A 144179-nucleotide genomic window follows, 5' to 3' on the forward strand; every position below is an offset into this window, starting at 1 on the left:
TACTTCAGCCTGGCTCCAATTTGATCCCAAGGACTGTATGTCAGTGGTGGCAACTGGACTGCATTAGGCAGGGATCTGAAGAACACATTCTGGTTTAGTTTCAAACCAAATGAATTCAATTTGGACACTCCAAAACTGCTCTGTGATGTGAACTAAAGCATGGTAAGTGGAAACGATGATGATGATACTTGCTTAAAAAATACAGTCCTGATCAAAATTAGAAGACTAGTGTAGCTGCACCCATTGCTCCGTGATTACATTATCTTACAGGTGTTTTCTTAAGATGGTGGAATATGATGACTTCAAAGGAAACAGCACATTTTTTAGTCTTACTACTTGGTATTGGAAGAAAGCCTAAAAGCCTGTTTTTCTACTTCTTTGGTCCCTTTCACATGCAAATAATCAAGAAAAGCTGCTTTCTGTTCCCACATCCCTATTTCTAACATGCATCAACCGGCTCCAAAACCTCACACCAACCTCTTCACAACAGGAGATAGGAAGATGATTTTCCTGCCCCAAAGAAGGGCTGTATGAACCTCTGTGTCAAAACCATTACTGGCTAAAAAGTGAGTTATCCAAGGAAAACACTAGAAAGTGTGATATCCTACAGAGAAGGCATCAAAGTTATATGCTAACCCTGCACTGTAAATATACAATCTCTATACATATTTTTCCTCCAATTCACACTGACTTATTTAAACTCAGAGCTTTGATACCTCACCTAGTCACCTGGTATAATAAAACAAGGTGTAATAGAAAATTAAACAATATATGAACAAAATGTCAGGAATTTAAGGCAGTTCTTAGCATAAATTTCAGTGTCACACCTGAAGTAGCTAAATGGTTTTTTCTCCTCTTCTTGAGGAGAAAGTAATAAATAGATGGCAGCTTAAGGAAGGCATTTTTTTTCCCAATGTAATCATGGCAGATCTTTTTTACATAGCTTATCTACTTTTGCAACCGCATTCTCTAGTGACAAACACCTTGCTTTACCATTGACTTCATATCTACGTTCAGGTAATATACCTAGCCTTATTTCCTCTAAGGGTTTTGCTACATGACTCCTTGCATTGTTCTTTGAAGATGAAAAGCACTATAGCCATATCGTACTTCTAAGACAAAGGCCCACAGCAAGAAACAACTGAGTATTACTGGAGATTAATTAATAAAGGATAGTGCAACTTATTTGAATAGTGTGCACTTTCAGATGTACAAACAGAACAGTATTTTTAGATCTTATCTTTATTCTACAGTTACTTGGCATGTAACAGCCAAAAGTAATGTATGTCCTTTCTTGATACAGTCAGAGACCTGTGGAATTTGAGGATGTTTTTTCCATTACCATTTTGATCTGCAGGTAGAGTCCACAAATATCTCAACTACAAGCTCTGTATTTGAGAAAAGTAAAACCATTAAACATGAAGCAGAAGGAACAGGTCTTTAGCTGGCTGATTGACTTTTCCTTTCTTGCAATTCTTTGCTGTGAACATGTTTCACAACTTTTATGAGTGCTAAGCTATCTAATGAGCCCTGAGTAACGATAAGAGACACCTGCAAAATCTGAGCTTTTGCCAGTCAATTACATTTCTTTCCCCATAGACCCACACGCTCCCATGCTGCTAGTAGAAGCAACAAAAAGGAAAGACGTCAGAACTTGATGTGGAGCTTGCTGCAGACCTATTGCAGTGACTGCTTGGATCTCCTGCTGAGTTTGCTTTGCTAGCACCAGACAGTTGGGGAGCACCATGGAGCAGACTGTGTGTTCCCTTGGACAGGTACCACCTCTTTACGCCTGCCTGGTAGCACTGTTGCCAGTGGGCACTACTGCAGCACAGGTAATACTGCAGTGTTTATCCCCGCCTTGCTGCAGAAGAAGGAACATTCGTCAGGCATTATCCAATGCAGATAGGAAATACCACCTGCTTTAGTCTTCTTCATAAAGCTACACCTGCAGATAATTTGGGAAGAAAGAGTAATGGGGCAGAGAGACTGGAAAAAAAAAAAAAAAAAAAAGTGAAGTACAGGAGTAAGAATGCTCTTTTAAAAAGCCAGAGAAACTTAATTTCAAATTCCAATGTCAGCTAACTACAGAGAACTGTAAAACCAATCAAAAATAGCTCTGTATGGACAGTGATTTTCTAGCATTTTTGATAAGTAGTTTCATATTTGAATAGTTCTGTTGATCTGTATTTCAACACAGATGCTGCTTTGGTAACTTTGCTGTCAGTATACTGCTCAGCAAACAGTGGTGATTCATGGTTGCTTGTTAACATTTGGGTGGAACTTGACTGATCATAAGTTTCAGTGTCAACTTCCAGTGATATGAAATCATTAAATAATCTTGAAAAGTGCTGGCTTGTAGAGAAATATGTACCTCACTTCGCAATGTTCATAGACCAAATGTTAAAGAGTAGGAGGATGTTCAAATGATCTATTATTCTTAGACAGTGGGTTGCTCCTTGCCCTGTCTCAAACCTCCTGCATTATCTTGCACAAATTAGTTTCACTTTTGCAGTTAATCTTCCAAATAAGGATAACACTGCAACTCCTTGGCTGATGAGGCAAAAGCACCAAAGAAGATAACAGTTGTCAGATAAACCTGCAAGGTAAGAGATCCATAACAGTTGTCAGATAAACCTGCAAGGTAAGAGATCCTCAGTTGAATCCAAAATGTTTGAAGTTGAACACCTAAGTATTTCAAGTTAGAAAACTTCAATGTTTATGAACCCAGCAGGTGTCATAGGGAATATAATGTAAAAAAGTGAAAATTACAACAGATATGAAATATAAGCGTTCCATCTTCTTGCAGAGGAGTGGACAAGACACATTTGCTTTGATTAAGAGTTATCAATAAAGTGAAGCAGGCCTTCAGTTTCCTGACATTGCTTAGCTATAGGTAAGTTAAAAAGCAAGGTTAAAAAGCAAACAGCAGAAGCTTGGCTGTGTAACATTGCATCCCATCCTGCCTGCTGCCACTTCAGGCACATACTTTTAACCATTACCTGTTCTTTTGTGTGAGAAAGCAATCTTTCACAAATTAAGTAATTACTCATACAGAATTACACCTCTCCCGGTTTCATGGGACCCTGAATCACGTCTGACATGTTTTTACACCAACATATTTTATGGTAACTATGAATCAGATTTCAGTGTGAAACAAAATGTGACTGATACACGGCTACTAAAGTGGCTGTAGCTGGCCACTAAGTATCACGTCAGTACAGAAGCATACTCCAGGGATACCTCTCTCAGATAATGGAACATGAGCCTTAGCTGAGAGAATTTCTCTCTTCATTCCAGTGGCCTGTAGCAACCCCAAACTATTGTGTGTCCAGCCAAAGAACTTGAAAGACCTAAGTAATACGAAGGGACACTGAAGCATACCTGTCCTTGGCACTAGGCAGGCCTCCTCACCGCAGAAGCTGGGAAATGTAATTAGCGAGGTCGTTGACACGCGTGCAGTTTCATAAAGCAACAAGTCAAAACTCAGCCATCGCCCTGTGGTTCGTTATCACAGAATGCAACAGTCCTCAGATGCCCCCGTGTGACTCCTGGGTGCACTACAACGCTGTGGCTGTGAGGACGACCTCTAAGAAATTCCTTTGGGGAAGGAAAGGTCTTGCAAGCAAATGGAGTTTGCATTAACCTGTTATAGCTCTAGTTCACTTGTGAGTTGGGAAGCACTCAGTTCTTCCAGAGTGGAGGTCTGAGAGAACACAGCTTGCTTGCCCCAGATAAAGCACACAAGTGAATCTGTAAGTTTGATGTTTTAAAGTTAGAAATACTGTTTCTGTAGATTGGTATCACACCAGTCTCTTAACCCCTCAAACATATGAAAGATTTGTTACATTTTACAAAACAGCTGGATAGAAATCCCATCTCTAAGTGTCTTGGAGTACAACTACTTAGTGAATTAGCATCCTTAAACACTATACTTATTTAAAGACAACCCGAAAAGATTCAGTGCCCTCTTGTGGTTTAAATTATGAAAGAAGAAAAATTTGTAAGAGAAACTACTGAAGTTTGAACAGTCTGAGGTGACACATAAAGCACACTTTCTATGACACTAGTGCCACAGCAGTTACCCTAGAGAAAAAAAGCCACCATCTTCCTATTGCCTTCTGTCCACAACTGCAAAAACAGAACCTAACACAAGGTTTTCTGAAAAACAAGTACCTATTACTATTAAAGAATCAGTCTGCATGAGACGTTTTTGACTTTAAACATCATCCTAATCTCTCAAAGCCAAAACTAACCCACCCCCACCCCCCCACCCCCCCTAGAGAAAACTACAAAGTAAATGCTTTAAAAAGAGCATTTAAAAGCAGTAAAATCTGACTGGTGCTACTTTCAGGTTCTTCGAAGGTGCAAACACATTCTGAAGCACATAAACTCCTCCAGCCATAGAAATAAACATGGCAAGCAAACTCTGGAAATTATTGGTGCCAAGTTTCTTGGTTACTGTATTTACCCGAGGCTCACATCAGCCCAAAGATATTGAGGACACAGCCAGAGGAGCTTATAAAACAGGATATGAAACAATAATCAGTAGTTAAGTAATATAATCTTAGCTATTTAATTGTTGCTTACTTTAAAAGACAGAAAGGGGAGTGGGAGGGACAGTGTAAAATTATGAGAAGTGGTGTAGGGAAATACATACAGAGGAAAACTGTATTGGGTGCAAGACACTGGAACATGTTGCCCTGAGAAGCTGTGGCTGCCCCCTCCCTGGAAGGGCTCAAGGCCAGGTTGGACGGGGCTTTGAGCAACCTGGGCTAGTGCAAGGTGTCCCTGCCCATGGCAGGGGGATTGGAACTAGATGATCTTTACAGTCTCTTTCAACCCAAAACCACTCCATGATTCTGTGATAAAAGAGGGATAGAAACACAAGAGAAAGAAAATAAAGTAATAGTGTGGAGCACTTTTCTCAGTGACTAAGTATCTTCATAAGCTAAGCAAGTTCATAAAAACTATCTGTCACTACACCCTGGGAAAGGACATGCAGCTTCATGGAGCTGAGGAATGCCTCCTAAATGTACACAGAGGATTCAAGGCAAAGATGTAAAATGGAATAAGACACTTTCCACAGCACACATTCAGCAGTGGTGACTTCCCCTCACCCCCACCTCCAATTTCTTAATACCTTGGGGAGGGGTACAGGAATAAACATTAAATTTACTTTCATAGCTCTCTCCTGATCGTGTCCACAGAGATATATGACTGTAGGTGGAAAATAAAAAATAAAAGGTTACAAGTAGAAGGCTGCATTAGGTTAGGGCTGAAAAATGAAGAGGTAAAAACTGGTCCTTCCCAAAGCAGACCTACAGTTTGTGGAGAGTAAGAAGCAGTACAGACCTCCTTTACTCATGAAGGAAACTTTGACTCCAGTAAGAATCTGGTAATTCACTGTGAGTGGCAATTTTAATATTATTGAAAAGCCTTCTCATAGTAGAAGCCCTGAATTTTGTCTCCTACGTGTTTTCAAATGTACCTGCAACAGGACAAAAGAAACCTGATATCTAGAGCAAGTTTAAAGGTACACCGTATGAAGAACAGACTATGTAATGTTTGTACCTTCATTGCTAGTTTCCCCAATTCTAAAAGAAACCTGAAGATGCTTTTGTCAGATATTCTTGTAGCTCTGCTTGCCTACAATAAAATAACCTTGGCTGCCAGGTTCTGCGGTCATTTCACAAATGACAGTGTTTACAAGACATAGTAAAGTGTACATCTTTTAGAACATCCATGAATTTGTGTGTCAGCATAAAAAAAGATACAAAAAATACATGAGCTGTACTCTTATAGCAGAGTCCTCACAGACACTCATGTGTTCAAATCTCACCAGACTCAAAAGCCACATCTAAAAGAGGGACCCAGGAACCCTTCTCAAATGCAGAAAATCTTCTAGTCCTGACTACCTGCCAGAAGATGACCTACATGGACAAAAGCCCCCCTTACTCCCTGGGAATGAAGCCCTGGCTTAGGACTGGAGCAAGAAAAGGGAAGTTGTACAGAGCTCATGTATCCTATAATCAACACACTGCCAATGAGAATTAAACACACCAAGTGCATTCTCTCTAAATAATGAAATATGCATTACTGTAGTAAAAGAAAAATCAAATGAAACCTCTAACATAGAGCTTATAACCAGATCTAGGAGACAGAGTGACTTATTTAGAGCTCAGAAAACTATCTAAGGGGAAATAACAAAAATCTAAGTAAAAATTAAAAAATTTTGCTATATTTCTATCATTCAACATAAGACATTAAGTCCATTTCCTAACCATATTACCTATGTCCTTAGAATGTAAAAGCACAAGAAATAACCAAGGGGCTTTTCAGCTCAAAAATACAGGGCAGAAGGATATGCCACCTTGCTGGTCCAATGCAACCAGCTCAAACTTACCAGACAATTCTTTTCCTCGGAAAACCATTAACTCTTCGCAGTAAATCTACCTTTAAATAACAAAGTTTTCTATTGACCCCAAGTGTTACATACATTTCCTCTCTCCTTTCAGGATGTTATTTCTCTATTAACATTACATGGGACAGCAACATACGAACATGGAAGGAAGAAAAGAAGCACAAAGTAAGCTGGGGCCAACCTATCATCTTTCTTGCTTCATGGAAAGATCTTCAGGATGTGATATAAGGTAACTTGTCAGCTCATGAATGGATCATGAGCCACAACTCATCAGTTCCAGCAGCATACATGCCAATCTAATCATTCAAAGTGTGAACACATAGAACTGACCATGTACTTAAGTCTAGAAACCATCTGAAAAGGAAGCAGCAGCATCAAGGGAACTGATCACCTTTATTATGCCACAAAAAGACAAACAGAAAATAAAATACTTTAATAGGAGAAAAAATAGAAGGTACAATTCAAACATAATATACCATATTGAAACCATATACAATGCAACATGAACATGAAAACATTGTTAAACAGCAATCTTCTAGTAAAGATTGCATGTTTTGAGTACAAGCATCACCCATCATAAATACACAGGTTTTTGTGCATGTCTGAGTTTCAGTGAGAAAGATCATGACCAGCATATTTAAATAGATTATTTCATTTTTGTTAAACGCTTACCTAGTGAATGTATTGGATGCAATCTCTTCATATTAAAAGTATAAAATCTTAAACAAGGCAGCACCTGCCAATACAGATTTTAACATATGCAAATAAAGAGGATAAACATTTTGCAAGGGTTTTTTTATATTGCATTTATACACATTTGTTGCTTTAAAATGTGTATTCAAGTCACTCAACATCTAAACACAACTAAAACGCTCAGCAACTATGCATCAAGTGACAACTAATTATTGCTATAGAAAAATTTGTTCCCCAGAGTTTTAAAAGAGATATAATTTCATTTGCAATTCTCAAGATATGTTCAAGTAATAGAAATAACTAGTTCCAGTGTCCATGAGGCATTCTGAACCTGTATTGGCTGCAGGCATTTATTGCCAGATCATATAAATATTTTATTGAATCTAAAAAAGTTAACTAAACTTACATGTAACTATTAAATTCCTTAGGAAATGTATGCAGTAATAAAATCACCATGGTATGCGTTTTTATTTTAAAAAGCTAAAACTTTAGCATCAGGCTACTTTGAAATTCCTTTCTAAGGGCACTATTTCATAGTTGGCTTTTATAGTGCAAAAGGGAGAGTAAAAACTCAACCAACCTTTTCAGTTGCATCAGTGAACCACTGCAAATCAGTATATGGTCACACAAGCACTAGAGCTGACAGGTGAGTGAGAACATGCAAGAGCATGGGAGCAAACAGGAAAGTTGGAGGACAAGATCAAAGAATGTCCTGCTGTCAAAATACTGTATTAAGCCAGTAACAAAATGCCAGACATTATAAAAAGGATATAACCTTTAGACATTTCTGAAATAGCCAACTTTGTATTTTAGCCAGCTATGCCTTCAGTAATGTTTCACACTTAAAAAACAGAAGATAGAAATGTCAAGTTACAGTGTATAGTGTTTTAGTACCAACACTCAACATGTTAGAACTAAGATTCAGAATTGACTCCCATTACATTGCAGAATGAGGCACTTCAACCTTACCAGTTTAGGAATATGAACCACCCAGTATTTAAAGAAATAATTAAAAACTCTACTTGGAGAGCAAATGGGAGCCAGGGCACAAGAAGCAGATTGTACTTTGGCTGCACAACTGATATTATTACGCATAAATCCCCAACTACACTAGGAAAATTATTGGGGATGTTTTCCACCACGTATACAATACCCACTGAGAGCAATAGTTTGACAACGGGCAATGGTGACACAGGATGAAGAGTCAGTCATAAAACATATACATTCAGAACAGTGTCTGTTTAAACCTCCAAAATGTAAGCTGTGCGGCTTTCTTCCCCCTTCTCCCCACGAGTATTAAACAAAAGACCTTAAAGTTCCTTTACAAATGGATTTTCCATTTAAATTCAAAATTACATTATAGCTCTGTTTTCTCTGATTTTACGAGAGTCTTGCTGGGAATGTGGAAATCTAGAATAGAAACTCTTAAAATATGTTGGCAACTATTTTAGAGCAAGTTTTTCTCCTCAACTGTTTTCTCAAGTCTTTGGATGCAGGAGATGTCCAAGTTTTAAACAGTCCTACCAAAACAAACAAGTTCATTTCTGAGTATTAGTAGGTCTGAAGCCAATTAGTTCTCCAGTTACAGAGCCTTCTATGAACGACAGGACAGACCAAAACTTGAAGTCCAAATGCAACAACAGATGTTCTTAAAAAGCTCCAACAAAATTAAAAGCTAGCTGGGTCACAGTCATATACCGAAACAGTGTACCTTTTGCATGTCATCATTGGATTGGTCAGAAAGTATGTCATCTTCCTTAGTAGTTGGGAGTACAGGGGAAGTAAGCAAACATCCTATTTCAGTTATGCTCCAAAAGGGGAAAAAAAATAGGTTTAATTATTCCTAGGCAATGGCATCATTCTTTCTCAATGAAAGGTGAAAAATACTTGCTCTGCATTGAAGTATTTTTATTTCTTAAGTTGTTGTAATTTGCATTCACATAGTAATGGTAAAAAACAGGTCACAACATCAAATAAAACTTTGTCCTTGGACAGGAGAAAAAAAAAAAAATCATCATCTTACAAGATATCTTAGCAAATGACAGCTGGACTTGAAGAAACTCAACAGTGCAACAGAGCACTTTCTAAAGATACTTTCAAAGCTGGTTTTGGTGAATTAAAATAGCTGACATTAATAAAATAATCCCTGTAATTAACAGAGTAGTAAAAGTTATAAAAGTTAGAGAAAATCAAGACAACAGTGAGAAGTTCCAAAAAGGTCCTTAATTCCATAAGGACAGATCTCGGTATAGATGTCAAGTTTTAGTTTCAGCAAAATCATTTATGAAATGCCCTTATGAACATGGAAAAAAAGTTACACCTGAAAAGTGGTTACTGAATACCATTTTTATTAATATACACTTCAGATCACCAACAGAAGGTAATTTTCCTCTCAGATAATCAGTAAGATGAAGGGGGGGCTATCCTTTAAAAGTTCACATGACAGGATTCTTGAACTGCATTTTGGTATTGGGCTTCTTCATCAAGCTGAAGATTCTAAACAAAATGAAAACATCATCAAAATGGACAAATACTCAAAATGTACCACAGTCCTTAGTTTAATCATTCATTTCCCACATAGGAATCAGCACCTAGATGAAGACTCTCCATCTTTACATGTACTAGATGATTGTTTATGTTGCACAGTATCTTTTATTTAACCAAGTATCAAGAGATACATGAGACAGGAGAAGAATCAGATGAGTGGGACAAGACTCATTAAGCAGAAGGGTCCAGCTTATCTCCCTGGCTCAATTACATTACATACAGAATAGCCAGCTCAGGAAAGCTAACTGTGTCACACAATTCTTGTAACAGGGCTTCCAACCAGCCATAACATCCTCCATTAATAAAACCAAAATATTATCCCCAGACAACAGTAACCACATTGTGGAGAATGCATTGCTTAAAATGAGAAAAGCAAACGTATCACAGAAGATGGGTGGTTAGCCCTGCTATTTTTGAAGAGCTATCTTCCAAGTTGTTAACATGCCAGAGTAATACACCTTCTCAGTACAATTCTGGCAGCTTCCCCAAATCAGAATTCCAGGCACCAGTTTTACATCCTCAAACATGCACTCATGTTGAGGAGCCCAATCTCCTGTATCAGTCTCCTAGCTCTTCATGGCTTTGACACAGATCACTGAACACAAAGAACAAAATACATCATCTTTGCCATCTTTAACCAGTGAGGCTGCCTATGCCGCAAGTACTATGCTCGTCCCACATGAAGCTCAAGCAGTGTACCCCAAAGCCTGTCAAACTCTGTAGAAACTACGACACAAACTCTCCAGCGATCTGATCCCACAGGCAGAACTCAACTGGTTGGCTTGACCTACAATTCACCCACTGACTACATCTGTGCATGCAGTTCTGCATCTACGCCAAGGTCATTTACTCAAAGTGAGCCTGAAAAAAGGCAATCAGAACAACGATTTAGTAACACTTCTCTTTTACATGTGAGCTTCTCTCAACATACTGGAAGAGAGGCTGTAGCAGCGATACCAGCTAGACAAGCTGCACTTTGATTCCTGACACTTATGATTTAGCCATTTCTGCCATAAAAGGTCAAAAATGGTAATAAAACAGAGTAACATCTCTTATTTCCCCCAGAAGCAGCAGTAATAAACTAAGCTAAAGACTTAGGTCATCAGTTTGGAGCAGAGTTTAACTGTTGACAACACCTATTCCTGGTACTACTTCATGTTGATAACGTAAAGTTTAAGAACAGACTGGCCTATTTCTGAGCTCTGTACAGAGCAGGAACATAGCATGTCCAGTGCAAAACCCAGATTGGTATATTTTTTTTTCTATAAATAAAAATGCCAGATAAAATGTTACCATTTATTCCCCTAAACATCAAAGAAGAAAAAGCTTACCACAAATTCTCCGTAGTCAAACCGGTGTCTTAGATTTAGATGGCTAACAAGATTTCGAGTAACCGGGTTAGTATCTGCCCAAGGAAGAGATACACAAATAGGACAGATCTGAATTTGTAGGGGAAGGGGAAAGAGAGAGAATTAAAAAAAAAAAAGTTATTGGTAATACAGAATGCATTAAAGACATGTTCTACAGGAATAACTAGTCTATTACTCATCCACTACCAGAAGAGAGTAGAGATGTTCACATAAAATCATAGTTCTAAGAGTTCTTTTCTTCACTTGTGTAACATTCAAAAATTACATTGCAACTTGTCAAATTTCTTGTTTCTCTTAGGAGCGGAGGATTATCATGTCTGTCTGGCACTCCTTTTGTCAATTTCTGTTGCTTAAAATTTACAAAAGAAAGTGATTACTGTATCCTAGTTATTGTTTGAGAGAATTTTCATACACCATCAAGTGAGCCAGAAGAAAAAATAACACACTCTATACAGATGAAAAGAATAGAAAACCAAACAAGATTTTTCCCTTTGGTCCCTCTGGTTATCTTACATTACTTTTCAAGTAACTGTAGGTTTCACATTAAACAATAGTTACAAGTGGGATTCTATAGAAACATCTGAATTACTAAATGAAGCATAGTGTCAGGCTCAAAAAATGCGTTTGTTTCACATCAAGATAAATGAGACCGCTAAGAGAAATGCCTTAGAACTGACAAAAAGCTGGACAAGAAACATTGTCACATGGAAGTCACTCCAAGTTAAATGCACTGCATTAAGTATATTGCCTTTCTCAGACCACAGTGATCTTCACAGATATAGCTACTGCACATGTAAAATTGATCACAATTATAATGAAAGTAGCTTAAGAAGCATACATAAGCAACTCTACTTACTACAGGAACTATCTGATAAAGATGTCTATTATTACAGTGATCCAGCAAGCGTTGTCTGGTAAAATTGGCTTCCTGACACAGGGGGCATTTGAAGGTTGGATGTCCACTGTAAACAGAAATACACAGTATTAAACAGAAGAGACAGTTGCAAAAATAGTGTTAAAGAAAAGCTTAATTCATCTGTTACCTTGTCATTATTTTCCCTTATTTTAGTAACAAAAAAACGCACTCTCACTGATACAGTGCTGGGTCTAATGGAGTTCCAATGCTACTTCCAAACTGCAATTTTAAAAGTACATTTATTATTTGTATGCCTAAATGCATTCTTCTGAGACTTGGACTTTGGAAAATTCTTTTGTTCCAAACGTAGCTGCACCCTGTTCTTTCTTACTGATAACATCTTTTAGCACAAATCTCTCAGGAAAGTTCTGAAAAAAGCAAATTCTAATGTATAGATGCAAATGTAGAAGTAGTTGAGGGGTTTTTTAATACAACATGGTGGTGTTTGGGTTGTTTTTTTTTTTTAAAGCTAGTACAAGCTTGCCAGAAGGCTGTCTGGATCTATTTTAATAATAACTATAGAAAAATAAGCAGCCCACCTTGTTTCTCCTTGAAGTATCTGATTATTAGCCATCTCGCCATTATCAGATATTGCATCACTCCTGCTACTTTAGATGAGGAAAAAAAAAAAAAAAAAAAAAATCAATGAAAACTGAGATTATTTTACTCCACTATCAAAATTTTTTTTTAAAAGTTTAACAGTAACAGCAGGGGAAATCCATTAAATCCCATGAATTAAGGCCCATAAAGGCAAAAGACTCAATGGCACATATTTTAACTGTCACAACTTTTCCTGAGCTGTCTCAGTATTTAGTTACCATGGTGACTCTTGGTGGACTACTACACAACTTTATAGGAAAGTGGTATATAATACAACAAACAGGCAGCAAGAATGGTAATGCAGATTACAGCCAAGTAGCTCAAAAGGTATGATGAACTTCGTGAATGTAAGATGGGTAGCACTTTCTAAGTTTTTTTGATTTAGATCTATGTAAATAGGTATTTAACTGCCATGTGTTTACAGATAATTTACAACTTTCAACTACAGCAAGATAAATTTTCTGGGCACAAAAACTATTTCCTACAGCAAGAGTGACAGACAGGAACACTTTAGAAAATAAATTTGACCATATATGCACCTCCAGCTAATGCAGAAAAAAATTATCAGACATGCTGATCACGCCAACAACATGAATATTTACAGTCACAAATCTAGTCATGGTACATTTTTTTTTAATACTTCTGTATTATTATAAACACAGGTATTCTACTGTAGCATAGGCAATAAATAGTGATATAACAATATGCAGACACTTTGGTGAAACATTGTTGCAGCTAGTTCTGGTAACTCCTTAAACTTTGTCTTTCAATATACTGATGGGTTGAAAAACAGAGGAGCTCAGACTGCTAAGAACAGAAAATAGATGTCAAAAGAAAGTAAATAAAGGACAGGCTATATATAATAAAGCCCTAAGAAACTAATATGTAAAAAAAGTCTTAAAAAATAATCAAAAATCCCCAACCAAACCAAATACATCAGTTAGAAGGTATGAAAAAGAAAGTTCTTTACCTTTACTGCCTGAAAACAAACAGTAAGTGTCATGTGTATTTTATGGTGTGTAACATATCGGAGTTCCTTGTAGGTTTCATAAGAGATCAGTTCAAAACAAATTCAATCAGAAAGCAAAAGCCTGCTCAGTAATGTTTTGAAACAGGATAACCACTAAAACAGACCTAGGAAACGGGAGGGGTGAGTAAAAAGAGAAGGGAACTTCCCTGGGGCTAAATATTATGAAATATGTTACAAAGTAAGCTGCTCAAATGCTGTCAAGACAAGGAAAGCAAGCTACAAATACTGTGTACTTGTTAGGAGAGTCCCTAGAAGACATTCCAAACCATCATGCAGGAAGGTTTTCTCCTGTATGCTAAGAGTAAAGAAGAAGACCTGGAAAATCTTTCCTTTTTTGAAGTATGAAAATATGGACAATAATTATTGCAAAAAGAAGGCATGCCCTGGAAAAAAAATACTTTCCTGGGATTGGAGCGAGGGAAAAAGAAGATGCATTGTTATATATAAAACACCCTGATTACCTGTTCCCTGTTGAATCCTGGGAAATCTGTAAGTTTGGAATAATAGCAGAAACACCATATTCATCCTGATACTTCTTACACGTTTTATAATGTTGTCTCATCCATGAAAATCTAACCTGTAAATGAAATGCCAAATTATTGAAATTGTACTCAACAATCCAGGGATAAAAGGAAGAGATAATTCTGCCAACAGAAAGCAATGCATGCAGGAATTATACAGACATCACATGCAGCAGAAACCAGAACTTGTGTCTCCCTTCTCTGTATGAACACTTTTTTTCCCCAACAGAAGATCTTCCATTCTTTTCTCCATAGAGCCTCTGTCACTCTGTGAGACTGGAGAACATTCCCACTCCCCAAACTCATAACAGCCAGGCATCCGAGAGCTCTCTCAGGGGTGAAAGATCCAAGTAAACTCCATTTTACTGAAACAAAGTCACAGGAACTACGCCTCCCACATCCAGGATCAGTAACTTGATGAGCTACAACAGAGAGGGCCCATGAGGATGGAGTAAGCACCACTGGTCCTTCAGTCTTCTCTGGCCTGCTGTTGCCTTGTGCAGAGCAAAATACTTTTGCATTAGGTGTGTTCTGAGAACACGTAACATTTCTCTTTGAAAGGGAAGGAAAAAAAATAAAAAGGGTGAATGAACACCAACTTAAGGCTGTCTATCCACCTTAAATGCAAGGTAAGAAAATGAATTGCTTGGATTTCTCAGAAGACAGCTGTGCTGGACATATCCTAAATCAGAATTTAAGGTCCAACAGCACTGTCAGAAAGTGCTCACAGATCTAGAGTCTGAACAAGATCATCTCTCACATGCCTGTGCCTGAATTGCATTAAAGTTCTTCTGGGGATCCGTTTGGTTCTTCCTTCCAGTTTACCAACTTGCTACCATTTCTTTCTCCCAGCTTTTCATCCCAGTGAATCATGTAGAACAAAGCAAGCAGCTCAGCTTTCCACTAGTGCTAATCTTCACACTAGCAGAACTAAGTCCCAGGTGAAATGAAACAAACATGAAGAGTACCTGGATTTGATGCAATTTGATGTAAACAAAATGTGTGGCTGAAATCTTACATTCATTTATAACAGAGGAGAGATTACTCTATTTCAATGGGTGTCGAGATTTCACCCAATGTTCTGAAAATAATGACCCCTTTACAAAAGGAATGTAAACAGATTGATGGGGCAGGGGGAAATCATCTATGATTACTCTCAGTGTACATACAATCACCCTTTTTTTTTTTGTTTGTTTTAAATTAAATTTTACAGTACTTCTAAGCACTTTCATTTCCATAGTGAAAGTTTCCGAGGTTTTTCCATATATCTGCAACTTTCATTTTCAGTTGTCTAACTTTTCTTTTGCCAGTTTTATAACTATATCCAGTTTTCGCATTGTTTTGGAGAAAAACTGGCACTCCACTTAAAAAGTCTTCATAGATAATACAAGATCTTCCTTCAGTTTGCAGCTATTAGGCATACCTAGCAGGCACTGCATGCCCAGTATATGCATAAGTGATATAAAGCTAAGTTCAGACTGCTATAGGTTCTTCAGCTTCAAGACAAGAACAACACACAGTAAAAGTGTGTCTGGCCAACAATAAGAAAAATGTATCCAACTTTTTGTAAAGTTTTACTCTACCTGCTTCTCACAGCATCTACAGCCCCCAGAAGCTTTCTTCATACTGTTTTCAACATCTAGAGCCCTTTTGGGATATGTTCTTTCTTTTTTAGTCACGCTCCCCCGGCAGAGAGGGCAATGTGTTCCACTTTCTCTGATAGCTGTCAAGAAGCATTTCCTGCAAAACCTAAATTAAAGAGTTACCACAAACACAGGTTAGCAAAGTGAAGAGAGTTAGATACCTCGTCCTTGAAGAAAGCTGGGTGATTATTGGGGGGGGGGGGAAGATATATATCAGAGTAATAGTCTACTGAATACAAATCTTTATAAATATAAGCAAAATAATGGTGTTAACAAAGTTGTATAGAGGAATTAGGAGGACTTGGTAATGTAATTTAGGTAAAGATCTTACTATTTACCAACTAGTATTCCCGAGCTGTACACTGGATTGATCATTAATGAGGTATTAAATGGTGCAGCAGGCACGTGATATTGGAAAATCTTATCAGAGTAATTCCTGTTTATTGTCCTTAAGCGGAGCCAAAAATACCACAAAGCCCCATTTAGCACGCGTTTCCAAAGATCATCAAAGTTCATCAGCTTTTGTCGTCCTCCTCGCGTACCGAGTGCCAAAGCTACTCTGGTTTTCTAGAAAGTAGTACTTCGTAATTACATGTTCCTCTGAAAAATGCAGAATTGATGCACTGAAAGGAGAAAGCAACTAAACTACGCTCCTTGCCTGAAAACGACCAGGGAACTACGAAGTTAAAAACGCGAGCGAGGTAGGTTAGAGGTGCAAGATGTTGTCACCAGCTGCGAAACTCGGCCACCACCGACCAGACGACCAGGGGCTCGCTGCGGGAGGTGGCTTTCCTAACTGACCAGTCCTCAGCCGCTACGAAATAAAGAGGCGAGGGGAGGCCGGGGCAGCCCCCGCCACGCAAACCTTCCAGCCAGCTCCCGGCGGCGGGCGGCAACCAGCTCCGCGGGTCCGGCCGGCCTCCCGCCCCCCGGCCGGGGCTCCGTGCGCTGGGGGGGTGGGGTACGGAGAACCGCGGGAGGCGAGGTAAAGGCTTATAAAGGGGGCTGGGGTGGGGAGGGGGGCGGCAGGGAGGAATACCCACACGTGCTGGCAGTTCGCAGTCCTCACGGGCGTTTTGAACACCTCCTGGCAGACGGGGCAGTAAAAATCCTCCTCGCTGAAGCACGCCGGCGCCGCCGCGGCTCCCTCGGCCATGGCAACACGTCAGGGCCTCTCCGTGAGGATCGGGGACGAGGAACAAGCCCCGCCCTGGAGAGCTGAGCCCCGCTGCCCGGGAGCGCCGCCGGGCACAGCGCGGGGGGCGCCGGGGGAGAGCGGGGGAGAAAATGGCGGGTGGGCACCTGGCACCAGGTGGGAGGCCGGGCTGCGGCGGAGGCGGTGGGGGAGCGGGCCCGGCCTGCGCGCCGCACGGCACGGCCCGGCACGGCCCGCCCCTCGCTCCCTCCCCCCCCGGCCCAGGAAGCGTCCCCGCCCCGCGCCTCTACCTGGCGGTGCCCGGCGTGGGAACCGGGGCCCCCTCCCAGCCGCAGCTCCGGCCGGGCTCCCGCGGCACCCCCGCCCCGCCACCAGCGCTCTCCCGGGGGTGGCGGGGAAGCAGGGGCGGGACCAGGGCCTGGGTTTCCATGGCGATCGCCTCCCGCCCCGGCGGGGCTTCTATGATATGGTGGGGCGGCCTCCGCTCCGCCCTGCCCTGCCCCGGAGGCTTCCCCGCTCCGCCTACCGCCCTGCGCCGGCCCCATCGCCCCGGTGGCGGCAGACGGTCCCACCCCTCAGCCAGGCCCCGGGTTCCCGGCGCCGGCCCAGGCCCGACATCGGAAGAAAGCGTTTACGACCACCTTCTGCACAAATAAAGCAATAGTGAAACTGTTTCTGATCTGTTTTTCGTTTATTTATAGGTCGACTGATACTAGCGGTAATTTTTATGCCGTGGTTTTAGTGCCATTAGTAGTATTTGGGCCGGGATTTCTGCCTTCTGAGCAATACCGACAAAATCTTGATTCAGCATTATGACTGTGCACTTTTCTGCCGGAATAAGGAATTATTAAGAATATAGCAAAACGGTAGTTCTCTATATTCAACACATTTCTCCAGGCAGAGAACGACTTTGGACCTATCTAGCCCTGACCTCCTTTGAGCATAACTCGGCAGGTAAGCAACAAACAAAATGTTGGCAATACTTCAAAACCAAAGGGATTTGTAGAGATTATACTTTTTCAGCATATATTAATCTGTGAAGATTATATTGGCTCATAATAAAACTAAAATTCAGGATAGGCCTGGTCTTCCACCCCACATCAATGTGGGAGAGGGCTCAGGAGAAATGGGTCCTTCACCGTCATTTTCCCTGTCTCCTTGGGACTGCAGCTGGCTATATCATAGCTGTTCAGAGGAGATCACTAGGTGGGGAGATCTCTGAGACCTGTGGTTCACCTATACCTTCAGCCTCTAGCATTTTAAAAATATTTAGGCTTCAGATGTCCATCAGAGCTGCTTCTTATATCTGCCAGTGGTCATTAGCAAGAGGCAATGCCTGTGCCACCACCTGGGCTTGTGATTTGGAGGGGAGAGAGGGAACTTCAGGAAACAAAGATGAAGCTCAGGTGAGGGTCAGGGGCAAACTATCCTGTGATTCTGTGAAAGATGCTGGCTCTGTTTTCTTACTCAGGATCTACTGCAATTAATATTAGCTAAAAATGCTAGTATCTTCCTAAGCAAAAGCAGAGACAGCAGAGCAAAAGCCAATGACCGCCCTAAACACCTTATTTTAGACCACATGGAGGCAAAATTTGAATGCCTCTAAGTACCTGGGGGTCTGAAACACTGAAGGGAAGCACATCCAAAGCGGTGGGTCCAATGTAAGAGTTAAGCCACCTGAGCTGGGATATTTACTGTCCACGCTTCAGATTGGGAGAAAATCCAGTGGAAAAGGCAGAACTCCCTGAGAAAGGATCTCCCAGGAGAAGACAGGCCTGGGATCTGCGGTTTGCAGTAAGGTGTTGTAACTGCAGCTGTGCTAGCTCAGGAGGTTACTGCTACTCTGTGCTCATCACTGCTCTGTTAGAAGCTGCTAAGGATTAGCCGAACTGTTCATAGGCAAAAAAGCCTACCGTTAAAAGTGATTAACTGATTATCTTCTTCCCTGCAATGAAGTAGGAAGCCAGGCCAGTAGATCTGAGTAGGCATGACAGGTAATGAGTGGCAGTTGGTAGCAGTAACCTCTTCAACAGTACAAGTACAGCCAGAAGATGACATAGAGAACTACACCTTAAGTGGCAAATGGCCTGCAGAATCCTTCTTGTATGTTTTTGTGTTAGTTAGGACTATACCACAACTGTATCGCCAGCTTCAGGCGTGCCCTATCCATGCTGTGACGCTACATTAAAAGGAAGAATTACAGAAGCCTCAGTTCAGATGGTACGTGACCACCTTGTGTTACTCACTGGGAGAGAGGCAGCATGGCCTCCAGCCTTAGCACGTGAGATGCTGGCAGAGATGGGCTTCCAAGTCTTTTCAGCCTTCCTGTATGACTTCAGCAAAGCATGTCCTTGTGCCTCAATTTCTCAATCTGTAAAAGTGGAGCAGTTTTTAATCACCAAATAAGACTGCTGGGAAGTTTAATTAATTACTGTGGGTAAAGAAGGTTACGTCCTTTGAAGGCAGGTGTTAAACAAAAGCAAAGATTTATTACTAAAGGAACATGATAGGTCCATTTGAACTTTGTTTGGGAGACTGCAGTATTTATCGATTAGTAGTTTCTGGCAGGGGGAGAAATTGCGCAGATGACCTCAGGGAAGTAAACTACAGGAAGGTGTGTGTGAAGGCATTCATGCTCTTGCTAACGTTATTGTAAATCTTGATCCTTTAATAAAGCTGTGACCTTGGAGTTGACAACTAGTATGCCACGGAGCAATATACAGCATGGCAGCAGCCTTGTAAATCTTACGTAGTTTTTGCCATTGACGTAGACAACATGTTAAGAGAAATCAGGCAGCTGAAGTTTATGAAACAGATTTATTTTAAGGAAAGCATTTTAAATCAGACTTTTTAGATGAAATGAAACTAATGGCCCTGCCAACTTTTTATTCCTCATGATAAAAAGTGTTTGTGAAATGAAATCTCAACAGTGAAAAGTTGTAGAACTGTTCATAAAATTTTGCTGTTTGCAGGGGGCAACTGCCACTGAAGGGGTACATTTTAGATCACTTTTGCACAGCTGTTGTACAACTTTTGACAACTACTTTTTGTATGACTATTATTTTTGTTGCTTTCTTGACAATGCTACTGCAAGAACAGCACATCTCCTTGCCGATATGAAAAGAGCAGGGATTTGTTCTGTGGGAGTGATTAAAGATGGATGTGAGCAGAAGGCAAACGGGAGAAGGCTGTGTAACTGGAGGGGAATCAGAAGGTGCCACATACAAAGGTAAGGACAGCTTTTCCTCTCTCCAGGTGTATCTGTATCGCTACCAAGAAAGAACACTTGCAGCCATAGACAAAACTAAGGACACTATTGTGGTAGCTTATTTCATACATATAAAAAGTTCTGTATACATTTTTTAGATGTGCAGGTAGCCATAAATCCCGCAACTTTTTTCCCAATATTTTTGGCTACTTTGCTCTGGCATACCAGATTTTTTTTTTTTTTTTTTTGTTACTCAAATGTTACCACGAATGCCACCCCTTGGAGCAGCACTGTCCATCTTTCTGACTGAGGAGTTTTCATTCCCAAGGACAGTTCTCAAAAAGGAAGGAAAGCAACTTTCCCAAGCACATGAAACAATGAATATTTCTCTTCCCCAAAAGCCACTTTCTGATTCCAAGAAAAAACAGTAAAGACCTAAAGTCTACTGGGAACTTCCTTGTTAACATGTTAAAGCTACTTTAATCACTGTACATGTTTCTATGCATGATCATTAATTTTGATTTCTTAACAGATCCACTGCATCTTTGAAAGATACTATCTTATACTGTACATGTAAAAAACCATTTTTTTAATGTTACATAAGTAAGAATACAGGTTAGTTAGAAGATGCTGTAAATATCTGGAACAGATTTCTACTTTTTTATTATAAACATAATATTCACTACTTGCTATCCTTTCAGGATGGCTTTCACCTACCCACATTGCTAATTCTGAGCCATAACTTGCACTGTAAATAGAAACATGTGCAGTCTTATGGGGTCAGTAATACTGTCTTTGACAGTGGGTAGTATGCTTGATACTGTTTTGAGGGGGTGCGGGTCTTCCAGTTTGTTTGGTCCTTGGCAGCTGAAAAACTTGTTGTTTGTCACTGAGTTCAGGACCATTGTATATTAGGTAGAGAAACTGACAATATTTTCTTTTATTCTTACAAAAGATAAACAACATTTAAAAAAAATTAAACTGAAATTTATCTTTAAAAATAATTTAAACCAAAAATAATGCTTAAGAAAGAAAACAACACCATTTTTTGGTCCACACAGGTTACTAACACTCCGTTAATTGCAAAAGGCTTAATTTTAATGACTCTGTTCATCTACAGAATATGTTCTTCCACTCTTTTGCAGTAGTCTTTACATGCTGTTTGGATGACTCACATGCACATAGTCTAAGAACAACCCATCCAGAACTCTTTGAACAAGAACTTTTCCAACAGTGTTTATGTCCTAAAAGAAAAAAGATATACTTTCAAGATAGTAATTAATGTGTTAATAGATTTAATTTTGACCGGTTGGGTTACTAGTTAACAAAATACTGGTTTCAGTGGGTTTACATCCATGTTTAAAGTTTAGTGCCTAACTTTCTACTCTTTAGTGGTAAACACTGCGACATAAAGCAAGAGAAATCATTATGAAACTTGAAATAAATGAGAATGTCAAATGCAGAAACAAATTCAGTGATTATGCAAAACCCAGCAATGCTAATGCTATTTATTAGAGTCCAATTTGGTGATGTATGTGGTACTACTGTGTATAGAAATAGTCAAGTCTTAGCTATACTTTATGAAGCTGTATATGTGTGAGCTATCATTAAAATGCTATCATACATAGGTATATTCCTGCCATGTGCATGCATTATAGGTTCAAATTATTAAGATGGTTCTTCACTCCTGCCCTCCATTTGGATGTCATTTTCTTTAGTGCTTTTGCCTCATTTAAAAAAAAAAAAATTATATCTTTTTTCTGGATGAGTATTAAACATAAATATAGGAAAGCATTAACTGATATTCTTAAGAAATTCAAACAGCATGTGTTGTGCTGCATTTTTTATTTCACAGTCCACTCAGACAGCAAACAGCTGCAGCACCTTTCAGAAGTACAGCTGTGATATCTTAGGTTCTTATAGAATAAAAATGGCTTGTGGAAACAACTTTCATTTAAAGTACATAGGTTTTCATTTGAGGATCTCCAAGTCATTTATAAACATGAGTCAGATGCCTAATACCTGTTAAGAAATGAGGTAACAGAGTGCCTTTCCCTTGTCCCACCATTAGACAACAACAGAACTGAGGACAGAATCCGTAAGTTGGCACCTCTGAGTACCAGACTATGCTGCTTCTATACACACCTGCCACACTTCCTGACTTTGTGGTGCAGTTCTCTGCTCAGTTCTTCTCATGAATTCTTGATTGTAAAAGGTGTAGAAGAAGACACACATAAAGAAATCAAGTCCAGTGGTTTGCAAATACCATTACTCGCTATGTAGTCTTCATAATGGAGTGTATGTCCAAGTTGAAGATGGCTTATAAAATTTCTGCTGAAATAGCTCGGATCTCTCCCAGGTGTTGATCAACAAATTGGACAACACTGTAAATAAATGGAAGGAAGTATTCAGTTTTCATCTTGGAGGTCTTACAGAAGAAATATTATCAGTGTTAAAAAAAAAAACAGAAATGTGAAATTAAGTGGATCTGTTATGGTCAAATGGCATCTTGGAGCAAGACAAATACTGCTAGGTACAGTGCACTTTCAGATCAACTGTCAATTATGCTAATCCCTACTGTGTAATTCATGTCTGCAGACATCCCAAGGACTGTCAACCTATCTAGATCTGATGATTAATATATTCCCTTCTACTAGCTACAAGAGAACAGTGATGCAAAAGCATTTGTTTCATCCAATACAGAATTTGTTTGTCATCCAAACAACTTGTGTATCCATTTGTTTAGCATTCAAACAAATTAATAACAAATAATCAATTTGTTTACCATCCAAGCCACTGTTTGGATGATAAAGTGCTACAAGAAACATACAGGCTTTCTCTGGTCATCAATAACAAATTAATTCATCTGTGTGCCTACAACAGAAGTGCTTAAAACACTTCATCAAAAGAAAAACTGAATTACTTGCTGTGGGTTCTCTGTAATATAAAAGTTGAAGTTGCTGCAACATTTATTTCTTCAAGCAGTATGATGAGAACACTGTGTGTATGCTAAAAAGATGATTATCATGGAATATACCATGTGTGAATATACTATGTGTAGACTAAAACCAGCTTTATGACATGTTATGGTAATAAGCATTATGATACAACACACTGAAAAAGTCCTATGCCTTTCTTAGAACTAAAAGTCTGATGTGGTTTATCCTAAGTTTGAAATAAAAAGTTTGAAACAGCTATGCTGAATCACTTTTTCAGGTACTTCTGAAATAGTTACTCCAAAGGGGTTTCAGAATTAAAGGGAAGGGTCAGTGTGTCAGTAGAAACAATGAAGTGCACTGCTCAGCCTGTTCCTTCTCTACTTTGTATTAATGATATGGTGTCTACAGTTTATAAACCAACTAAAGCCGTTATGAAACCAGTATGACTTAAAAGATCACACTTTCAATTTCCCTGCTTATAATTTTTACATTATTTGTAGGCAAACACAGTTCTGAGTATTGTTTTTTACATTAGGTTTCAAAGAAATGTGCAACAGAGGCTGTATAATGCGTATTACTCAAGAGTCTCTCAGGATCAGCTTGTATATGCAAACTGAACAAAGGATTTAATAATTTTCTAGGTTTTAAGGCTTAATTCTGCCCTACAGCTATACAATTGCTATTTATGAATTTGCCCTGAGTGGAAAAAAATAAGAGCTTATAGACTGATAGGTGTGACAAAAATTATTGACAATTATTTCAGCTGACCAAAGTAAATACAGAGCATAATCTGAAAAATACAAAATTTGGCAAAATGTTAGACATTAAAGCATTACACTCTTGAATGAATGCTTCCATTAATTTACTCGGAGCTCTGGCTCCATGATAACTTACTAATACGACCATTGTTAAAGTGGTGAAAACTAACCTGCACTGTAAAAGGGAATGGAGCGGGTTTCCCCCATCCCACCCGCTGCGGGAAACGTGAGTGTTGATCAGTTTGTCTATAAGTCCTTCAGTCTGTAACCTCCCTAAAACGTTTTTTCTGTGAGATGTGAGAATCAGAGTAAGATGCCTCAGCAAATAACAATTAGGAAAGTAAATTACGCTTGTTAAGATATGAGTCTACATCCTATGGACCTCAGTCCTACAAACAGGGTCACAGTAAGACCTCACAGCTTCTGTGGATCTTCTGAGTGAAACCATTCATGTGAAGTTATCTTAACTTTAAAAAAAAAATTTACCACCCCCCACACACTATGACAGACTCCTATATAAGGCCTGCTAAGTAGTTCTCAAATTATAACCTCAAAACCCAGATGAGAATACAAAGCAAGTGCTGCATATAAATCTGAGTTAGGGCAGCAGAAATAACACATGCAGGATTTAAAAGCAGGCAAGTCACTGAACCTAATGATTGTTGTCTTGGCTGTAAGTAACTGTTTTATCCATCTTAAGACTTCCTACACCATTTTCAGTGCTCCTACTAGCGCTCATAATGATAGGAGTGCTAATATTTTAAATATTATGTGCATACATGCTTGTCTGTGAGAGATGGGGATAGGGAATGAATATAGGTATGTTTTTTCTTCACTGTCAAAACCTTTGTCTATTATCTCCCATCAGTAATGCTTGCTAGAATTAATCAGTCTAACATGTGAATTCAGTAAAATATATACTTATGTATATTATCACTGCTCTCCTTTCCAATCCATGGCAAGTGAGAGAGTAGTCCGTTAGCTCATCTTCATCTGCTTCACTCTGTCAATAAGGACAGGAGTATTGGGGCATATGAGGTAGTATATTGGTAGTCGATGCAGATTAAAGTAATACATTTTTCATTCTACAAGCAATAAAAGAAATATTTAGATTTATTTGGCCAGACACCATTAGGAGCTTCTTCTGCCATAGCTAAAACGCAGCATGGGTGTATGACATGTACCTGGGTGTGATGTATGCTACGCTGGCAAAAGGTCAGCCTTGCTAATGGATGCTGCAAGCACTGCACAGAACTGTGCCAGCATGTCAGGATATTGATCCAGAAAAGCACTCTTAACATAACCATAACCTTAGAGAAGAACAGATTAAAATATTGAACGCTACATCTATAGACATTTGATTAAAGCGCCATTTAATTGCTGTGATACACTTGGAGCCTGCGTGACCAAACTACCAATCCTCAGGAGTCTTCACTGAGTATCGATACTTTCTCGCAGAGGACTCCTACTTTGGTTTTAGTACAGAGTATGGTTTTGTTCCATGGTGGAGACACTGCTTTCAGCTTAGTGCAATTTTTAAATGTGTGTGGATAAATGTTCAAGTTTTTCTGAGCACCGGAAGAATAACGACTGATAAGGAGATCAGTCTTCTGAGCAAGCAACCTGAATAATGTATCATTTAGGAATATCAAATAACAAAGAGTATAGGGACTTTAAATTAAATAAATAAAAAGGCATTTTAATAATGATATAAAAATTGCTCCTAATCAATAATGGACAAAACTAAATGCCATTGAACTTCAATACCTCAGTCACTCTAGAATTGCTACACACCTAATCAATTGCTCTAACAGGTCTTGCCCTGAAAGAGAATGAAAGGGACAAAGACTTTGAACTTTTGACATACAACACACATATATTATGTAAATATATATTCTCTGTATATACTGTAAATATATAAATAAGAAAAGCTGTCAGTCTTCTTGATTCAAAACTATTTCTGAACAATGAATTAATTGAAGAGACCCAATTACATGTAGACTATTATTAGTCTTACTCATTCTGGAAATAACCAACATTTTCAAGGAGTTTTATTTAAACGTAAACATAATTCTCCCCCAAGAAAAATAGCAAAAACTGCTGGCTTGTCAAAATACAGTTGTTTCTACAAAACAGGTCACATGGAGAGAATTCTATCAAAATCATACTAACTGCAAGTAAAATGTATTATTTAGTAGTCATACACACGCACAAAAAAATAGCATCCATTTTAAGTACTATTTGAGTATTATGATTTTTAAAATATTACTAAAGGGTTCATGTTGAATTCTATGCAACAGAAACAAGTTCCAATTAAAAAATTCAGACAATTCTTCTACCAGTTTGACGGGATAACAAACTCAAAAGTACTTTTACAGCGTCACCAACACTGAAATCTACCTTGTTACAGCATCCCCAAGCTCCTGTACAGGTCCATATTTTTCCATATATTTTTCACAAGTTCTTAAATGACCTCTCATTTCACTCAGACATACCTTAAGCAATGAGAAGCAGCAGCCTGTTATGTTTCATACCATGACACATTCACACTTATTCATCACTCTGAATATTTTCTAGTTCAGAGCCTTATTACAACATTGTGTCTATACCTAGAGAAGAATATGCATCTTCTCCTACTACTGGTTCAGTTCCCCAAGCATTTTGTTACAGGTTCAGTATCGGTCTAATAAATTTTATAATAATAATATTCAGCTTATGATAGTAGTCAATTGAGTGAAATAATTATTGGTTTGTGATGAATTTACTTGTCCCTTACGTTGGTCCTTAATATTTTGGAATGAAATTTGGGAGGCAAAAGGGAAACATTTCTAGTTTGGGGAGGAGGTACACATCTTGCTCTGTTTTTAATAGTGAAAATCTAGGCCAACTTGGTTAAAAACAAAAATACTCCAACATAAGGGTCTGATTCTGACCTTAGTGAAGTCATCAGCAAAAGTTTTTTATAGATTCATTAGGGATAAGATCTGGGGTTTATATTGCTGCTGCTACTAGCTGTCCTATTTCTTTTAGTTCAGAACTTCTAAATAACAAACCTGGTGAAGCATAGTTGTGAGATATTTTCTACGATGAGAAAGATTATGAAATTATAGTAAGTTGCCATGTTGAGATATTAAAATAGTATTTGCATAGAAACAGTACAGAGATATTAATATTACTTACAGGTTATTCTATATTCTTAACCTTTAAACACCAATGACCAATTCTGGTGAATCTTGGTGAAGAAATTTAATATAAGCCTGTCCCAGATATCTGTTCCATGGCTCCACTACAAATGATCATCCTGACTGCAAATGTGGCAGAATGAAAATGCACCAGCCACAGTCACTTAATTGCAATTTCCACTCCCTGACTGGAAACTGCAAATGAAATTAGGTTTATACTAACACCGTAATCCATGGGTTGGTGTGACTGAGACACCACAGGAGCATTTGCCAAGGGTAGTCTGCCAAACACCAGAAACAGCACACAAAGGTGTCATGACACTGTAATACATTAAATGCACTTTTCAACATACCTTAGTGGTCCCACTGATGGCTTTACATAAGATGCACAGCAAACACTTTCTGCAGCTGTAAGAAAAGGCTATAAGCCCCTGCAGATATCCATAATCAGGTGTGGTGGTGCAACTCCCTCCCGACCTCTTGAGCCACTTGGTACTTTGTGCAGTTCTCCCCCTGGTTCACATGCCAACACAAGACGAATAAGGAAAGGTAGTGAACTGGAGTGTTCAGGCACTTCTTTAACACACTTGATTCCTATCTCCCCTACCACTTGGAAACAGACTCTATATCAACTCAAAATGGATTGGGAAACATAACAGACCAGAGCATTAAGGCATCCCCTTAGCCCACTTGGTTTCTGCTCCCCACACCCCTTTATTGCTTAAGAACAAGAGGAACAATCGATGGCTCCTGACAACGTAGTACATCCGCACTTGAGTTGTGGTCCAAAGAGAGTGATATCAGAACTCCAAGATTTAGCAAGTTCTGGGCTTGCACAATGGACAGAAAATATCAGAGTATTTCGAGTTGGACAGAAATGGAAAATTATCTGACAAAAGTCAATTATCACAGATCCTATAAACAGTGATTCTAAGAAAGACCTTTTGAACTTTCCTGGATTGCAGCAGGCAGTTACCAGCATCTCCCCTGAGTCGGGACACCTCTCAGGCTCAGACTTCTCAAAGTTCAAAGATCATCCACACACAAAGTCAATGGAAGACCAGGGTGAAGTCAGACTTCTTGCATCTCAATTACCGCCTGTTGAGAAATACCGATCAACTGTATTTGCTCCAAACTTGAGTAGAGAGAAATTTCAACTATAAACTAGCCTCTTTCACAGAATTAGAATCACAGAATCATTTAGGTTGGAAAAGACCCTTGGGATCATCGAGTCCAACCATCAGCCCTACTCTATTGATACAGAGAAATGATTACTTGTTTTGAGATTTATTTACTTATTTACTTATAGAAAACTGCGTAGCAACTTATTTACTTACTTATAGCAAGTTACAGTATTTTTTTTTAATATTGCTAAGAATCCTGCTTGCCCAGACTGTTATGTGGAATTTTACCAAGGACTACAGTGTTCATCAAAACAAAGCAGTTCACTGTGAAAATCTACCAAGGATTACAATGTTCAGCAAAATATTATACTTTTGGCCTTGAGTAACAGGTGGCTCTAACTAGTAGGAATTTTGCTAATGAGTAAAGATAGCCATGTATGAATGGTAGAAGTTCTATTGGTTCTCTTAGATAAGGTAGAAAGTAAACCGTCTGAAAAACACTCGTTATTCAAGAAATTGGCCAAGAGAATCTGCGCATGCTCCAGGGAAAAACAGTGAGAAAGACTACGAGCCTTCCTCCCAAAGACCCCCGAAGATGACCACCAGGAGGCAATGCGCAGGTGCAGAGATGACATAAACTGTTGACATCAGCCTTACTCATGCATATGTATGTTTGTGTTATGTAATCCAATGAATATGGATATCCACACTCTATAAGTTTTTGGTAAAATGTGTGGTGGGTGTGCAAGCTTTGTGGAGAGATCCCCTTGCACCCCGGCGCCGGAGTAAACATACCTGCTTTATAACTCTATTCGAGTTGGAGAGTCTTTTTCAGCGAATCACTACAAAGTTCTCCCCTACACCATATCCTCCAACATCTCATCCAAACAACCCTTAAACACATCCAGGGATGGTGACTCGTGGAGTTTCTCTGTTTAGACATGCTCTTAAAAAGGGATCTTAATAGTGTTCGTTCTCATGAATGGATACATCTCTGGAATTCTGTAGTAGTCAAGTGTTCAAGTGTTCAAAGTAGTCAAGGCTGCAAACCTGTGTTTCACATTCTGTGCCATTTCAGGATGTGCTCTCCATCTTCTTGGCAACATCATGACGCACGGAAACAAACTCTACAACTCAGAAAGAGTTATAAAGCAGGCATGTTTATTCTGGCCGGGGTGCAAGGGGATTTCTCCACAAAGCTTGCACACCGTCTCTGGCAAGTAGCCAAATATTTATTACAACAAAACATACATATCCATTAGGAAGGGCTGGGTTATTGCAATTAGTTGGGGGAATAGGTGTGATTATTATAATTATTCAAGGGGAGAAGTACTTGATCTTCTTCACAGTGTCTGCTCTCTCCAGGGCATGGGTTGTTAAGCAAAGTCCAGATGTCTCCTTCCTAAATCGGCAAGATCATCCTCTCTAGATAGCATCTTTGAGTCCTTTTGTTCAAGTTTAAGTTTGCCTAAATGCCCATTCAGGGCTTTGCTTCTGCTATCGGTGAGGTGTCCTTTTATTATAATTCATAGCCACGGGCTACCTGCTACTTTCTTATCATAGCCAATCCCAAAGATATCTGGTAAACTACACTGAATCCACAGAACAAGTCTGGACAAGCAGGGTTCTTAGACAACGTTCAGAAATCATCATACGTTGCTATAAGTAAATAATTTGCAAGGAAAGTGGTCATTTCTCTGTATCAATCAGTGGCTGGAATTCCCCCAGAAAGAAGGTAAGCATGGCAGTAAGGGTACATCCACGCATTATTATTCTTTAAACCTGTGGGGAAACCTTATAGCGGCCTTCCAATACTTACAGGGGACCTACAGGAAAGCTGGGGAGACTTTTTCAGGGAGTGTAGAGATAGGATGAGGGGTAAGAGTTTTAAACTGAAAGAGGGATGCTTTAGGTTAGATATAAGATGGAAATTCTTTACTGTGAGGGTGGTGAGACACTGGAACAGGTTGCCCAGAGGGGCTGTGGCTGCCCCCTCCCTGGCAGTGTTCAAGGTCAGGCTGGATGGGACTCTGAATAACCTCATCTAGTGGAAGGTGTCCCTGCCCATGGCAGGGGTTTGGAACTAGATGATCTTTAATATGACTTCCAACCCAAACCATTCTCTGAATCTATGAAATACAGGAATGACAGAATCTATACATAAAAAGAAACAAAATTAAATGTGATAATCTCCCCCAAACATGCTGCAAATAAGGCAGGGTATATATAAAAAAAAAAAAATTTGCACCACATGACATCCCCAGTGTAACATTGCAGGATACTTGTTCTTCTTAGGATATATTGTTAAAAAGATTGTGGGTATTGTTCCTTCAGCCCTGCTTGTGTTAAGCAGACCACTGAGAACAGACAAGCTGAGCTTCCTGGTAGCACTGAAAAGCCTGTGACTGTGAGGACTCATTCCAGAGCAGAAGAGAGGAACTCATCCCCTGTGGGCCAGGCAAACCCTGCAGCCTATGATTTCAAAACCTGCCATCATAGCAAAGATTATTTCAATTTTGTAGCGTTGCTGCTGGACAATGTCACAAATATGCATACTGACAGATTACTGTAAGTCTTCCTGAGCCCATGAACAGAAGAATACTCCATGTTGCTCCTATGAGGGACAACCATCTGAGTTGTCTAGATGAGGGAATTTCCCCAATACGTGATGAAGTCAGGAGCTGGGAAGGCTTTAGGCCGCAGTCGCAGGGGAAGTGTCAGGCTGTTATGCGATAAGTGGTTCTCTGACCTAGACACCTCAGGGTTTGGACTGTGGTAAAGGCCAATAGGAGCGTCATAGCCACTTCACTTCTCTGGTTTTAGTAATAAAACCAGAGATTGGATTAGTGGCAACCGCAGCTGCTTTTGAAAGCTTTTTTCAGTTAGTAGTATGACAAAGAAGCTTTAGTGAATCTTCCTGTAGATATGCAAAACATTACAGATCTCCTCTATCTGAGCACCATTTTAAAGTCCCATTGCTAACGAGGCAGGAGATGGCCTTTCTTTGCATTAGATTATGGCTTCCCAGCACGTCGAGATAGGGATCTGAAGGGCAGAGTGACAGCCTGGGGCTGCAAGGAAGGGCAAAAGGATGCACGCTGCCTGCCTGCCTGCCCCTCTGACTTTGGAGGAGGTAGGAGAAGCTGTTGTGCCAGACTGCAAAGTGTCCTCACTGCTCAGCCTGGGTGCGTGTGCAGACAGCAGACATGTAAGGGCAAGGACATGGCAAAAATCCTTGCACCTCTATGATAAATTTACACCCGTGCCCCTCTGCTAAGTCTCACATCCCTGCAGCAGAAACATCAGGAGCAAAGTTGTGTCTGAAACCCCAGCTGTGTGAATGCAAAATTTCACAGAAATTAACTGCTGACTTTGCACTGAAACAGATAAGGAGCAGGAACATCTTCTGCTTTGCCAGGTCTGCATGGATATTTAAATGCAGTAGCTTCCAGAAGACAGGCACCTGAAACCATAAATCACTGTCATCAAAACAGCTAGTACCGGTGGTCATGCTGTGCCAATTTAGGATGTGCTGCCCCTCTGTGAAGGTTACCTTTCCTTATGTCTCCTCTCCCAACGCTCCAGCCCAGCAGAAGGTACCATGTGCTTATTTCTCAGATACTACTACTCAGTTTGGCATTTCGATGCCAATCCACCTGCTTTCCCAGTTGCTAAAATGCTAACCTTTGCACCAGAACTGCTAAAGCACAAGTCCACATTGCCCCCACCAGCTCTGCTATGTAGACAGCAACTTCAGCAAAGGAGAGGACTTGGGACCTGAGGCAAAACCTCCTTAAGCCACTGTAAAACGACTTGCCAAGCTTGCCAGTGCACTCTGCAGCAGCATTTCTAACATACTTAACAGCCAGATCGATCTACAGGACCGTAGATCCTGATGAATCTACAGGAGGATTTCAGATGTTATCTCTCCTTTGGAAGCCTTCTTCATATAGAGCTCCACGGAGCCATGTAAAACACAATCAAAGCCTAAATCAGACAGACGGTGGTATTTTGCAGTTACTTCACAGAAGTATAAATGATTACACAAAGTGAAAAGACAGTACAGGCAAGACCCAACACGATCCCTGTCCAAGGATAAACTGAATTGTTACACATGGTTTGCCCTTGGGCAGGTTTTAACTTGGAATATTCCTGTACTTTAGACAGGGTTGAAAAGGTTTCTTTGTTTCCCTGAAGAACAGATGAGTTTTCTATAAATAACCCTGCACAAGGTTCACACATGCTGTTTGAGAGCTTTCCCCTTTTAATGTCACAAAATATAAAATCAGATTAAGATTACCCTTTGACAGTTTGCTCATCCTCTCCCTAAAACTGTCAGTAGCAGGAAAAAAAGGTAAATATAAAGCATACAAAGACTGGTAAACAACTACACTCATGCATTATATACAAATAATCTTTTGCTGTTAGTCAGTTATTTGTTCAGTTGACTATAAAAACAATTTGCAAGAATTTCAAGTCCAACAACAAAAACCCCTCTACTTCTAATCAAGTTTATCACTCTATTTGCTCAGTCTGTACTTAAACAGGTAAAACAAGTAAGCAAAACTTAAAACAGTGAAGGTAGATGAAAGAAAACCTAAGCATCTCATGAAATTGACCCTGAACATTGCTAAAGCCCTACCTTTTTCCCCCTTCCATTTAGCCTCCAAACAACTTCCTCAAATCTCTAGTTAGACTGCATTCTCACATTCAACAAAAGCTAATACATTAGTTCTTGAAGATACTGAGGGTGCTGTAAACAGCTGCATTTTTAGACATACGTGCATGTGTATGTCTCAGCTAAGGAGCACATCATTTTCCATGGCCTGTGACCTGGAATAAATAATAAAAACAAGCCTCACCAAGTAAATAGCAGAAAAGGTGCAGCTGCTTAGCTGGATCTCTGCTGGGAAGGAACTCTGCAAAGTTGCCTACAGCTTCTACAACCAACAAGTGTTCCTGCAAAGAAAGAAAGGTCTCAGAAACATGCTAGGAAGCCTTTTATCCTTCCCTTTTTTTTTTTTTATTTTATTTTTTTTTTTTTTAATTTTATTTTTTCTTCCAAAATTATTCCTAAACACCGGCTTAAGCCATACTTTCAACTGCCGTTATCACTAGAAGGATGAATGTGCCAGGTGCCACATTTGTAAAGGGAGTTAGTAGCATGGTGGTTCATGTTTGTTCTTGCATTTTACCCTGTACACATTGCTCCGTGCTGATTCTAAACAGGATCTTTGTGCTATGCTTGCATCTGGACAAGATTGATTAGGGGGAATACTTCAGTTACAGCTTGCATTAAATTTGTGATGAAGACAACTATTAGAAATACTCATTTGGAACTTGAACCTGGAGCACACCCACACTCTAGAGCAGCTGGATTTACACACTGATTTCTTAGGTGGTCCAGAATAACTGGCCTTACTCTAAAGCAGCTATCCCAAAACTGATTTTCTGGCACATCCTACCCTTAAGCAGATTTAGCTGGGATGAATCTAGACGTATTTCTAGGTATTTAAAAAAAAAAAAAAAAAGAAAAAGAAAAAGAAAAAAGAAATAAATAGCGCAGTTGTTACAACCTCTTTCTGCACTCTATAGAGAAACAAGTAATACAGTGTTAAACGGGCTGACTCCGGAGCTGCTTCACCTGTGCCCACCGCCTACAGCGGTAACTATACGTAAATCACTGACAAAACACGGTTACTCTACTTGCAGGCAGTTCAGACTTTCCCCCTTTCCTTCGTTTTTTTTCTCCACCCGGACGGACCCCGGGTGTCCGCGCCTCAAACCTCTCCCGCTACCAGACCTCGCACCCCGACCTCCCGGCCTGCCTCCGCCGGCGGGACACGGCTAGGGGAGGCCGGGCCAGCGGCGGGGCTCCGGCCCTTCTCCCCGCGGGGCTCCAGCCGCCGGCCCGGGCACTTACACCGGTCCGCAGCGCCTCCGGGCACACGGCGCACCCCACGGAGGGGCCGGCGGCTGCGCCGGGGCCGAGGCCGGCTACCCCCGCCGCCGCCGAGCCCCTGGCACCGGCCCCGGCCTGCCGGAAGGCCTCGCCGGGCGCCGACCCACGCCGCTCTGGCACGGAGAGGGGCCCCCGCTACGCCCCCGGCCCGGCCCGGCGCCGGGGCTGCGGTGTCGCGGGTTGGTGGTGGTCGCTCTCCCCTGTGCTGGGACAGCGGCAGAGGGAACCCCCTTTTTTCACAGAATTGTGCTTCCCCTGGGTGCGGGGGTGCTGTGGGAGGGGAGGGGGTTGAGGTCTTGAAGTGTCTGGGAGGTAGGCATGAGCTTCAATTTTTTAAAGCCTAAAAAGTGACAAAATAAAGAATAACTGTATTTGTTGTGACTCCCTCTAATGCACACTTACAAAGTACTAATATTATTATGAGAAATTACAAAGCTGGCGGTGATGCTGTTTTAACTACCAAGGTGTGTAATTGTTGAGCAGAGAGGTAACTGACAAGGCACTTAAAATAGTGGTAGGCAGGTGTAGATTATCTTTCCATTCAGTTAATGGGTACTTTTAAAAATAAATATTAACACTGGAGATGGCATTTTCTCAGATGTGGACAGCAGTGGCCCACATTCATTGTGCCAGCATGATGGACCATCAACTACCACTGTCAAAGAAATTATGAAATTATTGTTTAAAACTCTAAAAAAATGTATAAACAATGACAATAGTTATTTGGGAGAAATTTCTTTTGCTCTACTTGTAAATTTAGGTTACAAAGGTCCTTGATTCTCTATTTTATCTATTTTCAGCCTCTCTTCACCCAGTACTCACGGTAGCTGTGATGGGGATGTGTGGCAAACATCAACACGGGGCAATACAAGACATGAGGTGTATCCTTGTGTTGGCAATGGACACCAATGTAGGTTAATTTTAGTGGTAGTTAAGACGCCCAAGGACTGCTGAGCTGTGGAAACAAAGCTGTGATTTTTCTTGGTGTGTTTTCTCACCTCATGCATCCCTGTGCATGGAGTTTTTCTGCCCGTAGTGGAAATGGCTAACAAAGCCAAAGGGGAATCCTGGAAGGATCTCAACGTGTACAAACATCACATGGTGGCCTTAATGCAGCTGCTGAAGCAACCTACCGAAGCAACTGCTGAATTATTTTTGCCTTTGATGAATAAAGATAAAAGCAGATTCCTTCTAGGTGTCCTCAAGTATGTGAACAGCCAAAGAACAAACGTAGTATTCTCGCTTATATCTACAAGTGCTGGAAACTTCATGATTCATTTAGTAATGCTCATAAGTGAATTGGTGTCTGTCGAGTTTTTTCTCATTTGGCTAGAAGTTGTATCTGCTGTTAGGTTGGAATTGGCTTTCGGCAGTATATTTTTTATTATGACAGATTATTTTTTCTTTAATATTGAGGCAATCTGAATATAGAATCAGAAAAGCTAACATCTGGACATGTCTCAATATATGTATATATTTTCCAGTATCCAACATATTTTCTGTAACTTAATATTTTTACAGAAGCAAAGTCAAGAACTACCCACTTTTGAAAAAAAAATAAAAAGGGAAGTGCAGTAGATTTGGTAACTCCAAGATGAAAGCATCAGCAAGTTCTTTATCTTTCAGTTTGCATCTGGCCTGCAGTAAAACTAGTAATCTCCTGACAAAGTAATTTTCTTGGAAATTCCCATCACAGATTTGGTTTTGGAGGAAGATATCACAATTTTCTGGGCCCAAACTCTGAAGTGATGATTATCTCATATAAACAGCTTTTACAGTCACATTATTAACTTGCCAAATCAAATATGTAATGACAACAGAAGGACAGAAGTATTTCCTGTGCTTACTATTTACTCATATGCTACTCCACTGATAAATAATAAAGGCAGCTCTGAGAAGCATTATCTCTCATCTTATAAGGTAAAAACCAGAAAAATCAGGTCAGCAGTATGCATTGTTATAGAAACGGCAACAAAGTATGTTCCAGCATATGTGAAATCTTGTCAGTCAGAATCAAGTCAATGAATTTCCTCTGTCAGTTACTGGTTTTCTTTAGTATCAAATAAATCATGAGGAAAATAATAATACCATGCCACTAGCTGAACTCTAATTTTGTCTATTGCCGCGTTACATTTGGTGTCACTTGATTAAGATTTAGATCTCAGTTATACCGAAATGTAATTTCTTTGCATGTCATCGCATTAATAATATAATGTGATAAAATGTCATTAGCCACTCTAAGATAATTAAGTGCAAAGGTTATAAAAGAAAATCAATCAGGGACTAAAACTGTGGGTTTTTCTGGTAAATCATACACTCATTTAAAATCTGACAATGTAAGTATGAATAATGTATGGAAAACATTAAATCATGAAGGATAAAAGTAAAATGCTTTTTAAAAAACCACCAAACCCCCCAAATAAGCCCCTAAGTGCCTGGCAATAATATGTGAAATTAAAAATGGCATTGTCATCACTTACATATGGAGAATGGAAGTCTCATGAAGACAGTGGTAAAACTACATTAGAGATTTTAGGAGTTACCAACGATAATTTTCCAGTATGAAGTAGGTGGCATACACACAGACCTGACTGTGATGGGAAGGGCTGGAATGATCACAAGGCTGGAAGCTTGCATGAAGATCAGTGCTCACAACCAATTACATCAAATAAGGGCAGGCAGAGTACAGGCTCAGCCAAGATCTGTTACATGTGCATGTGTTTATGGCTGAGTAGGCATTTACAGACGTGTATGTATTTACTTAGATACACACATACAGATAAATTGTGTACATCTGCCTGATTAGTTTCCTAGGGGAAAAAAAAACCTAGTTAAGAAATAACAAAATCTGAGAATGTATTAGAGGAGAAACTTAACAATATGAATGAAAATCAGGGTGTATATCAGAAGGTTTCACTACATAGTAAGTGTTCTACAATATTTAAAATATTAAAATGATCAATTTTATTAAAACCCCTTTCTGGAAAAGGAAGGAAAGACAATCATTAAAGGTAGATAGCAATCACAAATATGTCAATAAAAATTGCCAAATTAAGCCAAGGAAACTTCAAGCCTAGAAAAAATAGACAATAGAAGGAAATCTAAAGTATAAGCAAAAGAAGGTAAAACAGCTTCTAAGACTCGGTACTAGATTGATAGGAGAGTGCTAATGGTGCTAAGAAGGGTTCAACAGTTAACTACAGTATTTGGTAAGGAGCAAAATGATGTTTTTATATCTGATCAGGGTATTGGATATTTTGCCAGCCCATAATGACAATGTAAGTATTAAACCACATTAATGAGGAATAAATATTCTAAAAGGAAGGCAGAGAGAACTTTCAGCCAATAATCCTAGAATAGTTGTCTGAGGAGTTTTCTGTCTCGCTGTTAATTATTGTTAATAATTCTGAGCATACAATGGAAGTCGTGCAGTGCTGAATTCAAATGTCATGGTTGACCTCATCAATTATAAAATGTAAGAGATGAAGTTTAGTCAATAAAAGTATATTGATGCTCACTAACATGGTTTTAGAAACAGGACTTGGCAAGATGAACTCAGGTTGTACTCTGATGAATTTACAAATATAATTGGGTTTTGTAACTGTGCTCATGTAATACACTTCTGTAGGGTATTTAACTTTGTCTTTCATGGCCTTCAGACTAAAATAAATTAACATTGTATAATATGAAGAAGATACATAAGAAATAAGAAATGCGTATGACAGATCTTGCAAAGTAACATCAAAAACATACATACCTGACCTTAGGTAATATTTTTATGAATAATCTGGAAACAAATATAAAACCACCAAGTGACTGTATCTGCAGGCGCCAAAAGCACAGATGAAGTCATAAATCATAATGGCAGTGGACATCGCACAGTGCGATCTGGATTTCAGGATAAATTGGACCCATTCAAAGAAAGTGAATCCTAAAAAATTGAGTGCAATCTCATATATCTAGGGGCAAAAACCATGTACTGTACCTCTGGAAGAGTAACTAGTGGCTGAACACAACCTAGCAGCAGGGTAGAGAAGCAGCATGTACTTCCCCAGTGGCACTGCTATCAGTGAAGGCAGATGACTACTGATAGGCATAACGACAGCCAAAGTTGCAAATGAGGGTATTTATTGCATTAGATTTACTGCTCTCAGTGCAGAACAAGTGAAGGAACTACTGCTTAGTGCAACTCACCTAAAAAGTTTTTTCTTAATCAAGACATAGAATTAAACCCTTCCGCGTCATTTATCTGAGTGCTGTGCACTTTTTACCTGTTTTGAAGGAAAGAGCTGCAGTACACCACTGTTCAAGTAGGGCAAAGCTGGGCATTTATTGATTTGTACCAGGCAGCTTTTGGTACTCAGACATAAAAAAAGGCCAATAGTTGTCCGTTATTTATTTTCTATTTTTGAGGGCTTTGGGTATCGTTAAACTAAGTATTCCAGAGAGTAACAAAACTTTAAGGAGCGTGCTAACCCTGGAGTGACAGTGATGCTCATTCATGAGTTTTTAGACTGATTTCCCAAAGAGGTTAAAAAAATATGATAATCTTCTCTGTGTATAAATAAATCTGTCTGGCAGCACCTGCCCTTGCTAGAGCCTTCACCCAATGACAGAGCTGCTCTGTCAAGTCTTGAGCCTTCTCCCATTCCTCACGCAGAAACAGTCCCAGCCCCGTCTGTGAGCACAGAGCTGCTGTAGCTGCTCCAAACATCAGTGCAGAGCCTCCCCAGCACCCTTCACCGAGGCACCCCTGGGGGCTCAGGGACCAGGCATCCTCCCCCAGTACTCTCCACAGGGAGGGTGTCTTCAGGCTGGTTGTTGGGGCAGGCTGAAGGAAAGAGAGAGAAATATCGTATGAGAAGGCTCTAGCAGGCAGTAGCTTGAAAAGGCTGAGCTTGGCCTGCTAGCTGGTTTTATTAGCTCTGCTGACAATAGAAAGGGCTACCAAAGCCATGATATTTGCAGAACACAGTCTCCACTGAAAGGATAGAAGCATAACTTTCAGAGAGAAGAGCTGAGAACATCATAACATGATAAAACACAAACCAGTTTTCTCTCTTGGGCCCTTGATATGCCTTCACCGTCCCTGCAGTCAAGACATAGCATGCTTCAGATAACCCATGCCCACAGATAATCTGCACAAAATTGCATTAAGGAGATGAGGATAAGCTAAGGGGATGAGACAGTGCAACAGTTTCCAAGCAGAGGCTCCGGGATACATTTCCCCTGGTGTAACCTGAGCGTGCGTATAATGAACAGTGCTGCTGAACCACAGAGCATTTTCCCACCCACGCACAAGCCATGGTTTTACAGTTGAAAATACATGCTGAAGCACAACAACGGATGTTTATGGACTGTCCTAAAAAGAGCATACTGAGCTGCCTTTCCTCCTTGTTCTAATTAAAAATGCTAAGATTGTAGAGGATTTCCTCATACGAGTTTCCTGTCATTTATGCAAGTCAAAAAGAGGCAAGGATTTCCCACTCCTCAAAGGGAGACACTAGAGCATGCACATAGGCAGCAGTGCTGTTGCCTTGAAATGTGAATTTCAATTTCAGTGAGCTTCCTTACATTATGACCTTTCATCTATTTACCTGATTTTAATGAAACTATTATATGAGAAAGTAATGTCTGACAATGGTATTAGTCGTTACAGCTTTCTAAAACCATAATGTCCTAACCTTTGTTAGAGTGAGTCACAAAATTAAATAATCGGTTAAGATCAGTTGAACACATTGGTGCCTGGTGACAGCATGTGTTGCCATGCAGCTGGTTTTATTTTCATTCTATATTCTCTAACTTCTGCTTGTACTTTTAGGAACTATAGTTCTCCCAGGGAAACCCTTGTGAATTCAGCTAAAAAGATAAACCATATAAGCACATCTGTGATGGCTACCATTTTAAGAGAACATTTAAAATATTTTTGTTAATTTATTAAATTATTTTGATTCCATGGAAGAACAGCAATGAGAAAAAACTGTGCCTGAAATTTATTTTTTGTTATCAACATATAGGAAAGTAATCTATTTAAAGGTAACTAACTAACTTAAAAAATTTCCTTTGGTATTTTGATTTCCCTATTCCTCATATGTGCCTTCAGCTCCGACCCTATCTGTAGCTGTGGCTTCCACACAGATTCACCAACCATCCCACTGCAGCCCCAGGAGCCTTCCCTTCTGCCGGTCCTTCACTTACCCTCACACTATTGCTCTGCCCTCTTCATCTAACTGAGATTTGGGTGCAATGCTTTTTCCTTGAAATATTGCCCTTCCAGGTCCAGCTTGGTACATCAGTGTGTTTTTTTTCCCCAGTGTTTCTTTGCAAGCTAGTAAGCTATGTCTGCTGGCTTAGTTTCCTAGATGTTTCCATTGCTTTTTCATGGAGTATTGCCTGACCAGTAGCACTCACTACTTTCCTGATCAATTTGAAGTAGAAATTATTTGTAATGAGTAAATCAGTTTTCTTTTTTCCTGTGCGAGAATGAATACTTGTGTGAATGTTCAATTTTTGGTGCACCTACACAGTGTTTTCCCCTGAGGAAACTTCTGGAAAGGAAGGGACCAGCAGACCTGAGTCTGTGGCTAGCTGAGGGATCTAGACAGCTCGTTGCACCAGGCTGGGCTTTTGGAAAGTGAACCAGAGTGAAAAGAGGCCCCAGGGGTAGCATGAGCAGGAGGGAAAGGGGAAATGAGCTAACACAAAGTCTTTAAATTATTTAAAAAGGGTATAGCCACACAGACCACACTCAGATTAGAGGCACTACACCTCTTTGCCAGTATCAGCTGAGTATATGATGACTTTGATGAAGTATCTAACAGGTAATTTCTGTTCCTCGAGAAATGACCTAATTAATCTTTTTCTGGAACAAAAGTTGAAACTTTGAAATCTCCCACCAACTGGCAATTTGAGGGGAGAAAAAACCTTTGAAGTCAGCTGGAATGTTTAATTTTAGAAAAGCTTCTGTTTTGACTTGGCAATGTCATGCTTTTGGGGTGTCATTTATGCTGTAATATGAAATACCTTTCTGAATTAAATTAATTACTAAATGCAAAAATTTAAGCAGGCTGTTTGGAAGTAGCTGGAGAGTTTGGACTTTATTTTGCCATGGCTGGTACAGGACACAAAACGTGGAAAAAAAAGAGATTATATCCTGTGGTCATGGCTTTCCAGTTTGGTAGTCAGCACTGTCAGACTCAAAGCTAACATACTCCTTTTCCTTCCTCCATTTCCCTTCTTTCCCAAAGAGCAAAAATATAATTATCCATTCGATTCTAGTTCCTAGCAGGGAGGATGATTCTTTCTCATGTTGTCATTGTGCTGTCTGGAAGCTGCTGGAGTGCAGTGCTCTGACTCCACCTCCCCTTTGCCCCCCATCTCTTCCCAAACTGAGGACCACATCCTTACAAATACTAGAGGAACAATCAGGTCTTGTGCACTGAATTAGGTGGCTCCGGGTATAATTCAGATCAGAATTAATTCCTGTATGCTTCGAATGATTACACAGCAATTCAGAAGTTGAATAATACTGCAGAATAAACATAACTTTGCTCACATTCAGCAGGAAGACTTAAAGCAGAATAATAAACCTCAAGAAACAAAAATACATGTTCTTTGTTTCCCTGTTGTTAGCCCTTTTTCTCACCATTAGTGAGGAGGCAGCTCTAGTGCTTTCAGGGCAGACAGTAGCAGATGATTGAAGTTACTCCCAAAATGATGCTGAGAGAAGGTAATATGTGGCTACGTCTACATTAGCAAGTAGTGTATCCTAAGAGGACTGGATTTTGCAGACTGGAACAGCTGACGCTTTTGAGCTTGTGGACTGGACTCCCATTAGCAGTTTGAGTGCAGTAGTTGTCCATGGCAAGCATTTTCTAGTTCAGTTACATCTAAACCCACTGCTTCATACAAACCCAAGGTGCAGTGAGCAAAGCATGCTTCTCATCCAAAAAAAAAAATAGTGCCAAGTTATATCCTGCATTTTGCCTCTGCAGGTCTAGCTGACAATGTCTAAGGGACATTTCATCACCTCCTGGGTAGTTTTGGAGATGGCTGAGGTCACTCACAGCCCAGTCTTCCTTTGAAAGGGCTGGTCCCATCTCCTACCCGGAGCCATGGCCCCTTTCTTCTGTTTGTGCAGCTTTGGCCAAGCGGTAAGCTGGACAACTTTTTAAAAATAGAGTTGATTTTCTGATGTGTTAGTTCATTGTTCCAGGTGATTATGCTTCTACTTGAGAAAGACTTATGGAGGTAAAAAGTGGTAGCATGAAGTGAAGAGAAATTGGGGGTGGGGTGAGGGGTGGAACTGCTTTTTTTTTGTCCGTTGTTGAGGCTTAAGTTGGCTTCAATTACTTGTGCAGATGTTCTGTAAGTAGATATCCACATGATGGCTCCTAAGATAAATAGAAATGCTCAGTAGTTATTCTTACTGCTGATTTTATTCAGCAAGCACCATGGTTAAAAGATTTTAAAACCAAGTAAAACTCATAGATTTACATGGTATTTGTACTGTTTCATCTTTTCCTAAACTCTCCAGACACAGAGAATGAAAGGAATATGTAATTTGAAGAAATCTTTTCCAAGAGAATTTTTGATGGTGCCATTAGTAAAAAAAAAATATCTTGAGTAGTATTTCTCTTTCACTTTTCTCCTCCTCCAATTTTTTTTGCCAGTCATGATACTTTAGAGTCACAGAGAGTCTAAACATGGCACTACCTAGGAATACTGGAAATTCTATTAATTAGAACTCAAATAACAAAGTGTTGATTTGGAAATATTAATTCTTGCACCTTTTTACATACAATAAAGACAGTTTAAAAAATTTCTTTTCATTCAGTCAGCCTGTGGTGTGACAGATAAATTGCATCTTCTTAACTATTGCGACTATTAAATTCTAGCAAGCTTCAGGCAGCCTTTCTGTGGCTACTTAGTTGTTTCTAATGCATTGAAATACCTTTTGCAGTGAAAATCTGCACTGTTGAGTCAAAGACAAATTTCTTTAAATGATGAGGAAAAGTTTATTTAGTCTTTTTACTTTGTTTGGTCTCTTAAATGTGATAAAAGAAATCTGTTTGTGGAAAGACAGATGATTAGACATGTCTTTCTAATCATATGAAAGACAGGAAATCTTGAATTGATTTTATCCCCTGGAGTAATATCTGGTGAACAATGGAAAACTCTGATATTATCATCCCAAGGCATTTTATTATTATTGTTTGACTTTGCACTACATAGCACTTTATTTATGTAACTAAAAACCTGGGAAAAATACTCCTTGTGAGCCAGGAAAATATTGCTTTCTAAGTGAGAATCTACTGTTTGTCTCATTTTCATCCTCTTCCTCTGTCTCCAAGAGTAATTACTTAAATACTTAAAGCAGAAGATCCAATTGAATACAATAATGTGCTATGATTCCTTTTTAAGAAAAAAGATGAGACAAAATTAGTATTAAGATGTCTTTGCAGGTTCCTCTGCATTAAGAACATTGCCATTTGACTCAAAATATTAAAATGTAACTGAATAGCAACAATTTGTAAATTGAGTATCTCAACACAGCTTGCACAGGTAACATGAAAATTTGTAGCTTTTCTGTGGACATGAGTAACAGAAACTCATATGCTAGGAATATTGTATCTGGTCTTAAACCACATCAAACCTGACTACATAGAAAGTAATCTGAGGACATGATAGTTTCTCAATCCCACCCTGCTGCTGTCCATGCTAGCAGGCAGCAGCAGTGCTGGCACTGGCCGCGGTGGCCTGGGGTGGCCGGGGGGCACCAGTCCAGCTGGCAGTAGTGGCTTTCAGGGGCAACAGGCCCGCCTTGGCATGAGCCCCAGCTCCTGCACCAGCATTGTGCTGCTGACAGAGTTGTGCTCTCAAATTGCCTTGCAGTGACTTACAGGAAGGTTGGGTTTTATACATGGTGTAGTATGGCTAATTTACTGTAAATTTTTTTCAAACTAAACTAAAAAGGTATTTTTGGGTCAGGATTAATTTTTTTTTTTTTGCTATATAGCATGCTATAAAAAAAAAGAGAGCTTTATGTTAGACAGAAATTACTGTTTATTTTCATGGTATAGCAAGGAAAAACTTTTTTTTCTTTAATTTAGAGAGTTTTCACATGAATTCACCTCAGGTGAACAGATGTAGTATGCTCATGATTACATCATGAGAAGTTCTGAAATCACATATCCACTTGACAATGCATTTTCAGATCCCCAGCTATCTCCACATTTAAGTACTTTAATTATTGCCCCAGTGATTTTTTTTATTTTTTTAATTTTTTTAGATTGCTTAAATTTAACATCACTCTGACAGCAAAGCTCAGTGAAATCAGAATGGAAACTAAGTAACTGGCTTTAATTGTTTGGTTTTAATTCATACTTTAAGTTATTCGTCTATAATTCTGTGTATGTATACTCTAACCAGAGCTTGTCTTGCAGTCATGTGACGTGCCTACTTGCTTTTGACCACCTACAAGTTGAAGCTGCTTACTACCCATATACTAAGCCATATACTCTAGTATACGTGTTGATATAGGGCGACGTTACATGTAGGGCTTTTGCATGTGACTAAGACTGCAAAAATGAAATTGGTTTGAGGAAACTAGTTCAAATAGTGCCTACACACTAAGAATCAGTTCTTTAGTCTGTCCTTTGTTAATTTAATGACTCAGTCTCATCAAGTGCGGGCAATATCCCCAGGAATTCCTCTGACAAAGGGCCCCCCAGAATCTGGAGGATTATCCAACTACAGTTTAAAGAAACATACAGCAAGGTAGAAGTTTCTGAGGTCATTAGGAAGAGAGAAGTGTGAGAAGTAGTGTGTGAGAGAGTGAGCGAGCGAGCTTCACTTTTTCTTACATGGAAATTGAGAATTATACCTGTCCCTAATTTTGTGGTGAGTGGAGCCAAGGTCCCTGGTGCTGAGTTTGAATCCGCTTGCTTTCCTTCCTTTCTTCTACTTCTCTCTCTCTTTTGTTGCGTGCAGGCCACATATTTATATGAAAATGAAAAACTTTTATTTGTTTTATGGAGCATTTTTAGATTTACATCTATTAATAAACAGAGGCTCTTTAAAGCCTTGGAGCAATACCAGCAAAGAATAAAATCCTGGGCTGAGTCAGGGGAGTGGTAGATGGCTGCTTCTATGGGGGAAAAAAAGAGAGGTTCTAGAGAACTGTTACCTTGGAGTTCCACCCAGAGCAGGATCATCAAGAACTACCAGCTCCTCCCAGCTCTCTCTAGGTACGGGGAGCTGTTCGCAGGAGGAGTTGTATTACCGTGCCTGGAAGGAGAACAGCATGACAGCCTGTTCCCATCCCATGCCCATCAAAGGCACTGGGATACCGGACCTGTTGGGGAGAGTGTCTGGATTCAGAAGAGCTGGAGACTGACAATCTGCTACTGTTTGCTCCTCTTCATGATCCACCCTGAGGCATGGCTGGGCAAACCTTACTGTTTAACCCTTGCAGCTTCAGATCTGACCTTCTACTTCAGCCAGCATGCCTGCGAGTCCGAGGGTCACCTGGGCTGCGCTCCAGCCATCATGGCCTTTGGTACATACGGGCTTGGTACCTACCTGAGGCCCCTGCCATGGTTCTTACTGCCTTGCTGTGTAAAATCTTCCTTCAGAATTGGTTTTTACCTTGTCTTTTGGGAAAAAGTGTATTGATTCAGCAGAGGATGAATTGTTCTTTCTTCTGTCCATGTGTGCTGTTGTTTGCTCATCTTGCAAGCTGCAGAAGGGCATTTCAAGAACTCTTCCTGATCTCTGGAAGGCAGTGAAACTCAGAGGGCTACCTGCGCATGGCAGACTGCAGGGACCACGGCCTCGGACACCTCAGCCTCATTCTGTCAGCAATTCATCTTCCATACTGGTGATGATAGTGCAGAACAGTCAACACAGAGGATCACATTGTCCAGGAGGCTTGTGAGGACCAGAAGCAAATCTAATAGTTGAGTAATCAGGATCCCAGATTAACTTCGAAGAGTTACCACATGACAGCTAACTGGCTGCAAATCTTCACTGCTGCCTAATTTGCAGTGATTTCTTTGTGTATCTTTGTGGTTTATTAAAAAAAAACCCTCAACCAACCAACTCTTTTCTGCTGATATGGAGCTTCTTGGATGATTTTAGCTAAATATTAAAATCTCATTTCAAGTTATATTGGAGTGAACTGCTGTGCAAAACATCACTTCTGTAACTCTGCAGAAGCTTGAACTGAGCAAAAACTCAAATGTGCCCTTGAAATTTGCAGGGAGCTGGGAGTCCATGATGTAAACTTTCTAGGATGTAATTTTAACTTGTAAGCAGAGCAGCAGAGGGGTAGAGGCTGAGCACTTATAGGTTCAAATTTTACAGTCATGTTCTGTTTTTTTACAGTTGAAACAGTGGACATGTTTTTCTGTCTCAATGGTGGTTTTGTTCTGGTCTATTCAAGACAGTTTCTTACTATTTGTTCTTCTTCTACTCCCTCTGGCTAGGCCTCCCCTGTCCCACTCCATACTACACAATCTCACTTCTGTTCACCTGCTGTTTCCTTTGATCCATCTCTTCCTCTGTAAAAAGCAGTATTTTCAGTTAAATAATTCAGATGGTTAAAGCATGGATTCATGGCTTTGTATGATCCCTTTGTACTTCTGTCCACTATATGTTCTATCTATTTGTACCATGACTGACTTTGAAAGCGAAATTTTGTGCACACATTGCCAGGCTCGGGAATGATACAATTAGTGATGATATATTATACTTCTTCTAATGTGCCTTCTGCCTTGTAAATAAAGATAATATTATTTGAATCCTCTTTGATGACACCATTTTTAGCAACAGACCTGGGATACAACACCCTGAGCTACTGTGTTTATTGAAGACAGGGTTGTTTAATCCTCCTTACTAAGGCAGGCAAGTCAGAGGCTGCACCAAAGGTTCTCAGTCATGGGAAGGCACTACCTTGTCTCAGGACAGCACAGCCCATGAGATGGCAGAGCTACAAGAAACCAGCGTGATAGAACCAGTCTTTTGGACAGGGTCATACTGGGAGAGAACATCACAAGAGGGAGAAGTTCTAAGGACCAAATTCCTGGGTAAAAAGAAAACGGGTACAACATGTTTTCATAAACAGAGAATAAATTTTGAGCACACAAATGTAGGTTTAGAATGCAGAGCTGCTCCAATTAAAAAAAAAAATCCAATGCATTTACAATAAAAATGAACAATTTCTTGCTCTGTAATGACTACTGAAGATCACTAGTAGCCACACGAAATTTGAATTTCTGCCAGAAATTTGAACAGAAAATTGAATCTCTGCCAGAAAGACATAATGATGGTCAGAATTTTAGAATAATTTTCAGTGTCAAGTCACGTGTGACCAGGATCGAGACTTGTTCTGATCCACTTCAAACTACCAAATGTAATTTGTGTACTGTTCTGAAGTCATGGATTAAGAGGAGTGGGGGAGAAGCACTGTTCTTTCAAAGCGCCCCTGTGGAGGTCATACTTTAAAGTATCCGTAAAAACATTATTTTGGAATAGCTTTGGGGAATTTCCAAACGTGGCTAAGCCATAAATATTTGCAGAATGTTGGCCTTCACCTTGTTCTAAAAATATATCAAAGTCAAAATATTTTTTTTCCTGCACTATTTAGTAGCTTTTGGATAACATTCTCAAGACTCAATCCTGAAAAACAGCAAGTTGTATGGCCTTTTTTTTTTTTTTATTGACTACGTTGAATTTTTACCTCCAGAGAGGAAGTTGCTGACTCAATTGATGTAAATGAATGAGTTAACAGTAGTTTCCAAATTACTGAATTTGTCAGGGAAGACAATGAGATATATTTTTCTGAGTTTTATTTGGTTTTCAATTAGGATGTATTAATTGTGTAATATCAACTTTACAAATAACCTCATCTTCTTTTTTCTTTTCAGGTTCTTATACATGAAGATTTACCATGGAGATCAGTTGCACAGTAAAAGTACTCCTGGCAGTGGGAGAAATAAAGAAGCTTGGCTTCTTACGCCTGTCTAAATCATGCATCTGAAAAATAATGTGTGATCTCCCATTGAACCTAAGCGACAATAACATCTCTGCCTCTGACATTGCATTTAGGAAGGTGTGATCTCATGTTTTAAGTGTTCCATCAGAATAAGCTCTCTTCAGTACTTACCTGGCTCAACTGTAAAAACTTCCTGCTTCTGACAGGCCATTCAAATACTCAGGAATTGGCTAATGATTTCCAAACCTTACTGTTGAAATCATGCTCTATTATAATCTTGTTAAGCCTTGATTTCCAAAGACATAAGGGCTTTGTTGTGACGTTTACAAGCCTTCTCCTAAGGGCTGTCCCTGACAGCATGTTAAAACCCAACCCTACTATAGTAGTCCACATTTGTGAAGAACATATTCAAAATCACTCACTCTTAATCGTCACTGGTCATCGCTGTTGTCTTCCATGTCACTTCCTTACTCAGGCTACAAAAGTAAAAGCAGGACTTCACAGAATATCATGCTTTAATAGGCGAATCTCGAAAATGCTATTCCGCACAATTTTAATTTCTTGCATACAATTGAGCAGTGACAGGTCTGCCAGAGCAACCCCAAACAACTACTTTTTAACCATTCTGGCTTTTTTTTTTTTTTTTTTCCCTAAATAAAAACTCCAGAACTGGTTTTCTGGGAGGGTTAATAGTTCTGCATTAAACCCCTCACCGCCTAGCAAAGCTCTGCAAAATCCAACTTCCCCCTCCTCCTGCACCCCGTTCGATAAGCAGTGTCTCCGCCGGACGAAAAGCCACGGCGGGGGTGTGCCTGGGGGGGGGTGAGGCGAGCGGCCTGCCCAGCAGGGCGGCCGGCACCCTGGGCGCTGAGTCCCGAGCCACGGGGAGGGCAGGGGGAGCGCAGCGCCTGCTCCCGGGGGCCAAACGCCAACCCTCGGCCCCACCGCAAACCAAGCTCCCGGCGTCCAGGTGACTCCCCGGGACCGCCCGCCGCTGTCTCAGCGAGGCGGAGGCCGTGGTCAGCGGCCCCCCGCGCCCACCCCCCTCGGAACGCGCCGCCGGCAGGAGGGGGGGCCGCCGGCAGCGCACAAACCTCCCCGCTCCGGCCACCGTCGCCTCCCCCTTCCCGGCCACTTCCGCCCGTGCGCGCCCCGCCCTGGCCACGCCCCTTTCGGCCAATCACATGAGCGAGCGCGGGGGCCGCCGGGAGCGGGCGCTACCCGAGGGGCTCGGCGGGGGCGCAACATGGCGGCGCTGGCCGGCTGCTGAGCAGTTGGTGGCCGCGACGTCGGGGCTGGGCGGCCGGAGCGGGAGCTGCGGGGAGGCAGCGGCGGGCGGGTGGACGGGGCGGGGGAAGCCGGCGGGGCCGGGCGGAGAACGGCGGAGGAAGGTGGCGGGGCCGGCTCGGCCCCCCGGGCGGCGGCGGCGGCGGCGGCGATGGCCCAGTGCGTGCAGTCGGTGCAGGAGTTCATCCAGGACTCGTTCGTGCCCTTGGTGGCCGCGCTTTGCAGCGACGAGGCGGAGAGGCTCACCCGCAAGAACAGCCTGAGCTTCGCCGAGCTGGTGAAGCCCTTCTGCCGTCTCACCTCGGAAGGTCGGTGCCAGGAGCGGAGCGGGGAGCGCGGCTTGTTTACGCGGGGCGGGGAAGGCGGCGCCGCTCCCTCCGCCCGGAGGCTGAGGGCTCCTGCCCGGCCCGCCGGAGCGGTCCTCGCCGCGTCTCCTCCGCCCTGCTGCCCGGCGTGGGTGAGCCGAGCGCAGACGGGAGGCGAGACCCCTTCCCCGGGGCCATGGCGGCGGCCGCTCGGTCGGGTGCTACCTGGAGCGGTGACAGAGGCTTTGCGGCGCTTGCCGGGGCTGCCCCGGGTGGCTGTTAAGTCTGTTTAAATTTTTTCGATTTCTCTTACTTTGTGGAATCTTGGAAGTTGGGCTTCGCCTGGAGACATCACAGAGCACACGGCTAAAGAGAAAGGCGTCTGTAAATCTAGCTCTTCCAAAGAGATTTTTTTCTTTCTTTAAAACGGCTTTACTGGCTAATACTTGCACTTGACTCTTGCCGTAGATCTTGGATTTCACACTTGTGGTAAGGCTGTTAGTAAAGTACTCAGTCGTTGAAAGTATAGTCGGCATTTCAGAAACATTAATTGTCATTTCAGTTATGTCTTCGTTTTCTCTTATATGTAGTTTTATTGTATGTACCTTTTTGTTGATATTTCTTGTAAGGCCTGTGCAAAGAGAAGCTGGGAATTGAGCTGGTTATGTGGTATAGGTGAACTGACCGTGTAAAGTAGCAGAAAAACTGGAAATTGACCACGGAAGAGAAACAGTAGGATTCTTTTACTGTAATGCTTTAACTTTCTATCTGGATTTTTTTTTCTAAGTTTAACTAAACTGTGCTTTCTAAGCTACTGCTCATCAGAATAGTATGCTGGACAGCAGCTGAAATAGAGCTGCTCGTCAGAATAGCAATGCAGTGACATTTGTCAGATTTGTTTTCTGACAGCGACTTAGCCCAGACTTTAGTCTTTTCGTGTCATGTGTTGAGGAAACAGTGCAAGAAAGGACGCTTAGATTAGGAGTTAGATTTTCTCATTGCTGCTTAAAAAATGACACCCACTTAAAAGATAGTATGTGTTTAAAAAATTGCCTTAGTTCTATGTCAGGTCTTAATAACTTACTAACTATAACCTGTTTACGAATGTTTTTCCCTTTGTTTAGCGGCAGTCATGAGCTATGTGAGAATTGTGCAGAGATAAAAATGATAAATGTGGAATCCTTGGCTTTAAGTTACTTAAATATCTCCTTTAGGACCTTTGGTGAAAGTCTTTCAAAATGCATCTAGCAAACAAAACCAGGCAAGATATTCAAAAAGAAGCATTCACTGTGAAGAATATTTAATTCTGTTGTTGCTAAGTTGTAACTATTTTTGTTCAAGCTATTGTAACAGGGATCTTGCCAACCTGAAGCATCCTCAGTAAATGCCTGTTAGTGAAGATCTCAGTAGTATGTTGATGCATATAACCAAACTAGTCTTTACCCTCTTTTAATAAAGGAGTTAGTTATGGCTAAAGGTTAGACTCCCTCCCCTGATAGAACGTAAGACTTTGAGCTTATTACTTGAGAGACTGATACTGACTTGACTTTCTGCCACCTTCTAAAAACTTGTGAAGGAAAGCTCCTCTGCTTCATTTTCAGGATTTCATAGTAATTTTTAATGTTTCTGTAATTGGTCTTTTGCAAGCTGTCATGTAATAGTATAAATGAACAAACACCCTCATGAACTGCATCTAAATCCCCATCATATAGTTTTAATTACTAATTTTGCAAAGGTGACTGTTGTGATGAATCTTTGAGAAAGGGCATCCTTGCTGTTCTGTGTAGACTGTCTAACTTTGACAGTCTGAACCATCCCGTTCAGAACCTGACCCGGGGGTCAGAGAACTAAGAAACTGAAGGTTGGTACAGTGGGTTTTGTTGCTGCACTGCTCTCCGTGCATTCTGATTTAACAGGCTGGAAGCCTGGCTTCAGTTCTTCACTCCCAAGTGTGACTTCCTCTTCTAGCTTCATGGAAAAAACGTTACTGCATGCTATATGAAACTTCTTGTGGTGTAGTTGAGTGCAATAGAATTTCTTGTGAGTTTGTATAATGGTAAGGAATTTCTCTAGCTCCAGAGTTTGTGGAGCTCTGACAGAGAATCATGCTTGTTGGAGTCTGCACAAATATTGTTGCATAGTGACACTGTTAACTATATTCTGTGAACAGAATCTGGAAACATAGGATGAGTTCTTAAATTGCTCTACGTTAATAGTTTGGCCAGACTTAGCAATAAAATTTTTCCATGGTGCTTTTCATGTCTAATTAAGAGGAAGAGAAGTATGATTAGTAATCTGATCATGGTACAGCAGAATGTGTGTACATTCACATGCTTCCACAACTGTGTTTCACTGCTTATGATTGCTTATGAAGCAATGTCTTCACTTTTAAGCATGGTTTCTCTTAAGGGTGTGTGAAATGCTGTCCTTTTTTATTATCCACTAAGTAAAGACAGGAGTATTGTTTTAATTTGTAATGTGAAATTGGGTAGGTTAGTATTTAATCTCTTTAAAAATAATCCGTCTCTTGTACTTCTGCAAAGTTTTAAGTACATGCATTCCTTCCTGGGTGCTCTCATAATTTAAAGACCTCAGTCACTGGTTTGCTACCGAATTTTTAGAGTTCTGTTACAATATAGATTTTTTTTCTTGACGTTTAGGATTTACATAGTTCATGAGCCTGCTGAAGGCTGCATGTTCATTAGTGTTCTCAGAGCAGTTTTGATACACAGAAACTAACCCGAGCTTTTTAGTGTGTATGTATCATCCTTCACACCTTAACGGAGATGTGAAAGGCCCAGACCACTGCTTGATTCCTCAACTAGTCTTAAACCACATGTTTCCTGTGGTTGCTCAGTCTAAGGAGACCAAATTATATCTAATTTCAAGTAGAACCCCAGAAACATACATGATGTAGTGTGGGGGGGTGGTGGTGTTTCTGCACTAATGAGTATTAATGTACTCATCAACTTCTGCCTTAAGTATGTGATGGAAGTAAGGAGGTATAATGGGAACACTGCATTTGATAAGCTTACTTTAATGTTATGAATTCCTTGTTCATAAGTATTTTAGTCAACATCTGAGTATTTTTGACTTCTGATGAAAGATCTTGTTCTAATATGTGTTGCTACTTCCACTTTTGACAAAATACTTTCTGAAATGATCTTATGAACACATGAAGGAAATGTGTAACACTAGAAATTTTGAATTGGATATTAAGGCGAGAGTGTTGTGGGGTTCCAAGTATGTCTTTTATGTCAGTTCTTAGCATTACCCATATACCAGAAATGTCATGTAGGTCCTTTATGGAAATGGCCTTGCTCTTCATTATTATGGCTGTTATATTTTAGGAGAGAGAGCAAGGATGAGTTTTAGTGTTATAGCTGCACTGGTAAAGACAACTAGTCGTTTGTCCCTCCCAATTTACATTTCATCTTTTCAGTAACCATGTGGCAGTAGGGTTGATAGTTTACTTATAAGATGAAAAAAACCACCTCCCCTCCTTCAGTTTTCTGATAGAAATGCATTAAGTTTAGCCAGCATGATTGCTCTCCTCTGTGTTGATAACATCTTATGATGAACCTGTTCAATCTTAAATTAAAGAAAAGGGGTGGGATGCTGTCCAGGAGGGGACCAATTACTAAGTTTCAGACTGTCACGGTATGAATTTTGTGGTTAGTTGCAAGACAAAGGGTACAACAAGAATTGTCCTTTGTGCTGCCCTTTATAATACAGTGATTTATGAAAGTGACATGTAAGGGAGCAGAGGACTGTACTATCAAGAACGTGGTAACACCGGGTGTCTTAGGTAGCCAGACTCAATGCATCCTGTCTGCACTTACTGTCTGGCTTGTGTGGTTGTGCTTGTGGTTTGAAACAGGGAAAACAAAATGAAAAATCAGAGCGGACCCATAATTGTAATGTCTGTTGAAAATGTCATTAATACTTTTCAAAAGAAGGTTCCTTGAGGGAACAATTTTCACAAAGATACTACAAATGGATCTCTGCATTTGAGTCATGTGAAAGTCAAATCATTCCTTATGATAAAATGTAACTGTGTAAGATACAAAAGAGATTGCACACCATTCAGACTTTAGTGAGAAGATCACAAAAGTAGACCTTAAGTAGAAAGATGGGCCAGTACACAAGTGTAAAAAAACCTTCAGTTTTCTTCTGATTAATCATTTTTTTTTGGATAATCATTCTTCAGGAGACTGAGACTTTTTTGTAAAACAACAAAACAATGGAAGCAAATCAAAAGCAGGGACTTAAGGAATAAAAGCAATGACATATGGTGAAAGAAAAAAGTGAAACTTGACTGTGATATTTCTTAAAGCATATAGAAAATAAAGGCACCCTATGTATAACTGCCAGTTATATGGAATTTCAACTTTAACTTTCAGTTAAATACTACTGTTCATTAATCATCTTGCTGGGCTGTGCTGCTGCTTTGTCCTTTAGGCTTGGTATTGACCCCGTTGCATGGGCTCGGGACTCTTTCTTTGGTGGTGGTTTCTGTCTGATGACTTTCTTGGAGAAGTTGGATTTAATGGGAGGAAAATAATATTTGGATGAGTAACACAAAGCCAAATCAGCCTAAGTTACTATGTGTTAATAACATAAGGCTGGTATTGCCCTTCTAAAGGCTCGTTTTAATAATGAATCTATTTCTTTTTCGGAATATTATTGTCACTGGTAACAGTCTACTTTACTTTTTCTAAATAAGCAACCTCTCCACACCAACAACTTACATGCTTGCCAGCTGTTTGTAGTTCTGTCATAAACACTACGTCCATGGACACTTTCACTGCTTTGTTGGCATTTTTTTTGAGGCTGCATGCAGTAATCCACTGTTTGTTAGGAAAAACTCTCATGCATAATTCTGAAATCAGTATTTATTACTCATAAGACTTTGTTTTTTAAACAAGCATTTAAAAGTGAATCAGGAATGCTGGTATTACTAGCATTGACTGTATTTGTAATCAATTAATTCTCGCCAAAAGTTTGTCACTCAAGAAATTAACTTCCTTTTTTAAAGATAAATCAGTTGTGTGATACCGTTTGGAGAACAGGGGAGTTCTAAAATAATTTATTTTTTTAAAAACCAAAACCAACCAAACCCCCAAATGTAAGATAATCATACTGTAGTATTAAAAATGAAGGGATATGTTCATTTTGAATGACCTAATACTATGATATTCCTGTCAAATTTCTTGAATGATATTATTGTGTACTGGGGCTTTCTTGAAAACTGGTGACTCCTTCGAACGTTAGATGCTATGTGAAATCCATGTGTGGTTACTATAGTCTTTCTGTGCAAGTTGAGTACATTCCACAAGGAAGGTGGTGCAGCAGTGTAGGGATCTTGAGTATTTGTAGATTTTGAGTACTTTGTTACTCTGAGTAACAAAGCTTATAAGATCCTATGCCATGTTTTCATCAGTCTGCCTAGATGAGCCTAATGTTGAACATAAAGTAATTTTTTTGTTCTTGCCTTCCCTCCATTCTGCTTTTGATACTCGGGGATTATGGACTGTGATCTAAAATTGATGATGGAGAGGTTTAGTGAAGAAAGAGATCTTAAAAGAAAAATCTGTTGGAGAAATAGTAACTTATGATAGCTATTTTAACTGTTATACTCCTCAACAAAGCTTTTTTCTTTTTCAGTTCACATGAGAGATCCTAATAATCAGCTTCACATAATAAAGAATTTGAAGATTGCTGTCAACAACATTATTACTCACCCACCTCAACCTGGTGCCATTCGAAAACTTTTGAATGATGTTGTGTCTGTCAGTCAGCCTGCTGAAGGACTAGTAGCTAATGTGATCACAGCTGGAGATTATGATCTCAACATTAGTGGTATGTAATGATATTGTATTTTTTGTAACTTAAACTGGAATTTACTGTAAGATTTCTAAGCTTGATTTCAACTTCATGGCATGTATTGAAATTTCTCTGAGTTGATCAGTTTTGAGTAATTGTTTTTACTGAAACTTCAGATTTATCAAATAATTCTGGTTTTATGTAATGCTAAAAGAGTGGTTGAACTTTATTAATAATTCTTAATGTTTCCTAATGTTGTAATTCTTCTGACCTAGTGTTAAATCATATTTTAATGTAGAAAAGATTATTTGGTTGTGTTAATAGCTCATCAGATGAGAGAGGCTTTCTTGTAACAAAACTTATGTACTGACTAGTTACACTTGGATGAATAAATATTCAGAACATTTATAATGTTGGTACTAATGTATAGCTTTATGTTGAAGCTAGTCCTCTGGGCTTCTCTTGGTTTTCTTTTCACTTATTGCTTAATGCATAGAGTTGTAATAAAAAGTTTGAGGAAAAAAGGTTTTGAGGAAAGGTGTGATTCCTTGTATTATTATTTTGCCATAAAACTCAGTGCCTCGTATTTCACTGTCAAAATGGCTAGAATATTGTGAAAATGCTTTTTCAGACGTCCAAGGAATAAGGCATTGTGAATACTAAATGAGACCTGATCTTGAGAGCTGAGATTAGACTCCTTCCAATTAAGACCCTAATCCGTTAAAGCCTTTGATACATACTTAATTCAAAGCATGTATGCATTGCCCTATTTAAACACGAGTTTTTTTATTAAACTTAAAGTTCAGCATGCAATGAGGTATTTGGCTCTGCTATAGCAAGAGACTGGTGAAATTTCATGAGGATTAGTAACTGATGTTGTAGTATGTGGATTTTTTTTATGTCAATGATGAAATTGCATAATTGTATGTCTGATACCTACTTTACAAGCCACATCCTCACTTGATGTGAAATACTGATAGCAAAGGAAAAGACTTGAGCCTGGAAATTGTAATTGTTGAGAGCTATTGGAAACGGCACCCTTTTTCAGTTTTCATGCCCTCATTTATCTGTGAAATTGGTGAATTGCCATGTTTTTGTGAATTTTTCTTGAGGGAAAATTCGCTTCAATTCTCGCAATTGAAAAGCCCCGAGAAAGCAGAATGTTTTCAGTGAAGAGGCTTCTCAATAACATGTTGAATGATCTCAGTTTAGAAGCAAGGTACTTGGAGAAAGGAAAAAAAATTAGTGGCTATATCAAGTCATGCTTTGTAGTTGTAGAAGCAAATAACTCTCCTTTTGTTTTCCTTATTTGCTGCTGGGGCCTCAGATACATAAATTACCACACTTCACAGACTTCTGTCTCTCAGTGATTAGGTTGATTTCCATTCAGACTGGCTATATGCTTATTTGGCAGAAGAAGAGATGTAGAAGCTGTTTAAGATCATAGAGAAGGACAAATGTAACAACTTTGTAGTTTTGTGGTACCCCATTTTAGGGCTTTAACACAAAACACTAGCAGTGTTCTTGATGATGAAACTTGGATCCTATTACACTGTAGGAGGACACAAGGAAGTCCCTAGCTTTTCTGCTTGAGTTCCTTTTCTAGTCAGAAAATTATGGGTATTTACCAAGAAACTTTTTTTTTTCCCTCAACTTTGTTATAGAGCGTTTTATTGGAAGCATTCATTCCTGGCAACATAACGTGATCTTTTGGCATGGAAATGTGAAATACTCTAATGTGTGTTTTAATTTGCTTTTTTTGTTTTGGTCAATTAGTTTTATAGGATAACAATATTAAAGCTTACTTCTTTAATGATGATCAAGTGCAGTCTGTTTTGAGAGAAGACACAAACATTAAGAAACTCATGTATGAGTGTTTCTAGCACTGGGATCATGATCCTGTTCTCTGTTTTAGAAAAGTTTTGTAACTGCCATGGTGAATTGATATAGTTGTTTGCAATCCTTCTTTTTTACACTTGTTGTTTAATAGTCTCATAGTTCCATCATCTTGTACTGAGACCTGGTTGATTGCTGTAAGGGTGCTTATGTTCAGGCATGCCTGCTTCTCCCGTGTACCGGTGCATGTGGAGAGCCAGAAAAAGTGATTCCACTAAAGACTTAAATTTTTTTGCCTCTTTCAAATAAGTTTTCATATGCATCACTTCCCTGGCTGTGTTTGTTCAGGGCTTCATGGTGCTAATGTTGGCATGCAGCAATACAGGAATATGATGGAGGTAAGGGAAAATGTTGGGGCAACTACTTTCAGCAGCTAACATCTTCAGTTACTTTAACTGTAGTACCACAGGCTGAGGAATCTCAGAAATTAGTGTCTTACATTTACAGTATCTAGAAAAAAAAAAATCTAAGTATAATTTAATTCTCTACTCCATTATAGATTTCCATTTCTATTCAAGCCCAGAATTTAGGCTGAACCAGAAATGAATATTGAATTCTGTTAAAGTACACTGTCAAATGTTGAGGAGCCTGAAATGTTCATGATTATGGTTAGCTGGAATCAAATATCTTCAGTCCCTCGTGGGCCTGCATGGTATAGATTTTATACTTCATGCTACCAGAGCGTAAAAGCCAATAGTGTGTTTGCACCTGACCCTTTTTAGTATAATAATATCATGTTTTTTCTATCAGATCGCTCAGTTAAAGCTAGTGTTCCTTGGTACAGTAATTGGAAAGAGACACTGATGGAACTGAACACATCCACGTTTTATTCAGGTATTTTTTTGTGGTTGGTGCCGATTTGCCAAATTGCCCTTTATTCCTTTCTATGTGCCCCATCCACCTTTCCTTACCATCTGCTACAACTGTTTAGCACTTTTCTTGGCGTAGATGTGTGTTCCTTCATTTTTTCCCCCCTAAATGAAAAATTGTCGGTGGTGGTTGTTTAATTTTTCTTTTAGTCACATTTCTACTCCTGTTAATCTAAATCATTTGGTCTTTCCATACACCCAGTAAGTGCAGAGTGGTGGCGGGAAATAACCTGATGCTGTAAAAGCACTGTCTTGTTTGATCCTATGGAACTGTATATTGTCACTGTTCTGTATTTCAAATGTAAATACCTTCTGCTTCTCTAGAGAACTTCCTTCTCGGGGAATAGTAGCGCTTTTCAAAATGGAACTGAAGTGCTGACTGTACTTAGAACACATATGCCTGTGTTATATTGACATGCTTTCTGGAGTACGTTTCTCTTAAAGGGAAAAAAAAATTATATATATATATATTTGATATATTTTAATCTAGTTTATAAGACTGCTACCAAAACAGCTTGGTTACTGACCTCTCAACTTAGAGTAAAGCTCTATGTTGTGGTCTATAAGAGCCAGATTTCGATGTTTTTAAGTTCTAGATATTAAAAAGTTTATGCTTTTTGTTAGTAATAGCTGTCCTTTCAACCGTGTCTGTTCAGATGCTGCTAAATGCCTTTATTTCTGATTGTGCTAGGGCACCGGTATCTGTGAAACTCATGTTGGTCAGTCAGGTAGCTAAACAGTATAAACCACCCTTCTCATTCCTAAGCTGTTATGTACAAATATTACTTACCAGCTTTTTTCTTAATGATTTCTGAGCGCATTAACAAGTTTCTCTAAACTTCAGTTCTACTTATTCAGTATAATGGAAAGATATTACTGGAAAAATGCAAAACACAGGTCTGTGTACTTAAATGACAGTGTTGCTATGCACTGTTATAATGTGTTATAAAATGTTACATCTGTGAAAATATTTAAAAATGCTGATTTTGTTTTGAATGTGGTGCTTGTTTATTATTTTAAGTATCTATGATAAATTATTACAGCTCTGTAAATGCTCTTGAATGGATACGTTAGTGCATGTTGTGGTGGTGTAGAGAGAATCCAGTTACCTTTGTAGCCACTTCCAAGGTTCTTAACAGCCTGAATGAGAAGTGGGAGGGGATGGAACCTCTCTTCCCCAACATGGTAGTACTTCCCTATTTTTAGTTGTGTCAGGTTTTAAAACCTTTTTTTTTTTGCCATGGTTCAGCTGTAAAACAGAAATGGAAAACTGAAACCAGCTTGAAACTCAAATGTGGTTGAAATTTCTGCCTTAAGTAGTTCAGCATTGTTTGGTTTGAACCTGAGTTACTATAAGGCTTTTTTATACTTGTGAAAAATATGCAAGTCACTTTCTCATGGTTTGTTTTTAATAACAAGCTATGTTTTCCTTAATAATTGGCATATTTACGTGTAGGACATAGTAAAGCCAAGACCTTTTTATACTCTAGATGAGTGCTTGGAGAGCAGTTGCTGGAAGGGCTATAATCAAAAGCTAGAAGATTATCTCCTGTTGATCTTTTGTGAGATGTGTTGACTGCTAGACTGAGTTCAGTTATGAAGTGTAACTATCTGACTTCTGTGTGGATGAAGCTGGTGTAAGATGGCCTGACAATGCAGGATTAAACAAAACGCATTAACAATGCATTAGAAAGTAATTCTGACATAAAAATGAAACTCAATTTCCTAAAGTCAGCTAAGAAATTGAGGTGGTGGGTTTGGGGGCAGGGGAGAGGTTTACAAAGCGTAAGAAATTCTTATGAATTAAATCAAAGAATGTGTCTTCTTGAGGCCATAGAAAGAAATCCTGAAGATATTTATATTAATGCATTTTCTCTGTACTAGTTATTTTCTAGTTTGCAGGTGAGTTTACACTGGATTCTAGCTTCAGTGTAAAATCAGGTTATTGGAAGTGGACTGGTTTTGCTCTTGTGTCTGTTTCCCACTCAAGGGAAGGAGTTGCAGAATTGAGAGGGCATAAAACAGGCTTGAAAGAAGACGTAATACTTTACTGCTTGATTGATAGTTGAAGTGGAATGAAACAGACAAGATTTTTAAGTTCATATGTTCTTTGGATGACCCTGACATACTTGGTTTCCCTTGATTTGTTACTCTTAGAAAAATGAAATCCCTATTATAAAAGGGCATTTGAACGTGGCATGTTAACATTATAAAGCACATTGAGTGCACAACTCAGATCTGTGCTTTGAGCTTCCCGGATCTCTTCTTTGCCAGCTGACAGCTGAGCTGTTTATTTTAGCAGCACAGAGGAAGGGGACTACTGTCAAGCCAAGTCACAACACTTGCAAGAAGCTTTAGGACAGACTGGCAGGATAGGGTTTTGGTAATCCTTGGTTCCTCTGCATACTCAAAAATTAATTTTGCTTCTGAATCAATTCTTACATCCATAGCTGAGGCAAATTCAGTGACTGATAGAAGAATTTTGTTTTTTCTTTTCCAAGCATTTGTGTTTTTTTTGAAGGGAGGTGGTAAAGAATAGTTACCAAGGACTGCATACATGTGAGCCTACTATATTGAGCAAGTCGGTACTTAAGATACTATTTGGTCTCACGGGATTTGATTCAAAGTGTTACTGTTTCTTCCACTTTTGTCTATTTTAGATGCTTTCTCCTTAGACTGTTCCCCTTTTTCCCTGCCATGCAAACCTTCTCAGAGTTTGCAAGTTTCACTTCCAGGTGTAGTCTTTCACGTTTCCTTTTCATAAATGAGTAAACAGAAGTTTTGCTGAATATTCTAATTCATCCTATCTTATTGTATATTTCAGCTACTACTCCTTGGTTTGAGTCTTACAGAGAGTGCTTTCTTCAGTCCATGCCTGCATCAGATCATGAATTCTTAAACCACTATGTTGCATGTATCCTTTGAGTGTTACAGACCTCTCCAGTGAAGGCTGTTACAGCTAGCTGCAGAAATGTAACTTAGGAGACTGAAATTTTGCAACAACTTTTTGCCATTATGACTTGAAGTACATATTTTTTCAATATGTCTAACTCTACAGACTTAATTTCATAAGGGGGTTGGGGTTTACTTTGTGACTAGTGTTTATGTTTTTAAATCACACTTTGTTTATGCGTCAAACTGAACTGTGAGCTAATACCTGTACACTAAACTTCCTCATCCTAAAACACTGTCTGCTGTGCCTCTTCAGGTATCTATTGACTGTCCTTTATGGACAACAGAAGCTTGTTTTGTTTGGGATGCACCTGCTGCTTTTTATAGCTTTTTCTAGCAGATGGAAGGGGGAGGTTGTGGAGGGTGTTCTGGAAAACTGGTGAACTTTGAGCTATTTTGGACAGAAAGAAGTCTGGAAAGATGCCTAAATTGCTTTCACTTTTTTAAAAATAAAAACTTAGGCCCGATTTGCTTCTCTACAGGGAAAATAAAATTATGCACTCTTTCATGATGTAACTGATTTTTAGTTTTACAATAATTATACTGTTTCAGGTTTCATAACACCTACTCTGTTCCTAACTCTTTGCTGTACTTTATCATTTCAGTATGGTGGAGCAAGAATGTTAGTAGTCATTAGAGAACCATTTGTACATAATTAACTTTGCAAAATATTGATTCTGGCCTTTGACTTCTGAATTTTAGTAACATTTAAAGTACAACTTGCTTTCTGGCTTCTCTGAGTTAATGTGTTTGATTTGGTGTATAGAAGTACCAGAGCAGGATGTTCCTTATTAATGATTGTGTAGTTGCATTGAGGTAAAAATTGGAATATTTCTGCTTTTTGCTCAGATGTTGCTATGTTTATGAACACTGTCTGTTATTGTTGCTTAAGTGATACCGTAAAGCCCCAACTATCCTTGGAAGTTGAAAACTAAAGTACACTGGGGTTGAGTTTCAGTTATATGTTTCATATGTGAACAGTTGGTCTGTGTCTGAAATCGTAAATGAACTATTAGCAGTTGTGTATTGGCTTAAACTTGCATTCAGTGTTAGAATTGGAGCAAACTCCTGTTCCATCTCGTGTTACAGATGTTAGTTAAATGGCTGTTTAAATAGTGGGGTTTTTTTGAGACTAAGGCCAGATTCTGATTGCACATATTTGTGTGGTAGTGTGTTTTACAGGCTTAAATTTTATTTTATATACTTCTTGTTTCATTATATGATTGGTAGTTCTTCTAGGGTTCTTTTGGTAAATGTCCTTAACGTGAGTTTAGGTATGCTTGTAGTTTCTTCTAGTGAACCAGAGCCTGTGGAACAATTTCTGAAACTGTCTCAAGAACAACATCGAATTCAGCATAGTAGTGAATACTTATATCCCAAGTGGTTTATACCAAACACGCTCAAATACTATGTGTTACTGCATGATGTAAGCACAGGAGAAGAACAAAGGTGGGTATTCTGCCTTCAGTGAACTTACATGATGAATGCTTTGAAATGTTTAGTTTTATAAATTCTGTTGAGATCAAACATACAACAGGATTCATTAACTAGTATGCTATTATCAAGGCAGATCTCCTTAAGTATTATTTTTAGATCTACTTCTTGTTCATATAAAAAAAGAATCAGTCCTAGTTTCTTGAGATAGATGCTTTCTCTGCTAGCTTGCTGAACTAATTCTCAAAGATTCTTAGTTTCGCTCTTGTGTAAAGGACTGCTTTAAAAATAGTAGAATTTTACTTTTAATCCTTATGGATAATAGTCTAAAATAGCTTGTTGCAGTACAAACTTAGAGTAGAATTGATATCAAGAACTTGACGTCAAGACAGGGTAAATGTTTTATTTTTTCAGAGCTGACTCCATTTACGAAGAAATGAAGCAGAGGTATGGAACTCAGGGTTGCTATTTGCTGAAGATAAATTCTCGTGTGTCTAATAGAGGAACAGATGAACAGATACCAGATCCTTGGAGTCAGTACCTTCAGAAAAACACTATCCAGAACCAGGTATTGTACTATTCTAAAAGCAATTTATAAGGTGTATATGAAAGCCCAGTTTAGTTGTGTTAGATTTTCCCTTAGTATTATGTGTGTGTTTCTACAGAATAGGCTAATATAGCTGTGTTAGAAGACTGCCTGACTTTTTGTGAGGGCATAAGATGAATCCTTAATCAAAGACCTGTCATCTACTACTGAAATAGACAATAAGGAGCACTAAAATACGAGACTGTGTGAAATAAGCTCACAGGAGCACTGAAATAATAGACTTGTGGTTTATGCACTGACAAGAGCAAGTCACCTCAGGAATGTCCTGTTCATTGTAACTTCCTACCTTCATTTTGATTAATTTTCTTCACTCGTAAAATTTGGGGTTTTTGCCAGGTCTTCCGTACTTCACTAGACAGTGTGGGTGCGTTTTATGGTGGAATGTGTGGTTTTTCTGCTAACTTCTTGCAGTCCAGTCTGGTCTGTCATCTGCGAAGATGGCAAATGATAGTATATGTTAGCTCAGACCTTTGAGTTCAGTTTGCCATAAATGTCTGTATTCTTGACTCCAGGACAAAAAATATTCCTTTTTGAGTTTGCTTTTGACTGACCTGCAGTTTTAATTGCATCTGAATAAAAGGTTTGTTTGTGGAATCATAGTTATTTACTAAATCTAGCTGACACTGGGAAGTCAAAACATCTCATTCTGTAAGCTAAGAGGACCAGTAAATAGTGTTCTACTATAAACTAATTAGATGTCTCTTTTTTTCTGTCCCATGTCAACTGTCCAACATAGATAATTTTTTTTTGGTATGAACTTGTTTAGGGAGCCTATTTTCACTGCTGCAGGCATTGCTGAGTAAGAGTTGGAGTTGCTTGCTTTAGTTGACAGTGAAGCTACTTGAGAAAGCCAGAAGATACTTCCTTCATTTGGTGAATATAACTTTCATCTTTGCAATAGGACAGGTTCTTAAAGCCTCACAAACTACCTAAGAAATGAATATATACAAACAAACATGCTTTCTTAATTCAGTTGACTGTTATTGAAGTTAACAACTACTGTTGACTGATTTTTTTGTGTGCTGTAGTATTCTTAAAATTCTTACTACTTTTTTTTCTGGTAGGATTGCTATGAAGATTATCCTTATACTGTCATTTCAAGCAAGAATACTGATCACTTGATATCAGATGGCTTAGACAGTGAAATTAAAGGTATTTTTATAACTTCTAACAAAACATTGATATAGTAGCATTTATACAGCTGTCTCATGTCTTGGACATTAATCACTTGAGTGATTTGTAAGGGAATTCAAAGTAATGATTTTCTAAATGCTCAAAGGTAATGTAACCTGGTGTCCACAAATTAAAGCGCTGTGGTGCTGATCTACTGGATTGGTGGTAATTGGTAGATGTATCTTTAATGAGATGGCTATTGATGTATTGGGCACATCTTCTGAAAGATTAAGCATATTGTCTGCAAACTCTTGACAGTAGAAAATAACGTGGCGTTAAATGGTTAATTTTCATCATAATAAAAGTTATGGTTAGTGTACTCTGTAGCTTGGAAGCTGAGGTGGGTGTTTTGTCCTTGTTTTGGTTTTAAATCTGAAAATAATGGAGTAGTGACTTAATTTGTAAGTTGGCTGGAAGAACTTACCTTGCAGTTGAGCTTGTGGATGACAGAGGACAGTAAATGAAATTGAGTGCAAATTAATGCATGGCCTTTTAAAAATTTTTAAGGCAGCTGTGTAGGATTCAGATGAGAAGCATCATCAAATAGGGAAGAAGTGGAGGTACTCCACACTGTCTGGCCTGACTTGGTCCAGACCCTTCATACTTGACTTGAAAGGCATGAGGAGACCCAGTGCATGTAGGAGAGCTTGCAGTTGCATAACAAAACATGTTTCTAGGGCTTTACAGCCCAGGTGTAGTCTGCTGGTGTTTGAACTTGACATACTGAGCTTTACATTTCCTGAGTAAAATCCATCAAGGATTTACTTCACAGCTCAGCTTTGCGCAGTGGTAGGTAGGGCCAGATAAAGCAAGCCAATTCTCCTATTTATTATTTCTTTTCTATGTAAGAGAAGTAAGTATTAGAGCGAAATGGTTTCTTGGTCTAGTTTGGATAGCCAGCTAGTCCTTCTTGCTGAACTAAGAGGACTTCAGAGGAGGTTGTTTTATGTCATGATTGCTCAGAAGGGCATGGAACATGAGTTTATTTTTTTTAACCTGAAAACATAAACAGCAAAGAGTGAATGGATCCAATGGAGCCATTGTAGAAATTGCTGCATTTCCAACTTTTCATGAATATTTGATGTTAAGGTTTTAAGTTTTCCTTCACTGTTGTTGATACTAGTCAGCATACTTGGGGATACTTTGCACTGTACTCAAGAACCAAAAATATACGTGCTTAGCCATGTTGTAGTTCCTGAGATTCCCCGAGCCTTCTGAAGAATGTCAGGAGGGATGTCAGGTAGTGCTTTACTGCTGTCTGCTCAGCACTGATCTGTAGTGCAAAATAATCGGTGAATAGCTTTGTTTAATAGAGTTCTGAGTAAGAAGAACTTTAATAAAAATGACATTTGAAACAAAAAATGTTTAATTAACTTTATACTTACTGGGGTTTTTGTTTCAATCTTTCAATAGATGGCCTATCAAATAACTTTAAGACTCACCCCCTTCAACTGGATCATCTCAGTGGCAGTTTGGATAGCACTGATTACATGAAGGCTACTGCATCATTACAAGATTCAAAGAAATCAAGTTCTGGAACGCCTCATGGTGCTTGTTTAACACTCACAGATCACGATCGAATTAGACAGTTCATACAGGAATTCACATTTAGGGGACTTTTGCCACATATAGAGAAGACAATTCGGCAACTTAATGATCAGGTCAGTTTACTCTTAAATGTGCCATAATAAGAAAGAACAGTTGGGGTAGAAATCCAGGTATCCAAAAATTGGTTTTCAAATTATTACTTCTTTCTGTATCTAATAATTCAATGATCCTATTGAAAGCTAAAGTAAATTTAAGAGAAATAGCCGAAGCTATCATTTTTGCTCAATTTGTCTTTTAAAAGAAAACAAACCCCAATTTGTATCAACAGAGCCTCAGTGCAAGGTGGCTTCGTGGTGAAAGCCTGTCTGAACTGTTATCAGGGATATCTGTTCTTGCTCCTAAAATCTTGATGTTTTATGCTTTTGGACAATTCTGGCACAGGAAGCAAAATGTACTTTCTGTGTTTCAACATTAGAGTGCATAACTAAGGTTGAGAAATGTGTTTTCATCAATAATTGTCTGCAAAAAGCTGAATACTTAAATTGCTACTTCTTGACAGGGGGGGAAATGCGTGGACACACTAAATCATGCAAGTCTGGTTTGATCTCAGCAGTTTTTGCTGAGAATAGCTTTCTCTCAAACTAGGATTTTTTTGGAAATGTAGTAGTTAATATCAAGTCCATGTTTAGTCCAGGACATGAATTCAAGTAATTTCCATCACAGTAAAAACCTTTCTTTTATAGGTGCTTCACTTCTATATGGTCTTAAACAGCTGGAGAGATTGTATTAATGTTAGTCAATCCATCAAATGACTGTATTTAGCATTAGACTTGGACCCATATATCAGTGATCTGAACTCTATTTTGACTGAACTGTCCATTCAGTTTATAGTTTTAAGTATATAAGGGGTTTTGATATTAAGTATCATACACTGTAAGGAACAGTCTCTCCCTGAATTGACTTTTGTGACTTTGTATGTGCTGATCATATTTAGGCTTGGAAAACTTTATGAAGAAACATGAACAAAGTGCATACATAAAGTGTAGCAAGCAGCCTTACCATTAGGAATATAGTAATATGTTTCTGGTTGTGGTATGAAAAGCATAATGTTACAACTGCAAAATTATCTTTAAAAAGAGATGTAGTTTACCTTAGATCTTACGAATGGTAATTCCCTGTGGAAGTTTCCTCATTAGTGGAAATTATCTAAAAGAATGAAGTTGTGTAACCTTGCTTGCAGGTGTGACTAGGACACTTGACACTTGAAATCAGTGTTCGCAATGTAATATTTTATGTGGGTAGTGACAGTGAGAATGTTCTCTCTTGAAGTATGTACTTATTTTAGATTTTAGAAATTAGATATTCTGTTAGATTTCAAACATATATCAAATGTTTCAGTTTTTAGGATTGAGATGTCTACAGTTTACAGCAACAATACTGAACCTCAGTTATCTGAAGTAGAATAAATGTATGAATAGCAACTTCTGTCTCAGAGTCAGTGATTCATTCTCAAGGAATGTGCTCTTGGTTATTTTATTGTTTATTTCTGTTTTATGGAAAAAAAGGAATTTAAGAAGCCTTAATGAAGCTTGTGTTTTTATGAGTTTAACTTGTTTTAGTACATCTCTTGCAATGTAGTGCTCTAATTCATTGTCTTTTTACAGTTAATATCCAGGAAGGGCTTGAGTCGATCGCTGTTTTCTGCTACTAAAAAATGGTTTAGTGGCAGCAAGGTTCCAGAGAAAAGTATAAATGAACTGAAGAATACTTCTGGTTTGCTGTAAGTAATTTCAGTCCTTACCTTCAGATCTAAACCGAAAATGTACCTCTTTTTTTGGGGGGGTAGGGGAAGCCTGTGTTTATTTGATGGCATTCTGCAAAGTGAACTAAATCAGCAGTATTGTAAAAGACTTTAATTGGAGAAATAATGAAAAGTACTGTGCCTAAATGTGTACAATAAAGGAGTAGCAGAACTTAAAGAAAAAGGAGATAAACTGTTTACAGAGCCATCTTCCTGCTATATTTATAGTGAAGCTTTTTAAGTTACAAAGAATGTACATTTTTGAGTAATACTAATAAAAAGAAGCTATAGTCTGCTGCAAGGGATTTTTTTAAAATTAGTACAAGGTTTTTCTTATTTAAACTAAACACCATGCATAGGTGTTTTAGTTTGTGTAACTATGTAATTTACTACAGTTGAGTATATTGCTTTTGCAAGTGTGAGAGCTAAATTAAGGGGGATTTCATACTCTTTGCACCTGTATTTTACACTAAAACCAGTTTTTAAATTTTACCAGAATATTAGTTCTGTATGCTTTGTAACCTCTATCTATGAATGAGGATGTATAATAATGAAAAGCATTCTCTTCAACTGTCTTACCTTAACTGTAGAAGTCTAAATAGTTCTTGGACACTACCTAGCCAGAGTTAATGTCCCTGACACTTATGTATGGTTCTAAATTTGTATGTTGTGTGTCTTTGGATTCATAATCAAAATGTGGTTGACTTCAGTTTTCTGTATTGAACTTCTAAGCATGGCTGGCTTCCTACAAAGTTTGACTAACAAGTGTTTATGAAAATGTATTTCATCGTCACTGAAGTGATTCATGTATATTGGACTAACCAAAGTTAGGCTGATGCTTGCAGAGGACAGGAACTTGACCATTTTTTTGGTATAAAGCATAGTTTTTAATGTTTTTTTTTTCTTCATGAGAAATGGGGAGAAATATCTACAGCTAGGTGAAGTCAAAAGTCTTTTCTTTCTTTTCATATAACTCCCTGTAGCTCTAACAGTTAATCTTATTGAGCAGTTTCAGTGATAGCCACATTTCTTTTTCAGTATTTCTTGGCTAAGAGGAATGTTTGCTTTGAATGTTACTGGAACATTAGTTACAAGTTACATGTGCAGAAAGGAAGCAGCTTCACTTTTCTTAGCTGTTTTTTGGGTACAGATGAGGCAGTGCAGTTTTTATTTATACTTTGTGAATAGAAATTAAGATGACAGGTGATGACTTTATAGAGCATGTCTTGCTCTATTTACTATAATTATGACTTTGAATTTAAATATTTGTGTTTATAGGTATCCACCAGAAGCACCAGAGCTTCAAATCCGGAAAATGGCAGACTTGTGCTTTTTGGTGCAACACTATGAACTTGCATATAGCTGTTACCATACAGCAAAGAAAGACTTCTTAAATGATCAGGCAATGCTTTATGCAGCTGGAGCACTGGTTGGTACTTCACATAACATAAATGTTCTGTGAACTTTTCCTAATGATCTCTAATTTTTGTATAAGGTAACAAAATGCAGTCTCTTCCCTCCACCTCCAAATTTATAAGGGTCTTGCCAAATTTAGTGCATATCTTTAGCAAATTTGAAAGTGTTCTGTGATCTGCTAAGGAATAAAGGTGTGAAAAAACCCGGAAGAGTTAATTCTTAAAATGTGACATATGGAAAGAGAAAATACCTAGAATGCAACCTCCAGCAAAATGGATCTTTAAACTTGTAGTCTGATAACTCAAACAAGCGTGAAATAATTGTGTAGTATCTCTTAAACTTTGGCAAAATACTTGCCAGGAAGTCAAGACTATGTCACTCTAAATATGGTATTGTACCATTTTTTTTTTAAGACCCTTGAGAGATATAGTTTGAGTATGCCACTATGGAAATTCACTGTAAATGCATAATCATTCATTAAGTTCTCTTGAGATTGAAGGTATACATGGCTAAAATAATTTTCAACAAGATAAATGAGAACACTGGGGAAAAATAAGCTTTTTTTAACAATTTTTAGAAGCTATGTTTTGTAGACTTCCGTTTAGTTAACTTGATAATATTTGAAACTTTACTTTGTAGAGCTATGGAAGCATTCTTGTACACTGTCCCATCTTGATGTAAAACCTTTACATTTGCTGTGTATTTTTGAAGTATAGACAGTTGTTCTGCATTTGGATAATCTGAAAAGTTATCTTAATTTCTGGATGAATGGTTTGTTGAGGTCTTAATTATGAATTTTTGCAACCTACAAGTCTTAGTCTTTACTTCAGAAAAACTTTCTATCTTACCTTCACTCCATAAGGGAAGAAGTAAAATTTCAGAGTGCATATTTACTAGAGTCTCCTTGGAAGCTGAGATTTTAACTTCATTTAATCAAAATGGGAGAAGGTCCTTATCTTAAAATAGATGGTAGTGCTACTTGATCAGAAAGACTTTTTTCCTGCAGTAGGAAATTATCTCTTGGATTTGTAAAGCAGTACTGAATCAATGTTTCTGCATGGTGTTGAGGGTACCATCAACTGAAAACACTTCTGTGAGTGTGTATAATTCTCTTGCTACTGTCTGGTTCATTACAAGCAGAGACATAAACAAGCCATTGCATTAAACCTTTTATCAGTGTCATGTGCTAGCAACTGATTAGATGAGGATCTTGAACTAGTAGCTGTTGAAACATGTTCCTCAGCATGTTCAGGTTTACAATTTGTTGAAAAAACTACATTGACAGCATCGAATTTCTCTTGTAGGAAATGGCAGCAGTATCAGCTTTCCTTCAGCCTGGAGCTCCTAGGCCATATCCTGCTCATTATATGGAAACAGCAATTCAGACTTACCGAGATATCTGCAAGTATGTTGTTTACTTTCATAGTGATCCAATGAAAGTTGAAAGACCTGGTGGCTTAACTTTCTTCCTCTGCACAGTGATAGTGCCAGATGAAAAAAATCATCATTCTGTGATCTTTTAGTCAAGAGTAAGATATGTTTATCTAGGAGATAACATGGAAGGGAGTCTGTGCTGTTCCTAAGAGTGTTTATTGAACTTGTGTATTGGAATTAATTGGTAAGATTTTGGTATTGGGGTGGCTGCAGCGATGGCTTCTGTGAAGTGCCCCCTTGTTGGACAGAGTCACTTTTCACCCAGCTCCAAAATGGACTTGCTGTTGGCCAAGGCTGAGCCTGTCAGCAATGCTGGTGGTGCCTCTGTGATAACATACTTAAAGGGTAAAAATTGCTGCACAGCAGCCATGAGAGAGGTGTGAGAAAATGAGAGAAACAGCCCTGCAGACACCAAGATCAGTGAGTAAGGAGGGGGAGGAGGTGCTTCCCTGCAGCCTGTGGAGAAGACTCTGGTGAAGCAGGTTGTCCCCCTGCAGCCCGTGGAGGACCAGAGTGGAGCAGGGATCCACACTGCAGCCTGTGGAGGACCCAAGGCCAGAGCCTGCAGATGTGTCCTGAAGGAAGCTGTGGCCTGTGGAAAGCCTACACCAGTGTGGATTCCTGGCAGAACCCACACTGGACCAGTCTGTTCCTGAAGGGCTGTACCCCATGGAAAGGACCTATGCTAGAGCAATTCCTGAAGAACTGTTATCTGTGGGAGGGACCCCATGTCAGAGCAGGGGAAGAGAGTGAGGAGGAAGGAGCATCAGAGATGAAATCTTATGAACTGACCACAACTCCTTTTATGAGTCCCCCTGTGTCACTTCAGGGGTGTGTGTGTGTGTTTGTGGAGGAGTAGGTAGAAGAGTTCGGAGGGAAGTTGATCCTTGGAAGGAGTCAGAGGAAGGTGTTTTAGTGTTGTTTTTATTTATCACTGTGCTGTTCTGTTATTAATTGGCAATAAACGAAATCTTTCCCAGCCTGTGACTGTAACTGGGGAGTGATCTCCTTGTCCTTAGCTCAGCACATGAGCTTTTTAATCTGCTTTTCTCCCCCTGTCTTGCTGAGGAGAGGAGGTGTGATAGAGCAGCTTGATGGGCACCTGCTACACACCAAGGTCAACCCGGCACAACTTGTTTCAGACTGTTGGACTTCTTGCTTATCAGATCATTTAGTTGGTTGGATAATTTTAGTTGATATTTTTATAAATAAAGTACTGTCCTCAAAAACGCTCTTTAGATTTGACTTTTGACAAACTGCTATTATAGTAGGATAGGACACTTAATGTGTCAATCTGTATGCAGTTGTTTCGCAGGGGATGAACTTTCATATACTTTAAGAAGGATAAGCAACATCAGTCTGTGATATGGAGAAAATTTGTCAGATTTGAGGTGAAAAGTTTTCCATGGTTTGTTTTGATAAATATTTATTAATACACTTGTTTTTGCTTTAGGAACATGGTTCTGGCTGAACGCTGTGTGCTGCTTAGTGCTGAAATCTTAAAAAGTCAAAGCAAATATTCAGAGGCAGCTGCTCTTCTGATTCGTTTAACCAGTGAGGTAAAACACACTTAGTAGCTGTTTCTACTCTTGCCTTCCCCCTGTTTACTTAACCAAGCACTTTGAGGTTACGTTCTGATTCTTGTCCTATAATATTTTCTAGCCAAAGGTAGGAAATGAGCTGGTATAAAGCATGAAGAAAACTCTGTTTACACTGCAAGTGAAGAAACTAGTACGGTTGTTTGTTTTTCTTTCTAGTCAAGTGACATGCTTTTTTTGAACATGCTAAATGTGCATTCGTTATCTTTGGCTTTATAACTAACCTTCTTTGACATTTGCTTGAGAATTTATGGGTTAAAAGTATTAGCGTGGCTTGCCAGAGCTACACTGTATACTATGCCACATATAATCAGAAGTTCTCTATAGTTTAAGTAACTTAAGGTACTGTAGTTCAGCTGTTATAAATAATTAGAATCTTACTGTGTAAGTGAAAGCTAGTCTGAACACTTCTGTAATATTAATTGGTGGAAATTAAGCATGGAATCAGCCTCTAACAGCTGAAAGTGTCTTGATTTGAAAAGGAGTGAAACAAATGTAATACCAGTAATAGTATATCATCTTCTGTGTAGCTTGGAAGAAAGTCTTAACAGTTAGTTCTGGCTTTGTGACCAGCTGCACCAAATGTAATGCTTTTGAGACTTTTCCTGGGACAGGTTAAGCAATGAATAAATTTGTTTAGTTCTGTAAGTTTCTCCTCAAGTGTCTTTTGAGCTTCATTCTTGCCCTTTCAACTTAAGCTTGCTGCCAAAATTTGTGAGCAACATAAGTTATTTAAGCAGGGAATTGAAATACTATTGGCCACAGACAATCATTTTACAACTTAAAATTATATGTAGCGTGCTTGTGGTGCCTTCTGGCAATTGCGAGGAAAACTTTCACTACTCTGTAGGTGTCTCAGAGTATATTTGCGGTCCAGACATATAACTGGACATGACTGATAGCATGTAGTTCAATTGTGGTAAAATCCAGTCAATTGTATTCTTATTGCTTAAAGTAATATAACTGTGTCTTGGCATGAGAAGGGGTTAATAATAAGAAATTGTACATTATTAAGAAATAATCCTTGTTCTTGTGAAGTTCCGTTGCTCCATTTTTCCTTCATCCTATTAAAGCTCTTATTTTACGGCTAGAAATAAAAAAAAAGTCTGCAGGGAGAGGAGGGGGGGGAAATAGCAGGGTGCTTCACAGGTAATGGTAAATGTTAGAAACCATAGCCTGAGTAACTGAAAAAGCAGAAACTACTACTTTTGTCATACCATACATATTACAAAGTGAAAAATACTTTTCTTTTATATGCACCACATAGAATGTTTGTGTATAAAAAAATCTTCAACTTCACAGCACTGTTAGAGCTGACTGTCCCTGTTTTAGCATTAAAACAAGGCCAATGTTATCTTTATGTTTGTATTCAACTTTGAGGCTAATTCTCCTTTTTACTTTTAAATAGGATTCAGACCTTCGCAGTGCACTTCTGTTGGAGCAGGCAGCCCATTGCTTTATAAACATGAAAAGTCCCATGGTCAGAAAGTTTGCATTTCATATGATATTGGCTGGCCATAGGTTTAGTAAAGCAGGCCAGGTAAGTGTTATCTTTCTACATGGAAAATATGCCGTATATTTGATACTTTGAAAAACATGTTAAATGTGTCATTTAGGTCTGGAAAAAGATGCTTAGCTTTTGACACTTTTGTGTCAGAAATACTCAGTTCTGTGATGTTCTGAAAATGACTTCTGCATTGATCAGCTTAGTCTTCTGCTTTTGTATTTAAGTAATGCCTAAGGTCATTGACATGTTTTCATTTCTGGGTCTCGAGTTTATGTACACTGAAATAGAAGGCTTTTTATTTGGGTAGGGGAGTATTTTTTTTTATTCTTGAGATAAGAGTGAGTTGCAGGAGTTAAGGATTTGTTAAACTCTTCATTTATTAGAATAATAGCAAGATTTAGATACCTGGTTTTCCTGGTGCCTTAACCACATGGTTTTTAGTGGAGGTGCAGTTCTGTGGACAGTTACTACAAGACAAACTAAAGCATTTCTTTATGGCTGCTTAGACTTAAGTGGTAATAAGCCAATACAAATCAGATTGGTTTCATTACCATTCACATTCCTGTGCAGGCAGCTCTAAGTGTGGTAAACAAACTTGGAAGTTTTTTGGATTTGTGTGCTTTATTACTGCCTCATCTGTGGGATGGACTCTCTAAAGATAGCTTGTGCTTGATTCCTGCTGAAGTTAGCCACCAGAGTTCAGTTATGGGGCTGTCCTTGAATACAGTCAATTTCAGTTTATTGTTGCAAACCTGTGATAGAAATAAGTTTGTACTGCAAATCAATAATACAGTAAAACCCAGGCATCAGAATTGTTTGAAACAAAGCCCTGTAGTCTTGGGGGTGTTTCTTCCACCTCACTCAATCTTACTTTTAGAATCCTGGTAAGGACCAAATAAAGTATTGTTGTATTCTCAGCTTCTGTATTTAAAATCACAGATGTGAAGAATAGTAGGAGTATTTCCTTCCTTCTCTTTTGTTTTCTTCATGCAGTAGTTTCCCTGTCTATTGTTATGACAATACAGTACTGACAGGGAGCAACTGATTGAAGCTTTTTTCTTTATTCTTTTATATCTCACTCCTTTGCCTGGAAAAGTGCATGCATTTTGTAATGCTTTGACTTTTGTCTTTATGGAACAACTCACTCTCTTGTTGTTTGTGTCTAATTCTTGTAGGGATTCTGGTTTCTGCATTTTTAGTATTACAGTAAATGTAGGTTATTTTTTTTCCATATCCTTAGAGGCACAGAAGTATTAAATGCTACTGAAGAGAAGTACAGCTGCATACTGTAATACAGTATTTTAAAGTGTCAGTAATATCTGCTGTTGTTAAAGATTTGCTTCTTGTACTCTGCTGTCATCACCACACCAATTTGAACATATCTTAGATTTTTCCCATTACTGCTGTAAATAAGGGAATGTTGTTCCCTTTTTTTAGGAGCTGAGACTTGCCTGTACAGTGAATACCTATGCATATGTTCAATACCTAGACTTGGGACTTAATGCCCAGGTCCTGATGTATGTACAGGAAAGGAACTGGAGCTGATTGGGAGCTAAGCATCTATCTTCCAATGGCTGATGCAATTGATATTTTTTTCTTGTATGTACTGTAGGGCAGTGTTCTGTTGGCTTGCTTGGCATGGATTTTTGTCCCAAGTGTGTCTACTGAAGAACAATTGACTGGGAGTGTCACACTGAAAGTTCAGCTAGAGAACTGAAATTAAATGTGTTAAATCTGGTTTATTTCCTGAGGTTTGGCAGTACTCTGTAGACCTTAGCAGTCAGTCCTAAAGCAACACAGAACACCATTTTAGTAGTCTTCTGGTGTTATCTGCTTTTCTAACTTACTACCTGTTACACTAGTCTTTGAAACTCAGTCTGCAGGCTAAGCTCTGTACTGTAGGAACCATCACTTATGTGCTTAGTTTAATGTTGACCAGATGTTATGAGGCGTAGTTCTGTAAACGTTACACTTAGCATAGTGGGGGGTTATGGTAAAAACATCAGTAACTGTGACTTTCTATTCAATCTTCCTTATATTACAATTACAACGAGTGGTTAATGGGATTATTTGGGAAATTAACTTTTTTGGTTTTTCTTTCAGAAAAAACATGCCTTACGTTGCTACTGTCAAGCCATGCAGGTTTACAAAGGGAAAGGCTGGTCTCTTGCAGAAGACCATATTAACTTCACGATTGGTCGCCAGTCCTTTACACTTCGTCAGCTTGACAATGCTGTGTCTGCCTTCAGGCATATTTTGATCAATGATAGTAAACAACCTCCAGCTCAGCAAGGAGCTTTTTTAAGAGAGTATCTTTATGTCTATAAGGTACATGACTTTTCATTGTCTTCATTCCTTGAGTAATCAGTAATTTTCTATTAAGTCATGGAATGATTCTGGCATACTTGCTTTGTTCCAGGGTTGTTTTTTTTTATCTAGTTGATGTGTTAATTTTTAATTTAAACTTCAAAAAAACAAATATGCTGCATCTTGTGTGTGTATTAATGTACTCCCACTGATGGGTATTAGTGTGACTTTATTTTTATTACAGTTAAATGAGCTCTTCCTTTTGAGGGTCATGGCTGAATTGCAGCTTGTGATCAGTTTCTTTTAGAGGAAGTGGTTTGATTTTTCTTTTTTGGTTTGATGAAATTATAAAATTTTTTTTAAGGCTTTTGATAAGGTGACAGAGCTACCTAGTCTTTATTAAACATTTTCTTGGTACTATAAAATACTTCCCATTCATGTTGAAGTGAATTTTACTGTTTAATATGGGGTTTTATAGTTCAAGTGCCTCATTGTTGGCTGTAAGTTTGTGAGTGATTCTGGATTGTAGTAAACCATGTACATTGTGGGATGTTTAGTGTCTATCACCACACAACTTGCAGCTGTGTAGTTAGTTACTGTATTTTAAAGCTTGTAGACAGAATTTCTGTGTTTGCTAAGTTACAGTAAACTGGTGTTTGAATCCACAGCTCATCTGTGGTGAGGGTCTTGTATAATGGCAATGGTGTAGTAAACATAGTTTATCACATTATGAGTTAGAGTCAAGCTTTGCATCAAATAAAGCTTGTAACAGCCAGGCGGTTGTAATAGCAATTAGAGTGCTGGATTAAAATCATTATTCTCCTTTTTCCATAATGCTTTCACGAACTTTAAACCCTTACTGAAGAAAATAATACTACATCAGACTGTGAAAGCAGAAGAAACTATCAAAACAGTTAATTGAAATGATTCATTCTGTCTTAAAAATACTACTTGTTCAGACATTGAATGCTTATAACTTGGCTTCCTTACCATTCAATCACTGGTAATGTACAGCATGGACATAATGTATTTACATAATGGCATGACACTGTTTTCTTCCTTTGCTTCAGAATGTAACCCAGCTATCACCTGATGGTCCCTTACCACAGCTTCCTTTACCATATATTAACAGCTCAGCAACCCGTGTTTTCTTTGGGCATGATCGAAGACCAGCAGAAGGTTAGAGAATTTTATATAAAAAGATTGAAGTTCCTTATTTACGGAGCCAAAATATATGCAAGAGTTGGTGTCATTTAAAAAAAAAATCTATCATTATATAAAACTAATATAATATGCTCACTTGTTAAGGTTTCAAAAGAAAAACTTAAGTTTAGTATCTACTCACTAGATGTTTTCAAACTTCCTGTGTAAATATGAAGTCTGCATATGCAGATGTTCTGACTTCCACTATTTTTCATAGTTGGAAAGCTTCAGTGTAAGTCTGAAATGAGCTTCATGAAAGGGATTATTAATGTTTTAGCAAATGGTAGATGCTAGTGCCAATAGTAGAAATTAGCTTTACAGTTAACTTTCTCTTGGATGAAATGTTTGAAACACTGATTCCTGATTGTAGAGTATGCTGAGAAGAAATTCATATGTGAACCAAGGCTGTACCGTGGGGTTGTAGTCTGTCATTAAAATAAAAATAATTTGTAAGCTGAGTATACTATGTAGCATGCTAAAATCTTGGAATTCCACAATTTGCAAATAGAAGTATACTTAAATTATCCTCAATATTGTCTTATGTGTGTATTAGAAAATGTCTTGCAATTCACTGCCTTAAATCAATTGTAACATAAAAGTGACAGTGACTGAGAATTTTCAGTTTTTTAACAATACTTACCAAATTGCTGGTGCAGCCCTCTGTTGCAACTGTTACATGCTACTGTTGTCATCTTCTAAGATTGATTTCCTCGTACTAGGTGAAAAGCAGGCAGCTACACATGTAAGTCTGGATCAGGAGTATGACTCGGAATCATCACAACAGTGGAAGGAACTTGAGGAACAGGTTGTTTCTGTGATAAATAAAGGAATAATCCCTTCAAACTTTCAACCAACACAGTTCTGTTTAAATCGCTACTCGGATAACTCCAGATTTCCACTTGCTGTAATAGAAGGTAAAATTAAGATTTATACACTTCAGAAATAAAGTGAGCTAGATGAATATGTCCAGTATTTCCTGTGTTGTAGGTTTGAACCAACATTCTTGTGCTTTGAGTTAGGTGGAACTTCAGATTGTGGTGGGGATAGCCTGTTGTAATTGTTTTCTTGAACTTTTTTTAACAGAACCAATAACTGTAGAAGTGTCCTTCCGAAACCCTCTGAAAGTTCCACTTCTTTTGACTGACCTTTCATTGCTGTGGAAGTTTCAACCTAAAGACTTCAATGCAAAGCATGATGGAGAAACAAAAGAGCCGGTAAGGAAAGCTTGATCCTTTTTTTCAACCAAAACCAAATAGCTACAGTTACAGAGTGTATATATAAAGTTTTCAAAGTTCTGTAGTGTGAAAACTATTGGTTTAACTGTAAATTGGAAAAAAAAAAAAGTAGCTACTGAATTTCTTTTTGCATTGTTTAGATTTTCCAGATCCATAGGGCACACAGCCAAGTTAACAAACATTACTGTAATGAGTATTGTAAAGCTTAATGCAAAGCAAAATACCTCCAACGTTTCATTGTATGTGAAGTACATCTATTTTGAGTCTCACTGGCCTTGACCAGCAGAAATTACTTGCAGTGTCAATAGGTATATTGTCAAATACCTTTTTCTCACTGGAGCTATTGTATATAGTGAAATGTGTCTTCTGAAAAGCTGTGCTGGTATGATAAAGGAACATCTTCATATCTCAATTAGAAGAAAAATGAACATTTATTAAAAATGTTTTGAATACTTCCTGCTGTTTAATTAAACGCTTGAACTAGTAATGTCAAAACTTTCTGCTGAAGGACTGTTCTTGTGTTCATGTTTTTAAAGTTCTAATATGTTCTAATATTGAATATTATAGTAAAATCCTTAATAATCTGGTTTCCTGGCCAAGAGCATTTGAAACTTAGTGATTTCTAAAGGTGTTGTAAGTGTTTGCCGGAGTTGTAAACATGGCTTCATATAGCTAAGTCTTAAGGATTACCATACGCTTTCCCTTCTCGTCTGAACTGCTACTTTAATGATATGATAAATGCTTCTGTGAGTATCAGTGAAATTGATTGGGAATCGTTCCACTTTACAGTGATAAATCTTAAATTTCTCTTACATAAATGTTTGCTGAGCTCTCTAGCTGCTGCTTTATTTCAGAAAGCCTGAGAAACGGGGCATACAGTGCCTGCTGGTCCTAACTGTCTGCAGTTTAAAATTCATTTTTCCTTGTACGCTTCAGGAAAGGTGTGGGAAATAATATTTATGGCACTTTTTTTTTCCCCCAAGGAGTTAATAGTATCTGAAAAGCTGTTTCTTTTCAGGAAACATGTGATAATGATATGATAGGAACTGAAGCAATAGCAGAATTTCTCATTAATAGCGAGGAGACAAAAGTGGTAAGTACTCTACTTTGTTTTAAAAATAGTCTTTTAATTGTTGAACTTAAGGGTGGAGTTCAGACCTGTTATGATCTGACCTTAACGCTAAACTTGCAGACATTACTGATATGTGAAGTACTGAAACTTCTGGATCTCATGGGTGTGTATAAATATCAGAAGGGAGATTGTGACAGGACAAGAGGCAGTGGGCACAAACTGAAACACAGACTGCATCAGAACATCAGGAAATGCTTTTTGGTTTGTTTTTTACTGGGATGGTTACTGAGCACTTGGGCGCAGGCTGTCTAGAGAGATTGTGGAGTCTCCATCCTTGGAGATATTAAAAGCCATTTGGACATGGTCCTTTATGGCTAGCTCTGTGTGGCCCTGCTTGAGCAAGGCAAGTTGGACTAGATGACTTTCAGAGGTGTTTTCCAAATTCAACTGTTCTGTGATTCTTTGTCTGGTAAAGTCAGTTTTTGTTACAATTTAGGATTATTTCTTAATGTAATATGCATATCTCAGCTGTGGACTGATTTTGTAAATTCTGTGTATATGAAATTTTGAATCCAGTAAATGACTTGTAGTTACTGTATGCAGTTAACATCTGACATGACTAAAGTAAATGTGGCTGTGAGTGTCTTTAGTAATTTGACATTTAAATGTAATAATACTTCTTTCTAGTAGCAACAACAACAAAAATTTAACATATCTCCACAGGCAAGACTAAAGCTCTTTCCCCATCAAACAGGGGAGCTACATATTCTGGGAGTCGTTTATAATCTTGGCACTGTTCAGGGTGCTGTGACATTAGATGGGATAGATCCTTCTATTGGATTACAGACAGGTAAGTCTAAAATCATCTTGTGTGTCTTGGGAAGGGGGAGCCATTGCTTCGGCAGAGTGGAACTGAATTCTGGTGTTTAATGTTTGACTATCGTGATGGAAGGTAAGGATGTAGAAACAAGGGAAACAACTGGAACAGGAGAAGAATAAATTGGCTCTTGTAGGAATCCCACGAGAGAGGAAGTAAACTCTGCCAAACCCATACTTACTGTTCTTTTTAAATTGGTGGAAATTATGAAACCATTAAAAACCCCAGACTTTAAATATTCCATCTATGCCATGTTGAATCTGTAACAACTTCCACTGACTCTTCTGCTATTCACTGTTCTTCTGGGTTTTTTTGCTTTGTTAGCTTTCAACTTTTGTCTAAATGTTGCACTGTAGTTCTTTGCATAGATTTCCAAATTTTAAATTTGTCTGATAATGTCAAGATGCTAAAAAAAATTTATTTTGGTTCTCTTTCCTTTATATTAACATATAAATGGCTTATTAATTGCATGTTACTTGATCTGCTTTGAGTTATTCAACTGAAACTTTCACTCACAGGGAAAACTTAGTTGTTGGAGGAAATGGGGATTAAAGCATGTTTGAAAGTGTCTAAAAGAAATAAGCATGCTTAGCTGTCTATGAACTAGAAACCTTTGGAATAAAAAACATTTGGAGAGTGGTGGCTTGTCTTTGAAGGAAATCAAAATCTGTTGGGTGACTTTTTCCAGCTTGGCAGAAATTGGGAAAGGAAATAAATACATCACCTTCATGCTCTATGTGCGCACCTCACCCCCCACCCCTGCCATTTGTCAAACTATTAAAGGTCAGAGTAAAAGGTCAGAGTAAGTCCACAACAGTGGATAACCAGCTGTCTGAACTCACAGTAGCAATGTGTTGTGTGACATTAAGCTTTAGAGTAGTTTTTTTTGTCAGTGATGCTGCTTAATCAGTGAACACTGGATGTGCCTAATGATTTTTAAGATTGGGTAGGGAGCTTTGAATCAATTCTCAGAAAAAAGTTAGGAATTACTTGTAAAAGTTTGATTTTTTTTTTTTTTTTTTTTTAAATTGTTTCAGGAAAGTTTGTCTCCAATGGGTTATCTGTAAGAGGACGACAAGATTTAGAAATCCAAGGGCCTCGACTTAATAACACAAAAGAGGAAAAAACATCTATTAAATATGGACCTGATCGACGTTTAGATCCTATTATTACAGACGAAATGCCTTTGTTGGAGGTATGTAACTACTTTATATTGGTGGTTTTGAGCAAATAGCTGAATCCAGAGCTTATAAATGTAATTCTAAAAATTAAGTCTTAGACTGTGTTAATGCCTGAATCTTTCCAGTTAATTGCTGATCTGTCAGTTGCAAACTTGTGTGGCTTTTTTTCAAGTGAAACTTGAAGCCTCATATTAATATCATTCTGAAATTGTTATGTTCCCTTTAGAATTTTAGTTGTCAACAGCTTTTGTAGCCAGATTTCAAGGTGAGGAGGAACAGGCAAAGAAACTTTTTTCTGTTTGCTTGCCCTTCATTTAGAATAGTTCCAAGTTAGTTAATTAAAACACAGTAGTTTTCCTTACTAGGGCTATTAAAATGGTATGACTACCTGGTTAATGACAACAATCTATTGAATAGACCATTTCAATTGGAAGGGACCAACAGTGTTCACTGGTCCAACTGCCTGAACAATTGAGGGCTGACCAAAAGTTAAACCGTGTTAAGGGCATTGTCCAAATGCCTCTTAAACACTGACATGCTTGGGGCAATGACCACCTCTCTAGGAAGCCTGTTCCAGTGTTTAACCACTCTCTCTGTAAAGAAATGTTTCCTTCTGTCCAGTCTGAACCTCCCCTGATGTAGCTTTGAACCATTCCCACACATACTATCACTGGATACCAGGGAGAAGTGATCAGCACCTTCTTCTCCACTTACCCTCTTCAGGAAGCTGTAGAGAGCAATATATATTTAAGTTGTTGTTGGTTCTCATGCAGATTTGTAACTTGGCTCAATGTTCAGGTTTTTTCTCCTGTTCTCTCCCATACAGGTGTTCTTTATAAATTTTCCTACAGGGCTTCTCTGCGGAGAAATCCGGAAAGCATATGTAGAATTTGTGAACGTAAGCAAGTGTCCTCTCACTGCACTGAAGGTTGTGTCCAAGCATCCAGAATTTTTTACTTTTGGTGGAAATACTTCTGTTCTAACGCCACTAAGTCCTTCAGCTTCTGAAAACTGTAGTGCTTACAAGACTGTTGTGACAGATCCTACCTCTGTGCGTACAGCACTGCTATCTTCAGCTTCTTCTGTAGACTTTGGGGTTGGCACAGGAGGCCAGCCTGAAGTAATACATGTCCCGCTTCCTGATGCTGTTCTTCTTCCTGGGGCTTCAGTGCAGCTGCCAATGTGGTTACGGGGACCAGATGAAGAAGGTGTTCATGAAATTAACTTTCTGTTTTACTACGAAAGTATTAAAAGACACTCAAAAATGTGGTAAGTTTTTAGCTACTTCTTTTTGTCATTAGACACATTGTAAGCATAGGTGTAAGTCTCACCAAGTTTCTCTCGATTGCTGTGATGATATAAAAGAGGCCTGTTATCTGCTATTCTAAGTGATAATTTTTCTACTGTGACCTAATTTTCATATGAAATTGTATAGCGTACACTGCTATCAAAGGGGGAATTAAAATCACTGTTGTTAATACAAACTCTGTATTTAGTTTCTCTGGAAGCACATTTTAGGCATGGGGTTAAAATCATCACTTGTTTCTGCTTGTCATAAACAAAAGTCTTGTCTGCTTGAACAAAAGATAGTGTTAGTGAAAATGTGGTTAGTAATTTTATTATGATGAAAGTTGTTCTCTTTGGAGGGGTTAAATACCAAGTTTGACTTGCATGCTGTGGTATAGTTCCTTTTCGGACCGTCGTGGTCCATCTTGGACCCTTTTGGTCCATTTGATGGACCAAAAGATCAAGTTTCACACCACAGGCTAACAAATACTGCTTTCTTTGAACTTTACTTGGAAGGTAGTAAGTTGACTTGTATGCTACTTATTCTCAAGTCCCACCTGTGTCCAAGGCTAAGAAGGCTCATGAGGTGACTTTATTTGAGAAACTTGATCTTCAAAGGTTCTGGGGTAAATAGGCCTTTGTTCAGAAAGTGAAGAGGTCAACCTTCAGGAAACCTTAGTGTATCAATCTACAAACAGCCAACTTCAGAAAATAAGTGTCTCTTTAATCGTCTTTTGCTTATGCGAATACTGTTCTTAAATTGCTACCTTATAGCTATTACAGTTTATAGCTAGAGCTGAGGGAAAAATTGCAACAGGCTTCATGTAGATTTGATTGTTGGCCCACTAAGAGTACTGGTCACACACTTCTAATTTACTGGGAAAGAAAATTATAATGGAGCTGTGTTGTCTGGATTTGTGTCTCTGCTCACCTTAGGAAACAGCACAGACTAGGAGTAGATCTGCAATCAGGGCTGGGGACCTGATGTTGTAGTTTAACACCAGCCAGCAAGTAAGCACTGCACAGCTGTCCCTTCACTCCTCCACGGTCTGATAGGGGAGAGAATTGGAAGAGTAAAAGTGAGAAAACTGGTGGGTTGAGATTAAGACAGTTTAATAGGTAAAGCAAAAGCTGCCTGTGCAAGCAAAACAAACAAGGAATTTCACTTTGCGTTGGCAATCATCTCCAGGAAAGCAGGGCCTGCTCCATCATGTGTAATGGTTACTTGGGAAGACAAGTGCCATCACTCTGAATGCCCTGCCTTCATTGTTCTTCCCCCTAGTTTTATTGCTGAGCATGAAGTCATATAGTATGGAATATCCCTTTGGTCAGTTGGGGTCAGCTGTTCTGGCTGTGTCTCCTCCCAACTCCTTGTGCACCCCCAACCTCCTCGCTGGTGGGGTGGTGTGAGAAGCAGAAAAGGGCTTGACACTGTAAGCACTGCTCAGTAGTAACTAAAACATCTGTGTGTTTCCAGCACAAATGCAAAACATAGCCACTTAGCAGCTACTGTGAAGAAAATTAACTATTGCAGCCAAAACCAGTACACCTGGTCTCTGTAGTATACATGTTCAGGATGATGGTGGGAAGCAAAGCTACTTCAGATGAGCTCTAGTCATAAGGACTGAATGTCTGCTTGGGGCTGGAGCTTGTTTTCCAGGTTAGTTCTGAGAAAGAAACAAAGTTCATGTGCTGTGAGACTGTTTCATAATGTAAACCAAAGCAGAGTAAGTTGATGATGGTCAAGAGTGGATCAGCAGCGTATTCTTGAAATCAGACTAAAAGTTGTGTAAATGTACCCTTTGTTTAATTTTTTTTGTAGATTCTGAAATGCCAAAATTAACTTTTCATGTGGCTTTAAGCTAGTCTGGAGGAATAGGAAACTTGTCCCCCTACAATGTAGTTATTTTGTCTTCCTTTTTGTTCTTTTTTTAAGAACAGAACTTCTCTCCCCTGAGTTCATAGTATTTAGAAATGGAGGGGTTTTGGGTATGGAAGATTGTTGTTTGGGGAATCTATTTGTTCTCTGCTGTATTGAAGTTGTCAGGGGAACTCAGTGATACGATCTTTTTTTAACAGTACTCTGTAGATTGAGCATGGCTTTTAAATTTTAAAAAACCTGCTTGTGCTACTTGAAAGCTATACAGACATCTGTCTGAAGATAAACTGCAAAACTATTAAGCTTATTCTGTAGATTGTAACATTATGTGAAGTAGAGTTTAGGAAACCCCTGATTTCCCCTCCTAAAAGAAATACTACATGATGTTTCAACATATTTTGTAGGTAACATATCAAATTTTATCATGCCTCTAATGTTTCCAAGTGGAAGTTATGGTAACACAAAGCTTCTATGGTGTCCACGAAGAGAAGCTTACTCATCTTTAGAAAAACAGGAGAATAACTTTCACACAGGGCTTGCTGGCCTGGAGGTTGAGAGTGTCTGGAAAAAGGCAGAGAAGTGATGGTCCTAGAAGTAAACTTCTAAGATTCTCAGTTCAGGGGAATTTGTTGAATGCAGTGGTCTTCTGTCTAAATGCTGTTTAGTAAATGTTTATGCAGATGTGACTAATTAGTGGGCCTTTCATGGTTTATTTACTCAGTCCTCTTTTCCAAAGCATGTGGTGACATTAATAGCTAAATCATATCCCTATGCTAATACATGCCTCTTTGCTTTACTGTGCCAGTTGCCTGACATCTGAAATATTTCTGATGTCTTTTTTTGAATTGGTAATGTGAACCTTTTTCTTAAGTATTTCAAACTGGCTAGGAGACTGCATGTTTGAACAGCACCTACCTGTGCAGCATGATTGTTAAAAATAACACAGTTTTGATAGGAAGCTGAAAAGTCTCTTTGGTGATTTGAAAGCAGTCCTAGTTGTTCAGATTGTATTTTTTTTTTTTTTTCTTCCCCCCTTAGTCACAGAGTATTAAGGCACACTGCAGTTATTTGTACTAGCCGGTCTTTGCATATTCGAGCTACTGTCTGCAGAAGTAATGCACTTGAAGATGAAGAAAGCAGAGGGGACAATATGTTGGTGTTTGTGGATGTAGAAAATATCAATACTGTAAGTTCTAATTTTTAATAATAATATGGTTCTAAAGCTCAGTAGATGTGTCACCAGTAGAACCAAGACTTAAGTAAAAGGATTTTTTTACAATGACGTTGCAAAATGCTAAGTAAGTCTTCCGTATTTCATCATTTGTTACTGTTGGAAAGAGTGCTAACATGAAGTTGCATCTCAACTCTCTAAGAATTCTGCTATGTCTCTATCCTAAGCAAATTCCAATACTGTAGTTCAGAGTCATTTTTTCCTTTTAGAAAGATTTATTCCAAATTAGTGAATGTTTCTGATCACAACTTTCAAGACAGTTCTGAATGAGAACCTGTGCCCTTCTGCCCCCCCCCTTCAGTGAAAACACTGGTAGAATTAGTGGTAAGGTGAAGTCAAAGTTTAAGCTCCAACTTGAAGGAAGCTTCTCTGTTTATATTAATTACCAAACTCTAAGATTTGTTGTGATCTGTTGACTTAGCAAAGCAGATGAAAATATTTCAGTTTTCCATACCATGCTAATTTAAATTTACTCCATTTTTTTGGTAAAGCTGCTCCCATTTTTTCAACCACAAAGCAAGGTAATTGAATCCTCTGTTTATAGAATTCCTAGACACTTAGCTGGTAGTGGAATCACTGAGCTGATTTATCATTTTAAAGATGTGTACACTTTTTTGTTTAGCTACTAAAGTGAATATTGTCCACTCCTCCTTTGAGAAGGATGCTTTACTAAGTACTTACCAAGTTAACAGATAACACTGTGTGAGACTTAATTTTCCACTACCATCTCACTTTTTCTAAGAAAGGAAACCAACCTCGCAAGCTATTTTTTTTATTGTGTACATATGTAAAACAAATTCTTGAATTCGTGGGGGTTTATGACCTAGCAATATTCCTAAAGTAACCTTAGAAACTTGAGTGGTCTTGCGGACTCTGTTCTGCATTGGAGTTAAAAGCCTAGGTTTTATTATAGTTGTCTCAATCTAAAATACTAGCTTGTGGATATTTTTCTGGCAGATCTTTGTTTCCTCTTCATGTGGCTTTGATTACTGGAGTTGGGAATTGCTGTGAGCTGGGACTGGTCTATGTTGCAGTGGATTTTAAATCTCTTCTTGTCTCTTGTATGTACTGTATTATGGATGGTGTGAATAATGAGTTAAACTAAGATTCTAACAGTGCCACCTTACAATGAACACTTACTAAGTGATACAGAACATAACAATGTTTTTGTTTCTTCCTTAGAGTGAGAGTGGTGTTAAAGAATTTCATATAGTGCAAGTTTCAAGTAACAGCAAACACTGGAAGCTTCAAAAATCTGTTAACATCTCTGAAGACAAAGGTGTGTATCTGTCACCAAAAGGATCACAAGTCTTGCTTCTGCCTGACAAGAACAGTTAAACAAATTTTGCAAGGAGTTGGCTTTCAGAATACTGAATTTCTAAAAACTTTGTCTCTTTCAAACATACTACAGCATTTTTGTTAGTGTTTCAATAAGAGTATATTGAGAGATAACTTTCAGACTCCATTAATTTTAAAAATGGACTTAACTTACAGGTAAACTATTTCTGTGATGTAAAGAAATCCATGTCTGGCTTGGCTGATAACTTGCCTCAGAAGAAATATGTTTCAGTGTTCCTTTACTTTTTTAGCTATTTATGTCAATGTTAAATTTAACTATCAACAGAATGCTTGATAAGTGCTCTATTCCGTTACTAGAAATATACCAGAATTGCTAGTGCTGTATCCTGCCTTAGCTAGTACAAGCTGATAATTTTTGAAAAGGCTGACTATCCCTGGCAAAAAAAAAAGTTGCTGTTATTTTGTTTAACAGACTTAATCTTTATTTGTGTGCTGACATTTTATGTACTTAAAAATTAGTCTAGACATGTGTTGTTCTTGTACTAATATTGAGGGTAAGCCAGTCAGATAAATTTAATCTTTTGTCATCTCTTCCTTCCTTCTTTCTCTGCATCTCCTTTATGTATTATGGCTTAACTTCCTGCTCTAGAAGTAGATGGAAGGGGTCAGCAGAAGATGCATCTTTACTGTCATGCCAGTTACTCCGCTTGATTAGTTATGCTTCTTGAGTATCATCCGTGTATTTCTTTGTGAAATTTAAAGGCTGACTTTTGTCTAATGAGAAGGGACTCTTGATTATGTTGAAGGGGGGAAAAAAAATCTTCCAACCTTTTTCTTTCAGATACTAAACTTGCTAGCAGAGAGAGAGCGAAGTTATGCTTTAAAGCAGTAAGGTGCAAAAACTCAGAAGGTAGGTTCTCTCCTGGATGTGGTAACTTTTTGAAGAAGATACTATTTGGATGCTATGTGCAGGAGGTTGTGACTTCTGAGAATACTGAAACAATGCCTTCTCTTTTTATCCCTTAGAAAATTACACATTTGCGGATATTGTCTTTGGAAATGAACAGGTAGGTGAACTGGTACAACTACATATTTTGTCTTGTGCAAGGCATCCCTGTCATGTACAAATATCCCAATGAAAGCCTTTTTTAAAATTTAAAAAGGGAACAGTGCTTTCACTGTTGTGACTTGAATATTGCATGTCAAAAATTATTAGTCTTCCAGGTAATTTCTCTTTTTTGTGAAGAGAAAATAAGGTAGCATAGGGTAGTGAGTAGTCAGGAATTTTAAGTTTCCAGCTCCACATCTGAACTACTTGGGAGCGCATTGCAATGCTAACTTTTTTGCTCCTTTTGAACTCTTCAGTTCTTTTGAATATTTCCCAGCCTTCTAGTTTTTTAGTAGAGATCTCTGGATGTCAGATTCTTAGTCTATTGTTTTTTCTTAATTATTTATTTTTACTAAAATAAGTTAAAAATTTGAATTGCATCTTATTCTAAAGATAATCTGGAAAACTAGTGCATGTAGGTATCAGAATTTCAAAACTGCTAATGTAGGTTGCAATCAGTTCAAGGAATCTGTTTCTTTGATTTTTAAAGTTAAGATTGTAGACTACTATGTTCTTTAATCTTTTCAAGCATACAGGTATTGTCTGAAGAAGAATCCTTTTAGCAGATAATCTTGCAACAGTGAATGCTTTTCCAAAACCTGAGGAAAGTAGGCCACTGGATTTAGATCAGAAATCTACATTAGCATAGTGGATTTAGCTGAATGTTAGGTTGTTTATTTTATGCTGAATGCACATTTATCATAATAGTCAAAGAAAATTTACTGCCATTTCATTTTGTAGGCATATAAATCAAAGAGGACTAAAAATTTGAGGTAGATGATCCCTCTTTGCACTTTTAAAGTTGGATGATCTTCATGAACTTCAGCTTTCTTGTAATGTTCTCTAATGGGGTATAGGGAGGGGCCCCTTAGGTTTAGACAGTTGCTCCAGAAGCAGATTGTCTCCCTGGGTATGAGTATTCTGCTAATGCAACAATTAGCAGCTCTGCAACAGCATGTTCTGGAAAGGCTAGCATTTTTGAAAGGGAGGTGTTAGGAGGCTAAAGTTTCTTACTTATCCTGCTGTCTCCAAGTGTCATTGCTATCGATCTTAAAACCATTGCTTCCTTATCAAGCTTTTGGTGTTGGTAAAGCTCAGCACAAATGATGACAGACTTGACAAACAGCACAGTAATTACGGCTGTGCCACTTATACATGGGGAATATGCCTTGAATGTATGTTACTAACCTAGATAAATAATTCTAGTTAACCCGACTTGCACGTGAGTTAGTAGAACACTTCATCTCTCTCCACTACACTTAATATATCACAATAGGCTGTCTGATGTTAACAATCAAAGCTCTTTTTACCAAGTTAAGTATTTGTGGTTTTAAGCCAATAATCTATAGCTCTGTTCCCTGTGTTACCTTAAACAACTCATTAGGTAGGACTGATGTCTAGCAGGGCAAGCATGGAAACCAAGATGTGTGGATTCTGTAGCTTTGCAAAGGGGGGGAAGCAAAGCAAGATAATGGAGCTGAAATTCTGAAAATGATAAACTCTGTTAGAGTAACTTGTGTCAGTTTGCACCCTGTTCTGAGAGTACATTTTTTCCTTTATTTTTTCTTGCAGATAATAAGTTCAGCCAGTCCTTGTGCAGACTTTTTTTTCCAAAGCTTGTCCTCTGAATTTAAAAGAATGCATGTGCAATCTCAAACTCATGCATCTCAAAGGGCTGCAAAACAATCATTTGATGAGACGGTCAGATTGATACAAAGATGCAGTGAAGTTGATTTGAATATTGTTGTACTGTGGAAGGTATGTGTGGTTGTGGCCTTAGTGGTAATTTGTCCATGAAATATGACTGTTAGAAAATAATTTAATATGGCCTCTTGATCTTTCAGATATACTCATACAAAATCTGTGCATGACATTTTTTTTTCTGAAAACAGGCAAAGGAACTAAAATGGTGTCAAGAAGCAAAGACAGTTTTAACAGCTGTTACTGTAATATGCTTAAGTGGTTTTATGTTACTCTGGATGCACCCAGTTCTTACAAGTTCTCTGCTTAAAAGAGAAAATTCTACAGTCTTAAACCAGGAGATTTGTTAATGCTTGCTTTTTTCATAGAACTCTGAGTGACCCAGTCTACTTTGAAGAGGGTCTTATTTACTGGAATGCAAATATTAAGTAGTGGAAATTGGCAATCTAATCTTAAGTACTTGTGTATGTTTGCAAAATTTAAAGCATAGACGTAAATAATTATGTTTTACTAGTCTTTAGGTTTTGAATAGTACAATGTCTTCCCCTTGAGTTAGGGGGAAGTCAGTAATTCTGTATTACAAAGGTTATCATAGTTTCTGGTCCGCTAATGTCTTTGTATTATATTCTGTAGGCATACGTTGTGGAAGACAACAAGCAGCTTATTTTGGAGGGCCAGCATCATGTTGCCCTTAATACAGTTGGGAAGGAGGCTTTTTCGTTTCCTCAGAAGCAGGTAATGTAGTGTGAAGTTTTCCTTTACAATTGCTTCTTGCCCGAAATAGACTTGATGGTGTTTTTCTTGTAAATAAGTGGAATCACTTTGGGTGCTTTTGTAGAATCTAACATCAGATAGGTGTTATTAATAAATAATTCAGATTGACTTCAACTTTGATTAGTCATCTGCACTGAAATAGCTAGGCTCAGTTTAAAGATGAGAAAGTAATGTACAACTAAGTATACTGCTGTGCAGTTGGAGTAAACCATTCTGTGGTATTTTAAGGTAGAACTAGGATCTTAAGTCCAAGTTAGCATTATTTCATAACAATAGCAAAATGGTTGAATTATTTTTGAGTGTTACAAAATCAGTTTTGTAAATTCTGCTGCTGTGCGTAACTTAAGTGAAGCACTTACATGTAAAATGTTAGAATGGCAGAACTGGAGCAGTTAAAAAGATGTAGAAAGCTCCATTGGAATTATCAATTAATAGCAGATTATTTCACTTTGACTTTTTATAACTTGTTTGATTGTTCAAAGAAAATAGCATCTATAAGAAACTGGTTGATGTCTCCTCATATGTGAATCAGTAACTATGGAAGATATGTTTCTGTAAACATTTATGCTAGCTGCAGTTTATATATGTGAAGACTAATGTGCAAAATAAAAAAGAAACAAGTTTTATACTTGTTTAGTTTTCCACTGAGCAGTATGTTTCTGTTCCTTCTTGCTTTGGTGCCATTTTCCTTATGTTTTTTTCCAATGTTGAAGACATTGTATATAGCTTTTAGTAAGCTCTTACTCAAAGTTGCAGCAAATAATACTATGCGTTAGTTTTGTTAAGAAAACAGTAGGACAAATGTGTCTTCTATAAATATCACGCTATAACATTAGTGAGCTATTCTGAAGCTGTGCACTTGGCTTTGGTTTCTAAGCTTCTAAGTACTTTCACATCATTAAAATGATTTTTCCATTTAGTTCTTAGCAATATGAAATACATGGGAATACGTCGAAAGGGGTATTTAGTTTGAGCTATACTGGCTGATGTTCATCAGCAGTGAAAAATAGGAAAATTTATGTTCTAATGTCTGAAGATGACTTTTTCCCTTAACACTCCCCACCTCCAAAAAGTCTTTGCACTTGTGGGCTCAAGCTATGCTGAGCAATACTAGGCTGTATTAGTCTAATGACAACTGATCACTCTGGTATTAATTTTCCTGTCTTAAGGTGTTTGCAGAACGGTAGATCACACTGTCGGTATCTAAAGCTAGGAGAGAAAGCACTGTAAACTTCTTCTGATCTCATTGAGGTCAGGTTTGAGCAAATGGGGTGGAAGAGAAGTGGATCACATCTGCATCATAAAACAAATGACTGAACATGCTAGGAGTAGAAGCTTGCATTTCTTGTTGACTGCCTGGAACTCTAGTTATCTGCATCAAATTCAGTTTTCAGACTAGAGGAAATTAATTGTGCCACCAGCAACAAGGAGGATCCACATGTACCCTCAGTTTGATTTGAGGAATACATGCTACTGTATGAGGATTTTGTTTGTAACATTTTTCATCAATTACTATTACAACTACATTCATATAGATGCTACATTGATTATTGTATTCACTTTCTTCAGCATAAGGAACATACTTCCATTGGAACATTCTGTACCTTCATTGGAAGCAAAAATGCGTCTGCCTTGTGATGTAGTTGAAATCTGGTATAAAAGTAATGGTGATGGTTTTTAATATATGTGTAAATTCCACATCCTCAGGGTAACCAAAGACCAGATTTAACTTGAATTTTAAGACCCCGTAATTTCAGGACTGCTAAGGATTGAGAAATTTCATGTGCTCATGTACTACTATTTTTTTTTTTTTTTTTTGAACTGGCACTTTATACTGAGTAAACCCCTCTGACGTGGGAGGCGAGGTATAACAAATGATTTGAGACCTTGCAGCACTTTACTATGTTCATTCCACATTTAAGAATTAAAAGAATCTCCAAAATAGGATTAAATGAGGCTTGGTAGAGAAAATAATATACTTAATCTATTAAGGACTGCATATTGTGTTTTAATTACCTTGTTTCCTGCATTACAGTTAGACAAGCAGTGAAAAACTGGGGGGGAGAAAACCCCAAACCCAGGCATTACTTCTAACTTAACATTTTCAGTATATAGTTTTGAGACTTACATAACATTCAAATAGTTTGTCTTGTAAATCTGTTTATTCTTGAAGTTGTAAACAGGGTTAGAAATTCTAGACTGTTCCTGAATGTCTTGAACTGACAGTATAGAAGTTGTTTTCTGTGGTCTAGACAGCAGAGGGAGATGGAGAGGCATGCTTTTTACCAAAGCATGTTGGCTACCAGTTTTTAAATGATAAAGGGCTGCTCCGATCTGGAAAACCAAATTTATTTGCAGATTCTGAACAGTGTGTCACCTAGGATGCAAGAGTCCACTCCTTGCAATTCTTGCTGTGCTCTGTTTGTTGGTCTTCAGCGACTTTTTTCTTGGCTTGAACGGCTGCTGCTTCATGCTGTTGCAGGCAGCAAAAGGAATTTTGTGTAATACAGCTGTCCCCAGTCAAAAACAATCTCACAATAGACATGGAGAAAACATGAACAAGACTTCTTTCTCTTTCTGCATTCTTTTTTGTTTTAAGCCCTCTGAGAAATGACTCAAATCTTAGCTGAATTAATCAAATAACTACACTGAACAAATCAAGATAGCTTGCTTTACATTTTGGTTAAATTCTTTGTACTGGTTGACTTCTGCTGCTTTGTCAGTTGTGGTATATCTTAGACTAATTCTTTGCAGCTTTTAAGGGTTTAGTTTGGATTTATAGAAGCTTCTAAAACTGTTCAGGAGAAACAATGCTGCAGTAGAGCACTGTAGTAGAAGAGCAGTAGATCTGTATTCATTGTCATGGTTCTCAAATTATTCCAGCAGTTGGTAGTAGACTGCTAGTTGTGTGCAGTGGTATAAAGTAATCTTTATCATATGTCTTAAGATGTTAGACTGCTGACTGAGATACAAGGACAGGTGATTACTTCTGCTTGCTTCACTGCAGAACGTGTAGTTCATACAACAGGGATGTGGAACAGGCAGCAGGATGTGATTATTCCTCTATCACCGTAGTAAAACTTGATATAGCATTTGATAAAATCAAGGTAAAATCTCTGGCTTCCATAAAACACAAGATAGTGGGGCTTGGGGAGGCTTAAAATCTTTTTCTGGGTAAAACTTCTGTATGAACCCACATAAAAAGAAAGAAAATAACAGTAAAATTCTATACAAATTTTACTTGGATGCTCAAATGTATGTGCTTCCTTTTCTTCCCATGTCTGTTCAAAATGGATTTATGAATTCTAAACTTCTTGCATTCTAACCAAGACACTAACAACTGACTTTGAAGCTTACTGGTTTTCTGTCGTTGAATACAGATTTATTTGTTGTTGCTTACACTACAAGGTTTTTTATTTAACTAAATAGCACTGCTTTTGATCATAGGTTACTAAACACGGTAGTCTTATCAGATGATGTGATAAACTATTTACATCTTTATGTTCTAGAAGTTTGGAATCATAACGCATAGAATGCTGAAGTAACACTTAAAGAATATCAACTCTGTGAAAGCATGTCTCTTTCATATAGAAAGCTCTATGAATAATATGGAGAATACTTTTCCTGTCTTTTCTCTCACTTGTATTTTTGAAAAAATGGCCTTTTATTAAAGGTAGGGAAAAAATGCTAAATATAGTTCACTTCCTTGAATCAGAAACACAAATGGTGTCACAAAGTGATAGATTATAGTCACTAATGACAATATGTGAAGAATAAATCACAGCATATTAAAGTGAATAGATCTGAACAGATGTGTCAGCAGAAGCTGTTTGAGTCCAAGGAGTAAAAATCTCGACAATAAAAAATAGCTGGGTATTTGTAACTAGTGGCTGTTCTTTTTTTGACAACGATACTGCTATTGGTTCTGTTTCTCTTTGGAAACTAGCTTTTGGGAACCAGGTTTTAACTGAAGGTCAGCTTATAATTGCATCAGAAATACAGATATTCTGTCTGTTGTTCTTGAGCTCTGTACCTTAATTTAGTAAAAGGACAAAAACTTCAAATACTTTAAACATCCATTCACAGTCAGGGCTGTTGATCAATGTTATTTCTAACTGCTGCTTCCATATTTTTCTAATCTGGTGAATTCAATCCAAAAGGTTCCAAAGGAAAAGCACAGTTCAGTATGGTAGGATGGAAGTAGTAGCATGGGGCTGAGCCATTTGCCACACTTCTGATTGGCAAAGATTTCACACTGATGGAAGGTGAGCAGCAATCTAGTAGAGGCTTGTCACTTGGGCATGCTGGCATGTTGAGAATAGTGCATCCATACTTTCAAAACACTAGCATGGGAGTGTAAACTTAGTTTTGACTGAAATCTAGATGAGATAATGTGTCTATGAGCATGTTTTAGATCAGGCATACTTTAAGATACTATCCCCATGTACAGCCCTCTGTTTTTGTTGTGAAGTGGTCTTGTAACACACAAAGTGTATATTTCCAGGTAGAGTTACTTTATATGTGCCCCAGGACTGCACATGATGTGATTCTGTGCTGCTCGTTCAGTCCTGTGGATTAGACCAGTGCTAGCCCAAAGTAAAATCCATAAAATGCATATAGCATGGATGCAGGCTTTTTGGTAGTGTTGTACTTCAGAGTTGATAATTTTTGATAACACTGTTTAATGTAGATGCAACTTAGTGAGATAGCAATAGTTTGGTTGAAAGTAGGAATTTTTGAAAGGTAGGAGAGTATAGGATTTAAATAACTTTAACTATTCTTCTTGACATTGATTTATTGAAATCTGTCAGAGAATTACTGACACCTTGTGCTAGTTTAGAATTTTTTTTTTACAGAATGTGGGAAGGGATACTTGAATCAACACAGATTGTTGGAATGGATTTAAGACTTTCTTTAAACTAGCTTGGTGGGGAGAAAGCAAAATTTTTAGGGTAAGCATCAAGAACTGAAGTGTACTTTTTTTTTACTTTGTTGTATGAATTAGTGTACCAGTTACTGTACCAATCTGGGAGAACTGGCTTATGCTGTTGTCATGAATCAAATACTCCAAATAGCTGAAAAACTATATTTGCTGCCTTACCTGTTGATGGTCTGCAGAGCTGATGATGATATTTGTGCTTTCAAATGTGTTATTACTGGTGTATTAGTGAAATAATGTTCCTGGAGTCATTGTTTCTATAGTTAGGAGCTAGAATGAGTATGGATGAGTTGCATCGTGAAGGAAACCAACTTAAAATGGAGGTTTTAAATATGAATTCTCTGATCTAAAATGGGAAAGGGAGAAAGACATCACTTAGGGTTTCTTTGTCTTATTCTGTTGCTTTCTTAGTTACATGTAGTGTTGTTCAAGAGTTTCCTGTTTAGGTTTTCTATGCTGTGCATATTGGTCCTTCATCCTTGATTGAGCATGTTAACGATCTTTTTGGCTATGTGTAACTTGTGATTTATGGGGCAAATGTGCTGAATTTCCATACAGCTTGGAAATCATCTTGTAGCGTTTAACTTTCTTCTGGTAGATTGAAGAGCACATTGTCCCAGCCATCAAGAAGATTAGTTTTGAAATGAAAAACTTTTAAGTTGTCTGATACTACATAGAAAAAGTCTTTAAAATGACTGCATGTGAAGATACCATCAGTTCCACCCATCTGGTGGAAAGGAAGAACTTCTTAATTTGAAAGTGCATTCAGAGAGATTAAAGACTATATTATGGGCAGACCTGTCCATGACATCTATCAGATAATTCAGAAGGTGCTTTGAATGGTGTAAATTTTGACTTTTTCAACTTTTAGCTTGGTACAGTTGCAGGAGATACGAGGGCAGTGTGAATCATGTACCAAACTTTGTTTCAAAGTAGCTAAACATTAGACTCTAAAGGTCCATGCTTTTTTGTAGTTACTGAATAAGTGAAGATGTAGAGATAATTCTGTTTAGAACAGTAAGCTTGTGTCTAGTTTAAAATATGTTTGTTTGAAGCTGGCCTTTGTAGATGGCTCCAGCCATCTACAAGCTTTCTAAAAATAGAAGCAACTTTCTAGCACCAATTGCATGGTTTGTAGATCTTGGAAAGTAAGTGTGAGAGCAGTGTGGTTCTGGTGCTACTGCCTGTGTTTCTACTCAAAACCCAAAAAGGTTAAGAATGCAGCTGTAAAATTTAAAGCCATAACAAAAAACACTCCCCCCTCCCCCTACAGTTCTTCCAAACTGTTCTTATGATGAAGCCTCTTTCAGTCAAGCTTATGTGTACCTCTACCAGCATGTATGGATGAGACCTTGAAATACACCTTAACCATTTTTTTTAAGGAAGTATCTCAACTGTTGTTGTGGCCTTCTTGTATGTAGTATTTGGTGCTTGCTCTCTACTGGAGCCTTTGGTGCTTCTGGAGGCTTTGCAAGGATCCATAATGGATCAACAAGCAGACTTTAGGTGTCAGAACTTTTTGCCTCAAAAAGGCCATACTCCATTTGGACTGGTATTTTAGTTCAGCAACAAAATATCACCTTTTTAATTCTTGGCTTTTGTTTTACTTCTGAGTGAAATAGCCAAAAGTCTTGAGGCTGTTATTTGCTTGGTGAATATTCTTGAAGGGGAGGATACAGGTGCCCCAGTAGGTATGGGCATCTTTTTGTAGCCTTGATCAAATTTCCCAAGCTCTAGAGTAAGGCAGGAGTTTAGTGAAACTTACTGTTTCTTGCTAGCTGTCCCTAGCTCCCTGATCTGTATGCACATCTTCTTGGTTACCGTTCTGAAGTTCTTAATTCTCTCCTGAAAGCATTAGGTAAGAGAATCATGTACTAAATGTCATGTCTTAGCTTTTGTTCCAGGTACACAATTACAAAAAAAAAAGTAGACTTTGAGCAGCTGAACTTGGAGACACAGACATCTTCTCTGCGTCTAACACTAAGAGGCTGGCTGGAATTAAGGTTTAGCTCTGTGATGGTAAATGGTTAATCTTACTGCTTTCCAGTCCTTCAGCAGAGGTGTATTAGAACTAAAGGTTTGAAATATTAATGGCACTTGACACTTTCACCAGTAAATGTTCCTGCTGCATTTCATGATGTTCTTGTCTGTTTGTAGAGATAAACCTTCGTATTTGTCTTTTTGTAGGGTTTTAAAAAAATACTCGAGAATTCTGATTGGGAGGACTTGGAACAGGTAATTGACTCTAGGGTAAACTACAGTGTGTAGGATATTGATATGTGGTTGAAGAGGGCGCTGAATATTTGGTTGGACTGTAATTTGAGGGGAAAGATCAATTTAAAGGAAAACCTATACTCTCATCTCAGGAGGCCAGTGTGTGTCATGCTGTCAATTTTCGTCGAGTTAGATACCCATAGGGTAGGGTGGAAATACCCATTTAATTGCTTAATATATTTCATTGTTTCTGTGGAAGAATTTTTTTCTTTAAAAAAAAACCCCACCCTACTCTTCATTTCAAGAGGAAAGAATTGCAAGCTTGATAAAACATTTGATGTCTTCTGGTATTACCAGCACAGGCAAACAGTAAGTGAAATATTGCATATTGCAGAATGCCCAGTGTTCCTGTTACTTTGAGTCAGGTTTTGTTGCCTGTAGTATTTCTTTTCAATTTAGAAGATAAAATCCATCACTCTTAAACAAGAAGTACTTCTTTGTTACACTGTACTGACTTACTGGTGGCTTTTAAAAATCTTTCACTTGCTTTTAGTAGTTAGTCACACTTATTGCTGCAAATTCTTTATTCTTTTTCTTATGAAGGTGGACTTTTTGCAGAATAGATTCATAAGGGAATAATGAAAGGCAGTCCCTTCCCAAATAAATCCTGTTTGCAAAACAGATTAGGTCATGTTATGCAGAATTACAGTGGCACAGTAATGCTGGACCAGATGCAGCCTGATTGCCTCATTTGGTGTTTTATCTTTCTGTATCGTCTGATTTATTCTGCTTCAGAGATTAATTCTGCCCACACGGTTAGAGTAGTGTGTCAGTGCTTGACTTGGGCTTTCAGCTGGGGACAAAGGTAACTTTCATATCTGTAAGAGCTTGCTATACAGTTTTTAAGATACTCTGCATTATTAAATCATTCTGTCATTGTTAGCATGTTCCTATAAACTTCTGTTTGCTTTATTTTGCATCTGTTTTGGGAAACTTGGTTATTGGCTTTCGTGTTGTGAACTTCCAAGGGCAGGTGATGGATATTATTACTTTTTTTTTTTAGGTACAGCTGCTGAATAGGAAACTGTAAATGCCATCCCTTTTTCTTAGAAACTAAACAAAAAGAAACATTAACAAACCACTGCAGCAATAGCATGCTTTTGTGAAATTCACACAGATTGTGTGTGTTTTCACAAGCAGCTGTAAAATCTGTATCAAAAGATGGTAATATAAATCATATCGGTTCATCCTCTAGCACACTGAAGTACAAAACACATTGGAAAGAAGTGTAAGCTGCATGATGCTGTAGACTTTACTTCTCTGGAGTTAGAGTTCATAATGCAAAATTGTAGCTTCTGTGACTGGATTTCTTTGTGTTGCACAGTACCGTTTGTCAGTATTTTAAATGTCATTCTGAATTTGTGTTTCAGGAATTACCAGAAATGGTTCTCTTAAAGTTTTTTCGACCAGAAAACACACCAGTACCAGCAAGACCAACACCAGAGCAGCTTTCTAATCTTATCAAGACAAGCCTTCATTATCCAGAGTCTTTCAATCATTCTTTTCATCAAAAAAGGTTCGTACAACATTTTCTTTAGAAACTTTTGAAATATTAAATTGACATAAGTCCTGATGAAAGGTGCTATTTGGGTTATGATACAAAAGGTGGTATGCAAGGGTGAAATCTTGCTCAATCCTTAATTTCACTGCTTCAGAATTGTATAGATAAAATGAAAATTTCATGTAGAGAAACAGGCTGTTCTACCACAATTCACAATTTTAGTATTAACTATAATGTTATCAGACTTCCTGGAAGAAAAATACTCTGCTGCCTTTTTGCTTCTCTTTGTCAGAGTTCAAACTACAACTGCTTTGAGCACTAGACAGAAAGTGCTAGTTTAAGTCAAAAGAACTGCTATGTCTAAGCATCTGACTTGTCTAGATTAGCTGCATGTGGTTCTGATTTATGTCAGAAGGAAAGGTGGTAACAGTTCAGATTGCTGAGGCTTGTCTCCTGGAAGCATATCAGAAGTAACCTGTCCGAAAGCAGACTGTGAGAGTTAATTAGTTGGAGCCTGTAAAATCCGTAAGTGTTCAGATTACTTTAATTTTGAAAAAACTCTCTGGATTCATTTCCAGGTATAAAATTAATTGTACTTGAAACATAAAGATACTTATTTAGGTCTGAGTTGTTTTATCTGAAAACTTTATGGTGTTATACCTTTATTTTAGAAATTTTAGAAAAAAAGTAAGTTGCTGAAAGGGATTTCTTTCTTCATAAAAGTCTAATGTTTAAACATTTTCTACGGTGGCATATTTTAACAACAATTACAAAGCATGCATTGCTCCAGTAACAACTTCATATCTTATTTGTTGCTAATTTTTCTTTTTTTGTTAGTCAAGTTCAGGATATTTAAACCGTTACACAATGGCAAGGAATTCCAGTGACACAAATTACTTGTTGAATACATAGAGCTGTTTCAGCTGCAGTAATTTGTGTACCTGCCTATGAATATCTTGGGGTCTGTCTTGCTGCAGGTTGTTTATAAAAACAGTTATACTAACTATGAACCAGCAGAATATCAACTAACTGTATTAGTTTTATTTGGGGTAAAGGCTTAAATTAACACCAAATGTGTGTATGCTGTCTGTTCTGTTTGGGCACTGTTCTGGTTAAACTTCAGACCAGATGCCATCAATTCCTCTACAGGAGACAGGGCAGAAGAAAAGTATCTAGACAAAACATGCTAAACAGCGGTTCAGAGAGTAGCATAGTGGACCATATTATTGCATTCTGAAATGTCTCTTGTCATAACAGTAGATTTCCTATAAACTAAGGTATTTGTGCTTTTACTAGTCTTCCTCAGCTGGATGAAGGAGGGTGGTAATTTCATTTGTCTCAGTTGAGCCAATGCAGTTAATAGCTTTTATTATACAACAGTCAGACAGTGTACATAGCAATATAACCACTTACATTGACCAGAGTTTCCTATAATAAACAACTACATGCTAATTTTATATTACTTGAAATCAGTTTTAACTTTTACAGAGTATAATTAAGACTATCCAGGGTAAGATTTTTTTTTTTTCTTCACTATGGAACTTTTTCTCTTTGCAGCCTCTGTCTGGTACCTGTCACTCTCCTACTTTCCAATTGTTCCCAGGCTGTTGTAGATGTAATGATTGATTTGCGGCATAAAACAACAAGGTAATGTGTGAATGTTAGTAAAACAATTTCTGGGAATGCTTCTTTGAAAGAATGGAAGGTGATAAAGGCTTCATACAGTCAAATGGAATCTGCAGTCAGTGCTCAATTTTACTTTGCTTCTGACTGTTGCTAAGACAGGACCTTGAATTTTGATTTTCAAATAGCTAAACTCTGCAGATCTTTTCTAGGACAGTGGAAATGCTTTTGAACTAGCAAAATATAAGCTTCAGTAACTTTACTTTATTAAACATGATGTTGGGTTTTCATTTTAAGAATATCAAGTAATATGTAGAAAACAGCTTTTGAAGTTTAAACGAGTACTTCCTTCTGCAGTTTGGCTTAGTATAAAATGTCATAGGACCTTAAGTATTTCTAAGACTTCTCCTGGGTTTATCAGCTGATTCTTATGACTGGCTTTTTGCTTAGAACTGTACTATTGTGTACAAAAATATTAGCACTGAGGAAACATTTTGTGAATTGTTTCTAAAAGTTTTGCTAAGGATTCTGTGACAGAATTTGGTACCATGCTATACCATTGTTAATTATTTCAATTCTGTTTTAAACAAGGCCATTTAACTCATAATTCGGGTCACACCACCTCTCCCCTGCCCCCCCACAGTAGACATAATGCTACATGGTCTGCTTACCACAAAATGGGCTTTGTGGGATCCCTGAGTGAATATTCTTGGCAGGAGGTAAGGCAGATTGGAAGACATTGAGGTAGGGTTTGTCACAGGGAACCTTTGCTTCTTGCCAACAGTCTGTGTAGGCAAGTAAGAAATTAAAAGCCCGGGGCCTAATATGCAGGTTCAGAAATAGAGGGCAGAAGGTTTAAGTCAGTTTTGTTTACCAGTTAAGATTAGGAAGCTATTCACTGATTTGGTGCTTTTTTTACAAGAAGGCTGTTTTTTGTAACAGTGTTGTAAGACATGTCTTTGAAAGGACAGTTAGTCATGTGCCTTGAAACTTCCTAAACCCAAACAAAAACCCAAACACACCTCTCGCCCCCAAACCGAGATGTTAATGCAATGTCTCTAAAGCAGTGTATATCCCTGTTGACTATTTCCACTCTGTTACCCTAGTTCATGGGGCAGGCCCAAGAATACCTTACCTAGGGATTCCAAAACCTGACAGTTCAGATCTTGTTGCTATGTCTATTGTTAGTGTTATGTGTTTGTTACATAAAAAGCTGGGAATACACTGGAATTCATCATTATACATATATGTATAATTAGTGTTCTGTATAGAATATAGTATATTGGAAACCAAAGAAATGTTTTAAAGTTTAGTAGTGATTCCATCTGAGCCAGGGGGGAGAGCCACTGTAAAGGAGTGTTAAGTGAGTCAACACTAAAAAGTGTTTGCCAAGAAGTGAGGACCTGGAGTTATATTGAACTGATGAGTGGGTGTTGTGACCCCTAATGATACCCAGTAATACCTTAGGTATTATTAATAATATAAATAACACCCTTTATCTTCGGTTTCAGGATATGTGTGTGTGTTTGTGAGGATGGGGAGTGTGTGTGTGTGTGGATATAAATGTAGCAGGAAAGAGGACGTACAGACGTGACCTTATTTTGAAGCTGCATTTAGCATCTTGATAAAATGTAAGCACAGTTCTGTCTAAACCTGAGTGCAACTGCTATCCTTTCAAAGTCTACCTTTGTCTTGCTAGAAAAACCTTAATCTCTTAAAGGGGGGGAGTGGTGGTATGGGAAACAAAGCAAGCATGATGCATTTGGCGAAGGCAGTGACTTAAAGGAAATTAACACAGACAGGCAGTAGAAAAGACTCAGCAACTTCTCAGTTAGAGATGACTGATGGTGGGCACTATTGCATCTAAAGTCTACCAGAAACTTCAAGTTTCCAATTCCTGGATTTTGAAAAAAAATTTTTGGAAAGTATAAAGAAGCATCCTTTTGTAAGGGGCCAGTGATGGACATACAGTGCATTCTGAAATCTTGGGAGAACTTGAGGTAATCATGTAAACTAGTATGTATGCTTCAAATACAAAGAAATAACTTTGTTACCTTCTCTTTCAGCCCAGAAGCACTAGAAATCCATGGATCTTTTACATGGCTTGGGCAAACACAGTACAAGCTTCAACTTAAAAGCCAGGAGGTCTATAGCTTGCAGCTGAAAGCTTGCTTTGTTCATACAGGTGTCTATAATCTTGGAACCCCCAGAGTATTTGCCAAGCTAGTGGACCAAGTTACTTTGTTTGAAACAAGTCAGCAGAACTCCATGCCTGCACTGATTATAATAAATAATATCTGACCACTTCCTGGAAAAAATCACACTAAAAGACAAAATATATGGGATTCTTTTCTTATATTGCTGGTTGACATTTTGCTGCAGTTTTTGGAAATAGCACCTCAAACATCTAACTTGTTACTAAAGATTGTGTAGGAAAGAAAATAGCAAAATATTCAGACTACTTGTCAAATTGTTTCTCAATGCAACGCACGTTGGACTGAAAATATGTTTATCCTTTTATAATGTATTTCTTCTCTGGTAATTAAGATATTCATAACACAAAATACTCTTTAACTCCAAATCTGACCATATTTGTATGTCCTATGCCCTGTCAAAAATGCAGCTTGACTGCTGTTACAACTTCCAGCATGGTGTGTTAATATTTGTGGCTGTATTAGGATATGGTTCAGGAAGAAACTCTTGCTGGCTTTTTCCTGTTTGAAGCCATTAGACATGATAAATCCCAACCTTACTGTGAAGTTCAATAAGGTGTCTCAAATCCATTTCTGTTTCTCAGTTCTTTAGTTTAAAATTTTGGTTTGAGTTTTCATGTTTATGGAAACTGGTGACCTTTGAAGGTTTACATACAAGTCCCAACTAAGGTGTTTCAGAAATAATTTCTTCAACCAGTTTGAGTATTTTCTCATTCATCTCAACACAGAATGCCCTATTTCACAACCATGAGATTGTCATTTAAATTGTCACTTGCTTTATTATGTAACTATAACAATTGATCTGTTTTAAAAAAAATCTACTCAAGATTTTCAAGAAATGTATTATATTTATAACAAGTGTACTGTAAATAGAATAAAACATACACCATATTCACTGTATGAACTTCTTTGGGCTTTTTTCTTCTCTTTTTATACAGCTGTAGCAATTTTCAGGTGCTGATACCATATGTATATTTTGTACTGTGTTTGTTCTGGCCCTCTTTGCTCAGGTGAAGTTCCTGTTGCCACTTGTAGTGTTGGTGTACACTGTAACTTGTTGTCGCTGTTGTGTTTGCATTTTGAGTTCTTATCCAGTGTTCCCAGCTACAGCCCCCAGAATTCAGCTCTCTGGGAAATCTCAATTACTTGCTATCAGGATTTTTGAGTAGTAACTGCTGAATGTAGGGAAGGCTGTGGGAAGCAAACAAGTGCAGCAAAACCAGGTAAGAGTTAGGAGTTATGGTTTATGATGGGTTACCTGAGTACAAGGGAAGTGGAGCATATAAAGAAACCAGAGGCTTCTGATCGTCTTCTGTATCTTGTGGATGAAAGTAATTCCTTCACAGGACAACACTGACATACGAAACAGTACATCTCCTTCCAGATGCATATTTTTCTTTTTTAGACAACATTTTACCTTGTATGTAGTACAACCATATGACTGTCTCCAGGTCTTAAAACTTTCTGAAACCCTCCTTTTGTAGTCAGTGTGACTGTGGATCATGTTGATTTATCAACAGAATATGTATTGTCTAACAATAAATATATTGCTTCTGGGGGTGAGGGTTTTTTCTGCTGTTGGGCAGATTGGAAGACTACTCTTTTGAAATTATACTTGGCATTGTAGCTTTATGCTGTGTCATCAGTCCTCTTCCTGTCTTGGCATGGTTAGGGACAGAGAAATCGTTATTGATGCCATTCAGCTATCCAGCTGACCACAGTGTTCTAAGTCACAGTTGGTGTAATTTTTAAGCCTGCTTCAAGGACTCAAGTGACAGAAGTTACATTATTCTGGTAGAGGATGTTTCCACAAGAGTTTTATGAGATATGGGTCAGAAGTTTTAACTGCTTTTTCAGCCTGTCAGAAGAAACTGGTAAGAAATGGGATCCCCCTGTGATTTGGAAGCTGCACTTTACAAAAGTACAGGCTTTAATAACAGTACAAAACTACTAGGCTGTGCTATCCTGGTGACTGCTGTTTTATTTTTCAGTGATCCTAACTTTCAGATTGAGTAAACCGACACTTACCACTTCTGTTAATGCAAATTTGGGTAAAAAAAATGGCAAGACACATTATGTACCTTGACTTGAAGGAAATACTGTGTTGAGACTTAACTCTTCCTCATGTTTCCAAGAATTTTTATAGGGTTATGGTGAGTTAATCATGTGGAAAGAAGCTAAAAGAGCTGGAGTACTGTTTTATTCAGCATGGCTAATATTAGCAGCATCTATACTACATGGTTTTGAGATGCATTTCTATGTGTATCTAGACATATTTTGTGTATAAATGTATGTATACAAAAGTATATATGTGTACTTAATTCTTTTATACTTCTTGACAGTGCAAAGCTCAGCAGGATAAGCTGTCAATCCTGTAAATAAACCAGATTTTTATTTTTCTGTGGGCACTATCACATAGCTAAAAAAATCCGTCCCAAACAAACCAAACTTCTTTTTTTTTTTTTTCCACAGTTAAGTGAAATCACCCCTTTATTCCTGTTCGTTATGTGGTGATTACAAAAATACTGAAGTTTTTAACTTGTCATATTCAAAGACAATTTGCTGAAAAGCAGTATCTGTGATTCTAACATCTAAAACTTGGCATGCTGTTGTCATGCTGTGTCCAAGCAATGACTATTTTGTAACCATTAAAATGTTTTCTTTCCTAATTGACACTGGTTCCTTCCATGGTATGTTGGTGATGATGCTTATTGTGCTGTGTAAGAAGCATGGAGTTGTTATTGTAGTCATTGGCATGTCAGAATAGAAGTTTATGTGATTGCTTAGGTGAGGAGCTAACGTGGTGATAGAGCTAAACTGGCTCCTTAATGAATTCACACATAGAAAAGGATGTGTGCCCATGTGTTGGACCCACAGAGATGAAAAACAGTTGTATTGAAAAGAAAATTATCTGGTCTTGCTATTGGGCAAAAAAGTCTCTTTGCAAAGGCTAAAACTCTGCTACCTGCAGAACAATACTCTTTTCAGAAGAATCCCCTGAAACGGCTGTAAGGCACAAGAGCATCCTAATGCATCTGTCACAACAGTGTTACAGCTCAGAGTAGATCAAAATGCATTTTAGAGCTAGAAAAATCCCTCAGATTACTAGATCCAGGGGATCTTTGTTGTTTTTAACTATATGATAAACTTTCATTTTCTACTACTTCTGTAACAAAACCATGGAACTTGCCAAGCTGGGTGTTTTGGGGAAAAGCAAAATGCCCAGTTTCATTCTGGGCATGGTGAGGAACTTGGGAATAACGTAGTCTTGTATTACATAAACCACAGAAATAATTCCATATGTTACTCAAAAAAAACCCAAACCAAAACCCAACCCAAAACAACAGCTTTTTATTTGAGCTGTGTCACCAGAAAACTGCTTCTGGAATAAGGTGAATTCTGCCATCAATTTCATACACTTAAGGGCATGGACTACTCCATCCTGTACTATGGGTATTCAGGTGATCCTAGGCTGCTTTACCAAAAATTGGTGAAATGCTACACTGTCAGATTAGTTTTGTGCAATGCAAATCCGGAGTAATAAGGTTTTATGGTGTCTTCATCAGGCTGTGAATGTGATGCAGAAAGCATGCAACATTTATGAAGGCATAGTTTGTGAATGGAGAGAATATCAATCTATACAGCTGATGACTTCCACACTTTATTTCCTTAAGTTTGAGATGGATATTTGGATCTATTTTGTATGTGACTAAATTACATTCATAGTATGGCAGCTAAATTGTTTATTTACATGCTATTCTGGCACTTTCTCTAGTAATCCAGCCAAGCTGTTCCCTCTCCTATAAAAGAGGGGAAAAAAAAATCTTCCTTGTTTAGTTTTCATGTGTACATTGAAGCAGGATGACTAATACTCCAAGTATTTGTAGTTTGCTTACAGAACTTGTATGCATTCATTAGTATGTGCGACTTGGGGCAGTATCTAGTCGTGTTCTGCTTATAGGAACTGTCACATCTCCGAAGTACGTCTAATTAAAGGAGTTTTAAGAATAGTAGGGAAGAGTGCCACCTGGAGGTAATAGAAGTGAATAGGTGCTTGAGTGGTACAAGAATTCAGTTTAAATTGCTTTCCGAGTTGTGTATTGACATAATCTGACAAGGATGCTGAGAAAGCTGCCTGTCATGAGGAGACAGAGGGAGTGTAGAAAGTGCTCAGAGAGAACAAGCTTGAGTATGTCTCATGAAAGAGCAATAGTAAAATAGAGGAAGGAGAAAGAGCGGAAGAGTTGGACAGAGCTTTCCGTGTGAAAACTGAGGCCCTTCACTGTAATGAAAAATAATAAAGATGTCCAGATGGTGCCTGTAAGCAGAGTGATTGCCAAGGCAATGAACTCAATTGCTGCTTTTGTGAACCAAGAGGACCAAAATTTGGCTTTTAAAAAGATGATTGCTGTCATTCAGGCAAACCTAGTGAAAGCATGCAGGAAAAGGGACGGGTTTAGAGAAACTGTGCGAAGGAGAGGAATGGGATCTCAGTCTGAGACCAGGCAAGAAGGAAGAAACTGAGCAGAGCAGCAGAAGGGAAAGCCCCAGGAGACAACAGTCAATACCCATTTGCAAAAAGTGTTTAAAAGTCTGCATGTATCTTAAAGGTGCATCTGATTTGTTGTTCAGGCTCTCAATCACTAGTTCTGGAGTAATTATATTTAGTGGTTACTAAAAGAAATTAAACCTTTAATTATTTTGTGGGCAAACAAAGACTGTTTTTAATGACTCATACACAATTAGACTGGTCACTAGTCTAGCAGAAAGAATGCCAAGAATCTCCTATGTAAGCTTCACAAAGAGGCTTCATTGTGTGCTTCAGTTATAATATTTACCTCAAGGGATATTTCTTTGATTTCTCTTACTGTTCTAGGAGGTGACTATGGTGTTATAGCAGGATCTTGTGCCTTTTCTGGTCTCAGTCATCAATCCCCATCTAACTTCCCCAAAATAGTAGAAATCATACTAAATGCAGTATTTCTCTTGAATTGTGTGCTTTATTTTACAATTTTTTTTTAGAAGGACTGGTTATGCTGATACAGCTGTGGAGTTTTCAGAACTTGTCGCCTCATCTAAATTTGTAAACTCTTCTATACGTCAAAATGGGAAAAATAGTCTTGTCTTTAAAGTTTAAACTGTTTAGGATAAAAGCTCATCTTTAATGTTTTTCTAAAACTACCTTATTTAAATACTGTTTTAACATTGTGTAATGGAATAAGGTCTTAACTAGCAATAAATATCTAGAAGTCATATATATTGCAAATTCACAGGATTCTAAAATAGTCTGAAACAGACAACAATTAATACTGCTTTTGCTATAAACTAACTTTCAGACAAAATGGCCGCTTCCTTCCTATTGTGGTTGGTTTAGTTTTGATTGACTGCTACTGTTATTAGGAAAATGTCTACCGAATTACTTTAAATACATTTTAAATCCATTGTTTGGATGGACTTTTTAATTCTGCAGAATGCTGGGCTTTCACAGTATGGTTAAGACAGATATATTCTCTTGGTACTGAACACTCAATTTTGGAAGTTTGGAGATAATTGGTCTTTGTCACACAGCCTGGATTGATACTAATTAGTAAGAAACCCCCTGAAGTCCACTTTAAAAGCTGTTCCTAAAATTAAATTTAAAAGTGGCCATGTTTCTGAAATCATGCACTTGTACTGGAAAGACTTTTAAGCTGTCTCTGCAGTGAAACAAGTAGAACTAGCCACATAGGGTCAGTGAAAAATCTAGAATGAAAGATGAGGAAAAAAACCCATAAAACTATCTTTTTCAATATAAAAAAAACCCCAAACAAACAACAACTTGCTTTCTAATTAGAAAAAGACATTAAGCTAGTTTTCTTGTTTCCCCATCACATTTTCATAAAAATTAAAAAAAAAAAATCCTAAATAAAAGGGAACTTCTCCAGTTATGGTTCCCAGAGACTTCCAAAAGTTCCACTCAAAATACTTTAACTTTTGTATCTCACTTTTTAGAATGATAAATGAGATGGGGAGTACCTTGTAAAAATCAAAAGTAAAATTAGAAAGACGCTTAGCGATTCCAAAAATGTAGGTAGTTTCTGGGAAAAGTACCATAGATGTACTGAGAGAAGGTTATGGATAAATTACAGTAACTAAAATGTATCCACTACAATGGCTTTAAAGATATATAGACCATTACAGGGAGGAAAAATGATCTTACTTTTATCTCCATCAAGGACCTGATACTTGACTGAGGGCCATTTTAATTCAGGTCCATTCCTATCCTTACAGCTTATGTAGTTTCTTCTCGTCCGTGCAGTATGTGGGTCTGGAGACCCCTGTTCCGCTAGCAAAGAAGTTCAATTTTGATGTTCAGAGATGCTGTTGGCATGATGCACAGATAATCATAGCTATGTATTCAATTTATCTCAAACAGAACAAATTCAGCAGGGAGGTACTCCTGAAATCGATGGATTTCCTATAAATCAAAAACTGGCACCCAAGGATTTTTGTGATAGAACAGGATGGCTCAGATTTGTAAAGCTATATTTCATCTGTAGATCATCCTGCTTGTATATCTTGTAAGAAAGTGCAAGTCGTGTGTGCTATGGCTGATTGTATAACTGAAGTTATTTCTCAGTGCTGGTTCCTGGATGAGGCCTTTGTCACAGGCTGTTACCTTTTATTACAATCCTGATGTGCTTTGTAGGTGGGCAGGACCCTGCAACAAGCGCAGTCAGGGGAGCCACATCAGTACAGCCGACTGGGTTGTCAGGGATATCCACAGTGACAGTAGACATCTCTCCATTACGTACATCATCACAGAAGTCAGTGTCTGCAAATTCAGAAAAACACTGCTGCTTCAGAACTGTATGCAAGAGGTGTTTGGTGTTTCCATCATATGTAAATCTCCCTTCTATTACATATGCACTGAAAGCCAGCACAGTAGGGGTTGTTCACTGTCACCAAGGGAGGGGACCTTTAGCTGGCTTGTGTACAAATATGGCCTTCAAAGTGATATTCATGCATGTCAGTGTAATAGATCTTGTTCTGGAAGTCTCCCATGAGGATCTCCACAGTGCAGGACTGCTGAGATCTCCAGACTGCTAACTGCAAGTTGAACTTGCATTTATTGAAGTCATATGGCTGAATGAAATTGCTAATCACAGGACTGAGTAAGGTCAGTCGCCCTCTTTCTTCACACAACCACCCTGTGCTTTTCAAATCTATGCTCTTATCCTTGGCAATGTGCGTCACGCTAGTGACCCAGCCAATGCCCTAGAAGAGGTGTCTCCTGGGTCAAGGCTGCAGTCTGGGAGCTGCTAGCAGTTGCAAGTAAGAAACGGCTGTCAGGTGTTTTGAAAGTGCTTTGAAAGCTCTCTGAGGGCATAAATGTCACTTCTGTGGTCAAGCCATTGTTGGCAGATACAAGCCAAGTATCTATTATCTCAAGGCAAGATTCCAGATCCTCCAAAGCTTAGCTGGGTCTTTGGGAAGGTGATAGAGCTATGGTTGGAGAGAGGGCTGGTTTTGGTACCATCGTATCTAACAGAGGTCTGGACTGCCTTCCCTGCCTCCTCTGTTTCACTTCTGTTGATCAACAGGCCCTTCATGGCAAAAGAAATGGAACTGTAGACCCTATCTCTTGTACTGGTATCAACATGTGTAAACATATAACCTCTGTCCTGCAAAAGAAAGATGTGGCTGTCGGTCTGAGCACCTGGTGTTATAAGCAAAAGGTGTCCAGCTGAGCTCCTTGCACTGAGCATCTGCTCCTGCGTAGCAGCAATGGGTGTTTGAGAGTTCAGACCTGGGGGACATGATTCCCAGTGCTGGGACCCACTTGTCAAGGCTCTTGAAATACACATAGACCCAGCTGTTGACCACCTTCAGGACCCCATCCTTGTACACAGAAGTGATGGTGTTGACAAGGGCTTTCTTAGCCTCAAGCTATTTTGAGAGATTGTTCTCAAAAGCATCCCAGCTGATGAAAATTACCTTCCCCAGGTACACAGCTGCCTTTGCCTTGCCCTGGCCACGCACCTCACATGAGTGCTACAGGACCATGGGGCTGGCACCATGGTAGCTCATGGCAGGTGCCTCTTGCCGGCTTCATGTTGTGGCCAAAATATATCAAGTATGCCAGCCACAGGCGGCTGCAACCAGAGCCACCCCTACAGCCCCACGAGCAGGGTCACAGGCACAGCTCTGCCAACAGTGCCTGCCAGGGCTGAAGCACCATGTCTTTGGAGGCTGAGGGCCAGGGGTGGGGCTGGGGCTGCCCCAGGTGAGGCTGCATGGGGGTTAGCCCACTCTCCCCCCCCCCCCCCCTGTTTGAGAGGCTTTTCTGCTAACACTTGTAGAGGGCAAAGATGGAAGAAGTGATGGCAATTACCCTGAGTGCTGCAGACTGGCCTGGACTGGGGGCCTGATGAGGGGAGGAATTTCAAAATGAAGAGGAGCTGCCTTCAAGGGGGTCATCTTCAACAGGCAGTTTTCTACATAGCCCTTCTCTGCTATTGCCTGAGCCCAGGGAAGGTATTTTCATTTAGCAGCTGCACTGTATGGCTTCATTTCTGGGTGGTAGTCAGTGTTTTTTTTTTAATGTGAAGTTAAATCTGCGTAAATACATGATCCAAGCTTAGGTTTGGGTGCAGCCTTCTTCTGTCCCCTTGCAGACAGCTGCTAACCATGGGTGCTGGGGGCTTGCATTCTGTCTCTTACGAGGTGACCTGGGGTGCATCCCTCGTATTTGCTGATGCCCAGAGGGCACCAGCACCATCCATCACCATGCTGTGCATTTTGATCACATTTAGTGTTCGGACAGCACAAAGGAACTGATACAGGCTGGAGACCTGCATGTATAGATAGTGATTTTATCTGAATTATTGAGGAAGGAGGGGTATGGCCCACAACCACCCTTTTTTACTGGATCTTATGATGTTACCAGCTCTCCTTCAATCATCTGAAGCTTAAGCCTTGTCTGAATTAACCACTAGCTTGCACAGAAGATATTGGCAGTCCTCGGCATGGTGGGGTGTTTCTTCCTCCCTCTCTCCAGCAGCAGCAGGGCAATGGTGCAGCAGGCAGAGGAGAAAGGGGCGGTATTGCCCAACACTATGGAACTGGGCGGTGGCACATGCGCACATGCGGCAGAAGCACTGTATACCTCTCCAGCTACGCAATAGCTTTCTCTCTGATCCTGAGAGATCTAGTTAGTGGTTCTGTTACATTGCTACTCGGATCTTTTCTTAAGGCAGTGGGAAGTTGGAAGATTGCTTGACTCTGCTGTTGCCTACTGTGTTCACTGATCATTTTATCGACACCTTTGTGAGATTTATCTATGTTGTCTTTAGTACTGAACTCCTGTCTCTGGTGCCATGGGAAAAACACAGAAATTGCGTGGTTGACTATAGGTGACTGCTTTGCTCTTGTACCCAAATTTAAAGAGTTGAGCATTGCTGCCATCTAGTGCTTTCTGCTTCTAAATGTCTGTTCTGTCTCCTCAGTAAGTGGACATAATTTTTTTTTTTCTTCTCAGAGCCAGACGCTGGAGGTGCCAGGAGGTCAAAGCCAGCTACAGCCGAGACTGTGGGATCTAGGAGTCTCTCGGAGAGAGACGACTGGAGGAGTTGGCTATAGGAAAGAGCAGGAGGTCCTACTACTGTGGAGAACATGGGATCTGGATGTTGACCAAGAGCCCCATCCATTATATGTTTGTATGCAAAGCAACTGGAGATGAGAAGATCTAGGGGTCAGCTGCTGCGTAGACTGAGTGTCTAAGTGCAGTTGCTGGAGGGATACACAGAGTGTGTGTGTGTCTTCTGTATGTGTGTTGGGGTGAGCAAGAGTGCTCCTGTGTACCTGCAACTGGAGTAAGACTGCGAGCAGTGGGTGCTCACCTGTTTAGACACCTGCAGCTAGGAGGAGACCAAAGATCCAGGGCAACTACTGAGTAAACCAAGTGTCTAAAGGCACTTGCTGCAGTATCCATGGCATCCTTCTGAGGGTCCGTGTGTAACTGGGAGCGAGGTGTCTGCAGTCAGCAAGTGGAATGGAGCTGTGGTCCTTGGGGCTTGGAATCGTTCATGTGTCAGAACAGGGGAGTCCTGGGATCTAGGGGCCAGCTACTGGGCAGCCTAAGTGTGCAAGGCCAGCTGGTGGAGGGATCCACACTGTATGTATTTTCCACTAGCAGACCTTCATCCTGCTCAGATATTTGTGTTTGTGTGACTGCTGTATTTTCTTTCTGTATTGATCAGTGGGACTGGCCATGTCTCATATATATCATATGCATGTGTTCTTGTGTGTGCCTATTGGGAAAACGTGCTCAACCTCACTACTGGCCAAAGCCAGCAACATGGAGCTGCGGCAGCATGGCTTCTACCAGGACAGATTCAGCCACTCCTAACATCATTTCAGTATTATTCAGAACTTCAGGTAAAAGAAGCAGGGGGAAAAATAACGTAGGAAGAGATCAGTTCTATAATTAGAAACTTGGAAGTGTCGGAGATCTATTTCTCTCCCACTGAGTCCTTACACAGAAAGTCAGACAATATTATTTATTATCCTTTGTGTCACAGATAAATATTACTGACTCTAAGGATTTAAGACTTGAAGCTAACAAAGGAAATGACCACCAATTCACTTTCAGTTTTGCCCATGACTAGTTTTCACTCAGATGCAAATTCTCTAGTGGCCTGTGCCTTGAAGCATCTTCTTTTCTGTAATGATGAGGATTATGTGTTTCTTGGCTAATATGCTTTTAAAAACATCAGTCCTAGCTTTGTTTACTAAATAGTCTGGGACTCCTTCTGGAATTATATATCTTCCCTCAGGATAGGGAAGGTCCCTAAACTATGTCTATGAGTGCAATTTCTTGATGTCTGGGAAAAGTTCATAGTATTAGGAAGTGTTACTGTTTCTTGAAACAAACTCAATGACACTTTGATTTCACTTTTGAGATAGGATTTTGCTAAGTTCAGCAGCAGAATACAGAGGTTCAAGTTAACTGCTCTTTGGCAGTTGCTTACATTATGTGTTGCTCCATAAGGAATGCAGAAGGTGTCAATACAAAAATAGAAGAATTTTCATTTTCAGTGTTTGGATTTGTTGACAGAGTTCCTGTTCAGTAGAAATAATACTCAATACCCACGGCCTGTGTGAGTCCCACTGCATTGGTTGCTTTTTGAGCTGTTATCAAATAGATACTCTTTCCACGTGTAACACAGAACCGTTTATGTATAGCGTATTTGTTAAGATAAAAGATAAATGTAATACATTATTTTAGGCTGTGAGAAACATTCTTTCGGAGTGTTACAGTGTAAAATACCTATGCCTTGAGGAGGAGGATAGTGTATAAATAGTATGATAAAAATGACAAAAAATTTTTTTTCCTTATTTAAACCTGAGGTCAGAATAGCTACATAATGCAAGGAAGCTCAGTAACATATCAAAGCTTTCTTACTGATCTAAAGTAAGTTTTCCTTCCACTGACTAAACCACAAAACCAACATTTCTATTATTCTTCAGTTGTAAAATGCAAGTACGGCTGCCTTACTGGAAGGAGTCACCCTGTCAGTGAGACTGCTTGGAGGAGAATGGGATCATATGTGGTATAATCGCAGCTGTGCTCAGATTAATGGGGTCAGAATTCCTCATCAACTTTGTTCCCAAAGATAATCACAAAATATAAAGCCAGGCTTCCAACTTTACTCAAAAGATTTAATTTTAAAGCTCTTGTTCTAATCCATTGTCTAGTGTGATATAGAGCTCTCTATACTAAGGTGTTATCTAGCCCAGGTATCAAAAGTCAGGTTTCTGAATTGCAGTGTAGAGATTCCTGGATCTTTTTCACTTATTCTACTCTTACTCCAGTGAGATAAGGGATTATTTCTGACTATATTAAAATATAAAGATGTCTGCAGTAATGGAAATCCACTGAGGGAACCTCAGCCTTTCTTCATACGCACACTGGCATTATTTCAGTCACTTGAAATCTTAATGTTTGCTGTCTTTTCAAAATTACCCTTGAATAATTTCATGGACAAAATTACTTCTACAGAGTAAAAACTAGACTGAAATGGAAGACAATAATTTTCTCAACACTTCTGTTTTTAAAACCATGAATGCTGATTAAATGTATTCCAGGACTGAGTGATTTCCTGATACCCTTTAAATCAAGATTTATTTACTATGCATTTCTATCAGTTTACAGGAGTAAATCATTAATTTGTAAAATGTCACTTGGCTAATGACTTCTGCTAATTGCTTTAGCGGTAGCTGAAAAAGTAAAAAGCTAACATGGTTTAAAAAAAATTTGCTTGTGAACTAGAGCAGTGTATAAATCAATTCAGCTGATGCTTGCAAATGTTATTCCTTTGGGTCTTCCTCTTTTTAAGTTAGGATAGATGTGGTGTTGTCCTCCTGGTAATTGTGGTGTAGTTCCACACTCTGTTTCCTCCAGGATGATAAAAATTCTGGTAAAAAAAAAGAAAGAAAAGAAAAGAAAAGAAACTGTAACTGTAGATTTTTACTTACTGAAGGAAATAACTTAGTGATAGTCTTTAAACAAGTCCCTATGATCCCTAGGTATTTTGAAGCCCTAGGATGAAGATGTCTCTGTGTGTTGAGGAGGTTGCAGAGGAAGTAACAACCCCTTCTGATCAAGAAAATAAATACGTTTTGAAATTCGTAGGCAAAATATTTCTTTCTTCCTATCCTTGTGAAGAAACCATTAGGTGATATACCCTGCTTTCCTCCCTCTCCCTGCAGATGATACTGTCAGGGGCAGGCCAGAGGGAGAGACAAGAATGTGCCTGGGACATGGGCTCCACTTTTTGTAGCTGCTGACACCCAGGGTGATATGAGTGATGTTTGCTGTTGCAGCTAAAGCCTGAGCTCTTGGACGCAGATGATGTTTTGAGACTCTCAGCTTTTTGTATTATGCACTGCTAGCTCTCATGATGTCAGAGAAACACTTGAAAATGTACCCGAAGAGTACCCAAAAACTCTGCAGCCATAAGACAAGTTTAAAATAATAATAATAATAATACTTAAAAATCCTATTGCAATGCCATGGGCAACTGAAAGGAGCTGCTGGAGAAAGGAAAGGGCAGTGGCAGCTCAGAGCACTTTTGGCTCTGCTTGGGAGGAACAGCGGGAGGCCTGTGAGAGAAGACTACCCCAGAAAGTTTTCATGCTGTGACAGAAGCAATTGAATGCATCAGTTGAGTTAAGGCGACAAGGCTCAGGAATCACAGCTAATATTGTTTTTCATTTTAACATCTGTCCTTAAAGAATCACAGTTTTGATTCTTCAGACCGCAGAGGGAAGATGTCACTGCCTTGGAGGTTCATATTCTGTTTCTGCTGCTTTTCAAATCCACTCTCTTCATCTGTAGCTCAAATGAGCCTTAAGCATTCTGGATGAATTGTATCCTCAGCTACAGTAAATCCACTATTACATTTAATTATTCTTTTATAGATATAAATTAGAGCAGAATGTTTCTTTAACTTATTGAAATGCCATTTAGAAATTATATGTATTTTTAGAGTAACATGTAGAACTTTTTCAATAACAGAACTGTAAAAGATTACAAGGAGATAGGGAATATTTTATTCTTACTTGTCACCACATTTTGTCTCACAATTTGTAAGATTTTTTTTCTCTGAAGCCAGAGTTCAGAAAACATGAGTGTGTGCTGAACATACTCCTCAGAAAATGTTTCTTCTGTCCAAGACAATACTATAGTTTTGTTCGGTATGTTATGAAACTGGGTACTGGCTAGAATTTTTCTGAAGATGTGGTAGGTATTTTTAGCATTTTACAATATCCTTTCTGAGGGTGTGAAACTTGATATTGATGAAGATTGCCACGAAAATATGTTTATTAACACTGATAAATTCCCATTAAAAATGGGTAGTTTAAACCACTTTCAGTGAAGGACTTTGCATAGTGATATGCTTCTGTTACACAAGACAAATGGGAATGTGTGCATTAGAATGACACTTGACATTTTTTATCATCTTGAACAGAATCTTTACAATGAAAACTCGTAAATTCAAGTGTATAGGTTTGAAATGAACAGCCTTTATGTGAGCTGATGCTCTGCCTGAGCTGTCAGTGCTCTGTATCTCAGTGAGGACAGGGAGGTGCCAGCCTTGCAAAAGCCCTGCGGTGCCAAGCAGCTCTGGAAGAAGAGTATGGGAACAAGGACTCAGGCACCTGCTCTTCCACTGATCATCTGGAACAATCCCAGAGCCATCTGTGACACCAACACACCAGCTTCAGCATCTTCAGGAGCAGATGGGACAGCAGCCCAGAAACCCCTGCTTGCTCAAAGAGCTATGTGCCTATGCTGTCTGGTGATAAATGAAGAGGGGACTGTGCTCTCTGTGTTCTTAATTAGAGCAGTTTACCAAATAGAATTTTCTCCTGCAAGTATATTTGGTCCTGTTCATTATGAATGCCTTGCATCAACTGTCTTAGTAAAAAATCCTATATGCTGCTGTAGATTGCTAAGTTTGTTAAATGGGTAATTATTCTCGTCAGGGGTGTTTAGTCAGGTACAGCTACTTAAGGATGATAATACAATTTCAACATGGTGTTACTTACACTGTAGTTGTATGATGGCTGCATTGACCAATGTAGCATTTCCAAAGACACTGAAATGAGAAATAAATCCAACACTGACAGCAGTGCAGTGGTCACTGGCTCCTGGCTGAGGAGAAAAGTCAATATCTTCATTTCAACCTGCTGCTTTTATGCATGAAGAGTTCAAAACCAACTGTTTGACACACTACTATGGTTTGACACTTGATACCACTGATTAATAGAATCTCTGTGTCTCTGAAATGAATCAAAATTTGCCATATTTCTTTCAGCAGCAAGGACAAAAATCCCCAAGTCCTTTTCTGTTCATGTTCTTTCAAAGTCAAGGGGAGATTTGTCTGAATAAAAATGAAATAAAATCTTTAGGTTTTGGACTACAAAGCAGACATGATCAAAACAAACCTAAAAATTACTGAAGGAGAAGTATTTTCACTGTGGCCCAAACAGAAATCTGAGGCAGGCAGGTTTCGGGCAGAACACCAAAAGGTGAAGGGGTAGACTGAGATCTGGGGGAGAAAGTGACTTTCTGGGTTCCTGGTATTCCCCGTTTACTACATGCAGAACGCAAAGAAAGGTGTCCCTGATTTTTCTTTCTTCTGTTTGTTTTTTTGTTTGTTTTTCTGGTAAACAAATAGCGTTCCATCAAAGTATTACTTCACTTTTATCATCAGTGAAAATCAATCCAAATTCCCTGAATGCTAATCGTTTAGGTCAAAAGTGTCAACAAGGTTATACAGTTTCCTAGGAAACCCAGTTCTCTTTGAAGGTGCTATTTTTGTGAGGGAAGAGGATGTTTCAGGTACATATTGTTATTTTGCCAGGAAGTGAATTTTGTTGAGTCCTTCTGTGGAGATTTCAGCTAGTTGCCAAGGTCCTGGAAGGACATAAAAGGAGAAGGCTCTATATGCTAATCTGTATCCTTTAATAATAAAATGACATTGTTTTGCAGTATCCTTTCACTTAGGACCCAGAATATGCAGTAGATGAAGCACAATGCAGCACTTGTGCTGAGGGGATTCCTACCTAGAGGGAAGAGTATGGTAATAGGCAAAGGTGTACATATGAAGAACAGGCATATATGAAGAATGCGGCCTGAATCTCTAGGAAATTGCACAAGGATGCAAGCAAAAACTAAGCTTGTGTGGACAGACTTGTCCATGGCAGATAAAGGTGAGAAAAGGAAAATCAAGGTTTATTAGAAGGGAGAAAAATTATTTGAGAAATGAAATATTATTAAATATCATAAATGCTAATGTAAAGGCCAATTGCTGGGCTTTGTTTTGTACTATGGCTGCAGAATGAGACTCGAATGACAAAACAAACCCCCAAAACACAAAAGAAATATATGATTAAGCTGAGATCCGATACCCATGTGCAAATATGGGTGTGACATTCCCCACTAAAGACAGTATTGCTGTGGGACTTAGGATCCTAGATAAGACGCCATTGACAGCAACAGGTTTGACATTGGAGAAGTACTTCCAAGTGAAGGGCTGCTGATGTTCAGATACTGGCTCAAAGTAATAGCATGCACTAATACAGGACGATGCGGATTCAGGCTGAAGGAACCCAAAAAGTCAGAGCACAGCCAGCATGACTACAAAGTCATTATGGAGCAGCATGCATATATGTACACACACACAGTTGGGAGCAATATGAAAGCTAGAAGCAAGAATGTCGAGTCTACAAGGAACAACACAAAGGATATGTGAAGCAACCTATTTGTGTTTCTGTACTACAGCTACCCCAAGAAGAAAAAAGCTATCCTGCATTGAGTAGGGATACTAGAAGTTACAATTAAGATGAATGATGTGAATAGCCTAGCCAAAGAGACACGTGCTCCAGGTGGCAGCTGTCAGCCTTTCAACCAGTATTCTTTCAATTAATGTTTTTAGAAGACTGACCAATTCATTTTCACCTGGAGCCTTTTGCAGGGTAATCCCCACAGTCATGATAAACAGCAATATTTGACTGGAAATGCCAGCTCTATACACTGAGAAATTTCTGAGATGAAGAACAAACCTGGGCTAGTGACTGTATGTATTTAAAGAAACAGAACTGTTGTTAGGAGCAGAAAAGGGGTATCACCTGCTTGTTGGGGAGTAAGGCTGGGCATGCATAATCACAGAATAACAGAAAATTTTTTTGAAGGAAGAGATTCATGAGATATATATATAGTAAACTTAGAGGTCTTACAGAGAAAAGTGGTCAGGAATGGAAAAGAAATGGTAGCTCCCAATTCAAACAACAGTAGTGAACTCTATTGTACTGCATCATACAGTTCAGCACTTAAGAGGAATCCGTGCAATGGTGTTTCCTCCTGGGATCCAAAAAAGAGTGGGAAGAGAGTCAGCAATAAAGGCAGCCAGAGTACTGATGTCACAGGCAGACAGGCTCAGTTTGCCTTAGCAGTGTTTTAAAGCCATTTCAAGGATATGGATGGTTTTGAATGGTTGGACTAGATGATCTTCAAGGTCTTTTCCAACCTAGACGATCCTGTGATTCTGTGAAGGCCAAAACCACCCAGCTGTGTCTAAAGCTCTGCTTTCTGCTAGGTAGCATCCCCACCCAGCCTAAGGGAATGGTAGAGCGAGATCTGCTGGAGGAGCACCCCTTTAAAATGAGAGTTGTGTGGTGAGAAAAGAACCTTGGATCAGAGGCTAATAGCCCTGTGTGAGCAGATCAAAGTCCCACTGCTACTAGCTCACCAAAACATCTAAAATTCGATGGTACAAGCAGCAATGGAGCCAAAATTCCATGATGAAGAACTGTGATGCTAAACGTGGCTTCAGTGAGCAACTTTAATTTTATTTTGGATTCAGGCTTCTTTATAGTTTTTTACAGGGCTGTTTATTTGTGGTAGCTGGTAATTATTAAATCCGTCTGATTAGGATAGTATTTACACTAAAGCTGATGGATCTTTTGCTTTCCAGGAAGATAAGCTCTATTTAGTCAGGGCACCGACAGCTCAGTTCTATGGGAGTGGTAGGCCTAGATTCATAGATGCATTTAGGCCCATAATATTAATTTATTTATTCATTGATACTTAGGTTATTTGGATTTTTAAAATTACATTTTAATGATCAAAAATGGTGTATGATAAATCTTTTTTCTTAAATCGTTACTATTTTATATGTGTGAAGATCTGTTTAAGATACAATTTCAAATAAGAACGCACATGATTGTTAAATTGTTTTAACAAATTGTTAAAAGATCTTGGAGTCTTCATGAAAACTGAGTGAAGAGGTTACACTTTTCTGTGTATGTGACTGCAGGTTAGCCTTTGATGCAGCTTTAGTTTACTTCATGGTAAATAATTTTCCTAACAAAGAATAACTTAAAATTTATGAACATGGAGTCCTTTCATCTTCTTACCTAGTATCTTTTGCATGAAAAAGTTCATTATTGGTCTGTTTTATTTCTTATATTTTCTTAAAGTATATTGTAACTAAGCTGATATATTTTATGATACTAGTGCTGACTTGCACAAATATCATGGTTCTTATTGGCAGATTGTTTAAAGGTGTCTGCAGCAACAAAACAGGGCAACTTTCGATGAAGTGCCCAATGAAATTTTATTGCAGTATTTTAGATCAGCAAAGTGTTTAACTTTATGAACCACTGCAGAAAATGCTTCTGAGGTCATAACACATTTTCTAATACCCTTCTAGATTATGCTATTTAAAAGTTACTGCTGAACGTGGTCATATTCTATGTCTATGTTGGTACATACTGATAGAGAAGAACAGCTTTTAAAAATACATTTTGTAGGCACATTTATTCCATTTCTTCCAGTGAATATTTGGTGCTTTATGCTTTCAGTTGGGGGTTGGTTCTTTGTTTGTTTGTTTTTGTCTATCAGGCCCCTCTCTTCATCTTTAGATGCCTAAACGGTGCTTTGAAAATCTAGCTCTCTAATTTTTTTTGTAGTACCTCAGAATCTTCAGTTTCTAAACTGCATGTTTCAGCAGCTTTGCACATTATTCCAATCAAGAAAAAAATTAGGAGCACTGTTGAAAGATCCACGCCAAACAATTCACTGAAGGATCTGTGGTAACACACAACCCTCTTCTGTGGTAAGAAAGGCATTTGGCTCCACAATATTTATCACTCAGAGTGGATGCCTATGTATCTATAGGTCCTTTCATTCCACTTTGAACAATGTTGCATTGCAGTCTTTAAACAATAATGTCTCTATATATGAATAAATATTGAGCTTAGGGTTAACACATTTTGAATGAAAGAGTTAACACATTTTGAATGAATGCCTGTGATGATGATACCAACCTGCTTTCTGGATTTTGTGGAGAACGTGTATATGCATATGGAGCTATGTAACCCCTGATGTCCAGGGAACCAGTAGGTCTCGTTTCACATTGTGTTCATATAAGTCAAATAAAATCTTTAGCTGAAGAATGGCATTAAGAGCCTGTTAAAGAGCACTGAATATTTAAATACTCAGTATGTGCTGTTGCTATTACCACCGTAAAACTGTATTTACTTCTGTAACCCCAGAAGCGTCTCCTGGAATGGACTGTTGCTGTGCAGGTGTTTCCATTTGGTCCTCCATCATTTCCTGAAGGGATGAGGAACAGTTATTCAAATACAACCTAAGCAGCTGAATTTCACCTTCTGCCTGCTGAAGTTTAATGTGGAGAGGCAAGTAGTGACTGCTGCAGCTGCGGAGGCTGAGGAGGAAGCTACATGGCTCTGTGGCAGGAACAAGTACGAAGGATTACTAAGGTAAGAAGAAGTAGTCTTGCAGGTCAGGGAGCCGGGGAAGGTTGTGGTAACAACTGGTAGGGAGGCACAGAAATGAACTGTTTAGCCTGTTTGTTATTCTATAAACAGTGGCTAAAGAGTGCTTGCATATCTGCAAGGGGAAGATCAGAAAGTGGTGATATTTTGGAGGCCAGTTAGAGTTGGTCAAGTCAGAACAGTTTTCAGGTGTGTATTAGCTTTGAAAAAAAGATTTCTGGGAGTTTTCTGGGAGATGTGCTTGTACTTGCAATGGAATACTATTCCATAATTATGCTTGTAACAACAACCATCTACATGACTTCTTGCTTTGTAGGAACCAGAATAAATTAATATAAATGCATATCTCAATGGAGGGAAAAAGAAGAATGGAGAGGAGACTTTGATTTGCATCCTCTGCTGTTTCACATATTTTGATGAGAAAAAAATTGAACTCTAAAGAAAATATCTTCATTTTTTGGATACGTAAGATGGTTTTAGGTAGAGGGTTTTTGTTTTTGGTTTTTTTTTTTTTTGTTTTTTTTTTTTTTTTTTTTTTTTAAATTTCCTGGAACTATATGGGTAATTAGGAGCAAGAATTTCAGCTCACTACTTGTGAATTGTGGCTTAGAGGACAGTCGGGAATGATGCCGTGTGGTTGGTGGTATTGCTGACATGTCACCCTCCACCTCCCTCTACTTCAGTGCCATGCATTGCTGTTTTGGGGCCAGTTTCTATTTGCAGAGACATTCTGGGTCTGGCTTGTGCTGAAGGTGTGAGGATCCAGCTGCGCTTGGTGCCAGATGTGGGTGTGGATGTGTGTGTGCTACTTCTGTAGCTTTGTTGTGTTTGACCTGGTGGCCTCCCATGGAGCCTGGGGAGGCTGGAAGAGGCTCCAGCAGAGCCCAGGGTATTTCTGCTCGGGTGCTTGTGGAGCCCTGGGTCCCTGTGGAGGCCCCTGGTTCCACCACAATGGGCTTGAGGTGTGGGGAACCCCAGAGCCCTCGGTGGCAACAGGGAGGGCCAAACTCTGAGTCAAGTGTGCTCTTTGGTTGGTATAATCAGAAAGGCTGCTTCTTCACCTTTCTATGCGCAGAGGAGGATTTTGAAGGATGGGTTTTTAAGAAGTACTAAGAACACACCAGTTTTTATGGTGAAGTAAAAGGGGGTCGTATTGATTTGCTCTGTGCTTTTTTTACCCCAGTGCTGTGGAGCCCGGGGTCGAGATTTCCCACCCAGCGTGACAGGAACAGCTACAGCTCTAGGCGGCGTGTGTCACACCATGCGGACCCAGGGGGGACCCCCCCGCCATCCCCCGGCGGCTGGGGGTACGCGGCGCCTCGGCCGGCTGCGGTCGGGCGGCTCTTGCCGGGGCCGTCGCCGCCGGGCGCTGCTCCCCCCGCTTCCCCCCCGCAGCGGGCCGGAGGACCCGCCGTGCCGCCTGGCTTGGCCGTAGCGCTGCGGCCGGGCTCTGCCTTGCTGAGGTCAGAGGGGGCGAAGAGGGGGCCCGGGGCGCGGCGGGGCGCGGGTGTCCCGGCACGGCGAGGGGCAGGGGCAGAGCGGGGTGCCGGCCGTGGAGGGGGGGGGGGGCGGGGCGGGTGCCCATCTCCCCAGCCCGGAGGGAAAAACTGGCGTGGGGCGCCGGCGCTGTCGGGGTTCAGGTGCTTGCGGGGGGCACCAGGGATCTCCGGGGGCACCTCCCGCCTTTCCTGCCCACGAAGATGCCGGTTGCTCGCCCCCAGCAGCGCATCCCCTAGCTGGCTTTTTGCAGGGATGGGATGTTCAAACGCGGAGTACTTCAGGCCGGGGCTGGGGCTGTCGGAGCGCTCACCCCTCCTCACGCAGCGGGAGCGGGGGAGCGGAGCCCCGAGCGGGGCTGGGGTGTCCCTGGCCCGGCGCGCTGGAAGCCCCCCCGCCGGCTCTGCGACCACCCTCCCCTGCCCGGTGGCAGCTCCGCAGGTGCTGCCGAGGTGTCAGGGGACCGTCACCGCTCCCTCGCCAGATGCGATACGTCGGTGGTGTCGGTAATGGACCCTGTGGAGCTTTTGAACAGAGATGCTCATCTTACGTATCTTCTCCGTTCGCGGACTGTTTGCTCCGTGTTGCCGTGATCGGAACGGCAGTTCCGGCATTCGGGCGATTACGGGAAAACTGTAGATTGAATTTAAGTAGGGAACTATTCACTGAGCAGTCGCCAGAAGCTTGAATGCATTATTTCTTAGTCTCTCAAGACATTAGGCAAAGAACAAAATCTTGGAATGTACTGTCTTGAAATCCCATGATCTATAAAAAGTTAAAAGACTCTTGGGGGCTGAACTGCATTGAGTTTAGTGCTCCTGAGGTCGGTAGAAGGGCCAATTTAATTTATTCTCTTTGTAGTGGCTTTGAATATATATATTTTAAATGTGTCGCTGCTTGTGACAGCTTAGAAAACTGTTTTTTTGAGTCTTTGAATATTTGTTAGCAAAGTTGAGATCTGATTAGCAAAGGTACAGGAGACGGATTTGTTCCTCATTTCTTCACCACCTCATAAACTGGTCACACTTTGACCTGAAACAGAAAAATGTTTCTTAGCTATTAAACACATCACAGCTGTGAGTTTCCAACCTGCTTTTTGTGAACGGCAAATCTAAATTCAGTTCTGATGAAAAGAAAGTTAAACACCAGGAAGTGTGATTTTATTCTCATAAAGTAATAGATAACTGCTTTTGGTGTTCGTCTGCAGTCCAGCTTCAGTTTTTCACTGGTAGTCAGAAAATACATAATTTTTTGAATATGGACACTGCATAACACTGTGAGATGTGGCCTTTGTAAGTATTAGTGGCTTATGGAGGTACCTCTGTTATCTTGCTTTGGAACAAGTGGTTACTGCCCTGTAAACAACCAGAAGGATTTGGACATGCACTGTATGCCAAGACTGTTTAACAGTGATATTGCTAGGTGATTCTGAACTAGTTTGATTCCCATATTTTCGAGAAGTTATGAGATGCTGGGGGAATATGGCAAATCCAACCATTTTTAGTTGACTAAGGTTGGTATCATCGCAGCATTTGCATCCTTGGAAAAAGGCAAGATCTGTAGGGGCCAGTAATGCATATATTTTTAAACTATCTGGTAAAGACAAAGACCAGCAAAGTGTGAGTGCTGGCAATTGTGTCTACCTTGGCTTTTGCTTCAACCTGTCATATGGTAAAGGAATAATGTAACTTTTCTGAGCAGTATGCACCAACCTTTTTCTACACAGAAGCAAGATCTGTTGGGTAACAGTGAAAAATGTGGCAGTTGTGCACAACTACTCACACATTAGGGCAGACTTCCTCAGAACTCCAAAAAGGTTTATAGGTAGGGAGTCAGTTCAAAGTGTGTAACTACCAGATGGTGGGATGCAAAGCCTTTGTCTGCCACATGTAGGGTGTGCATGGCCCTCAGCCAGATTCAGGATGCAATGATGTTCTGTGAGCAGTTTTTTCGTTGAGGTTGGGGAACTGCAAATGATTCACCCTGGCAGAGAAACGAGCTTGTAAACCAGAGTATGGAATGAAACCACTATGTAAAGCAGAATTAGCTGAGGTGGCTAAAGACATTTGTTGAGGTGACAAAACCCAATGTTAAGATATTCTCTCCTTTGTCTCACCATCCTCCTCCCCAGATTGAGCAAGCAATTCTTCAAGAATAGATAAGAAAATACCTGGGAGGAGATATAATCCTGATGGGACTGTTTTTGCTGAACATGTATTACATGGTTTAATGCAGGTCTGTGGCAGGTTCCCTTTAGTGCCCTGTAGTGTTTCCCTGTGGCATTGTGTCTGGAATCACTGAAGTCTCAAGAACCTCTTAGAGCTCTAGAAACTGCCACTTGTGAGAAAAACCTTGAAGCAGCTTTCCAAGCATCCTGCAGGGCCTCAGGGATAACAAAAATATCACTTGAGATGTAAGAAATGCTCTGTTAAGTCACAGAGAATTAGACTCCATATAGGAAGGAGCCCTCATACACAAATGTCTCCAAGCCTGATGCCATGAAGAAGATCTGGGAGCTCTGTCAGAGTTGCCCTGCAGAAAGGTCATGGAGGGAGAATTCTTTATAGTATTCTCCTGTGCCTTGACGCAAGTCCTATAACGTCAAGACACTATACCCAATAAAAAGTTTTAACAAGGGAATCCGAGGGAGAAGCCTGAAGAGATGTGTAATATTCATTCCTGACTTTAAAGTACAAAAAGGTGCCAACTGGAATAAAAAATGCAAAATATGTCAGGTGGGCAAGAAGGTAGAGTAAGGAACAGCTACGAGAAACAGCTGAGGACAATGACAGACACGGAAATAATGCAGTTAGATGAAGGGATTGTATCTGTCCCTTTAAGAAGCTGGACAAGGTAAATGAGACAACAGAAATCCTTCATTATTTAAGTAAAGAGCTTGAGGGAGAAAACTGAATGTCTTAAGCCTTGGTGTAAAGCAAAGTCTTTTGAAGGGCTGATGGACTTGGCATGAGAGCAGTTGTGACTCAGCTACAGACAGGGAAGGATATTTCCTGGTCAGCAAAGGCAGATGTGAACACCTCTTCTAAGAAAACAGCTATAAGCTCCAAAGAAATGAGGAAAAATCACAAGGGTAAAACAGATGTCATCTGCTGAAAAATTACTCAGCAGGACAGGAAAGGATGGTTTTAAGAGAGGCTTTGCTGGGGTTGAACTAACAAGTGTTTGTTGCAAGTTTTCAGGTTTGATTTAGAGCGACATGACATGGACAGTAATCTTAGCAGATTTGGACTATCTAAAACCAACCTGCAGTTTAATGTAGAGAAAGAGAAAAAGCTGTGTATGTCAGGTATTGCTGCCAGCCTGGTGATGACAGTGCATGGGTGGCAGTTGGGACCTCACTTCTTGGGAATAAATCCACATCTTTCTTTCCCTCTGTGGAAGAGGATGCATAATGTGTTTCTGGTGGTGGTATGAAGGAGGTAGGTGTCGCCCTAGATTGTGACAGACATTTCTGGTAAAATATTGGTACTGAGCTAACCAGTGAAGTACAGTATGGTTTCATGGGAGTGGAAGATTGAACGGTAGGTGCAGAGGACAGGCTAGTTCCACACCATTCATAAATAGGTTAATCCTGGGAGGGGACTGGGAGAGAAGAGACAGACAAAATAAACCTTTTGTCATTTTATTTGGAAATGGTAAATGGTGAGAATAACTGGCTCTGAAGAGGTATGGATGGGTATCGTGGTCCTGACAGACTTGTTGAACTAGAAGACAACTTTACCTTTGAGTGTTGCATAAGGAGTAAGCAATTATACAAGCACATTGAGGACTACCTAGCTATCTATCACAGCTCAAGAAAGAAGTTTGCAAGTCCTAATGATCATTTCTCTTTAACCTCTCTTCAGTGTTTAGCAGCAATCAAAAAGAAAAAATGAAATATAGAATTGATTATTTCACTATGCATTTCCACAGTGTATTGGTACTGCTTGTGGTTCTGGTCTCTACGTAGCAGAACTTGAAAAGTAAAGATCAAAGTTATAGAAAAAAAATCCCTACAAGAAGAAGGAACTTGCTTGTAACTCCCAGCCTCTGCCCTGTTTCTCAGTACTTTGTCTACAATTTCTTTCTGTGGGCAAAATGCCAGAACAATGAAGCTTCTAGAGAGAACCGTCATTTATGAACTGATTTGAGGCTGTGGACCACTGAGCTGGGCCTGCTTCATATTTAATTTGTGCTTTCTGCAAGTGTCTTCAAACGATGCCTTCTGCGATTGTACAGACTGTATCAGATCCCCGTGGAGAACGGTCAGGTTTTCTTGTGGCGCTTCCCATCTCCTGCACTTCAGGAGCTTCCCCAGCCATGGCAGAACAGCAGTGTGCAAAGGCAGCTTGGCTGTAGTGTGTGTCTAGTTAGTAAATGGGGTGATTTGGATGTTGGCATGCCCTTTATATTCATTTGGGTAAAGAACAGAAGACACTGCTGACTGCGGAGTTGAGTTTTGTCTCACCGGTAGTATTGGCACAGAGTAACTCTTGAGACATGATTGATAGAGAAGGAAAAAGCCAGCCCAGCAGGGCCTGTGAGTTAACTGCTCGTTTAGACAGGGATTTAAAAAAAAAAAGGTTTTAAAATGCCTTGCTGTTCAGAGAAAATGGGCTTGTTTGATGGGGCTGTGGGCACCTGTTCTGCCTGTTCCCTAAGTGCTGCACAGTGTTTATCTGTCAGCAGTGTAACTGCTGGGAGGGATGGCAATTTGAGCAGTGCGTGAGGTACTAACATTTATAACCCACTGTGTCTTTTAATGATCTCTGTTAAACATGGGGGAAAAAACTTTTGACGAAAGAGTGGAAAATCTATAAAACTACCCATTTCCAAAGCCACCAGTGACTGCAGAGAGATTCCAGTTTTTATAAACAGAACAAAAAAGCAAGCAGAACTTTTTCTGAATTTGTGCCTGGTTAAGGAGCAGTGCCAGTGTAACAAGGATGTTATAGTGCATAAGGAGACTGAATGGATGTAGTGTAAAAAAACGTAAAGAGCGATTGACTGAAGGTGACTAACTCCAAAACTAAAATTTTGCATCTGTAGATATGGCAGCTCATGTTCCCTGGCATCTTCAAAAGCTGTGTGTATTCCTGGTTATCTTTTAAATGGAGAACAACAAGAAAGTGCAGCATGTTCTACATTTCAACTTTATTTTTGTTAGTGGTTCAGATCAGGAAGAATATGAGTACATGCTTCAGAAACCTACCCAGTGTTTGTGAAGTAATTGGTAAGAACACATTGTTTTCCCCACGTGCAGTGACATTTTTCAAAAATGTCCTGCGAGAGTTTCCATTATGGATTGAAATTCTTTCTAGCTATGTGATTCTGCATGCCTGGCTGGTGTGAGAGCTATGAAAATTAATTTTGTTCCCCATGATATCTTTTTGTCTTTTTTTTTTTTTTTCCTAGGAAGAACACAAATCTGTGGATAATGACTAACTCTTGGTTTTTAAGAAAGTCCTCAAAAATCGAGACATCTTGAAGTGAGAAAACTCACAGCTATGTCAAGCATATTTGAGAGCAAAATGTTAAATACAATGTGAAATTTCTCTTGAAAATCTCTCTGGGAGAGTAGTTCAGAAAGAGTGACCTGAAGTCTAGCATATGATCTCTCCATAAAATGTTGTGATGGCAAATTATATCCTATTACTTGCAGAGCAATTTGTGTACATCTCTTGAAAGCTCAAATCGTTCTGGTGGGTGACAGAGGTGCAGCAAATTTAGCAATAAATGGGATTCTTCAAGCTGCCACACTGAAATTATAGGTGGGTTAGAGAAATACTAAAGATTGATAGAAACTACATTCTGTATCTTGTGGTGAGACCATAGCTCGCTGATATCAGAGGTTTGTGTGTTTGTGCCCCAGAAAGCTCCTTGTTGAGGTCAGGACCTTGGATGCTGCCCTGGCCACTTGAGGGGTCCAGCTGGATGAGCAGAGGGGGAGAAGCCACAAATCTGTGTCTGTGGACTGCAGAGATCATGGCCACAACTTTGAGAAGACTGACTGAAGGACAAAGTCCAGGATGCAGAAAAATGAAGGGTTGAGGGCCTAGAGAATATACCACCTAAAGGAAGGAATGAAAAATATTGGAAAATGAGTTGTTTAGCTCAGAGGGAGAAGTAAGAGGGGGATATAATAGCATTTTATCTATTATTTCAAGGTTGTTGCAAAGAGGAAAGGGATAATTCATTTTGGTGAGCCGTCTTGGACAGGTCAGGAAGACATTACGAAAAACTTTCTACCAGTAACATATTTATCAGCCTGGCAGAACACCAACACTGCCATGGGAGACTGTGGAGTGTCCCTTATCAGACACTTTAAAAGATGGGCCACAAAAGCATCTAGCAGGAAGGGCAAATCTAGAGCTCATCGTGCTTTGTCATCCCGTGGATGAGATCCACACTGAACAAACAGAAGTTAGGACCATTTTGGCAAAACCAGACAAACCAAAATCTAAGGCTTTTTGTGTGGAATGGGATGAGTGGTGATCTTCCAACTAGAATAAGTAAGTGATCATGGCATCGTACACAGGTTTTAGTTGAGTATGTGGGAAGGAATTCAGTTGGCTGAGTAAATGTTGGTCTCGTATCATACTTTTCTATTTCTCTGTTTTCTGTAATGTGAAAGGTCCTTATCTTTGTTTCTGATCAGTCATATGGGATATTTATATGTGTGTGTATATATATAAAAATGCACGATAAAGCTGTTTTCTCTCTTGTGAAATAATTTATTTTACACTTGTTTTATAACACTTTAAAAATGAATGAAGAAAAGTAGTGGAAAAGCAGTTTAAGTTTCCTGGTTCTGTACTGAAGTACAGTTCCAGAAAATCAAATGAATGATACAGATTGAACCAATTACACTGTTCCATCATTCCTTCCTATTATTTTTTTTGCTTTACAAATGATCTGATGAAGCTGCTCATGCTGCATGAAGCATCATGATCTTAGCTGCGAAAAGTGAATTTCCTTTAAAATAAGTAAGCAACACTTCTATTTGTATATGTTAGTTTTAACTAACATTAAGCTGGTAATAAGCATAACAAAGGTTTATTTCCTGTCTGCCTGTTTTTTCACTGGAATGCAGTGCAGCCTCCCCCTGTTCTGTTTGAGTTATTAGACAACAGATACCAGGGCTTGTGGAGAATGCATCTGATCAAGTAAAGATAATGAACATTAACATTAAAATGGCTTCCAGTGTTTGCAGTCAGTGCTCAGAAACATTAAACAAGAAGACTGAAGTCAAAAGAAACATTCTGGAAGGGATCATAACAGTATTAAAAGATTTTAAAACACTTCAAAAATCCTTTATGACAGTCTCTTGGCATTGGCAAAATGGCACTGTGGTCTGCTGCTCGATTTGGATGTAGCAGGGTGAGCTCAGACGTGCTAACCACCAGTCTGTTGGTTCTTCTCGAACCAACAAGTCCTTCCTTTACTCTGACCAAAACTTGCTGTCTGAAGCAGAGCTAGTTTTCCCACTGAAGTTTTCACCAGCTTCCAGAGTCTCAGTTTAGTCAAGCTGGCACTTTCTGATGGGAAGAAAAAATAAAAAAGGCTATGTTTCCCCTGAAACCAGTGCTTTCCCAGACAGCCTTGCTGATAGACCCTTGGAGTGTGCAAATATCTGATCACTCCATTTGGCCACTGCAGTGGATAGGGGTAGTTCAGTTTCTTTTAACAGGGGATGAAACTCATGTCATAGCAGGCTACTTCAGAAGAGCTGGACAGGTCTCCTGAATCCTTTTTTATAGTGGCAATGTGTCACAGCAGAAAACTAATGCTGTGAAGCAGCAGCAGGTTTTCTAGAGTATATGTGCTGCAACCTGCCTTTCCCCATGCTCTAAATGAAAGTAGAACTAAACAAGCCCGTTCCATTCCTCTGTTGTTTTGTGGTTTTTTTTGGTGTGTGGTTTTTTTTAGGTTTCACATTATGTATTTTTTGCAAAGATATTTTCAGTGTGAAATAAATTATTTTCTCATACCCATGCTAAATATGACCCAGTTAACAATAGGATTTTTTTCCACAAAAAGTCTTTCAAGTATGAAATTTTAATCCTTTTGGAAAGGGCAATTAAAGAAAAAGAATTAACTGAAAACAAATCTGGTTGTGGGAGGGTTTTTTTTGCAGATCCTAATTTTTGTCTAATGACCATTCTTCTTATATAAAAATTTTCCAACTCTATCTAACCCTCTCTGAGTTTGTAAGTCAAGTCTAGCCAGAGCTGCTAAATAGTTGAGACTTTCTTAATTTGTGCAAATATGTTTAGAAACAGTTTTGGAAGATGTTTTTGCCTGTTCTTATTCCTGATGACTCTATAAGATTTGGCTAGGTAGTGGTTTTAGGTTGTTTCAATTACAAGGGAACATACTTACTGAAAGACAATGCTACAACACTCTCATAGATAGGAGTGCAGTGTGTTTTAAGGTACAACCATAAGATCACATGAAAGCAGAAACACTCTTTGCTGCCTAATATTTGCATTAAGTATTTTCATAAGACTATATAAATAGCAAAAGCAAAATTTTGAGAACTTGATATGTTAGCTGTGATGATACTGGAAAGCAATTTTTTACCATCTAGTTTTAGTGGGACTTTTTTTCCAAGTATAGGCATTCTGATTCTTGTTCCCACAAGCGAGTGACTAATGCTTATCTGCAACTAATGAGCTAGAATCATTTTTATGGACCTAATTTTGTGAGTTGTAGATATCCCCAAACAAAATCTGAGCTAAACATTCCACTTAGTGAGCTAAATGTACCAAAGAAGTAAAGGAAAAACACAGGGACAGATTCAACAGTGGTTTTCCCCACTTACCAGCTAGAGTACTTAGTTCAGAAGAAAAACTTGTAACCTTTTGTAATCTTTTGCTGGAAAATCTCAAACTCAGATTAATTTTGTGGAACTGTACTATTTTTATTTAAATGGAGAGTTTCTTCAGGCCTGGGATTTCATAATGATGGAGAAAAATAGAGACAACACTCTCATTCCTCCTCCTCCTTCCCAGCACAGTCTTTGGCTTCTTGCTTGAGGCACTTTCTCGAATGGGTAGGACTCAGGTTCACCTAAGAGGACCTTTGCCTAATTTGTAAGAAGAACTTGCTTAGGCTGCTGTGGAAGATTTCTTATCATGGAGCAAAAGAAAACTTATGTTCTGTTAACGGCTTGCCATAATTCAATTACTAAATTAGTAGCACCCAGTTTATTTGAAGTTTGGAGGCAAAATCAGGATCCAAATGTCTTTTTTGGCAGGTGAAGATAGTATACTTTATGTCCCTCTTGTCAGGTAATTGTATTTGGAGAGCACATTAAGTCTGTTTGCAGCTTTTTCACATGTCTGATCTTTCTCCAGGTACTGGACTCTTTATGCATTTGTATACAGAAGATGAGCAAGGAAAGGGATTTTACTACTCTTTTGGGGAAAAAGTTTGCTGTGAGTTGCCTGCCACTGCCAAACAGTTCACTGAATCACAGGATGGTTGAGGTGGAAAGGGACCTCTGGGGATCATCTAGTTCAAACCCCCTGCACAAAGTAGGATCACATAGAACAAGTTGCACAGGGCTGTGTCTAGTCAAGTTTTGAATATCTCCAAGGATGGAGACTCCATAAGCTCTATGATCAACCTACTCCAGTGTTTGAACACCCTTACCATAAAAAGATATTTTCCTCTGTTTAAACGAGATTTCCTGCATTTCAGTTAGTGGGCTTTGCCTCTCTTCCTGTCACTGGGCACCACTGAGAAAAGCCTGTCTCCCTCCCCTTTTCTACCCACCCTAATGTATTTATACACTTTGATAAAATGCCCCTGAGCCTTCTCTTCTCCAGGCCAAGCAATGCCAAGTTGCTCAGCCTCTCCCCATATGCCAGATGTTCTCATACTTTAATCACCTTCTTGGTCTTTCATTGGTCTTATTTCAGTATGCCCATGTCTCTTGCTTACTGGGAACTCCAGCTGTGGCCTCACCAGTGCTGAGTAGAGGGGAAGGATCACCTCCTTCAGCCTGCTGATGACACTCTGCAAAACACAGCTCCCAAGACAGCTGGCTCCTTGCAACAAGGGCGCATTGCTGGCTCATGTTCAGCTTGGTGCTCTATCCCAGGGGCAGGACTTGGCATTTCCCTTTGATGAACTTCATAAGGTTCCTGTCAGACCATTTCTCCAGCCTGCTGAGGTCCCTCTAAATGGCAGCATGACCCTGTGATGTATCAACTACTCCTCTCAGTTTTGCAAATTCTGCACATTTATGGAGGGTCCACTCTTTCCCAGTGCCCCAGTATGACCCATGGATACTCCACTAGTGACTGGTCTCCAGCTGGACTTACTGCTGCTGATCACAACCCTTTCAGTCTACTAGTTCAGCCAGTGTTCAATCTACCTTACAGTCCACTTTTCCAGCCTGTACTCCTCAGTTTGTCCATGAGGTTGTTATGGCAGAGTGCTGAAAGCCTTGCTTAAGTCAAAGTAAACAATATCCACTGCCTTCCCCTTGTTCATCAAGCTTGTAATTTCACTGTAGAAGACGATCAGGTTGGTCAGACATTATTTCCTCTTTGTAAATCCATGTTGAGCTGCTGCCAATTTTCTTCTTGTAATTACTATGTTTAGAAACAGTTTCCAAAATTGTTTGCTCCTTAACCTTCCTAGGGATCAAGGTGTGGTTCCCCAAGATCCCCCTTCTTGCCCTTCCTGAAGATGGGAGTGACATTTGCTTTCTTCCAGTCCTCAGGAAACTTCCCTGATCACCATGACCTTTTAAAGATAGTGGCCTCTCATTAACATCTGCCAGTACCCTCAGGACTCATGGTTGTGTCTGATCCAGACCTATAGGCTTGTGTATGTCCAGTTTGTGTAAATGTTCCTTACCCTGATCCTCCTCCATGGAGAGCAAGTTTTCGTGGCTCTGGACTCTTCCTCTGGTCTCCCAAGGACCTGGGATTGCTGAAGGCAGTTCTTACCAGTAAAGATTGAGGTAAAAAAGGTGTGGAATATCTTGATCTTTTCCATGTCCTTTGTCACCAAATCTCTGTTCTGTTCAGCGTTGGTCCCACAGTTTCCCTCATCTTCCTTTTGCTGCTGATGTACTTGCAGAAGCCTTTCTTGTTGCCCTTCATATCCCATGTCAAATTCAACTCCAGATGGGTCTTGGCTTTCCTGACACCATTCCTAGATGCTCAGATAGTGTCTCTATATTCTTTCTGGGTCACCAGTCCCTGCTTTCACCTACTGTGTGCCTATCACTTTAGTCAGGAGCTATTTGTTCATTCACGCTTCATTTCCTGCTACTCAGGAAATTAATTTGGAGGAGCTGATCCTTGAAAATCCACTGGCTCTTGGGGACCCCTCTTCTCTCCAGGTCTGTATACCATTGAAGTTCAAGGTTGTGATCTTGCTATTTGCCATGCTGCTTGCCTTGTTACCTTCTCTCAAAAACCTGATTCAGTGACTATACACCATCTGATAGTCACTGAAGCCAAAGTTGTACAGACCCTCACATCCCTGGTCAGTTCCTCCTTGTTTGTAAGTGTGAGGTCTAACAGACAGTCTCTTCTTGTTGGTTCCTTAATCCCCTTTGTCAAGAGGTTACCACCAATTCATATCAGAAACCTCCTGGATTGCACGTACCCTGCTGTATTTGCTCTCCAGCAGACAATGGGATGGTTAAAGTCCTCCATGAGGACCAGGTCCTGCAAATAGGAATCTTCTTACAGTTATCTGAAGAAGGCCTCATCTACTTCTTCCTAATCGGGCAGTCTACAGCAGACACCACAACACACCACATCTGTCTGCCCTCTGACCCTAATTCTGTGACTCACCTCACAATTGTGTCTTTCCGAGTGACTCTCAGGCATGCACAGGAGTAGGTGGGAATGGCCCAGAAGAGTTGACCTGGCAAAGGAAGCATGCTTTTGGCTGCTACCTTTCCCTTTTCACCCACCTCCTTCTGCCCCTAATTGCATGTGTGTATGTGTCATGTGTTAGAACAAGCAGAGGCTTTGAGAAGAAGTGGGTTGCAGGCTGATGACTTGCTGCATGCAAGCTGGAAGCTAGTTTGGGCTGACCGTCTTAGGCTCTTTATGTTAGCTCTTCGAAAGAAATGTGTTGGATCAACTCTCCTCTGGGACACTGGTAAAATAGAGACAGCCTAGCGGCCCTGGCAACAGGGCTGTAGGGCTGCAGGGCAGAGGACATGCCTCTAATGAGAAACAGAAGAATAGCAGGTGAGACCTGAGAAACTGCAACATTCAACCTTTTTGAAAGGACTGAACTGTGGAAAGAAATCTTCCTCTTTTTTTTTTTTTTTCCACTCTTTGCTGTCTTAACTATCAAGACATTGATCTGGGGATATGTTCAGAGACACGCGGTCTCCGCTGCAGCACAGCACTGGAGCACATCTTCCCCTCCAGAGAAGCCAAGATGCTGTGAATGTCTGACACCCTAAGAAGGGGTGTAAGAGACTGGGGGGAGGCGAGGGCGAGGGGGGTGGCGGTGGGGCAGAATGAGTGAGTTTCATGCTAAGGGCTATTATCTCTTTGCTTGAGATGCTTCTCTGGTTGAGAGGTGTTTCTGTCTTGCATAAGAAGGATTGCTGTCAGAGATAGGTTTCTCAGTAAAAGATAATGTTCTGATCAGCTGTTATGTAAACAGTCATACGGAATATGATGTGGACAAGGGTTTCTGTGTTAGAATGTAACGAAGCTTATAAGAAGGTATTATGTGACTGAACTTGTATCTTTTCTGGATTACACAAAAGGCAACTGTCACATTAGGAACTGTTTGTCCAGCCTTTAATATATACCTTCCCAAACTGAAATGTTCTGCTGTTTACAGAAGAATGTTGGAATGAACGGGGGGATCATCAATACATGTTGTGCTCTGGTGATACTGTATGTATGACATCTCTTGGCACTGGATAACAAGTCTGGCAGTATTTCTGTTTCCTGGGATTACTCATAGCTAAATGATGCTGGCATTTTCTATGCTGTCTGAAGCTGAAGAGTCAGTGTTTGCCTTTTGCAGATCAGATTTTAATATATGAATTCAGCAAATAAGTATCAGAGCTGTCAGGAACAGTTCTTTTCGGTAGTGGTCAGGATTCATGAATAGCATATATGCTGTTTGGCATCCTCCAAACCCCACTAACAAATTCTTGCTAATAAGCAAGACTTTTCGTGTCTAAATGCTATTTTCCCTCAAAAAACAGCCCTCTGTCCACCATAGAACCTTTAGATAATTGCTTGAGATTTGCCAAACAACTGCATGTTGTGATGTTGACTGTCATGGGAAGAAAAAATCACTTTGTGATGTTTTCCATCAGCTAAATGGGAAGTGGAGGTTCTGGACTTGCCAATGTCAGTGTAATATTGCAGTGGGACCAAGATTTTTCATGACATCTCTGGCCTGGAAAAGTTTCTTCTAAGCAAGGGAATTCTCTGGTAAAACAGAGACAGCGCAGAAGTTATTGTATTTATCCTAACGTTATCTGCTTTAGCTTTGAATCTAGACCTCATCAAAGTAACCAGAAGATCACAGAAAATTTAGTGAGCTTTGTCCAGTGCTGCATGCAATATGCAGCTGTAGCAGAGAACTGTTTCCAAAACATAATAGATGTGTAACTTGCCCAAAATTGATACTGCTTATTTGCACATGCTTATTGTAACAGGAATTCATAAGCAGTCATTTTACAGGTGTGACAGTATAAGCCACCTTTCATTGTGTTGATGCAGAAGAGCCACAGAAGCTCTGTGTCTGGTGTGCTTCTGAGTCTGACAGCCCACTTGCTATCAGTTTAAACTGTGACTATGCTTTTAGCTCCAGCTAGTGAGATCCCAGAGTATTTCAATTTCGCAATAGTATTTTTCTAATAATAATTTTAAAGATTAATAGTGTAGAAAAGCTAAGAGAGCTCTTGATTCTTCCAAATGTAAAGAATTACTGGAATTTAAGTTCTCTTTAACAAGAATGATTAGGGAGTATTAAGATACAGAAACGAGGAATCCATTTCATTCAAAGGACCTCCTCTTTACACATTACTGAGTGTTTCTTTGGTTAATGGTTGTTTCCTCCTTTTCTGTTTGGTTTCTTTTCTCCAAGGAGTCATTCCAGAAACTAGCAAGAATCTGGAGCCTAAAAATTCCTGGAAAATATTTTAGGTTTTGTCCTTTGACGTTTGGGAAAAACTGGCAACTTTGTAAACTTTTGGAACAGAACTGTGGTATTAAAACAATTTTAGAATCCCTTTGGCATGAGTCACAAAATTGTGTCTAGTCCCAGCATGCAACTTCACAAGTCTTGATTTCTATCCACTTTCTCTTTGTGCACTGAAGTAGTAACTCCAAAAGTATTTTAGTGGATTCATATTCCCAGGAAATCTTCCTCCTTTCCTTCATACTTGACAGTAACTTAGTTGGGAACAATAATATTTCTTGAAGCCTGAACATAAACAATGACTTTGAATACTTCTTTGACCCAGACTCAGGTCCTAATCGGAGAAACATGCAGCTTTTCCTAGCTGCTGGAAAAATTGTCATAATTTCTAATGTGAAATACTTCCAAAATTACAGTGTTTGTAGGTATGTAAACCTTACCCCTGGCAATTTAGAAAAACAGCAGCTACAAGACTGCCCCAGTCCACTTTCATTTTTCAGGGAAGAGATCAAAATGATAGCAAGGAGATTATTTCCCATTCATTTTCTATTCTCTGTTTATCGCTGGCAACTGGGATCATTAGGGAGATAAACAGCACTTTTGAAGAAATACTTCAGATCCATTCTCAGCTAATTCTAATTTTAAAGGAGTAAAATCCTTTCATAAGTCTGTGGAAAGTTAATCTGTCTAAAGGCTGGACTGTGTAAAAGAGAGTATCTTGAAGCCCTTTCAGGGCATGTGGATGTGTTTGAATAGGTCCTGTTTCTACTTCAGAGTTCTTAGTTTCTACAGAAATTTGGCTTGTCTGGGATTTAGGAGTTCTGAGATTTATCAAAGAAAATTACCTGAATCAGTCCTTCCTTCTGTCCCTGGAAGCCTGACAGTGCCTTGGTTGTGGTTTCGTCCAACGTACTTATTCTCTATAGGCAGTTTTACAGCTATCCATCACTGGAGAACACTGCCCATGAAAGCTGTGTGGCTTAGCACGTTTTCTAGTCCATTTGCTCTGGGTTGTGGTCTGTAGCTTGAATTGCTACGGTGGTTGCTCCAGATATCAGTCAAGCTTTGGATCAAGACCAGAGACTTTGCCAGCAGTTTCTTGTAGCAGAGCTAGTATTGCATCACATTGGTGAGAAAGGCTTGTTCAGTAATGGAGAACTTGCCCACTGGCCCTTTTTCACAAGATGAGGGTTCACAAGGAGACAAGCACCTGTCTGACACAAGCCCTTTTTGTTTTCCTCCTCTGAGGTATCTCAGGACCCTGTATAACTTTCTCTCAGTAAGTGGAGGAGAGGTGGATTTTTAAAAGCAAAGACACCTCTTTCTGTTATCATTACTGGCAATAATAATGCTGGGTTTATAGTGATACCCTTTTGTAGATGGGAGCCATGCCATACTTGCTGTATCCATTCTGCTCATCATGTTTATTTAGATTGTTCTTAGGGTCATGGCCATCTGACACAGTATCTCTAAGCCATACAGACCCTGGAGTGGTGTCGGATTTTTTAGGAAGATAAAAACTAAATAGAAAGAAAAAATAATGAAGATAGCATGGATATCATGGTAGGGTAAGAAGAATTAGGTGGGGAAAGGGCTGAACTTCCATCCTCAGCTCTTTCAAGCAAACAACCACTGAGTTACAGAGCGAAGCTCCTTGCAGCTCCATGGATCACAGCTTCTCCTTTCCAGCTTGTGGTTCACCTTCAGCAGAGTAACTCTTCTTCTACCTTGCTGTAATCTGGTGGGTTTAGCGCTCCCCTCGGAAACGGGAGATGTTGACCTGAATCCTGTTAAGACAAGAAGTTCCCAGGTTCTGAGCTGCACACAGCAACGTGACTCTGCCTGTGGCCATGTGGCAGGGGTGCAGAAGGCAGGCTTTTTCAGTACCCTCACCCTTCTCCTGTGGAGTCCATTCAGCTGTGTTGCCTACCCAGGAGACACAAAACATGGGCAAAACACAGCCTTGAGACAGGCACCGAAGTCTAAAGAGAAGGTAAAATTCACAGCCAGGCCTATGCTCTCTGGCCTCTCAGCCTGCTCAGCCTCTTGGTGCTTGTGGATCACTCTCTAGCACTTCATGTCCTAGTTTTGGCTCTTTAAATCGCTATTCTGAAAGGACCAATAGCAGCAACTGCAGGGATTATGTCAGAAACTCTTAAATAGCCTCTTTGGGTTTCCTGCTATGCTTGCGTAGTGCTTTTCTTTTTTGTTGCATTAAAGAACAAGCTGATGAGGAAGAGCTTTTGTGACATTAAAAAATGTAGGCGTTCTGGTACCAGAGTAGAGTGTCTCTATGAATGACTACTGATACAAGTAGTCAATGTGTGTTCTCTGGGAATAATTCCCAGACTTCTCCTCCATTGCTCCCCTTTTAGAGGATCCTTTTTTAAGTCAGTGGCACCTCATGCAACTACTTTCCCTCTTAATGTTTATAGAAAGAGATACTTGCAAAAACTTCTAAGTTTGAGTCTTACTATAAAAATGTTTTAGCAGCTCTTATGCATAGTGGATTATCTTCTCTTGACCTTGAGTAGAAATATTGCCGAGTAATATGCACAGTCTTCATGGTGTAGTAATTTGGTTGATTGCTTTCCTCACTCTGCCTTTTTTTACAAGTTAATTTTCCATGGCAGGTTCTCAGTCTGAGAAAGAGTGTGTCATAACTGGACAGAACATCTACATATCCTGCAGCAGAATATTGTAGAAGAACTGCTAAGGAACTGTAGTTTATAAACATGGCACATCTGGTAAACTCATAGACCACAGAAATCATGGGGACAGGTTCAGATGATACCAACTGTCTTAGCAGTAGACTGTGTGGTTAGGAGTGAATTCATATACTTTGGTTTAGCTAACTAACACTTCAGCATCTAGTCTGAAGTAGTTACCTAGATACCTTCAGTATCAGGGTGGGGGGGGATTACCTTAATCAGGATAATCAATACCTGAATCAGGTTTATCACCACTGCCTTGGACAAATGTAACAGTCTGTAGCATCAGTCTTCAATGAGATGGTGGTGGTCCTTGTGCTGGCAGTATCAGAGCAGACGCTGACACTGCAGTATCACAGATAGGGGCTTTCAGTTCAGAGCTGGCAAGTGTGGCCCATTTTGGAGCCCACAGTTCTGTTATCACCTTTGCTGCTTGGCAATATTTTTTTTCCCTTTGGCCATCATCCCCCTCTCCTTGCTAGTTAGGTACTTGATCTGGTAGATTCGAACACTGACTTCCTGCAGCAGCCTAGGATGTAGGCTTGAAGTGGTGCAACTTTCTTCTCTGGAGAGAGGGACTGGCAGTACGGAAGTCAGAGAAGAGATTTCTTCATCTGTTTAAGCTCTTAATTTCTAAGAAATGGCTTGTCACATTCTGTGAGGATGTATATAGCCATCAGAGTGAGATGTAACCTGGTATTGTATGCTATGAAGTACAAGAGAGGTAACATTTTCATGAAGAAAGCAGCACTTGTGTAATTAACTGGTTGCTTGTAGGACATTTTCAGATTAGGTATCTTTTTCTTCATTTGTCAATTAACATCTATCAGCAGCTGTATTTCTAGAGAAATCTTAGTTGACAATGTTCCATTAGTAATACATTGTTAGGTCTCTTAAAGTGCCATTCATGTTTCTTAGAGGGTGCTGTGATGGTACCAGAATAACTTCAGAAGAACCTGCAGCACAGGGGGAGAATGAGAAATTTCTGGTGTATTTATCATAGCTACAACAAGAAAGAAAATCAAAGCAGTAAGCTCCACCAAGGTAACAAAGCACCTTATTTCCACCTATTTCTTACTGTCACCTCTGGCATTTAGTCCTTTTTTCAGAACTAAGTTCCTCTTACGGAACTTCATGGCTTCAAGGAAGTTCCTATGGCAGCACCTGAGCTCTAATTCTAAATTCTTGATGAAGGGGAAAGCTGCCTTCTCTCAGCTTCTCCTACAGGCCACAAAACCTATCCGTACTTTGATGTAGGGTTCCATTGAATTGACATTGTGGAAGTAAGTTGTACTTCAAGTCAGAAATTACTGGGTTTTGTTTTGGCAAGGATTCTCAAAACCCAATAAGGGCTCTTAAATAGGGCTCTTATTTAAACCAAAATGAGGAAAATAGCTACTTCCCAAAGGCACTGTAGCAAATAACTAAATGGAAAATAGAAAATCCAATTGTCCTTTTCTGCCTTACAAATGAGATGGGAAATAGAGTACTTGAGAACATTTGAAGATCTGTATAAAATAAGGAGTCTTGTTACTGTTTCAGTTATAGAAACAAGTAGAACAAAAGTACAAATACTCTAGCAATTACACTGTATAAATTGGAAGCCATGGCAAGAACAGACAGGTAACTAATAAAACCAGAACTGTGTGATGAAGATGCTCTCTCATTTCCTGGAGGCCTCCTTTCTCCTCTTCAGCAAAACTGCAGTATGAAGCCAATGAATAAGATCAGCAGTTATAACCAGCCAAAGCAGGGGAACTTCAGCTGTTCTGAGAGCTGTCTATCATGTTGACCTGCCATGCTCTGCTTGGTACTGTTGGGCCCACACTGGTCTCTGTTCTTGCATTTTGCTTTTGTTTTTAGAGCTGAGAGGATTGCCACTGAAAACAAAGGTAATGTTATGTGATGTAGAAATAGTTCAGGAACCATATCTTCTGGTTTTAATGAGTGCCCTAATCTTTGTTTTCAGGAGTGATGCCCCTCTTCATTTAATTTAGTTAAACGTTTGATTTAGTTTTTATTATTTAATGTGTTTCCCTGAAGATACACTTTCTACTCTGGTACTGGAGTTTTTGATGGACAATGAGACAGTATGGATTTGATTCTTTTACAAGTGTAAAGATCAGTAGAGGATCCCCTGAACATGTTTTCCTCATTAACCTCTTAATAGATTCTGTGACATTACGTTCTAGTGATATTTCTGCTGTTTCTGCAGAAGGCATCTTTGTCAGCCACCTTCCTCAGTGCCTTGATCATCTCAGCTCTGACTATGTAACTACTGTCTTTCCCCCTACTTCATTTTGGCTTGAGCTCTCCTGGAGGAATAGTGCTTGCTGAATAAAATTTCTGCAGCAATACACAATATTTTGTGCTGTGATGTTATCCTGAGTTTTTGCACATTCAGTTTACTTTGCTGGTGGCTTGCAAATGATAAAGTTACAATCAAAGCTGGTTCTTTGCTTCATATATTCAACAATATAGTAATACGCTTCTCTATAGTGTACCTAGATTATCAGAATCCATGGGGTTTTTTTGGTTATTTTGGCAGGGAAAAAATAGCAGTAAAAGATGTGATCACTTTATAACATCTTTGTTGTTCCAAGGGCACCTATTATTAGCAAGTAATACAGCTCCCAGTAGCTATGCCTTTGGCCTGTAGCATGTTTTAATATGTCTGAAAGGAATCATGCATTGTCTGTGCTCAGTACAAGGCTGATTTTATTCTTGCTGGGGCTTTTCACGATCAGCAATGGCTTCGTTTCTCAAGCATAAATACTTTGGTCTTGTTCTAGATATGCAAAATAATTACAGGACTTCCTAATAAACACGTTTACTTTCTGTATCATTTAGTCACATATGAAATGCTTTTCCAAGTATTCTGAAGTCTTATTTTAGTGACTGCAATAAAATTGTCATAATGTTTTTTTTCTCATAATCTGTAAATGCTTTAAGTGACATCACTGTTCCACTCTACAACCTACTGTAAATTCTTTGGGGTTGGAGCCATTTTTATTATGCTTTGTGTGTCATACTGCAATGTT

The 144179-nt window shown here is 39.2% G+C and overlaps 2 protein-coding genes and 2 long non-coding RNA genes across 10 annotated transcripts; 2 read left to right on the forward strand and 2 right to left on the reverse strand.

Annotated features, from left to right (window-relative positions):
• Nucleotides 1-6798: 6798 nt before the first annotated feature.
• RNF138 (ring finger protein 138) lies at nucleotides 6799-17309 on the reverse strand. 3 transcript variants are annotated; one of them, XM_074899025.1, is made up of 7 exons: nucleotides 16788-17309; nucleotides 15685-15850; nucleotides 14042-14157; nucleotides 12490-12555; nucleotides 11891-11996; nucleotides 10996-11103; nucleotides 6799-9613 (listed from the first exon to the last, which is right to left on the reverse strand). In XM_074899025.1, the coding sequence occupies exons 1-7, from the start codon at nucleotides 16898-16900 to the stop codon at nucleotides 9545-9547; spliced, it is 744 nt and encodes a 247-aa protein (XP_074755126.1). In that variant the 5' UTR covers nucleotides 16901-17309; the 3' UTR covers nucleotides 6799-9544. The 3 variants fall into 3 exon arrangements, with proteins under 3 accessions (XP_074755126.1, XP_074755127.1, XP_074755125.1); XM_074899026.1 differs by having other exon boundaries at nucleotides 10996-11069; nucleotides 12490-12558; XM_074899024.1 differs by having other exon boundaries at nucleotides 12490-12558.
• LOC141957473 (uncharacterized) lies at nucleotides 16021-48498 on the forward strand. 3 transcript variants are annotated; one of them, XR_012633110.1, is made up of 4 exons: nucleotides 16021-16445; nucleotides 17602-17854; nucleotides 19995-20129; nucleotides 48002-48498. It is a non-coding gene; the product is annotated as an uncharacterized LOC141957473 (long non-coding RNA). The 3 variants fall into 3 exon arrangements; XR_012633109.1 differs by having other exon boundaries at nucleotides 20000-20129; XR_012633111.1 differs by lacking the exon at nucleotides 16021-16445 and adding an exon at nucleotides 16468-16729 and having other exon boundaries at nucleotides 20000-20129.
• Nucleotides 22247-48605, reverse strand: LOC141957474 (uncharacterized). The gene is made up of 3 exons (XR_012633112.1): nucleotides 48492-48605; nucleotides 32974-33070; nucleotides 22247-22492 (listed from the first exon to the last, which is right to left on the reverse strand). It is a non-coding gene; the product is annotated as an uncharacterized LOC141957474 (long non-coding RNA).
• An 895-nt stretch (nucleotides 48606-49500) lies between these two features.
• On the forward strand, nucleotides 49501-104326 carry TRAPPC8 (trafficking protein particle complex subunit 8). Of its 3 annotated transcripts, XM_074899027.1 has the most exons (31): nucleotides 49501-49664; nucleotides 55329-55523; nucleotides 58134-58217; nucleotides 61077-61166; nucleotides 62479-62653; nucleotides 63053-63206; nucleotides 64310-64397; nucleotides 65832-66079; nucleotides 67631-67746; nucleotides 69046-69196; nucleotides 70488-70588; nucleotides 72071-72176; nucleotides 73624-73755; nucleotides 75826-76050; nucleotides 77100-77208; nucleotides 77952-78146; nucleotides 78316-78446; nucleotides 79486-79560; nucleotides 80263-80389; nucleotides 81454-81611; nucleotides 82424-82866; nucleotides 85802-85949; nucleotides 87177-87273; nucleotides 88135-88203; nucleotides 88320-88360; nucleotides 89974-90159; nucleotides 90736-90837; nucleotides 98003-98050; nucleotides 99460-99605; nucleotides 101148-101237; nucleotides 103280-104326. In XM_074899027.1, the coding sequence occupies exons 1-31, from the start codon at nucleotides 49508-49510 to the stop codon at nucleotides 103512-103514; spliced, it is 4422 nt and encodes a 1473-aa protein (XP_074755128.1). In that variant the 5' UTR covers nucleotides 49501-49507; the 3' UTR covers nucleotides 103515-104326. The 3 variants fall into 3 exon arrangements, with proteins under 3 accessions (XP_074755128.1, XP_074755129.1, XP_074755130.1); XM_074899028.1 differs by lacking the exon at nucleotides 58134-58217; XM_074899029.1 differs by lacking the exons at nucleotides 58134-58217; nucleotides 98003-98050 and having other exon boundaries at nucleotides 88135-88224.
• The last annotated feature ends 39853 nt before the right edge of the window (nucleotides 104327-144179 follow it).

This window comes from Athene noctua, chromosome 2 (assembly GCF_965140245.1).
Source record: "Athene noctua chromosome 2, bAthNoc1.hap1.1, whole genome shotgun sequence".
In the NCBI taxonomy this organism is placed as follows: domain Eukaryota; kingdom Metazoa; phylum Chordata; class Aves; order Strigiformes; family Strigidae; genus Athene; species Athene noctua.

Excerpts from the sequence above, each read along its gene's own strand:
- TRAPPC8 (XM_074899027.1), top strand. The coding sequence starts at position 49,508 with ATGGCCCAGTGCGTGCAGTCGGTGCAGGAGTTCATCCAGGACTCGTTC. Across the intron at positions 66,080-67,630 it reads TTCGGCAACTTAATGATCAG|TTAATATCCAGGAAGGGCTT; the intron begins GTCAGTTTACTC and ends GTCTTTTTACAG. Across the intron at positions 73,756-75,825 it reads GGTTTAGTAAAGCAGGCCAG|AAAAAACATGCCTTACGTTG; the intron begins GTAAGTGTTATC and ends TTTTTCTTTCAG.
- RNF138 (XM_074899024.1), bottom strand. The coding sequence starts at position 16,900 with ATGGCCGAGGGAGCCGCGGCGGCGCCGGCGTGCTTCAGCGAGGAGGAT. Across the intron at positions 11,104-11,890 it reads TTTATCAGATAGTTCCTGTA|ATCTGTCCTATTTGTGTATC; the intron begins GTAAGTAGAGTT and ends CTACAAATTCAG. Across the intron at positions 9,614-10,995 it reads TTGACTACGGAGAATTTGTG|AATCTTCAGCTTGATGAAGA; the intron begins GTAAGCTTTTTC and ends CATTTTGTTTAG.